This window comes from Pristis pectinata, chromosome 9 (assembly GCF_009764475.1).
Source record: "Pristis pectinata isolate sPriPec2 chromosome 9, sPriPec2.1.pri, whole genome shotgun sequence".
NCBI classification, from domain to species: domain Eukaryota; kingdom Metazoa; phylum Chordata; class Chondrichthyes; order Rhinopristiformes; family Pristidae; genus Pristis; species Pristis pectinata.
In genome coordinates this window covers 99,371,989-99,485,282 of record NC_067413.1, presented here as the reverse complement: position 1 = coordinate 99,485,282, position 113,294 = coordinate 99,371,989, and the positions used below count along the sequence as shown (strand labels likewise).

At 39.8% G+C, this 113,294-nt stretch overlaps 2 protein-coding genes across 2 annotated transcripts; both read left to right on the top strand.

The window, feature by feature from the left end:
• The first annotated feature begins 1,886 nt into the window (after window positions 1-1,886).
• Window positions 1,887-86,563, top strand: rad54b (RAD54 homolog B). Its single transcript, XM_052022627.1, has 20 exons — window positions 1,887-2,163; window positions 5,452-5,656; window positions 15,297-15,351; window positions 22,237-22,788; window positions 38,065-38,739; window positions 43,712-44,242; window positions 51,744-51,795; window positions 55,831-55,891; window positions 56,177-56,449; window positions 57,007-57,300; window positions 58,739-58,901; window positions 60,711-60,936; window positions 63,767-63,974; window positions 65,208-65,347; window positions 68,498-68,788; window positions 71,280-71,464; window positions 74,074-74,335; window positions 77,982-78,048; window positions 82,887-83,087; window positions 85,471-86,563. Exons 1-20 carry the CDS (start codon window positions 1,981-1,983, stop codon window positions 85,689-85,691), a joined length of 4,845 nt encoding a protein of 1,614 aa, XP_051878587.1. The 5' UTR covers window positions 1,887-1,980; the 3' UTR covers window positions 85,692-86,563.
• A 6,275-nt stretch (window positions 86,564-92,838) lies between these two features.
• On the top strand, window positions 92,839-112,929 carry gem (GTP binding protein overexpressed in skeletal muscle). The gene is made up of 5 exons (XM_052023190.1): window positions 92,839-93,616; window positions 94,182-94,524; window positions 101,478-101,554; window positions 108,680-108,884; window positions 110,412-112,929. The coding sequence occupies exons 2-5, from the start codon at window positions 94,209-94,211 to the stop codon at window positions 110,687-110,689; spliced, it is 876 nt and encodes a 291-aa protein (XP_051879150.1). The 5' UTR covers window positions 92,839-93,616; window positions 94,182-94,208; the 3' UTR covers window positions 110,690-112,929.
• Window positions 112,930-113,294: the final 365 nt, after the last annotated feature.

The following is a 113,294-nucleotide window of genomic DNA, read 5'->3' as shown; positions in this document are numbered from 1 at the left end:
TCTTAAGCTTCTTAATGCTCCGACCTCATGGGATTTTAGTTATTAAGATCACCATGGACCAAATAAACTCCTCACTTTTAAGAAGGTTGAATATTACCCATGGTCACCGGAACTCTCTTTGGCTGTGTGATGATCACCTCTTAAAAGCTATACTCCAAGTAACACTCAGCCTCCATTACACTCTGTGATGACTCCAGCTAATATGCAAGCTCAGAATCCCCAAACTGAACTTTGATTAACCACAGAGGCATAAGAGGCTGCAGATGCTGAAATCTAGAGCAACAAACAATCTGCTGGAGGAACTCAGCGGGCCAGCAATGTGTGTGTGTGTGTGTGTGGGGGGGGGGGGGGGGGGCGAGAAGGAATTATCAAACCAAATTGGGTTTTGGCCCACAACATCGTCAATTACTTTCCCCTGACAGATGCTGCTGAACCCACTGAGTTCCTCCAGCGGATTGTTTGTGTTTGCTACGGACACTTTGTGCAGATGTGGTTATCTAGGACCCATGCATCATTCCAGAGTTCAGAACTTGCAGGTACTGGGTCTCAAATGTGTCAGTATTTTGCTTAAAGGTCCATTTATTGTTTTTACATGGAGATCTCTCATACACACGTTTAAGCTCAGTATCCCCTTACACCTATACACACACACATATATATATATATATATATATATATATATATATATATATACACACACATACACACACATCATATTGTTATTCTTTATCCCCTTAACATTGGTATCCTTTTAGTCAATTTTAATTTTGTTAATCTAATTGATTACTAATTATTTATTCATCGTTGCACCCTTGGTTTAGTACTTTTACTGTACCCCATTCCTGTTGCCATTTTGTATGACAAATACCTGTTCAGCAGATACTCCCAGCTCACTGCATCTTTTCATCCCTATCCCATTGCCTCAGGAACTCTGGTTTCCCCTTTTCTCACACACATGCTGTTTATTCATATCATTTTCAGAAATTGGTTAATTTTCTCAAATGTCCTCCATGTTGCCAGATTCTCCCATTACCTCTTTTCTACATAATATCTGTTACCTACCTTAATTTGATATTACTCTAATACTTCTGCTAAGTCACCGAAATTGGCATTGGTTTATTATTGTCACATGTACCGAGGTACAGTGAAAAACTTGTCTTGCATACCGTTCATACAGATCAATTCATTGCACAGTGCACTGAGGTAATACTAGGTAAGACAATAACAGAGTGCAAAATAAAGTGTTTTGGGGACATAGAATTTAGATTTAAAAGAGTAGAACGATAATAAAGCAATGAGTGGATCAGCAGAGAGCAGCTTGCAACGACTCACCACACTTTTCCCCTCAGTTCCATCGCTGGCAAACCTTTCTCTCTTTTCCAGATTCTCTCAACTTCGGAAGTAAAAACTGAAGATGTTGGTTATATTCAGCATTTCAGCATTTCAGCATCTGTGGAAAGAGAAACGGTTAACGTTTCAGGTCTGAGACCCTTCCTCAGAACTCCCAATTTCTGCTTGCTCGACAAAATCTTTCGCCCTTATAGCTAGTTGACGGGCATTGTTGATCGAGCTCCGGGCTGAATTGATGCTAATCTGCAATTCCTTCATAAATATCCTTGCATGGTTTAAATTTCGCCAAATAATCCCACACTTCGAGTTGCTCAGTCAGCTCACACGCTTGAGGACTGCTGAAATGCAACAGAGTCGCGGCGTACCGTGTCGCTGTAAATCTCTGTAAGAGGCTGCAGAATAAGTGCAATATAACAGTGACTGCGCCACTTTGAAATCTACAACACATTTAAGATATGACATTAAAGGGGTGCACATGCGCAGTATGTAGAACTTTTGGTCAGTGCTAAGCCTTTTGGGAAGGCGGGAAGCTTAAAATCATCATTCATGGACATTAACAAAGTTGTCACTTGTAGCTGGAGAACAAGCGAATTGTTCTTGTGATACGTTTCACCAGGACACCGTTGATATATGCACACTCATTCATTTTTTTTTCCTTCCGATGCCCAAGTGACAAGTTGTAAGATGAGAAGATCTGCAGCTCCGAGCCAACTCAGCGGCAATGCAGCAAAACGAGTCAGATTCTTCCCACCGGGGAAAACAAATAACCCTGTGCCTTCATCAGGGGACAGCAGACTGCTGGAGAGGAACGAGGTATGCACAAAATAGACTTCTAGCACCATTAATTGGGAATTAGGATTGAGAAACTGAATAAAATATTCCAAGATTTAAGAGGTTAATTTAGACTTCCGGGTTTCTAAAACGAGCAAACTTTCTTACTCTCAAACAGATTGGACAAGTCTTATATTTAGCTTTCAAATAAATATATTGAAATCTTCTGCGGGGAAACGTACTTACTCCCCATAAATATTACTTTGTGGTGTGGGTTATCCTTTTCTGAACATTCTTAGTTTGTAAATTATGTCAAATATATATCTAAATTTTGATATGCTAACTGTTGTGATGTAATTACAAGGTGGAGGAACTTTCTGAAGTCTCCCAGTTTCAATGTTTATATTTGTGTGTGTCTAATTTATATTTTCATCAATTGATGGGCAAGTTAGAAAAATATTATGATGACTGAATTTGTGACTATCATTGTGCACCTTGATATAACATCAATTGAGTCATTTATCGATCCTGTCTTTTACTGACAATTTTTCACAACTCTGGCTTCCCCTCTACCATAGTTAACAGGGTTCTCAACTATTTCCGTTCCATGTTGGGCTTCTCTGCCCTCACCCAGAGCAAGGACAGGGTTCCCCTTATTCTCTCCTTCCACCTCTCCAGCCTCAACATTCAATGCATCATCTTTCATAATTTCTGCCGTCTCCAGCGTGATGCCACCACCAGGACATATCTTCCCTCCCTTTCAACATTACAAAGGGAATATTTCTTCTGCAGCTCCCTGATTCATTATCCCATCTCCACCTCTACTCCCCCTCTCGTGACACCTCTGCATGCAATTGAAGGAAATGCAGTGCATGCCCACGATCCTGGGACTCAAAATGTTTCTTCTTGATTCATTTATACTTCTTCCATTTTAGAGTAGTTCAAGTGATGGTCATAGTTTGGTGTCTTCTGTATTGGAGAAACCAGATTGGGTGTCTGTTTTGCAGAGCACCTTCATTAGTCTGCAAGTGCGACTCCAAGCTTCCAGCTGTCTGTTGTTTTAATTCTTCATTCCATTCCCACTCCGAGCTCACTGTCTTTGGGCTCAAATTGGGATTCCAACATAAGCTTGAGCAAGAGATGCTGTTCTGACATGACACATTTACTACCCTCAAGACTTACAATGAATTCAACAATTTCAGATAACTAGCCTTGCAGTTTTGTGTCAGAATGGGAGAGTCGTCAACCTTTAATGTTAACTCAATTTTTCTCTCTGCACAGAAACCACTTGATCTTCTGGATATTTCCTGCACTTTTTTATTTCATATTTCCGGCAACAACAATTTTATTCCACAGTTCCGATTTTCAGCAGAGGCAGTGTATCCTATTCCAGATTTCCTGCATTCTTATTTTTACTCCGTTCTCATTCATCACCTTCTATGCCTGTCCACCAGGAAGATCAGCTGCAGTTAACAAGCCTTCACCACTCTCACCTGATATTAATAACTTTAGTGTCATTGAATCTCTCTTGGTGGCTAACCGGTCAACACACTAGCAAGAAACAAACTGCTGGCGGAACCCAGCGGGTCATGCAGCATTTGTAGAGAAAAATGGACAGTCGATGTTTTGGGTAGAGGTCCTTCATCTGAACTGATTCCAGCATCTTCAGTCTCTTGTCTCCATGCCACAGACCTTACTTTTTTTCCCCTTTCTATTATGTGGTACCTTCTCAAATGCTCTTTGAGTCTATTTATGCAGAAGGTCAACTACACTGCTGTTATATATCTTCATCGCAGTCAAGATAGTCAAACATAATTTGCCTTTGACAATTTGGTGAGGCTTACCAACCCATACTTTGAATCCCAGGTTACTGAGTCCCAAAATCTTCCCATTAAGATAAGATATCTTTATTACTGACTGATATTAGTATATTACTGACATTAGGCTGACTGGCGTGAAGCTCCCATGTTTATCCCTCTTCTTTTTTGTAACATTTGTAGTCCTCCGGTTCTCTGTCACCATCCAGCCATCAAAGAGCAATTGGAAGATTATGGTCAGGGCCACTGTAATTTCAATTTTAATTTCCCTCACAAACCTCTTTTACTTCCCACTGGAACAAAGAGACTCCTCTACTGTCAACATATGAAGTACCATGTATTTTTGCTACTTTTATCTTATCCGATATTTTTGCTGCTTCCATCTTAACTGCTAGAGTGCTCAACCCTTCACTGAGAAATAATGCAAAGAACTGGATTAGTATATCAGCCATGCCCTCCATCTCCACATGAAAATGTTTTTGTTATGTTATTGGCCCCACCTTCCTTTGATTATATATAAGACCTTTTATGCTGCCTTTTTATATTAATTAATCTATCAATTAATCTATTCTTGTATGCTCTCCTTCTTCCCATTTTTGTGTTTCCTTAGTACTTTCTGTATTTTATTGGATTTTGAGCCTGGTATTTACCTATTTGGTTGCTTTTTTTCCTATCTAGTTTTAACCTCTATATCTTTAGTCATCCTGAGAACTCTAGCTTTGGATGGCCTTTCTTTTCCCCTTCGTAAGGATGTGTCTAATTAGTCCCCAGGTCTTCTGCTCTTTTTAATGACCTCCCCTCGTTCAACTTCTGTTTGTGTAACAATTAGTTACAGGACTGTACTTGCAAAGCTTCTCCCCCTTGTAGGAGTTTAGCTTTGCAATTTACACGACATACAGGTGCTCTGGGGTCCTCCCATATCCCAAAGACGTGTGGGTCAGGAGATTAATTGTGTAGTGGGCAGGCACGGTAGTGTGGCGGTTAGCTTTACAGCGCCAGCGACCTGGGTTCAATTCCCTCCACTGTCTGTAAGGAGTTTGTACATTCTCCCCGTGTCTGTGTGGGTTTCCTCCCGGTGCTCCGGTTTCGTCACACATTCCAAAGACGTACGGGTTGGGAGATTAATTGGCCACTGTAATTTGCCCAGAGTGTGTAAGTAAGTGGTAAATTTTGTGGGGAGAATAAAATGGATCAGTGTGGGATTGGTGTAAATGGTGGCTGATGGTTGGCATGGACTCGGTGGGCTGACAGGCCTGTTTCCATGCTGTATCTCTCTGTGTCCATGTCTATCTATGGCTAATTGTTTTTTCTATTTTATCCAACAATGGAGGTGTATTACAGTACTTCTGTGGCCCTTTACCTGTGTTTTTCAATTTGTTTTAAGAGTTTATACTACCTTGTATGTTTGGTCAATTAGAGACATTGGACATCTATAATGATAAGTAGGTTATGTATACAGATTTGTGTCAATTATTTTGGAATAATTTCCTTATTGCAAATCATTTTTTTTTAGATACCTCATGAAAGTGGCGATAACAAGAACCCCTTATTGCAGTCCAAAGCATTGGTTACAAAATGTGAAATGCTTCAGACCTGCGCTCCTCCCCAGACCTCAGGAAATGTGGATGAACATGGTCATTTGGAAATGTCTAAATCTGATCATCTGACCACCTCACCTGTTTCTTCTGTTGAGTTTCGAAATACAAATCAAGCTGATGGTAAGTACAAATCCACAAATTGCATTCTTAATATTATATTGGATGTTATTGTGGTTTGCATTCTTCCAGAATATTATCTCTGGTTAAAGTCTGCCACTGGATTGTGTGAGCAAATTTCAAACCCTCCAGATGAGAGTCAGGGCATGGAGTAACTGAGCAGGGAGATTGTTTTAATAACACTGAGTGTACACATGATGCTACAGTATGTGTGGAAGTAAATTTGAAATCTGAAGTTGTGGCCTGACCTAACTTCAAAGTGAAGTAAGTTAAGACCGAAAGAAGAAGCTCATTCACGAAGTTTTGGATTTATTTCAGATTGCAGCTCTGAATTATACTCAATATTAACTGTGCATTGATTCTTGTGTAGTATATATGCATTCTATATATCTATATCTGAAAATGTTGATGGCTTTCGGACTGTTTCCATAGCAAAACTGTGGGCAGAAAGGTTGAAAGAACAGGTTTGAAGGTTTTCATTCCATAAGAAAGGAGAGAACTTGTATCGTATAATGGGCTCTATCACATTCCCCTTTCACGTGATTTCAACAGTGTTGCATTCACATGGTGCCAGGGTTCTTCTGGTCTCGTTGCTTCGACTGTTCCACAAGGCAGAGCAGACCAGAATTGGCCCAGACGAAGGCCCTGTCCACAGACCGACCTTTTCCTCTGTTTCTAAAATTTGGCAATGATCAGAGACATTTGGAAACAGTTGAAATACATTAGAATTGATGCTGGGTCCACTGTTGTTTGTCATCAATATTAATGATTGAAGTTGGCATGGTTAGTAAGTTTGAGGATGACAGTAAAATTGGTGCTACAGTGAAGAAGGTCATCTAAGGCTACAACAAGATCTAAATCAACAGGGGAAGTTGACCAAGGAATGACAGATGGAATTTAACTAGGACATGTGCAAAGTGATGTGTTTTAGGAAGTTAAACCTGGGCAGGACATACACAGTAAATGGTAGGATCCTGGAGAATGCTGTAGAACAGAAAGATCTTGGGGGTACGTACATAGTTTTTCTGAAAGTGGTAACACATGGAGACAGGGTGGTGAAAAAGGTGTTTGGCGTGCTTGCCTTCTTTGGTCAGGGCACTGAGTACAAGAGTTGGGACATCATGTTACAGCTGTACAAGATGTTGGTGAGACCACACTTAGAGTATTGTGTGCAAATCTGGTCGCCCAGCTATAGGAAAGATGTCATTAAGCTGGAAAGGGTGCAGAAAAGATTCACGAGGATGTTACCCTCATTGGAGGACTTGAGTTATAAGGAGAGACTGGATAAGCTAGGACTGTTTTCCCTGGAGCGTAGAAGGCCAAGGGGTGACGTTATAAAGGTGTATAAAATCATGAGGGGCATAGATAAGGTTAATCATAAGGGGGGTCACAGTCTTTTTCCTAGGGTAGGAGAGTCTAAAACTAGAGGGCATAGACTGAAGGTGAGAGGGGAAAGATTTAAGGGGATCTGAGGGACAGGTTTTTTGCAGAGTGTGGTGGGTATGTGAAACAAGCTGCCAGAGGAAGTGGTAGAGACAGGTACAATTGCAACGTTTAAAAGACACTTAGACAGGTACATGGATAGGAAAGGTTTAGAGGGGTGTGGGCCAAATGCAGGAAAACGAGATTAGCTCGGGTAGGTAACTTGGTCGGCATGGATGAGCTGGGCCAAAGGGCCTATTTCTATGCAGTATACCTCTGACTCTAAATAACAAAAATACCAGAATAAATTCATTAAAACCTATTCTATATATGTAAATTATTTAAAAACATGCATCTTAATTCAATTTTTTTAATATGTAAACACATATTTGGTTTACGTTTCAAATTAACGGAGCTGCATTAGATGCACCAGTTACGCTGAGTGTAAAGCTGAGTGCCATGTAACGAAGTCTATATCATCCCTCAGTATGTTACAGGATGTCCTGGACTACCTTGTGTGTTCCATAATTTAAAAGCATTAGAAATGTACAAAAGTAATACTGGTTGAATGCAGATTGGTATCAATTACTTTAGAGTGATTTCCTTGTTGGGTATTCCTTTCTACATTGGACATAGCAAAAACAAGAGTTTCTTACTGCAATCCAAAGTATTAGTCACAAAATATGAACCAATTCAGATCTACCCTAGTCACTAAACAGACGAGCATGTTCCATATTTCCGTGCTTGTAACACAAGCGATAGAAGTCTGGAACACACTGACAGGTACACTGCAGCTGGTCGCTGCTTTATGTGTGGAACAAATGGATGGCCATCAGAATCAGGTTTATTATCACTGACATATGTCGTGAAATGTGTTGCTTTGTGGCAGCAGTACAGTGCAAGACAAAAATTACTATTGTTACCAAAAAATAAGATAAGATCTCTTTATTAATCACATGTACATCGAAACGCACAGTGAAATGCATCTTTTGTGTAGAGTGTTCGGGGGGGGCAGCCCACAAGTGTCGCCATGCTTCCGGCGCCAATATAGCACGCCCACAACTTCCTAACCCATATGTCTTTGGAATGTGGGAGGAAACTGGAGCACCCGGAGAAAATCCACGCAGTCACGGGGAGAGCATACAAACTCCTTACAGACAGTGGCTGGAATTGAACCCGGGTTGCTGGCGCTGCAATAGCATTATGCTAACCGCTACACTACCATGCCTACCCACCAAAATAAATAAATAAAATAATGCAAAAGAGGAATAACGAGGTAGTGTTCAAGGACGGTTCAGAAATCTGATGGCGGAGGGGAAGGAGCTGTTCTTAAAACGTTGATTGTGGGTCTTCAGGCCCCTGTACCTCCTCCCTGATGGTAGTAATCAGAAGAGGGCATGTCCCAGATGGTGGGGGTCCTTAATGATGGATGCTGCCTTCTTGAGGCACCGCCTCTTGAAGATATCCTCGATGGTGGGGAGGGTTGTACCCGTCATGGAGCTGGCTGAGTCTACAACCCTCTGCAGCCTCTTTTGATCCTGCACATTGGAGCCTCCATACCAGGTGGTGATGTAACCAGTCAGAATGCTCTCCACCGTACATCTGTAGAAGCTTGCAGGAATCTTTGGTGACATACCAAATCTCCTCAAACTCCCAATGAGGTTGAAGATGTCCTTGAATACTCCAGCCAGTGTAAGATTGTTGTTGCGACACCACACAACCAGCTGATCTATTTCACTCCTGTACGCCTCCTCGTCACCATCTGAGATTCTGCCAACAGCAGTGGTGTTATCGGTGAATTTATAGATGCCGTTTGAACAGTGCCTAGCCACAGTCATGAGTGTAGAGAGTAGAGCAGTGGGCTAAGCACGCATCCTTGAGGTGCACCTGTGTTGATTGTCAGCGAGGAGGATTGTCAGGGGGAATCAGGTCCAATACATTCGTATCTCTGTATCATTCAAAATTATTCCAAAAGAGTACTTTCAAAGAGTATTCCCTGTTGTAAGGAAGTTCGGTAGCTAATTTGGGCAAAGCTACAAATTTAAGTAAGTGAACAGAGAATCTATTTTGGATTAATAAACTAATTTCCAGCACACTCTGTTATCGGGCAGCATCTACGGAGAAAGAAATGAATTAATATTTCAGGTAAATGAACTTCCATCAGATGTTCTGAATTTTAATGAAACGTCATCAACCTGAAATGTTATTGCTGTTTCTCTCTCCACCAAGAGTGCCCGACCTGCTGAAATTTTGTAGCATTTTCTGTTTTTATTTTAGATTTTTGCCATTGGCAGATTTTTGCTTTTTGACATCTTTCGGGAAACTGGTTGAAGTATAAATGTTAGTCAAACGATTTGTTGAGCGCTCCTATTTTTCTGATGCCCATCTGAGAAGCAGCTCAACCTCTCTGGAAAACCCTGAACTCCTCATGAATAAGGACGGCTTCTACTTGCTCAGCGTCCATGTAGTTGTTGATCAGGAGATGCTCATGCCAAATTTCCTGGAATTTCGAATGACCTGTTTATTCTAAGGAAGTCCCCTTTTGCCAGATAAGTAATTTTTAGCAGACAGTGCTGTCCTGAGGGATGGAGCTTGGGAAAGCAGCATTCACGTGATTTCTGAAATTGGTGTGCACTCTGACCGTTCCAGTTAAACAATAGTGCAATGACAGCCACAGCACCACCGGAACTGTGAGCCAGTGGCCTTCTCAAGTTACAGCAGTCTGGGGGCATATTTCAGTTTATGACAAGTGGATGTGGTACACTTTGATTTCATGTCTTCTTTGCCTCACAACCATGCCAGCATAAGGGCACAACCCTTGCCTGAAGCAGCCCACCTGGAAGACAATGCACCAGAGGACCACAACGCAACAGGTGAAGAATACATTTGATGGAGGGGCATTGCCACAGGATGAGTAGCTTCAAAAACATCAGTAGCTGGTTTATGTTGCTTGGCTCAGTAGGGAGATGATGTGTAGCTGTGCTGTTAGGAGTTCCCTGATTGATAGAGAACTCTCATGAAGACCCAGCACAGTTATTGATTATCCTCTCACAAGATTGTAGGAGAGAAAATTTTGAGTTAAGAATCAACTGGAAATTAGAGGTCAGACTCTGGCAGAATTACAAGGTAGAATAGGGTACAGGGTACATGTGTGCAGCAGATCAACAAGACACTTCTTAATGTCTGAAAGCTTCACTCAAAGGCAATCCTCAATTCTCACTGACCATCTCTGGTTTTAGGAGAGTAACCAGGTGCAAACATATGGAATCTTCACACTGAGGGCGCTCTCCATTGTGTTGTGTGGTGTTGCAATTGTGTTAAATGGAACAGGCAGTTCAACACTGGGCCTGAGGCACTGCAAACCAGCAGCAGCAGCAATACATTTCACCACATTTGTGACCTCTTGGCTCCCCATAATCCCACATTCCACCACTGCAATCAAGCCAGAGGATAAATCATAGTTCATTGTAGAGTGTAAAAAGACACCCTGGGAGGAACACCAGGTGCATCAATCTGTGAGTTGCAATGCAGGTCTACAGTTTGTTTAACAGCAAAAGCAACATACAACAGACCAAGTTAGGCAATCCCACAATCCATGGATTAGATCAAAGTCATGAATAATAGGGGACAATTAATCAGTAAGAGAAGAAGGCAGCAAGAACATCCCCATCTTCATCTGTGGCAGAGTGCAATATGTGAGTGGCAGAGACAAGTCTGAAGCATTCATGACCGTGCTTGGCTAGAAATGCCCAATGGATGATCCAGATGTATATATCTCTGGATGATCCATCTTGGCTTCCCCCTGAGATCCTCACAGAAACCTGTCTTCAGCCAATGTGGTTCACTCTGTGATATCAGAGAGCACGGGCTACAGCAAACGAAATGGGGCCTGACAAATCCTGACTTTAATACTGATGAACAACACTGCCGTATGAGCTGCACCTTCAGCCAAACATAGAACATTACAACACTGCACAGGCCCTTCAGCCCACGATGTTGTGCTGACATTTTATCCTGCTCTAAGATCTATCTAACCCTTCCCTCCCACATAGTCCTCCATTTCATGTGTCTATCTAAGAGTCTCTTAAATGTCCCTAATGTATCTGCCCCCACAACATCTGCCGGCAGTGTGTTCCACACACCCACCACTCTCTGTAAAAACAAAAAACATTTACCCCTGACATCCCCCCTTATACCTTCCTCCAATCACCTTAAAATTATGCCCCCTCGTGTTAGCCATTGTTGCCCTGGGAAAAAGTCTCTGACTGTCCACTCGATCTATGCCTCTTAACATCTTGTACACCTCTTTCAAGTCACCTCTCATCCTCCATTTGTCCAAAGAGAAAAACACTAGCTCACTCAACCTATCCTCAGAAGACATGCTCTCTAATCTAGGCAGCATCCTGGCAAATCTCCTCTGCACCCTCTCTAAAGCTTCCACATCCTTCCTATGATGAGGTGACCAGAACTGAACACAATACTCCAAGTGTGGTCTAACCAGAGTTCTATAGAGGTGCAAGCAGTTCCAATACAGTTATAATATTTCATCTGCTTGACAATGTAGGAACTTTCCCAGCTATGCCCCATTCACAAAAGCAAGAGAAATCCAATCCAGCCAATTACTGCCCAGTCTTCTCACAGTAATGGAAAGTGTCATCAACACTGCTATCAAGTGGCACTTGCTCTCCAAAAATCTGCCTGTGGATGCCCAGTTTGGGTTTCACCTGGTTCACATCCTTGATGTTCCATTGATGAATCCCACACCATCAATATCCTGAGGTGAACAGAAACTCAACTGGATCAGTCACATGAATTCTGTGCCTGTGTCTGGGTATCCTGTGGTGAGTGACTCAACTTCCGAAACACCAAAGTCTTTGCATTGTCTACAAGGCACAAGTCAGGAGCATGACTGGATTCTCTCCAATGATGCCTGGATGAGTGCAGCTCCAGTAACATTTGAAACTCCTGCACGATTGAGAACAAAGCAGCTTGTTTGGTTGGCAACCAATCACTACCCCAGGAGCTCATTTCTTCCACCACCAGTATACAGTGGCTCCAGCACGTACCACCCGAAGACTGCACAGCTGTGACTGTGGCAGTAACTCCTGTAGAATATCCCAATCCCTCCTCTTCTGCCATCATTAAGGGTAAGGACAACTACTACGTAGGAACAGCACCATCTATGTGTTTCTCTCCAAATAATTTCTTACCATCCTAACTTGAAAATGTATTGCCATTCATTCATCACTTCTGGGTTTTATTCCAGGAGCTCCGCACAACACACGATTGTGGGAGTACTTTCACTGGAAAAGCTGCAGCATTTCTGGAAGATGACACTATTGAGGGCAGTTGGAGATGAGCGGTAAATGCTGGCTTTATGAGTGACATCCACAACCCAAAAAAACAATTAAAAAAAAGACCTCCTGGTCATTTCATCTCACCCAGTTATAGTAATGTTGAATTGAGCTATTACTATATGAAAAACCCACTGCTTTTTTTCAGGTTTTGAGCCTCCAAATGTGAATATCTCGAAGATTTAAAGATGTTTGCATGGCATTTGAATGAAAAAATTTGATAAACATCTTGTGATTACCAAGCCTTTAAACGGATCCGCATTTTGAACTTCTGGAATGTAATCCTTCCTGTAATTTATTTACATCTGTACTTTGGGACCTTAAGTGTTCACCTGGAACTGAGGCTCTTTCTGTTTAATGTCTCGTCCAAAGAACAACGCCTTTTGTAACACAGCGTTGTCTTAATATGTTAGAAGATCACGCTTGGTATGAGACATGAACTCATGACCTTCTGACCCAGATGTGTTGGTGCCACAGATAATTTTATCACTGTGTATAGAAAGGAATATTTAGGAAAAAGTAGTGCTACTTTTAAATTTAAACAATTGCAAGTACCATGGATTTGTTTCGAAGGAAGCTAGAAGAAGATGTCAAAAATGTTCTACTTTTAGTTGCACCATTTGAAGATTGATTAAGGTTTTTGGTGTTTCTATTTATCTGTTCTTTGAGAGTCATGGTTTGTTATTATCGCAAAGATTCAATTATGTATTTATCTTTGGATGTGTCAGCAGTTGGCTATATAATGATATTTCTACATCTGTATCTTGTACCTTGTAGGCAGTCCCTCGGGATCGAGAATGACTTGTTTCCATTTCTGGTTTTTATGTATTATTGCTTTCCCACTGAAGCCAGTGTGGCAACTGCAGACTCTTCCCTAGATGGGGCAAGAGGTGCCTGACAGGGAGGGTGTCTGGTTGTTTGTGAGGTGTGCGTTCCTTCTGCTTGTGAAGGGCTCCTTTGTGCTCTCGATGCATGTTCTCAGTACTGTCTGGAATGCTCCTCCACTTTGAGCAGTCATGGCCAGAGATTCCCAGGTGTCAGTGATGATGTTGCATTTCTTCAAGGAAACTTTGAGCACTTCACTGAATCTTATCCTTTGTCCACCTGGTAATTTAGATCTGCCTTCATTTGAGATATAGCTCCTGAGATACAGGAATTGGTCCATGTTTTCCAGGTCTCAGAGGCCAATGTAATACAGCAGGGGCTGGTTGGTAGAGGACCTTTCTTTTGTGAATATTGAGTACAAACCCCATTTCTTGAGCGCTTCAGTGAATGAGTTAATGAAGGGTTAGAGCTCGGCTTCCGAGCCTCTGGTATACTGAGCTTTATCATATAGACTGGGCTTAGAAATTAATTTTTCACAATCTCCTTTTGATTATCGGTAAAATTTTTTGTATTAATTACAATATGCTTAAGATTGCATTTTTTTCTAGAAATTCAATCTTTCATAGATATATTAAATTTGTTGGGGTATTTGAACTACAGTTATTAAAAGTAACTAAAATTTTGGTAGAACAGGTTTGACTGATAAGTTGCTGTGTGGGATTCATGTATGTATGGTTTCAGATTTCATGCTGTTACTTGTGGCCAGAAGATCTTTCAACTTATTCTTAGAATATTTTTAAAATTATGATTTGTTTTTAAGTTTGTCAGTGTGACTTTGACAGTGACTTCATTTATTTAAAACAAATGTTAAACTAAACTTGTGCTGAGTGCAATGTGACAGTTTATATCATTTCATTGCACAGAGCACATCCTAGCATGACAGAGGAAGCAAAGTTCCTTGATTGACATCAGAAATAGCATGGGGAATGCAAACAACACTAAAAGCTCCACAGCAGGATTACTGGGGCCCTGTCAGGGATCAGTGTACAGACTGCAGCATTCTTCTGCATACTGTTGTTTAACAACAACAATAATTCTTTGTTCGTAGTTTCATGTAAATTTTCCTATTTGAAATGTAAAGTTGAGACCAGTTTGTCTTTAATATTAAAGCTGTAATTTCAGCATGCTTCATTATCCAACATAGAGATTAGGCAAATTTTGGTTAAGTAGGTTTCTGTGTGATACAGCAAAGTGATAGCTTTAGAACACCTGTACCTTTGCTCAGGGATTCTGTTGTTAATGCTTTCAAAACCAGGGAAAAAAACAGATCAGATAACAAAACAGTCCAGCATTTGATTGGTCTTGGTATCAGGGACTGCATGGTCTCATTTTAGTCTGGAGCCTTAAGTAGGTCAGGCCTAGCTTAGTCAGCCTGCAGATGATCTCTGGATGAAGTCAAGCTGAAAGGAATTTCAATGAACTCCTCCTGATAGGCGTAGGCCTAAAAGGGCTGGCCTAGTTAAGCTTCAGCTTACAGTGTCAGTGTAGGTTTTGCAGTCAGTCTGAAGTTTGTGTGATGTGTTCTGTACAAAATATGCTTGGGAAAAAATCAAACCGATCCTCAAATTTTACCATATATGAAAAGATTGATTTGTTAAAACTTGTACGGCCTTACATTAAAGTACTGGAGGTTCATAAGAATAATCAAGCTGTAATAGTTGAAAAAAATCGTTGCTGGGAAAGTATAGCTCAGCAATACAATGCTGTTGGAGTGGATCGTCCATCTCGTAGTGCACAGGCTTTGCGAACGTTATATAACGGATTAAAGAAAGTGCCAAACAGGAGATAGCCAGGAGAGAACAGCTGCATCCAGACTATAAAGGAAACATCTCTGAGCCAACCAGAAGAATTCTAGAAATGATCCCACACATATTCCAACCGTTTTTGAAGGTGATAGATGGTGACAACTTACAAAGGTAAGAGTCTCCAATTTTACTGAGTATGATATTATATAAAAATCTCCCTTTTCATGTTTCTTGCAGTTATTAAAATGGCCACTTCATTCATGTTTCTGAAACTGGGAAAATCCATAATTCAGTAAGATCATTTTCTCTCCCCAGCCCCATATTCATGGTGTTCATAATCCATGGATTTCCTCTTGACTACGTCTAATAACCAAGCGTCCTGAGCCCTGTAGCGTAAAGAATTCCAAATATTCATAACCCATTGAGTGAAGAAGCTTCTTCTCTTCTCAGTCCTATGTGGCCAACACTTTATTCTGAGGCTGAACCTTGGTTTTAAAGTATGCATCCAAAGGAAACTCCCTCAAAGCCTCTCCCCTTAAGAATTTGATGGTGCAGAATTTGTGATGAGGCTCATCATTATCATGGGGAAAAGTCACTTACCACAAAATCTGAGCCATTATGTTTCTATGAAGTAATTTTTGTTCTTTCTTATAAATTCCAATATCTGCTTGCGGACCTTCCTCTCATCTCGGCAATCTCTATTTTGTTGCACTCCTTCTAAGTATGTCATTCTCTATTAAGGGAAACCAAAAGTGTTGTTTCACCAGGACCCTATGCTTCAATCTCTTTGTAATAAAGACAAACATCCAGTTGCTTTCCTAATGGCTCTCTTTACCTACAAGGTAACTTCTAGTGACATGCACAAGAGGATGCAGGCCCCTCTAAATATAAGAAGACATAGTAACAGGAGACAGTTGTTCAGCCCCTTGGTCACTTCCAAGACTGATCTTTTACCTCAGCACATAAACCACTCCTGTTTACTTTTATTGATATCTAAAATTCTATCAATCTTGTCTTGAACACGTGCAGTGATTCGCAGATGTCCTCAGCACTCTTCCAAAGATTCACTATCCCATGGGTGAGGATTTTTAAAAATCTTTTCTCAGTACTGAATGGCTGACTCTTATTTTGATCTTTTGTTCTAGACATCCCACACAGGGAAAGGATTAACTCTGTCCAACCCTGTAAGAATTTGTGTTTCAATGACATCACCTTTTAAACTCGTGTAGAGGCTTCATCTCTCTCATTACAAACATGCCATCCCAGGAATCAGTCTGGCGACCTTCATTCCATTCCACCACAAGAGTGTCCTTCCTTGGGTAGGGAGACCAGACCTATACACAAGTGTCCCGATGTAATATCATCAGGACCCCATGTAAATGGAGCAAGATGACCCTACTCTTGTACTCAAATCCTGCTACTTTAAAGGTCAACAGACCACTTGCCTTCCTAATTGTTTACTGATCCTACACATTAACTTTCAGAGATTCCTGTACAAGAATATCCAGATCTATTGCACACTAACCTCTTTTAATCTCTCACTATTAAAAAAATATTCTGCCTTTCAGTTTTTTCCTAATAAAGGGGATTATCTCAGATTTTTCTACACTAATGTAACATGTCTAGATCTTCCTGAAGCCTCTTGACATCCTCCTTATTCAGTTTAGTATCATCAGAAAACTTGGGTGTATTGTACATGACCCTTCATCCATTTCACTGATATAGATTGTGAACAGCTCGGGCTCCTGCACTGCCCTCCATGACTTTGCCTTTTTATGTGAACTTGTAATTTCCTGACATGTACAATACTCTGCATTACCACTACTGTTTGAGGATTATGTAAAACTCCAATGGCTTCTACCAGTTGCTATTGATTAGTTCCACCCTGCTTGTTACCCAATCCAAAAATGACCCAATTATTCTTACTATTTCTTTGTCCGTTAATCGATCCTCAGTCCATGCTATTACATTGCCCCTAACACCCTATGCTGTAACTTAGTGATCTCTTGAATGGCACGTTATTGAAGGCCTTCCGAAAGTCCAAACATAACACATCAACAGGTTCGCCTGTATCTATTCTGCTAGTTAGAACCTAAAAGAACACATCAGATATGCCAAACATAATTTCTCTTTCAAAAAAAGCACATTCATTCTGCCTCAATCTTATTGTTATTTTTCAAGTGCCCTATTACACTTCCTTACTAATAGATTCCAGCTTTTTCCCTCTTACTGATGCCAAGCTAAGTAGTATGTACATCTGTTTTTTCTCCCTCTCATTAAATAATGGGGTTACCTTTGCTATCTTCCAGTCCATGAGCATCATGTTAGAATGTCTGGAATTTTGGAAGATGATAACCAGTGCATCCATTAACTTTATAGCCACATCCTTAAAAATCTTAGGATGCAAATTATCAGGTCCAGGGGATTTATTGCCTTTGTCCCATTAATTTCTCCAGCGCTTGTTTTTTAATAATGCTAATTTCTTTGATCTCCTTGTTTACTCTAGACCACAGTGCTGCACCATTTACAAGGGTTTTTTGTGTCTTCTGTGAAGATGGACAAAAAATATTTGTGAATTTCTCTGTCATTTCCTAATATAACTTCTCCTCTCAGTCTGTAAGGGATCCAAATTTACTCTAATCATTTCCTTTCTACATAGCTGTAAAACCTCTTACAATCTGTTTTTTTATGTTTCTTGTTAGCCTTGTATTCCACTTTCTCTTTCCATGTCAAGTTCTTGAAGCTCCTTTGCTGACTTAAGAAATTTTCCCAATCTTCAGACTTCCTGTCTTTTGTCAATGCTGTAAGCACTTTCCTTTGATCTCATACCATCTTTAATCCCTCTTGATCCTCATGGCTGGATGACTTTTCCTATTTTTATTGCCTTAATTTGCAAGTTTTATATATCCCTTTATGTATTAATTCCTTATATATTAGCCATTGCTTGTCTCCTATCATAGATTATAACCTAGTTTCCAGTCTACTGTAGCCTTCTCGAGCCTCATGCTTTTGTAGTTTGCTTGATTCAGGTTTACGACTTGCTTTCAGATGAACCAAATCAGTTTCAATTTTTATATAAACCTATGAGGTATCACTGGTTCCTAAAGGTGCCCAACTGCCAAATCATCAATTTACTCATTCCTATTACACAATACTAGATCTAAAATAGTCCATCCCTTCATTGGTTTCTCAAGATACTGAACTCAAACCATCTTATGCACTCCATGAGCTCATCCCCCACACTATTATTGTGCATTTGGTTTGTGCAGTCCTTGTTTAGCTTTAAGTCCCCATGATTTTGTCTTGTTACATGCGCTGTTAATTTCCTGACTTAAACAAAGCCCTGCATGACCACTACCGTTTGAGGGCTATGTACAATTCTACTTGGTGATCTTTTTCTCTGAACTAAAATGTTTCTTCCCAGGGCTACGCATTTCCTTTGCTATTTCTGTCTCTTCTAAATCTTAAGCATACTGGAATATCTAATTCCCAAGCTTGGTCACTTTGCAACCATATCACTGTCGTGACTATTAGATTGTACCCATTTCCATTTGCACCATTAATTCATGTATTTTGCTACAAGTGCTGTGTGCATTCAGATAAAGAACTTTCATTTTTGTTGTTTTACCAGTTTTCCCCGCTCTGACTCTAATTGAAGGTATACTTTTATGTTTGTAAACTCTCTCCTTTCCTTGCTGATTCTGGTTATCATTACCCATTTTGCTACCTTGCACTAATTGCTTAGCATTTCTCTTTAAAGTTCTAAATTTCCCCTCACCAGAAGTCTTCCCCTTTCCTACCTGCAGCCTTAATTATTTGATTCACTTGGATTTTGATTCCATTCAAATTTAAGGGAAGTTTATCTCAATGGAATAGCTCCCCCTCTCCCCAGTATTGGTGCCAGTGCCCCGTGGATTGAAACCTATTTCACCCACACCGATCTTTGAGCTGCACATTCAATTCTCTGAACCTATTTAACACTATGCCTATTTGCACATGATTCAACTTTTTAATAGGAACCCTGGCTACTCAATTCCCTTCAGCAGAACCTTTCTCATTGTCCTATCTATGTCATTGGTTTCCATGTGGACCACAACAACAGGATCTGACCTCTTGCTTTCCAGTGTCAAGGAGATGTCCTTAATCCCAGCATCAGGCAAGCAAATCAACCTTCGAGACTCGTGCCTGTGGGTGCAGAGAACAGTATCCATCTGCTTTGCTCTACTGTCCCCTTTTGTTACTACATTCCTTTTCTCTTCCCCCAACTTGAATGCCCCTCCTATACCTGGTTGCTGTGGTTAGTTTGTTCCTTCACCTACCAGTTTCTGTTCTCAGCTACGATCTCATACCTGTTTGACTTGCAAGGGCTGAGGTTCCCGCAACACTATCTTCTGGATCTCCACCTGCCTCCTTCATATTCACACCCACCTGTCCCTCTTGTCTAACCAGTTCTACAGTATTTAATCTATAGGGTGCAACTGTCTCCTGAGGAGGGGAGTATCCAGATAATTTTCTCCTTCCCTGCTGCATTGCGATTGTCTGAATTTCGCACTCTAGCTCATTGAATCTGAGCTGAAGTTTCTCAAGGATCAACCATGGATCAACTCCCACACACTACAGCTACAACATTTTGCCTTCTCTTCCATGTCTGTCTTAACATATTTATTTAATTTAATCAATTTATTTGATTCTGTCAACAGTCCTTTCCTTATCAAAGTCCACTCTCAATGGATGCTGCGCTCCGAGGACACTGTGCTGAAAATGTGCTGTACCTAAGTTCAACTAAACATTTCCAGCTGGTTACTCATTTATCTGCCAAACTAAAGACTACTTGTTACCACTGTAATTTGAAACTAAAGATTAAGAAAATTTAACTGTAAAATTAAATTATACAAAAATGATTTTGAAAATTAAAATAAAATCGCACTTTTCCAAACGCTGGGGCCAGCCACCTCCCTTCAATTTAAACTTATGGGCCTCTATCTTCCATGCTGTTTTTAAGCTCTATCTTCCAGGCTCCTTTTAAATCTCACAGGTTTCCTGTGTTCCTCTTAAACTAATTAAAAAAATAATTTTCTGATACTCTTTTCTACACAAGTGAAATGGTTTCTTTTCTCTGCATTGTATATTGTTTCCTGTCCATTATGCAATCTCCATCCACACTATTATTTTACCCTCAGTCCATGAAACCTAATTTTGTTTTTTAACCTTTTTAGTCAACTGCTTGTCAAATGTTCTTTGAACATCTGAATGTGTTACTGCTTCCCCATTACCTAAGTTGTTAGTTACACTTAGATTTGTTGAATGCCATTCTTCCTATCATAAATCTATGTTAGTAGTGCAGTAGTTAAGTTGCTGGACTAATAATCCAGAGGTTTGGATTAACTGTCCAGAGAGTTCAGATGTCATTCTGGCAGTTGTGGCATTTAGGTTCATGATTCCCAATCCTTCCCGCCACCTACAAAACACACGTCAGGAGTGACAGAATATTCTCTGTTTCCCTGGAATCATGCAGCTCCAACAACTCCCAAGAACTCTGATGCCACCATTCAGGCCAAAGCAGCCCTGCTGATTGACACCCCAACAAGCCAAAGTAAATACTCATCCCCTCCAACACCAATGCACAGCTGGCGAACCTCATCTACAAAATGAACTGCAGTTATTCACCCAGGCTACTCCAACAACATCTCTCAAACATGCAACCTCTACCACTGAGAAGATCAAGGGCAGCAGGTACAAGGGAACACCAGCATCTGCAGGTGGCTTTCCAAGTAGCACACCATCCTGACTTGGAAATACATCTCCATTCCTTCCTGGTGACTGTGTCTAAATCCTGGAACTCCCACCCAACAGCACAGTGGGAGTATCTTCACCAAAAGTACTGCAGTGGTTGAAGAAGGCAGCTCAAGACCATCTTCTCACAGGCATTTAGAGATGGGAAATAAATACTGACCTTGACAGCAATGTCCACAATCCTGAAAAATGATTAAATAATATGTGAATTTTTGACAATTTAAGTTATGCTTTCCTCGGTGTTGCTATCCCGTCCCTAATAATAGTAATTTTCCCTACTGCTGATAATTGGCTCCCAGTTTTTTCCTCCCTAATAGCAGCATTAGTTCATTACTTTCAATCCACGGGAACCATTGTAAAATCTATGGAAATCTAGAACATCAAAACCAATGCAGCCACTTCTTTTCAAAGCCCAGGACCAGCCACAAGGGATTTATTGGCATTTAGGTTCATTAATTTCTTGAGTATCATTTCTTTACATATATTCCAATTTCTCATTAGACTTCTGGTTCCCTGCTATTTCTGGAATGTTAGCCTGACTTTCTTTTGGTTGCTGGGTTTAAGCTTTTTATAATGACACAAATATAAATTCTAAGTCTTTCCTCTGATGTCATACCTAAGCTAGATTGGAAGATTGTGACCTGAGCTTCCACTATTACACCATTTTGTATATAAAAAAAAGTAGGATGCATCCCAGCTGGACCACTGACCTTTAAACTTATCCACATACAGACTTCATCAGTAAGAAAATCTGTTCCCTCTCACCAATGCCATCTGACTCCAACCTTGCCTTGGCTCATCTGTGTTACTAAAACCCTCCTCCTTATCTTTGTTACCTCTAATCTTGACATTCCATTGCTATCTCGAATGACCTCCATTTTTCCACCACACATAAACTGCTGCTTATCCATTTACCAATCAATTCTGTGCTTCCTGACTATGCTGCTGCCCAGTCTGACAAATACTCAATTTTCAAATCACCTCCTTGTTTCGGAATCTTTCCACGTTGTTTTCTGTCTCAGCAACCTTCTCCAGCTTTATGTGCATTCGAGAATTTTGTATTGTTCCACATAAAGCTATGCTTTCAGCTTCTTTACAATAAACTCTGAAATTCCCTCTGAAGCATCTTTATGTCCCTTTGCTCCCAACTGTTTGACAAGGTCATTGTCATCACTTCTCCTCCTGTGGATCCATACCTGTTATTTTATTGATAAGCTCTTGTTAAGTACTTCAAGGTATTTGGTAGTTTTAAAAACTCTTTAGAAATACACGTTGTTGTTCCATTTTACTGTATTATTTTTGTATTTCAACTTTTTAATGATATTTTTAATGGCTTCCTCTAATTCATTGCATCAGTTTTTATCTGTATATATCTTTTCTTTAGGCGTGGTGGAAGTTCTGCTTCTGAACAAGGTTCTTGTGTGGAACAGCCTGCTGGCTTGTATCCACAGCCTGGAACCTCTGGTTACCCATCTCATTCCTGTTCAGATTGGATAACACCAGAGTCAGAACCTGAACATGAAGAGAAACCTCCTCCAATATTAACTATTCCATCCCAACCAAATGAAAGTATTGAGCAACAGAAAAGGAAGGAGACTCAGGAGGCCACAAATGGCTCTGCATCACCGTTTTCATCCTGTGAGGCACAGGTATCCTTAACACCATCTCCTCGACCTGCAAGAAGAGAAGATGTTTTGTTCAGACACCAACGACGTCACCAGGGTTCTTTACATCCCATGACCAGACATGATGATGGAGAAATACAACTGATGTCAGCAGAAGAACATGAGATAATTATGGAAAATCAAAGGAAGTTTGGACTATATCTTGATGAAAAAAGGGAAAGCCTTAAGAGAAAACAAGTATTAGAGGAGGACTTGTTAAGAGCAAAAATCAGGGTGGAAGAATTAAAGGCAGCAAGACTGCAACAAGGATTGTCAGTTCCCCAAGATGCATAATGTTGTGAATATGTATTTCCATCAGACAACTTTCCATCACTTGGGCTTTCATAACAGTAACTTCTTTACTAAATTTTAGGTGAACTTTTGGGTCTAGTAATGGAGCCTATTTAAGATTTGAAATACTTTTGAATTAAATCCATGACAAAGCAGCTTGTTTGATTGGTGCCCTGTAAACCATCCTAAATGTTCATACCTCCAAGATCGTCGCACAATACAAAATGCACTAGTTACTTACCTAGGCTACTCTGACAGGACCTACCAAGCAAGTAAGGGCAAATGTAAATTGGTTTATTATTGTAACATGTACCAAGGTACAGTGAAAAACTTGTCTTGCATGCAATTCATACAGAACAATTCGTTACACAGTACAAGGGAAAACAATACAGAATACAGGATAAAGTGTAACAGTTACAGAGAATGTGCAGTGGTAGACAATAAGATGCATGGTCATAACGAGGTAGATTGTGAAGTCAAGAGTCCACCTTATCGTACTAGGGAACCATTCAATAGTCTTATAACAGTAGGATAGAAGCTGCCCTTGAGCCTGGTAGTTCCCCTCCAAGTCACGCACAGTCCTGATGTGGAAATATATGGCTGGTTCTTCATCATCACTTGATCTAAATCCTGGAACTCCCTCCTCAACAGCACTATAGGAATAACTTCATCGGAGACCTGCAGCGTTTCAAGTCGGCAGCTCACCAACATCTTCTCAAGGGTACTTGGGATGAGAAATAAATACTGGCCTTGCCAGATCTTAAAAAAAAATTGTCTTATTTGTTTATACAAATAAGATGAACAGTTTCAATGAGATTTGTGATATTCCAGCCAAAATTCACAGACGTTTCACCTTTATAAAAAGTAGTTCTTCAGAAATGGGTATTGTTTCACTTGGCTAATTTGGTGAACACAGTGTACAGTGAAAGATGCATTAAAGGACCAAATTATTTTTACTATTGCTATTAATTTATGAGATGAAACTAGCAATGACACGGCCACTGTTTATTGCCCATATGTAATTACCCTTCCATCTTCTAACACTTGATCCATGACCCTGCAGTTTACAGCTTTTCAAGTACACATCCAGGCATTTTTAAATGAGGAGTTTCTGCCTCTACCACCTTTCAGACCTTTGGCTGCCATTTGGTGCAAAATCTTTTCCTTATCTCCCCTCTCATCCTTTGACCCAGTGAGAACATTATTAACAAGAACATTAATAAATTAAATTGGTAAATTGGTTTATTATTGTAATATGTACTGAGGTACAGTGAAAAATCTTTGTTATGCATGCTATCCATACAGATCATTTCATTATGACAGCGCACTGAGGTAGTACAAGGGAAAGCAATAATAGAATGCAGAATAAAGTGTTACACTTACAGACAAAGTGCAGTGCAGGTAGACAGTAGGGTGCAAGGCCATCTTGGAGTCATAGAATTTAGATTTAAGCAGGTAGAAGGATTATAATAGAAGTAATGAGTAGATCTGCAGAGAACAGCTTGCAATGAGTCTCCATGCTCTGGCACCATTGATCTCCTGTTAATGTTAATTAAAGTTATAGAAAACAAAATGCTTGCCACCATTTTAAATGAGGGTTGCTGCTTTAGATGCAGCAGCCATGGTTGACGTAAAACTGAGGTGTCAGATGAGAAGTATATCCAACTGTCAGCTCAGATCACTACTGTAGGCCTCTTGACTCAAGACACCACCAGCTAGCTATCAGTGTACTGAGCCACAGAGGGGGAAGTTAGGAGTGATACCCAAAAGCTTGGTCGAAAAGTTAAGAGTGTCTTAAAGGAAGATGGAGGTGCTTTGGAAGGAATTTCAGACCGTGGATGGTGAGCTGCCTTCTTGAATATCTGTAGTCTATGTGGTGAAATTTCTCCCACAGTTTGGTGGAAAGTTTCAGAATTTTAACCCAACAACATTGAAGGAATGGTAGTTTATTTCCAAGTCAGAAGATTGTGTAGCTTGGAGGGGATCTTGGAGGTGGTGGTGTTCACATATGCCTCCTCTCTTTGCCTTTTCAGATGGTGAGGATCATGGGTTTGAAAAAGCTTTAGCAAGTTGCTGCAATGCATTTTGAAGAAGTTGCACGATGCAGGCTATCTTTTTCTGATGATAGAAGGAGAAAATGTTTAAGGTGGTGGATGCAGTACCTATCAAGAATACTACTTTGTACAGGATTTATCGCGCTTCATAAGTGCTGTTGAATCTGCACTTAACTAGGCAAATAGAATGTTCTACACAGTTCTGACCAGTAGATGGTGCTCAGTCTTTGGTGAGGGAGTAAGGAGATGAAACCTCCAAGTAATTATGAAGAATACCAAGCCATTGACTTCAATCTCTCCCATAAACTTAATTTCCTTCCCATTGACTCCGTCCCTCTGTCTGGAAGCTGTCTGTGACTAAACCAGACTTTGCAACTTGGCTTTTTATTCAACCAATAGATGAATTTCAGATCACATTTCTCCAGCATCACTAAGACTACCTAGTTCATCTTCTGTAACATTGTCTTTTTCCACTTTTACTCACCTGCTGTTGAAATGCTAATCTTAATTGAGTAAAATCATAAAATGTTGGAAATAATCACACTGGGCAATATAGGAGGGCCTATTTTTCTTAGATGATGGGTCAAAAAGCAGGGGCTGTAGATTTAAAGTGATTAGAGGAGATGAGAAAGATTTTTTTAACCAGTGGGTGACAGGGGTCTATAACTCACTGCTTGAAGGGTGGTAGAGCTGGAAACCCTTGCTCCATTTAAAAAGTGTGTGCTTGAAGAGTCATAACGTGCAGGTCACGTATCAAATGTTGGAAGATGCAATTCAGTAACTCTGTTTCAACTAGCACAGACATGAGAGTCTCTTTCTGTGTTGTAATCTTATCTATGATCCTCCCTGGGGAAGGAAGCAGAATGAATGCTTCAGACCATTGACCTATCGTCAGAACATAATTCTTTGCTATCATTAGATTTGAATATTTCAATTATTTCTTGGATGTCCTCCATTGTTTTGCCTTCTGTAAACTTGAAGTGATCCAACGGTCTGTTATCCATGTCTTAACTTGCATTAAACCTCATTTGCCCTGTGCTTGCTAACATAGGTTGACCTTGCATGTTGAGATACGATAGAGGCATTTAAGAGGCTTTTAGATAGGCACATCGATATGCAGGGATATGGACCGTGTGCAGGCAGAAGGGATTAGTGTACTTGGGCATTATTAGCTTAATTAGTTCGGCACAACATCGTGGGCCAAAGGGCCTGTTCCTGTGCTGTACTGTTCTGTGTTCAGTGCCTTTGTATTCAAATCCATCCTGGCCTTCACTCCCCCTTTCCCTCTAATCATTACTGCACCGCTACTGATGAAATCTCTGCATTCTCCCAACACTTATCCCCAAATTTTAATATTTTCACTATCAGTGGCCACAGCTTCAGCTGCTAAATTCTGAATTCCCAGTGGTTCAAGAAGGCAGCTAACCACCATCTTTTTGGGGGCAGTCAGCGATGGGCAATTAGGGATGGGCAATAAATGCTGCTCTTGTCAGATCATGAAATATGAATCAATTAAAAAACCGCTAAGTCTCTACCTCTCCTAAGACATTCTTTAAACACTACCTCTTTGATCCAGCTTTTTGACATCTGTCCTAATATCCCCTTGTGCTGCTTGGCATCAAATATTGTTTGATATAGCTATGTTAAAGAAAGCTCTATAAATACAATAAAAACAGAAACTGCTGAGATCTTCGACAGATGAGAATTTCAAATATTTCCCAAGTGTTTGGTTTTTTCTATATAAATATGTTGTCTTCTGTAAACTGCATTTTCTGGCTTTGATTCAAGTAACTTCCAGAATGTTCTCTTCCGAAGCTTTTCCAACCTCTGATAATTCTGAATAGGAATCATTAACATTTTTTAATTAAGGTTTCAGTTACATTATTATTCTAACCTAACGCTCTGTAATCAATGAACACCAACTCCAGAAATCAAATTAATGCATTCACACTTTCTTCTCTTAAAATGACTGTTAGAGCATCGATGAAAACTTTAATGAGGTTATACTCAGTCATGTCCAAGAGAGTTATTCTTGGGGAATGTGAAATTAAAATCTTTCAGAAGCTGCACTTTAGTACCTTGTTGTTTGTAATGGAGCAAATAATAAATTCACATATAGCTCTCAGAGTCAGCTTGTTTTCTTGTTTCTGCAACATGTTTGCAACAATTTTTGAAAGGTGTGCTGTTGGATAGCTACAACAGTTCGACTTTTTAAATTATCTAAATGATCAACACTCCATTGCAGATGAAGAAAGTTATTCTTGCAGGGCTCTGACAAAGCTGAAACACAGACTGAAGAGCTGACTAAGCTTTTATAGTTGACATTCAGTATAAATGATGCTGGTGGTATTTATTTGCAAGAAAAATACTTAAGTAACTCATTTGATGTTTTAAAATACTTTAAATAATAAGGTGAAGGCAAAAATAGATTGGGAATATTAAAGAATTCCTTCCTTCGGAGAGTTTTATCTTATCCTGTATTATGGCTCTTGATCTAGTCCCTTTTATCCATTTTCATAAGTTGGTATTGTGCTCAGTCACTGTTGCACTGAAACCTTTTGTGATTAGGCTGTTAAGTGAAAACAAAATAGTATAATTAGATTTAAAAGAATTTTACTCTGTTTAATGTATTTTTAACATTTTTAATCCTGCACAGAATGCAGAAAGTCGCTGCCATTAACTTTTCCGAAAGTTGCCTCTTGTGTTATGGTGAAGCAAAATTCTGTACCCTGCAGAATTTATCAAAACTTTTGAAAAGGCAAGGCAAAGCAGGCTTCAGAAACTCTGTGACCTCTTTCAACCTCTACTGAAAGCTAGTAAAAGACAGACAAAAAAGACAAAGGACACAAGGCTGTCTCTTTTTCAAGGGCCATTCATCCTCCCATGGGGACAAAGCTAAGAATATAACTCCCATTGGAGTGCTTGGCATTGGGATCAGATTTCAGATTATCCTCCTGGATAACAGTCACTGATGCAGCTCCAAATAAAGACCATAGAGACAAATCAAAGAATGAATAACTTGGGACTTCCATTTTTCACTGGTTCTTAATATTGGTATTCTACTCTTGTGAATGATTCAGTGTATGAGTACAAATGCAACCTCAGATTCGGGAAGAACTTGAAGTTCTTTTGGCTAAATGAGTGAAAGATGCGATTTTGCATTTTCATTTCCAACCTTGGATTTGGACATGTTAGGCAACCCAATATAAGGAATTTACTATCCATTAAATAGCAGGTTTCAAAGGCCATCATGAATCTTACTGGAAGGTTCGCTCATCAAATATTATTGCAGTCAGAATAGAGGTGCTAGAAACACCAGAGAATCCTATCAAACCTATTCTGCTGTTTTGTTTGTTATAAAAATACCTTATCATTCATTATCAATTTCCCACCTTCAATGATTTGCTTTTTAGTATTTTGTGAGCTGCTTTGCTTCCAGACCTCTTATATTTACATTACCAGTTCATAATAATAATCTTCCAAGCATAGTAGCACTTGGCTATACCTCATACACTACCTGGTAATGTAGCGGTTAGCATAATGCTTTAACGGCGCCAGCGACCTGGGTTCAATTCCGCCGCTGTCTGTAAGGAGTTTGTATGTTCTCCGTGTCTGCGTGGGTTTCCTCCGGGTACTCCGGTTTCCTCCCACATTCCAAAGACGTATGGGTTAGGAGCTGTGGGCATGCTATGTTGGCGCCGGAAGAGTGGCGACATTTGCGGGCTGCCCCCAGAACATTCTCAGTAACATAAAAAGACGCATTTCACTGTGCGTTTTGATGTACGTGACTAATAAATAAATATCTAAGTATCTATCCTTAACCCTGCTCCAAGTAGAAGAGCATGTATTTCAATGAAGAAGATGTAGGTGACTGGAAAATATACATTTAGTCGCCAATACCTGTCTGATCCATATTGCAGCTCATTTTAAAATCAGCATCCTCATACTCCAGGCATAGTAATTTTATTGCAAAATGTAGAAAATACCATTACCCTAGAAGTACTTATTTTGTGGTAAGGCAACAAGGTGGCTTAAAAAAGCAAACTTGAGGATCCTGTAAGTCAGCAGTTTAAGCAGCATCCATGGAGAGAGAAAAAACGAGTTAACATTGTTAATGTTATTGTTTCAGGTTAATTGTTCTAATGAAAGGAACGGCACCGTTCACTTTCTTCTTTCCTCCTCCCGGTTGGAAGAGCACTTGTCCTTTCCTCCATTGTAAGCAGAAATCCGTCTGCCCTCGAATGTTAGTCCTTTTTCTTACTCCAGACATATTAACAGAAAAATAGAGAAACAAAGGACTGCAGATGCTGGAATCTAGATGAAAGCATTTCGCAGATCACCTGCGCTCTGTCCGTAACCGCGATCTGCATCTCCCCGTTGCCGGTCACTTCAACTCCCCCTCCCACACTATCACTGATATGTCAGTCCTCGGCCTCCTCCACTGCCAGGAGAATTCCAAGCGCAAACTGGAGGAATAGCACCTCATTTTCCGTCTTGGAACTTTGCAGCCTAACGGCACGAACATTGAATTCTCCCACTTTAGGTAATCCCCACCCCTCTTCCCCCCCCCCACCACGCTTCTTCTCTTCTTCCCTTTCCTAGCCTTTTTCCTCTCCCTCCTTCCCTTTGACCCACCCCCCGGTGGATCTGCTCTCCCCTCCTCCCCCACACCTGCCCATCACTATCTCTTACCTGCATCTACCTACCACCACCCTGTGCCCACCCCTTTTGTCCACCTATCACTGCTCTGCTTTTCCCTCCTATATATTGGGCTTCCCCTTTTCCTATCTTCAGTCCTGAAGTCCTGAAGAAGGGTCCTGACCTGAAACATTGACCGCCTGCTTTTCTCCACAGATGCTGCCTGGCCTGCTGAGTTCCTCCAGCATCAGAATGTTTTTCATTATAACAGAAGAATAGGTTACCTTGTTGATTAGATGTTTCTTTAATTATTTCAAACACTTACCAAATAAGTAACTTTTTACCTAGTTGAAAAACAAATAGACTGGAACTGTCATGCATTTCTTTTCGTTGTTGCTTACTATTCATTAAGGAATTCATTGTGGTCTCTGGGGAAAGCAAAATTTTAATGAAAAAAGTAATTTAAAACCTTTTTGTACATTATTTAGCCAGGAAACTCTTCTGCTTTGTTGTCATACAGTTGCTGTATCATGAAGTGTAGAAACAGGCCCTTTGGCCCACTGATTCCATGCCAACCATCAAGCACACATTTACACCAATCACTAATCCCACATTCCCGCCAATTCTCCACAGATTCTGTGGTCTGCAGGACAATTATTTATATTATTGCTGTATTTATTTTTGTTGTATTCTCTTAAAATTTACTATCATTTTGCCTTTCATTCCTGTTTTCTTTCTCGCCTCTCAGACGCCAAGCTTGATCTCTACTGCCAGTTGCTTTGATCCAGCAGCTTCTTTTGTATCTAGCTCATTTGTCTTTTCAAATTGTACAATTGTCTTGTTTATATTCTCTTCCTCTCCCCTTTGGTTACAGATAACTCATGGCTTTTGAAATGTTTATAGATATTTCGCAATAGGTAGAACAATGAACATATCCAATTTCAGAAAATTATGATGCAGTCTCTAAACTTTATAATAGTGGATGCAAATATGACTAATCCAGCCAATTTGGTGCTGAAATGTGAGACGGGACTAATTAAATCATAGGATGAGAGGAATTAACAATGACTAGTCACCCATTTGGAATAAGATTTCAATCTACTAAACACTAATCTAACGACTGCAGTGTAGACTTCTCAATTTTTATGTTACAGTTTTGTTGTCTAGCCTGATTCTCAAATAAAACCATTAGCTGAACTAGGTTGAAGTAATTATTAATGCCTTATTTGCAATACCTGAAAATTTCTGCCCCTCAACTGTAAACAGCTGAACAATTTAAAACTCAGTGAAGTAATATGTTATTTGGACAGTTTGTGTTTTCGGTTATTCTTGAAATGGACTTTTCCTAAGTTTCTGTGGAAATCTTGACATCTACTTGGGTTATTCATTAACAGTTCATCTTTTCAGATTTAAGAAAGTGGGTTAGTTGGTTGTAGATACATGGAGCTCGTGCTTATAAAAGGGGGAACGGTGATTTGAAGATTCTAACTAGAATCAAACATCCATATTATTTTTCTTCAGTTTTACAGAAAATCACAGTCTTCACTGCTTATATCAAGCATATTGAATCTAATGTGATTTACCCATAAGATTAAACTAATCTGAAATCCATTATGCATTGGGTCAGCTGCAGTTTCCTTGGTCGCTCTCTTGCCTCTGAATGAGAAGATTGAGTTCAAGTTCCACTGCAGACATGAGTACAAATCTAGATTTATACACCAGAGCAATGTTGAGGGAGCCGCAGTGTTGGAACTATCGTCTTTTGGGTGAAAAGTTGAACCGTGACCTGATTTGGTTTCTCAGATGAACACAAATGATAGCATTATTTTGAAATGCAGAAGAGTTATTTCCTGTGACCTACCCAATATTTATCCCTCTATCAACATCACTAAAACAGATTATATTGTTGTTATTATGTAGCTTTGCTGTGCGCAAATTGGTTGCCATGTGTCCTACATTACAAACATAAGTAAACTTTAACAATACTCTCTGTTATGTAGCACTTTGTGTTGCACTGAGGTGGTGACTCAGCCGCTATTGAATTGTTGACGCTGGCATTCAATCAGTTTAGTTGCATCTGCAGAGTTTGGGTTCTGCAGATATACTTTACCATCAACTATTCCCAGCGGTTTATCCATCATTCAGATTTAGTATCTGTACTGAGTGAAAAAAATTGTTTTGATCCAGCTGAGGTATGCACTGGTTGACACTTTGCATCCATCGGATTTGCAGGTATAATGCACTAACCTCCCTATCTTTTCCTTGGGGAAGTATGTTCTGCTTTTCTTTTCAAAAATGACAATGATTTTCAAACCAAATTTTGACACAGTTACATCTTTTCTGGCTTGTAATCACCATGATGGGATATAGAAAAAAAGACATTCTGTTGGAGACAACTGAAAGATGATCTTTGGTCTTTCATTGCAAGTTGTTGTCAATGACTGGGTGCTGTAAACTGGTGCACTCTAAGGTTCAGGACAATGCACTGCTGAAACTGGGTGCAGCTGCTGGTTCTTTGGAGAAAAGCCACAGTTCATGATCCTCCCACCATTGCATAGTGAGTAGCTGAAATCCTTGTTAAAATACGATGGACTGTTTGGTCAAGAATTTTATATACAAATGATAATCAATGCATGCTAATGGTTATAGAGCCATACAGTACAGAGACAGGCCCTTCACCCTACCATGCACTTTTTTAGCCAATGGTTGCAGATTTTAGATGAGCACGTATCTTGCATGTTTTACCATTTACCTGATAGGTGTTTAACTTGTCCTTGACTGAAGTGTGCTTGAAAAAATTTCCATCAATCAATCTGCAAATCTATTTTGAAGAAGTCTTTCTGAAGTCAGCAATTCTACAATTATATACTTGGTTTTTGTTACTTGGTGTTTTTGAATCCCAGATCATATTGAATTTTTACATTTGTGGTTGGTTTTCCTATGTAAGCAATAATGCCTACTACATAAGACACTACACTTCAAAACTATGATATTGGCTGTAAAGTGCTTCGGAAATTTTAAGTCAAAAAAGACACTGGAAATGTAAGTTCTTTTTATATACATGTTTCATTATTTGGAGTTACCACATCTAATATGACTGCAGGTTGGGCTAATCTGCAGCGCTAACACTGTGAGCACAAAAAATAAACAGAAGGGATCGAAGTATGGTGGAGGAGCCCAGGATGCTGAAACCCAGCTAGACACAAGTGATGGAGGAGCAGGAAACTGTGGCACAGTCTGCACAACACTACATAAGGCACTACACTTTAAAACTATAATATGGGCTGTAAAGTGCTTTGGAAATTTTGAGTCAAAAAAGGCACTCTGGATTACAGGCAACCTCATGTAACAGGTGGGTTGCATTCCTAGAAAACAGTCCTTATTGCGCGTTTTCCATAACGCAAAGCCACTTCATCTGCATTTGCGTTAAGAAATGCGAGTTGAAAAAAATTTGTGATTATCTATTTACTTTTTCTCACATAAATTCCGTGAGAGCAAATTTTATTCCATATCTCAAATTTTTGGGTAGTGATTTGAGAATTCTGTAAGGGTGAATTTCCTTTTCTCAAATGGCTGTAACATGGGGCGCAACCATATGTTGGAATTGTACTGGTATTGGTTTATTATTGTCACTTGTACCGAGGTACAGTGAAAAGCTTGTCTTACAAACTGATCGTACTGATGATACTAGCTTGGTGACTCTTGGTTATGTTTAACTTAAGCAGGCATTAGACATTAAATAAACACATTGAACTGATTATAAGCTGAAGTTCAGGAAGAATGGAGCACATTTTGTGCTGGATTGCTCTGCCTGGACGTAGCTGTTGTTGTGCAGCTTAACGTGATCCTTCAAGCGACTGCTGGAGACCGTTCCTTCTGCATCTGCAGTTTGTCTACCGAAATGTAAGAAAGGCCTAGAGTCATGTGTGCTGTCAGCTTCTGGCTGATATTAACTGCCTTGTGGAGTCTTTAATTTACAGACATTTGACAAGTTAAATTTCTGGTCATAATTTTTTTATGATTTTATGTGTTATAATATCATCCATTGATTTACTGTGTAAATGTAATTTAGTTAAGGTACCAAATCTGCGCTGATTTTTAAATTATTTAAATAAAAGAGACTAGTTTCAGAAAAGCATATCCTGTTACAGAAAATTCCTTCTGATTTAGCTCAAATGCACCTTGTTCTGGTCATTTAATCTTGTGGCCTTAAAAGTACTACTAAAGAGCAGAATGCACCATGCTGGAAATTAATTCCACAACTCCTAAAAATGAATGCTGTTAACTTATGGTTGGTTTTGTGCGCATTTCTGGGAGCCCTAGCCTGTTCAGGAAATCCTTCTCCTCACTTTTGGCAAGGGTTTTGTTCTCCCTAGGATTTTTTCTAGAGCAAAACTTCCCCAAGTGACATCACCAATAAAAGAACAAGCAAAATTCACCTACAATGAGATTTCCAACCACAATGTTTAATTGCTCACAGAAGAGCTGGCTTTTACTATCCCAGTTTCCCTAACTCTGTTTAATTTAACTGGCCAACTCAGATTGTATTCTTTGCCCTCAAAGATCTGGGACCTCCTACAGCCTGAGAAAGTAACCTTGTATGTATATTGATTGTTTTGCCCATGAAGGTCAGGGTCTCAGGCACTCTCAGATCCCAAGCTTTAGGATCATGGTGCTGATCTCTGCCACATCCTTAGTCTGCTGCCCACGGCTGCGTGAAGTAAGTCAAGAAAAGTGAACAATCTACTTTTCTGTCAGCCCATAGGAGCAAGGACGGTGGATGAAGACATTAGCCTACATTGCAGGCTTTTCCAATATAGGGGCATTCAGAGATCGTACTGATGTCGTTACAGAAACCTCTCTGGCAATTTCCAGATGGGTCTCTTTGACACCCTTTGCACAAAGAATGGTTCTTCATCAGTCTGTCTGGGTCCCTCTGACCCCATGCTGGGGGTCCCACTCCAATATCCCCATCACCATTGCAACATCCATTCATTCAGTCGTAACACTCCCCAGTAGCAGGAAGACTATTGCTGAAATAGTGGTATATCCCTTTTAAGAGTTGCTTGCAAACATCATCCCTGATAGGCTACACTCTAACAACTGTCAGAACCTGCAACGCATCAATAGGGAATGTTATGTTGAACCTGACAATGCCTTGCATTGTCCATTCTCTGCCAGCTTCACCTTTTCCAACATGTAGGAGTTCATGTCCTTTTCAGTGCAAAATCTTTCTCCCCCATCACAATCAACTTTGCAAACCAAATTGGGTCTTGGTCCTCCAATACTCAAATTTACCTTGGCAAACTACTTTGGGTCGATAAACCCTGGTCCCTAAGATTCCCCATTTCTTCTACTGTAGCATTTAGTAGACCACAATGCCTTTTACCCCACCATTGAGAACAGTGTCTTTGGTGATCAAAGGGCCACTTTTTGGAATTAACTGCCTAAACAACTGTACCCCTGCACCTCCCACTGCTTTTTTAAGATAATCATTAAAACTTACCTCTTTGAATAAAGATTGAAGTTACAACTTAGTCTTGCTGTTTATTTCTTTGTATTTCTGTGAAATATAATCACCACTTTTTTTCCGTTAGAAGAATTGTATATATTATTGTTGCTGCAGTCAATGAGTGAAATGAGAAGGGTGTACTTAAAAGATGAATTTAGAAATAAAATTAATAAGCCCTGAAAGCAGGACTACTTGCTTGAATAGTGGTGTCACTGGTCAGTAGATTGAAACGTAGAATTTTGTGTGCATGGCCTATTTAAATCCAGCTTTCTAGTGTCAAAATTGCAATTTCAGGTGGTGATAGTAACTATGTTAACATAATGATCTATCACAGGCATTTTGTAAGTTGCTTTGCCAGCAGTAAATATTACCAGCTATATGTCACTCATTTTTCATTGTTGACCTGTGCAGAACTTCCTTCAACATCAGCTCCACAAGTAGAAAACTGAAGTGTCAACTGCAACATTTAAAAAGCTCTGAATGTGGAGGTTTTGTGTTATGCTGGTGCTGTGAAATATGTGGCAGTGTAGATTGACTGAACAGACCTCTAGGATCTGAAACAAAATGAAAATAGAATTGGGATTTTGCTATCATTACCTTAATAGATATTCTTGCTCCCTTTTCCTGTTCAAACTAAAACTGATATCTTTGTTTCAAATATTCAAATTAAGTAATATATAAAAATCTTATCAAGAATTGTACATTTTAGTCAAGAATAAGCAACATTCCAACAAGTATGCTGCATTCAGAAGTCTTGGAGATGGGATTTTATTTGCTTACTTTTCTAACAAGTGTCTTGGATTTAGTTATTGACTATAATTCATGTAATAGTGTCTGATTCATAATTTCACAAATTGAATAATTTATTGAAGGCAAATTCAAAGGTTTAAAGGCTAGCAAGCCAAATCCCTTTGAGTGCTATGTTCCATTATGGTAGACTGTGTTGTAGTTAGAATATTCTTGTGAAATTCCCACTAATTAACTGACAAGCGTAGTAGAATGAAGTGGTGATCCTTTCTTTGTGACAGTCAATGGTTTTCTGCAGGGGAACTGCAGGGAATCATTCTGGCTGGATTCCTGAAGCTGCTGTGTATAGAATAGCAATGATACACTTTGTAAATACAGTGGGAGTGTATAGGTTGTGTATTTTGTTGAAATGTAAATTCATTATCCTGTCACTTAAAGATTTCAGTGCTTCTGCATATGTAGTAAAGAACAGAAAATGAATCCGCACGATGTTTGTACCATGCAAATTTTGTGCATTTCTCTTTGGTTGTGCTAAATAAGAATGAAAGTTTAGTTTTGATTATTCAACGGTTGATTTTTACTGTTTGAAGCACTTGGTGGGGGGGGGGGGAAGTGTGACTTTTTAATACATTGTATCTCAGCTCCGTGATGATTAAAGCAAACAGAGGTCTATGATGTCACTTGGGAGCTTTCAGATGTTCTAAACATTCTTTGCTGCTGCCACACACAAACGATGTATATTGCGGGGAGGTACTGTGTTAGCACCAATGCTTTGTATATGGTTCTGATAATTTCAGATGAAATATTTAATTTGTTTTCTGAGCTGTTGCTTAGCTCATATGATTCTGCATTTTCTTTTGCACAAGATAAAGTGTTTCATAATGAACTTTCAAATGGTGCTGCTACTATTTGTCTTTCACCTTTGCATTTCATTTCTAATTAGAATCATGCTGTCAGAAAATTATACAGGGTTGGACTGCCTCTGACGACAAATTCGCAGTAAAATGGCACTACTTGCTCCTGTTGCATTTTAGCTATTGATCTCAGCCTTGATATGTTGAGAATTTGCAAGCTGCTGATAACAGTAGTTTGTTACCAGAATAATTTAAAATGCAATGTTGTAGCAAAAATACAACCCCAATTCCCATGTTTCTGAATCATTCCATGTTATTCTGCATGAATGTGGTAGCTGAAACAGTACCTTAAACATATTTTCCTGTTACCCATTAGTATCTGTGTTGAGCACAAACAGTGGAGTGATTACTGCACATAAACGGCGACCTAAACTTCCTTTATAGCCCCATATTAAATGGCCTGCCTGAGCTAATAGATTAGTGAATACCCGGTTTTAATTTCTTGCACTAGATTTCAGAGATTGGTGTTAAAATGGCTTTAGCTTTGCTTACTTGAATATCATCCCAATTGTAACAGCAGTGACTACTGCTTGTATTTCCGACTTTGTTTCAAATCCTGAGTTGTTAAAAATTCCTGTTGCAAATCTAGTTCAGATGCAAGGATGTTTTATAATTTTCCTTGCAGGCTTTAAGCTGGAACTTCATGTTTTGTATTCTGTGGATAGTACTGCAGTCTCTGTCCCCTCCCCTCCCCCTCTCCCCATGCAGTCTAGTTCCTGTTTAGGTGGTTGGCAGGAACTAGGGGTGAAAAGTAGAGGTCAGTGCCATTTGTATACAAAACACGTGATAACAGGGTTAGATGTGTGAGAGAAAAATTACAAAAATCTCCAGAATCAGTCTAGCCTCGCTACATTTTTGGTAACTGAACAAATGTTAATAACAAGCTTTAAAAATAGAAGAGGGAAATTTGTGACTGCTGCTTAAGTGTATATATTATTTCACTATATAAACTTTCAAAACTCAAAGCTCTGCAGCTGCATATATTTCAAATCAACTAAGTTTATAAGAAATAAGTTTATACTTAAATGTTTAGAATAATGGCTATTGACAGTTTTCCATTATACACTTAACAGCTTCAATGGATTAGCTGGGCGTTACTTACACAGTCATTGAGGGATTAGTCTGACCTTTCTTGACCCCTGGTTTAGCATTATGCAAGACTCAGGGTTTTATACTACACAATGGAGACATTCAGCACCTCATTACTCTGAATATTCAAGCTGAATGGGCCTTTTGCACATCATTACCTTAGAAAGCAGGTCTTGGGTGTGTTTCTGAAGTGGGGGCTGGCCTTTGGAGGTAGTCCGATTTAAAAGAGCAAGTCAGAGCTCTAGACTACTTAGTGAAAAGTTCAGTTGCTGAACAGTTCAGTTACACTATGGAATCCACAAGGAAGAAACAGAAGGAGCTTACTTTATCTGAGAAGATTCAAGTTCTTGAATTGCTTCAGAGGCAAAAGATCTCCCAAATGGAACTAGCAAAGCGTTTTGGGGTCACACAGCCTGTCATCTCTAGGCTAATCAAGAACAAGGAAAAAGTCATGATGGAATGGCACAATAACAGCAATCCAGATCGAAAACGGAAAAGGGAAGGGAGAGATAGTGATGTGGACACAGCTCTTTTTCAGTGGTTCCAAATCGCCAAGGCACAACATGTGGTTATCTCAGATGAAATCTTGGCTGCAAAGGCAAAGGGCCTAGCAGAAGCTATGCAGATCAGAAACTTCATTCCAACTGTTGGCTGGATCAGTAGGTGGAAGGCTCGCCACAGTGCCTTTTTCCAACAAGCACATGGGGACAGTGATGGCATAGGCCAGTCAGCTGGCATTGCACCACACGAGGTTGTGCCACCAGAAGGAATGACAGAAGAGGAATTCCACCAATATGTGGAGCAAGCTGCCATTAAGGTATGTGTTTGGGATATAGCTGATCCAGAACCAGGAAACAGCATGAAAGTGATCACAAAAGCAGAAGTAATTGATGCTGAGGAAGAGAAATCCATGCCTGTCTTTAAGGTGGCAAGAGGAAGTAACGGACAACTAATGTCTTCATCAAATCAACATAACATGTAAGTTTAACTACTTTTCCATTTTTTGTAACACAGACTACTTTGAATTACCAAAAGTTACAGGAAATATTGAAGTATTCAATTATAGGTTTTCTATTTTATTTATTTTTCTCATGAGAATTAAGCTGCTCATCCTACCTAAGCAAAACATGGTGGATGGTGGAAATACTAGGTCAGGCAGCATCTATGGAGGGAGAAGCAGAGTTAGTGTTTCAAGTTAGAGATGCAACGAGTTTTAAGATGCAGAGAAAGGTGGAGGGGAGAAACCTTTTCTCTTTTGCCTTATCCCTTATTTCATTTCACATTTTCTGGTTTCTAGACTGTCACAGTCCCCTCTTTCCTTTCTTTACACCTTAAAATTTGTTTTATCTCTACCTTTTCCAGTTCTAATGAAAGTTCTGTTTCTCTCTTCAGATCTTGCTAACCCGAGCATTTTTAGCATCTTCTGTTTTTATTTTTTCATTATACTTGGACTCTTCTACTGAGAGAAATATTTAAAGATGAATCATGTCAAGTTGGCTCAAGTTGTTTGCACTCTAACCTCTTAGAAGTTTGTAGATTCAAGGCCAACTGTGGATTTGAGCACATTATCTGGGCTGGCACTTACTGCAATATTGAAGGAGTGCAGTATTGTTGAGGATGCCATCTTCCAGATGAGCCCTGCCTGTCTTTTTGGAAGTATGTAAAAAAAAAATTAGTCCCACCATTCATAAAGTCTTCCCCAGTATTCTGAACAAGAATCCTGTCTCAAACAATAATCTGCTCATCTGTTTGCTGTTTTTGATCTTGGGGATCTTTAGGGAAGAGTGATCATAATATGGTGGAATATATAGAGAGACTGAAAGTGAACGAAGGCACAAAAAGCCCAAACGATAAATGATCCAGCCATGACTAAAAAGAGGTTAGAGATAGCAGTAGATCAAAGAGAAGGTTTAAACTGTTGCCAAAATGAGCAGAGACGCAGAGAATTGGGAAAATTTCAGATCTTTACAAAGATGGTCAGAGAAATTGATATGGAAGGTGAAAGTACAGGGGTCACCTTGTGAGAAACATAAAAACAGCCTATAAAAGCCTCTATAGGTATGTAAAAATGAAAATGTTTGCTGAAGTTAATGTGGGTTCCATACAAACTGAGATAGGAGAAGTTATATTGTGCAACAAAGAAATGGCAGTCTTCAAGGACGAAGGCACAGAAAGCCTTCTGGAAATAGTGAAGAATAGCAGACCTAGAATGTATGAGGACCTGAATGTCATTAGCATTTGTGCGAAAAAAAAGGGCTGGTAAAATTAATGAGAACGAAAGGTGCTAAACTCCCACAATCTGATGATCTGGTGTTTTGAAAGAGGTCCCTCTAAAACCAATGGATGCCACCTTCCAAAATTCCATCGATTCTAGAATGGTTCCCATCGATTAAGAGGTTGTGAATGTATTCCTGTTCTTTGAGAAAGGATGAAGAGGGAAATTGGGGAACTATGGACTGGTTAGCTTGGTATCTTTAGTCGGGGAAAATCTAAGAAAATGGTGGTGGTACTTAGGTTTTTGCAGACTCATCCTTGATCTATGAAAGTCAAGCCATGCGACAAATCTGTTAAGAGTTTTTTGAGGTTGTAAATAATAGGTTGGGCAAGGGGGAACCACTAGATGTGATGTATTTTAACTCTGGGAAGGCCATTGATTGGACAAAAGATTATGAAACAAAATTAGAGAATGTGGGTTTGTCGCTAATATACAGTTGTAGATTGAGGATTGGCTAACAGATAGAAAACAGAGAAGGAATTGTCATTGTTAGTTTTGGGTTGAGATGACCAGTGGGATGCCACAGGGATCAATGCTTGTGGCCCCACTGTTCACAATGTATATCAATTTGGATGAAGGAACCAAGTGCAGTATATCCAAGTTTGCTGATGATGTTAAGCTGGATGGCAGTGTAGGTTGTGAGGAGGATACAGAGGGGCTTCAGGCGGAGGGAATGGCTGAGACCAAGGCAGTTAGAACATAGTGTGGAAAAATGTGGTCTTCTTCCACTTTGGTTGAAAAAATAAACAGCAGAGTACTTTTAAAGGGTGAGAGGTTGAGATGTTCTTCAGAGAGAAGTTGCATGTAAATAACTAAAAGCTAACATTTTGATAGATTAAGCAATTAGAACATAGAACAGTACAGCATGGTACGGGCCCTTTGGCCCACAATGTTGTGCTGACCTATATAATCCTACTCCACGATCAATCTAACCCTTCCCTCCTACACAACCCATAACCCATCATTTTCCTTGCATCCATGTGCCTATCTAAGAGTCTTTTAAATGTCCCTATTGTATCAGCCTCTATCACCACCCTCAGCAGTGCATTGTAGGCACCCATCACTCTCTGTGTGGGAAAAAAATCCTACCTCTGACATCTCCCCTGAACTTTCTTCCGCTCACCTTAAACTGATGTCCTCTGGTATTGGCTATTACCACCCTGGGGAAAAGATGCTGGCTGTCCACTCTGTCTATGCCTCTCATAATCTTATCCACCTCTGTCAGGTTTCCTCTCATCCTCCGTCACTCCAAAGAGAAAAGCCCTAGTTCGCCCATGTCTTCCTCATAAGACATGTTCTCTAATCCAGGCAGCATCGTGGTAAATCTCCTCTGCACCCTCTCAAAGCCTCCACATCTTTCCTACAATAAGGCGACCAGAACCGAACACAATACTCCAAGTGTGTTCTAACCAGAATTTTATAGAGCTGCAACATTACTCCGTGGCTCCTGAATTCAATTTCCTATCTTCAGTCCTGAAGAAGGGTCCTGACCCGTAACGTTAACTGTCTGTTTTTCTCCACGGATGCTGGCTGACCTGCTGAGTTCCTCCAGCATCTTGTTGTTTTTCCATCAAGAAATTTATGTAAGAAAGGCAAGTGGGTTTTTGCCTTTCTTGCAGGAAGGTTTGAGTAGAAGAGTCAAGGCAATTTAATGCGACAATATAGGGCCCTGACCGAGAGTACACTTGAAATATTGTGTGCATGTTGGGTCTGCCTTTTTAAGCAAGATATACCTGTGATAGAGTGCAACAAAGCTTCACCTTATTGATTATTGGGATGGGGTTTTGTCCTATGTGGAGAAATTAAGCATTCTGGCTTGTACTCAAGTGTATGAGCATAAAAGGTGATTGAATTGAAGCGTGCAAAATTTTTGCAGAACTTGACATGGTAGATATGGGGTGATATTTCCACTGCCCGGAGAAATCAGAACCAGGGATAACAGTACAGGACTGAGATGAAAAGAAATTTATTCTTACCACCTATCACTGCTCTGCTTTTCCCTCCTATATATTGGGCTTCCCCTTTTCCTATCTTCAGTCCTGAAGAAGAGTCCTGACCCAAAACGTTGACCGCCTGCTTTTCTCCACGGACGCTGCCTGACGGGCTGAGTTCCTCCAGCATCTTGTTGTTTTTTCATCAAGAAACTTATTCACCTAGAAGGTAGTGAATCTTTGGAATTCTCAACCTGAGGGCTGTGGAGGCTCCGTGGTTTGAGTATATTCAAGACAGAAGTCAATAGACTTTTGAAAGATAAAGGATGTAGAGTTAGTGCAGGAAAATGGCACTAAGGTATAAGATAAGCCATAATCTTATTGAACCGTGGAGTAGGTGCACGGGACCAAATGGCCTACTCCTGCTATTTCTTATGCTCTTATGTTATTATGATTTTGTTTTTGGTGAAAATCTACTGCCACGTTCCCTATTAATAAATTGGTAGAGTATTTAAAAAATAGCTGCTTGCTGTTAAGAGGTTTATGAAACTGAGGGTAATGAGTTATGATATAGTTGTCAATTATCATTTCCTCCAACAATATACCATCAAGAGTCATTCTTTCTTCTAGATCAGGGATATTGCAGCCTTTTGTAATATAGAAGCACCATAGTATCATTGTGATACTGAATTAAATTGACAAATGCTGGCTGTTACTACGTAGACAAATGTGTTGGCCATTTTGCAAGATACCACAGCAGCAACGAGGTGATCATTGCTTTGGTGATGTTGGCTGAAAGAGGAATGTTGTCAAGGTACAAAGAGAGGAATGCCAACCCACCTGAAGAAAATGGGGCTTTATTTTACCATGCTATTGGAACTTACAAGAATGGATTACAAGATGTGCAACTCTCCTGTTCGAGTATTGAGTATTAGCCTACGTCAAGCACTCAGGTCACAGATGGTGGGTGAAGACAAATCCTTCTTTCTTGAGTGATGGAAGAGTGTTTCCAGCTGAACCAAACTACATTATACATAGGCAAGATTGTGTTTCATGCTTTTTTAGTTTATATCCCAATATTTTGTTTTCTCTTCTTCTGCTCTCTTGAAGGCATTATTGCTTTTCTTTGAAATAGTTCTGTGGGTGCCTAGCACTCTTGATTATATTATCCAAGAGACAGTTGTGAATCTTGATGGCAAAATTCATGGCTACTCGACCAAAAAAGTCAAGACCTGTTTGCTTCTCTGCCTCCTTTGTTATCCCTAAACATCACTTTCTGCAGGGTCATATTTCTGGAGCTCCCTATGCAACAACATAGTGGGAGCTCCTTCACGTGAAGGACTGCAGCAGGTCAAGAAGATAGCTTACCATGGGCAATAAATACCAGCTTTTCTAGAGATACCAATATTCCAAAAAATGAATTAAGAAATGAAAGTTGTTGGCTGTCTGTCAGGAATGCCAATTTCTGTTATTATTTCTTTAAGCACTGAAGTTAGTTGTACTTCACACGTTTAGCCATTATTGGTGATTTGGACTTCCTGTCCTATGAAGCTCCACTATTAAGTTTATATACCCATTTGGGAGAACATTTATTTGCTTAACAGTGGAATTTTGATGGAATTTATCACATGGTGAGATGTTGAAGTTATTGTGTCAAAAATTTTTTGACAATTTTTTTGATAAGTAGTTGCAGAAAATATGTAACTATGAAGCTGAATGAAGGAATTGTTTTATTTTTATACAGATCCTATGGGAGGAGTTCTACTTCAAGAAGAGATACTTGTGTGGAAATGCCTAGCAGTTCTTGTTCACAGCCTGGTACCTCAGGTTACCAGTCCTATTCATTTCCTAGGTGGGTAACTCCAGAGGTTGGACGAAAGTCTGAAGGAAAATCTCGGTTAGCGACTCAGCAACCAGCAAGCAACAGCTTCGAAGGATTAAATAAAGCAGATACTCAGCAAATCACAGCTCTGTCTCTTTCTCCACCTTGTGTTCGAATACCCTCCACACCATCTCCTCGACCTGTTACAAGGGATGATCTTCTGTTTCTGCAACATCACCATGCAGGCATTCCAAGCTATGGAACCAGGCATGAGAAGGAAGTACCAGCTGTGTCCTCAAAAGAGCAAGAACTTATTCTGGAAAACCAAAGGAAGTTTGGGTTGTATCTTGATGAGAAAAGGGAAAGCCTTAAAAAATTACATGCGCTGGAGGAAGAACTGCTCAGGGCAAAAATTGAAGTTGAACAGTTAAAAGCATTACGACTGCGAGGATTGTCAGTGTATAAGGACTCTTAAAAATTGAACCTTCTTTTTTTTATTTTCCCGGTTGAGTTCACTGTTTGATCCCTAGTGGCCCTTGTAGCATTATTAAGACATTATTGAAATGATGAGAATGAATTTCCATTGCAGCTCTCCCATTCATCACTAATTTGACTGAAGAACTGTGGGGATTCACCTATTTCTTGTCTAGCAAGGCATTTGACCACAAATAGGCACAGGGGGTTTATTGATAATAACATGAGTCCATCACTAAGATCAGAACTCCACTGATGGTCCAGTTTACATGCTTTATAATACAGAGGCAGTTATTTAGAATATCAGATACCTTGTCTTCCATTGCTGAAGTAATTTGTGTAAATTGCAGAAGCAATAGGAATAATTGATTTCAGTTTTTCAGAGTTGATTTGGATTAAGGCGGTGAAAGTGACTAATCTAGCAGGCCACAAAGTAGAACATTGATTTTAGATTACTTAGTGGTTCTACTTGCAAAGTATTGGCTCTGAATTCACACCTATCTTCAGGGTAGACCCTCTCAGCAAGAACTTGGAACCTTTGCGCAGGGCCATTGCAAGTCAATGGGCAGCTATCCATGTAGCATTTGTTGACCTGAAAAGGCTTCCAACAATGTTAAGAGGAATGATATCCAAGAAATCCTGTTGAATGTTGGCTGTCCATAAAAGATGTTCCTCCTATTCAAGGAATTCCATGAAGGAATGAAGGTAACCATCAGGTATTAGAATAAAACATCATCTGAGTTCATCAGCAATATTAGTCTGAAACAAGGCTGCAGCTTCACGCCGACTGATATTTTCTCTTCTCAAGTATGTTATTTAAAACCATCCATCTGGTGTACTAATTGATTTGAGAATGGATGACAACTTGTTCAGCATCATACTATTTCAGACACTTGTTACTTAGTTCTTATTTCAGGATCTGCCCTTCACAGATGATGTTGCATTTGTCTTGAACCCATCTGATGAAATGCAGATGATGACAAACAGGTTCCCTGATGCATGCACTAAATTCATCACGGCAATGAGTATCAAGAATACTGTTCCATTCACATGAAGCAAATGAGGAACTAACCCTGAACTCGAAGGCGTCTATCAAGCTTCAGTGTTGTGCACTCTTCTGTATGGTGATGAAAGTTGTGTCACCTATTTCAAACGGCAACAATTGAATATCTTACATCTTCAGTCTCCAGAAGTATCCTTGGTCATTTGGGACTACTGGATCAGCGACATTAAGATCTTTAGGAAGAGTGTCCTGCCTACTTGTGGGCTTCATGGCTGCAGTACATGGAGAGAGGGTGTCAAGATTGATTGCCTAAGGCTGTAGTTCGTATCCAAAAAAAATCTCAAAATATTCATCATTGCCATTGACAATTGTGGAAAAACTTTGTGCACAACTGCTGAGTCTGGAAAAACCAGGTCAGTGCTGGTGCAGGCATCACAGAGGGCATGCTGAGGCCCACGGGTGTGCTAGGCAACAAAGGATGCTTGGCAAGTGGACACATAGCCACTCTGGGGAGGTTTACTGCTTGTATCAAGTTCTTTACCCATAATATGCCTAGCATCATTAACTGACTGCCTTTGTCTCAAATCATTTTATCTGCCAATATTTTGAACAGTTGCCTTAGTAGTTCCATGAAAGTAAAAGCCAAGCAATGTATGTAGGTTTCCTGTTTTCATAGTTTTAAATTCTTTATACTTTTACCCAACTTGATTAGCATCGAGCTTTTTTTCTACGTTGTAATGAATTCTTGTTGCTCATTATTACATACTTAAGCTGTCAAATTTAAAAATTACATTTAAGATAGGAGAGCCTATTTGAGGAGGCAATTTGCAAAAGGACTGCTCAGTAAGGTTTAGAGTAAATAAAATGTTTGAATTTTCAAGAAAAACTATTGATTAGGTTCACACTAGGAAGAAGTGTGTGTGTGTTTGGGGGACAGCATGGTAATCACTATTATTGAGGTGCATTTCTTAGAATTGCTTTATATTTAGTTCACAAATTAGAAGGAAGGATTTTCACCATAAATATATAACTAGAGAATATGATTTATTGACGTGATTGTTCAACATCGGTAGAATAAACAGTCTTGATATTTTAAACTTAAGATGAAGTCTGATTTGATGTTCTCTCACTTTGGAAGGACTGAGACTTTTTACGAAGGTATAAGATCAGGCATTAGAAACAACAGTCTGTTTCGTTATTCCAAACCATGTTACAGAAAGCTTGCCAGAATCAGGATAGTTTCTTATTTGATAGGCCTTTGAGATTCAGTAATGAGAATTGTAAGAGAGCAAAATTAGTTTGGAATAAGAAGTTTGAAACAGATCTTCTCTTTATCATCAACCCACTGATTTGGATAAAATCTAACAACAGCCCGGTGTTGTTCAATAGAAGTTGCTCACTCGTTACTAAAGTAACTATGGTAAGCCTGACTTAGCCACATGCAGTAATTACAGATTTTCTTTTTTTAACAAATAGCTTTATGCGCAGGAAATGTAAATGTAGTTAATTTATGTTAACAATCGCCTATCACCAGTCAGTAAAATACTCAGTAATCTTTCACCAAAGTTTTGACTTCTAGCATGGATTTAGTTGACAGAGCATGTCTTGGTGCTTGGTTTTTGTCCAGCATTTGTGAGTGGTACTTTGGTTTCATCTCATGCCTCCTGTCAGAGGATTGTGGATTCAATTTCCATTTCAGAGTTAGTGCTCAAAAATCTAGACACACACTCCAATTAGTACTGAGAGACTTGCATTGTTAAAGGTGCCACCTTTACATTGAATTATAGCATCAAGGAGACGGTTGAGCTTGTTGAATATCCATTGGCTCCTTTGAAAGTAAGCTATTTGTCTTACTTCCATGCTTTACCTTCCTATTCTTACATGTTTTCTTCAAGTATATATGCGATTTGATTTTGACGGCTGTTATTGAATGGGTATCCACTTGTCTATCAGAGGGAGTATTTCAAATTCAAATGACTCTGCTTAAGAGAGGTTCTCCTTGTATCAACTCTGGGTCTTCTGCTGATCTTAATAAACAATTCCCCCTTGCTTACTCTGTGTAAACTGTACAGGATTTTAAATATCTTTATTAGATCAATTTTTAGACATGTTTGCTCCAAGGATAATGACCCATGTCCTCCACATTTCTGTTTAACTGTAATTCCTCAGTTCTGGAATCATTCTTGTGAATTTGTTGAATACCCTCTACAAACACATCACGTCCTTCCTAAAGAATGTTGCATATAAATAGACATGCTACTTCAGCTGGGAAAGAACAGTGTTTTATACAAGCTTACCATAACCCTGGCATTTTACCTTTATGCCTTTATAAAAGCCAGGATCCCAAATAATCTTCTGGATGAAGTGACGTTAAGGGCCACTCGTCATTTTAGCTGAATGCAAAAGAATCCATTGTACTATTTTGAAGGAGAAAGGGGACATCCTGGTGAGCTGGCCAATATTTATTCCTCAGTCAGTTTCGCTAAATCTGCTTGTGGGAGCTTCGTGTGTGGAAATTGGCTGTGGTGTTACCAACGTTACCCGTAACTATGGTTCTAAAGTTTCATCCGCTCTAAAGCCCTTCACGAGGCCTGAGATTGTGAAAGGCACACTATGTGTATGTGTTTCAGTCCTGATGCAGGGTTTCAATCCGAAGCATTGACAATTCCTTTCCCCCACACAGATGCTGCTTGACCCGCTGAGTTCCTCCAGCTGATTGTTTGTTGCTGTTTCTTTTATCAGTATGTTTGTTCAGAATGTTGATTTGCTTATTAAGGACTTCTGTATACCTAGAACATTGCAGTTTGCCATTGGCTACAACATTCCTTTTAGAATTAATTGATAGGGAAAGCCAACTACCGTTGTTGTCGTTCATATTTTATTTAGGAGTCACAGCATAATCGAGTCATTTCTGAATTTGCATTTAGCCACATGGCTAATGACTAATGCGTTGGACAGCATGGTTGTGCCCTCCCTTCATGGTTCTCCATAAGTACAGTTTTGAGACAAAACATCAGAAGCAGGAGAAGGAGTATGACCACCACTGTCTGTTTCCATAAGAACATAAGAAACAGCAGGCCAGTTAGCCTCTTGTTCTGCTTTACTAATAATTTTGGTAATCTTTGACCTATTATCTGAAGCCTGATGACATTGTGTTTACTGATTCATCTTGTCTCTGTAACTATTGGGTCATTAGTAGGTTACCTGAATAAATCCAGCTGAGGGAATGTTTATTAATGTACATTGGTTAACGATGCAAATAGTTAAATTAGCAGTGTGTATAAGTCACTAGCTTGCATTAGAGTAATTTGAGTTTGTCTGTACATTTCCTGGTGTCTAAAGTCAAAAACTGAAACATAGTCTACAAAAATTTTAAACATTGCAGAAAGTTTGCAAAGGCAGCATCTTAATGAAGGGCTTGTTAATCCTATCCATCTGCAAAAAACTTTTTTGGTTCTTTTCAAGTAAACCTTTGTTAATCACTGTGGCTTGAAAATCATGGAACTTTACAGACTGGCTTTGTCACCAAGACATTAAGCTACATAGCAATTTGGGCCTCATTTTTCACTGCCCAGTGAAAGGCTGCATTTTCCACACTCACTTTGTTTTTATAGCTGTCTGCGGACAGGAACAGCAAAGGGCAACTTGAAATTAAGTTGAACTTCAGTGACCTCCTGCTTGAGTATGTGTAAACTTCTAATGTTTTCAGAGCTCCACAAACTGAGGTACCACGAAGGGTTTTGAATTAATCTCAGAACAGTGGAAATTTGGATCAGGATCAATCTACCAACTTCATTCAAGTGCCTCTTTAACGTGAATGCGAAGGACAGATATGAAAGAATCCTAGCTTACAGTTGTGCTGCAGTGAAGATGAGAAAATAACAGCTTAGGGTTATTAATTAACCATGTAGATATCACCAGTTAAGCAATCAGTTTTTACAGGAACTGAAAAGACTGAATTATGGATATTAAATGCTGCGCTTTGCAGTAAAAGCAATCAATCAGATCAACAACTCTGAGGTTGAGTGAATCATGTAGATAAGTACAACCATCCACAAACTGAAGTGCGATTTAAGAGGACTAGGATGAGGGCAATTTTTCTGGGGAGGATGTTGATATTTCGTTGATGCCATTTGGTTGTCAAAGAAAGGCTGAAGAGATTTGATGCTATGTTTGCTGGAGGATGTGTACTCATGGGGTAGTGGCTGGACTTGATCTGCATGCTTAAGGTGTTACTTAGCAGCCCCAAGTACAGGCAGTCCCTGGGTTCCATTCCTGAGAGCTGTCTGTAAGCTGATTTCTCCGTAAATTGGAAATGCCCTTTTTTTGAGAGCTTCTGTGGTACTGCTATAGATCCACTTGCTATAATTCTTTCATTTAATTGAATAATCACTCTAACACTACCCATAGTCAAACTAATGGAATATATACTCTATCCAGTCAATAATAAATACCATGAAACATTTTCTTCTTCTTCTTCTTATTATTATTACTAGTAGTAGTAGTAGTTTGAAAAGTGCCTTAAAAATGTATGGGAGAATTTGTGTAAAGTCAGATTTCTTTAAGTCTGAACATTCATAACCTGGGGAGCCCCTGTATCTTGAAAGAAAATGGACAAATTGGAAGAATGAAAATAGGTGAAAAGAGCATAGGAAAATATCTGTGTAATTTTCTTACCCTAGTGCACAACTTTTGTTAAATATATGTTCTTATGGAATTGATTAAAGCTGGAGAATTAAAAGATGTAATTATTCTATAGTGTGAAGTTCTTAAATACTTTGGTCACTTTTTAACATTACTGGGATATAGTTAGTTTCTATCTTTATGGGTTGCTGGATTCAAATATAGTTCCTTTATTCTCTTGATTTTTCATATTGGTTCAGGTTATATTTATTGTAATGTGAATTTAATCATAATATTGACTTAAACATAACAATAAAAACATTTTATTAGGATAGCTGCCACCAGTCACTTCTTACTGAAAATTTCCCTGTTATGCTCATTCTGTTTGGGCATGTAGTTCCTCAGTTCAAAAGATAGGACAACCTGCTTGCAAACTAGTTCTTCCATTACAAGTTTTAACTGTCTTTGGAAAGGGTGGTGGGGGGGCCAGGGGAAATTTCTGTAGGATTTCTCCCCACCTTTTTTCTCCAAAAGTGCAGTTAGGGTTAAAAACTCAGCAGATTGGTAATCAAGACAAACGAGACTTCAGATGCTGCTATCTGGAACAAAAAAAACAGAATGCAGGAAGAACTCAGTGGATCAAGCAGCAACTTTGGAGGTAAATGTGTAAGTTGATGTTTCCGGTCGACATCTGGTATTGGGACTGAAAGGGAAGAGGAAAGATATCAAGTATATAGCAGTATGAAGGAGAAGTAGGACAGAGGCTGGAAAGTGACAGGTGGAACCAAATGGGGAGGGGGATGATGGGTAGATGGAACCAGCTTGGAGAGGGGTGGGACAGAAGCTAGTAAATGATGGGTGGTAATTAAAACCATTGCTGCCACTTTGCTGCTTGAGTGGAATGTTAAATATGAGTTCTTAATATAATGGATGTCAATAGAATTATAGAATCATACAGCACAGAAACAGGCCTCCTCAGCCCACCTCATCCATGTCAACCATGATCCCTATCTACACTAATCCCGTTTGGCTGCATTAAGCCTCTATGTCTTGGCTATCCAAGTACCTGTCCAAATGTCCTGTAAACGTTGTAATTGTATCTGCCTCCATCATCTCCTCTGGTGGCTCTTTCCAGATAACCACCAGATAATGTGTGGAAAAACCTATCCCTCAGATCCTCTTCAAATTTCTCCCCTCTCACCTTAAACCTGTGGCCTCTGGTTCTAGACTCCCCTGCCCTGGGAAAAAGACTATCTATCCTACCTATACCCAACAGGTTTTACATTGATATAAAAACTCAAGAGTATTTTGATAACATCACCAGATTGTGACATGTCTGTAATTTATGAAGGTAACATGTAATGATCAAAAACTTATAAAGTTGATCAATTTAAATTTGTAATACTCTGATCCCTTAATTGTTCAATTGTTTTCTATACTTAGACAGTGATTAAAAGAAAAACTGTTGCCATTTGCTCCGTGTGAATTAGCATCACAGGTTTATGCGAGCAAAGTAGCTTTGACTTTATATCATCGCTAAACTCATGGAGCCCAGTAACTCTGTAAACCAAAGTTATTGATATAACACAAAGTCTTCTTCAGTCCTTAACACTTAGTCGGTGTAAAATGTTATGTTAATATAAAATGAAAGTGCTTCAAGTTGATGCAGTAGTCACAATGTGAATGCACACAAAGAATCTACCCTGCAAGGCTTTGTGGAGAAGGTTATCAAGGATGATTTTCAGATTGAATAGCATAAATTGAGTTTTAGGTAATTGAATGTACTTTTGAAAAGAGGGCGAGCTGAATTAAATTGAATGTATGACCACCTGTTTCTGTATCCATTCTCCAAAGTCAGGGAAAACATCATCCCTGCATTCAGCCTGTCAAGTCCTACAAGAACTTGGTAAGTTTCAGAAAGATCTGCTCTCAGAAATCCACCATCTATGGAATCAGTCTATCAAATTTTAGCTGCACTCCCTCCTTGGCAAGTATATCATTTTTTAGGTGAAGACAGCAAAATTGAACATCATGCTCCAGGTGAAGAAGCCTCACCAAGGCTCAATAAAACTGCAGTAAGACTTCCTTATGCCTGTATTTGTGATGAAGGCTATTGCCTTCCTATTACTTGTGTCACCCTATGTGATTAATGTTTTCAGTATTTTTGGAGCTCCCCTGTCTCATGTGGTGTAAGGAACATAGAACATTACAGCACAGTACAGGCCCTTCGGCCCACAATGTTGTGCCGACGTTTTATCCTGCTCTAAGGAGTTTAGAATTAATCTACCCTGAGTGACAGGTATGGAATAGGTTTGCCACTTTCATTCCAGGATGTTGGACTATTCTGATTCATAATTGTGCTTCTTTGGAAATGAGATTGGATTGTCTGTTTTGGTGAGAACAGAGCAGCTGAAAACACAATGCATTTCTGCCCATGGCAACTGCTTAATTATTTCCTATTTTTAAAAATGCTTGTGTTAAATTCTGATGCTCTCTAATGTTTTATAGATGCCCCACAATCAAAGTAGTTATGTGACAGTCACTGGAAAACATTGCCCTTGATAATGATTTTAGTGTGATCATAGGAAATATAGCCATTTAGCTAATCTTTTTCATTTTGCACCACAGCAGAATCAATGCATTTTGTGTGACATTTTGCTTAAGATTTTGTTCTTGCTGTCACATATTTAGTTATTGACACACCATTAACAAGGGAGGAGGAGCAAAGTGAATGATGCCACTACCTGCATTAAAGAAACCATTGCACAAGAATGTAAGAGGTTATATTGCTCTTCGGTTTGGGAATTACATCTGTTTATCATCACTTCCAAACTTTCAATGGTAGAAGCACACACACAGGAAAGTATATTTAACAAAAGTATTGCTAGTAGAATATGGCTCAGCGTCTCTAAACTGCATAGAAAAAACATAAGTTATGTATACATTTGCCCTTCATTTTTTTTACTGAACGGTTTAGATATGTAAATAAGGATGTGTAGGGGATAAATCTGAGATGTGTGTTTGTTTCCTTCGATGAGCGGTATGCCATCATTAATTATTTGGACTCTTTCATGGTGACTATATCACTCTGTGAGATGCCGAAGTTCTGGCTTCTTTGGAAGCATATTCCAGGAAGAGTCAGTGTCTTAAGGAGAGCATAAAGAATGGAATATGATTGTTTTAAAGAAAATTGAAATCTTCCATGCCATGATAAACAATCTTGAAATATATTGCTTCTAAGCATGACGTTGAACATACCTTGAGTTAAGTTCTACAACATCATTGTGTTTAGTGCTGGTGTCATAAAACAGTCTTTCTCATAAAATTGTGAAATTGGTCAAAAAGTCCTGCGGGGCAGCGTGAGAGTGGCCCACACCCAAAAAGGAGCATAAAAACAAGGTTGGTGAGTTCACAAAAGGACCACAGTCTAGTCAACAAACAATCTGCTGGAGGAGCTCAGCAGGTCGAGCAGCATCTGCGGGAGGAAAGGAATTGTTGATGTTTTGGGTCGAAACCCTCTGTCGGGACTGAGTGGAGGTGGCAAGATGGCCAGTATATAGAGGAGAAGGTGAGGGGTGAGACAGGAGTCTGAGGTGATTGGTGGACTGAGGGGGGTGCAAGATGACAGGCACGTTGCACCAGGTAGGGGAGGGGAGCAGGGGTGGAGTTGGGAGACAGTGGCAGGTGAATGATAGATGGAGGCAGACAGAGAGCAAGGAAAAAATGAGAGGCAGATGGAGCAAAATGGGGGGAAGGGAGTGTGAAGGTTGGAGACAGCTGTTGGAAGGAGATGAGCAGGAACACAAAGGGCTGCCAGTGCTGGACTCTGATAAGTAAAGAAGGTGATAGTTGGAACCATTAGGGGAGAGGCATATGGCAGATGGTAGATGGAACCAGATAAGGGGGAAAGAACCTACAGGAGGGGAGGGTTACCTAAAATTGGAAAACTCAATATCTGGTTCTGTTTCCATCTGCCATTCACCTCTCCCCCCCAGTGGTTCCCAGTATCACCTGGAGCCAGAAGAGACTGCAGATGCTGGAATCTGGAGTAACACACAGAACACTGGAGGAGCTCAGCAGGTTAGGTGGCATCTATGGAGGGAAACGTGACAGTCAGTGTTTCGGGTTGAAACCCTTCATCCTTTCACCAGATGAAGGGTCTCAACCCGAAACCTTGACTGCTCATTTCCCTCTACAGATGCTGCCTGACCTGCTGAGTTCCTCCAGTGTTCTGTGTGTTGCCTATTATCATCTCCCCACTAATACCTCGCCGCGAGTCCTGTGCACAGGAGAATGTACACATTTAAGTTCTAACCAAGTGAAAAGCTGATGGTGCAGCTTTTACTGGTATGGACAGGAGAGAATGCAAAACTTTGAGTGTAAAGTTAGAGTTTCACAGAACTATTTAATTGGATTTTTCATTGAGAGGGGTGCAAGACTTGTACCTAGACTGGATTTTCTTCAGGGCTGGTGTGTGCATAATTTTGCTGCTTTTTACTATATTTACTAATAAAGATATCTTATTTTCATCCCTTACATATTTGCTTGCTAATTTTCTATCTTTTTTTTCTGAGTACCACAACCCAACAGAAGTAACCATTCTTCATATTCAACAGCGGGATAAAGTAACATAACTAAACCTGATGTAATCTCTCCAATAGCTCACACGTGTGCATGTCTTAGTAGGAGGTGCTTGGTGTTGACCAAGGATAGGAAAATTGAATGAATTTCCCACTTCAGCCAATCTGGAACAAAAAGAAGTATTTGATACAAGTTGTTTGTAGAGCATAGCTTAGTATCACCATGTATATTACTTTTACCCATTCAATCAATGGAGAAACATTGTCCCATTTCTTTAATACGTATTCTCACAAACTTTTTTTCTTGAAGCCTTGTCAGTATGTGTCATTTCCTGTGTGAAAAGGTAGGAAGGTAAACTGTCTGCTTATGACACACTTGCAATTTGAAATATAAAATAGCAGCCTAAATGGTTCATTAACTTTACCTCCTTTCATAACAAGGAACAGTGGTTCAGAATGCACAGGATGTATTAGGTGCAACTCTTTATTAAACATGTTTATTATAGTAGATTCAAATGAAGGTGATCCCTGATTTATATTGCAATTATGGATTGTGATCAGTTGTGTCATAGGAGGATTCCTTTTATGAGAGTTGATCTGCCTGCATATTGACTTGTCTATTCCTTTGACGTAACTGTGTTGAAACTTCCGTTATAAGTGGGTTTAGAATGGAGCTGTCATTCAATGGCTTAGGAATTCTAGTGCATCCAACTGGGTGCACTAGATGATCGTAGCAGTGCTGTGCCAATGGCAGTTTTGTTTGTGGGTTTACTGCTGCAAATTCCAGATGCACACAAGGCTCAGGGTCTCTTGAAGTAATATGACGTTTAAATGAAATAATATTACCAGTTTAAATGAAATAATATTGCCCAATTTTTCTACACTGGACTGAAGGTGGATCACATGGATCAAGGGTAAGGAGCTGCAGGCCCATTGGTGCCTGGGATCATGTTACCCTCAGGTGAGTAGCTAGGAGGGAAATATCCGCAAACAAGATCAGAGCCAAGCAGAGGGTGAGAGTGGGGGCTGTCTACAAGCAGGATTGGGGGCAGCAGGGATGGTCTGCAAACAAGATCAAGACCAGTGGGGTTCTGAAAATAAAACTGGGACCAAGAGATGCTGGAGATAGGGTGGAGATGATGTAACCAGGAGATGATGATTGTGGCCTCCATCATGAGTCTTGGTGGGGCAGTAGTTTTAGTGTAAAAGGGTTGGTAAGTGAGTGGGGGGGTTTGAAGGATCAAAGGTAATTCAGGGATACATTAGTGCATTCCAATCCTATGCTGTGAGGACCTAGTTGTTCTGAGAATGCCCAATGATGATACCTGTTGGGTCTAATTTATCCCTTAATGCTCCTACAGGACTATTGTATGGGTATTGAAAACATCCCATGTGTGATTGATATGGAATCGTGTCAGGCGTGTGAGGTAATTTGTGCTTGAAAGTATCTGGTTGAATTTCAGGAGTAATGATATTTGACCTAGAAATGGATGTAGTCGCATTTAGGCTGTGGATTTTTGGGTGTGTAGAACAATTAAAGCAGCATTGCACATCTGAATTTCTAGGCCAAAGTGTGTGAAACGTTTGCAGGGTATCTTGGCAACGTCAATTGTCACTGTATTCCTATCGCTGAGGTTGCGTTTCTGATTTGAATTACTTTTCTCACCTTTGATTTGATATGTAATTTAAACATATTGTGCTTTTCAGCAGATGCTTCTGCCCAGAAACATCTGAAGCCATTTCAACCATTTGAAGTACCAAAACAAATTCATGTACCAACGCCACTAGTGCCACATCAGCCGTCAAGACTCACAAAACACTCAGAAGAAAATGCACCTGACTCATTTGTTGCATACTACAGCGTCCTGTGGTGTAAGGTATCAAAGAAGAAACACAAGAAATGGGAGGGAGATGCAGTTTTGATTGTTAGAAAGACATCTGTGCTTCTCAAGGACATAGAGGGCAAAGACATTGGAAAAGGTTAGCACGATTACATTATTGTTAGAATATTTTTAAACTTCTGGGTTGCATTAGGATTAAGATGTTGTACTTACAAAATCATCATTTTACTCCTAAATTATAAAATGGGGAAAATGCAGAGCAATGAATAAGTAATGAAATGCCCAGCAGTGACCTGCACATGAATAGTTGAGTATTAATATTTAATTATTTTTCATTCATAATTCGGTAAAGACTCTGAAGAATTGATGATTAGGTGACAAAATGCATGCACTTGAAAAGTTTGTCAGTTGTAAGTGGAGAAAAAAGGCAGAGCTTGGAAATTCCATGTTTTGGGGGTAGAAGTTATAGAGAAGAAGTCTATTTCTTTTGAGTGATCTTCTGACTGTTTCCAGTTTGTATTACTGGTATACTATCCCAGTATACATCATCAAATACCTTTGCTTCCATAATTTAAGCTTGTACAGTCCTTTGCTGCATGGAAAAATAAATACTCTTCCCTCTAAAGTGCAACAACAATGCTTCCAAATGAGTAAACACACACTGGAGTTCTGTTTATTTTCATAATTCTCTTTTAGGAACAGGATACAAGTTAAAAGAACTCGCAACTCTTTCTGAAGGCCAGACCTTAATCATTGGTGGGAAAGAGATTGAGATTATGGGAACGATTTCACCAGAAGACTTTATGAGTGGCCGCTGCTTCCACACTACTGTTGCTGCCTCATCAGACCTGTCACTGCCAACCGCCTTGCAGCAGCCTTCGCTTAAACAGTTCACCAGCCCACTGAGGAATGCTGCTGGATCTAGCCAAATAGAAGGCCTTAAAAAACCCCTCATGGATTGTAAGCCTAGGCATGATCCAAATGCGCCAAGTAAGCATCTTAACTAATAACGTGCAGCTTGGTGGTTGCTGGTTCAACTGTGACAATGTTAAATAATACCAATACTGTGATTAAGTGCTGTATCCATAAACTTCTCCAATGGACAGTGGATATAATAACATGGAAACAGGCCCTTTGACCCACTGGGTCCATGCCAACAATTAAGGTTCCACTTACACTACACTAATCTCATTTTATTCTCCCCACATTCTCCCAGATTCTACCACTCACCTGCACCCTAGAGACAATTGGCAGTGGCCCATTAACCTGCCAACCTGCATGTCTTTGGGTAGTGGGAGGGAACGAGAGCACCTGCAAGAAACTCACACAGCCATAGGAAGAATGTGCAATATCCACGTAGACAGCACCGGAGTCAGGATTGAACCCAGGTCGTTGGATCTGTCCTACTAGCTGCACAACTGTGCCATTGATATAATCCCCTGTCATATACCAGGTTCCAAAGTTTTGAGTTGACTCAATTTATCTTACCAAGTTGGTCTTTCAGGCAGTACAATGATTAGGTTAAGAGATTTCAATGTTCCGAAGTGAGAGAGGGCCAGTTTTGATTACCATTGGAGGTATTTGCATTTACTGGAAACTTGTGGATATCTGAGTTTGTCTGTAATGCACTCTAAGGTAGACCAATCTTTTACAACTGGAGTAATGCCCTTTTCAGTTAAATAGTTTGATGGCATTAGCTGTGGAGTGAACAAAGAATGACGATAATCCAATTTTTCTCCCACATCTGATAATCAGAAAAGGAAGGAAAATAAAAAGTTAGTTTTAAAGACAACTATCAAACTTCCGTCAAATCTTTTTAGCTTTACCCATCACCGGAATGTACATTCTGCAGGCTTTATCGTTTGATTAATTGACTAGGTCCTGAATGTGCTTCTAAAATGAAGTTTCCAATTGGAACTGCTGCTGACCAGCAGTTAGAGATGAGGACCATTTGGCACTTTGAATTTGTGATGGATCTTTGAAAGAGGTGATCAATTGAATGTACTCTGCAACTTAAAACATGATCAATTGGACGTACTCTGCAACTTAAAACATGCTTCCTTTTTAAAAAAATTTTCCATTTCTGGTGAAGGGTCATTAACTTGAATCATTAACTCTGTTTCTCTCTCCGTAGACTCTGCACAACCTGCTGAGTATTTTTTCATTTTAATGAAATAACAACAATACAAATTCAATGCATCATCCCACAGATGGAAGGCATACTTCCCCGTGCTTTATCCATTTCTCAGCAAAAGAGTGTTACAAAAATTATTATTCACTGCAGTAAAACTTAACAATTCTTGGATACAAAATGCTTTACTGATTTGATCATCTTAATGTGTAACATTATTGTACATATAAGCAATGGAATAATCTTGCAAAAGATTGAAGATAATAGTTAAATGTTTAGTTCTCAATTTACCAACAGATGCTTTAGTAATGCCACGACCAAATCTGAGTCACCAGTGGATCTTCAATAAAGCTGGTCTGCCACTGGTGGATGTGGTGGTGGATCCTTACCTCACCACACACTTTCGACCTCACCAGAGGGATGGTGTGATTTTCCTTTATGAATGTATAATGGGAATGAGGTAAGATGCCCTCTTTTCTCATTGCATGAAATAGGTACTGTCACATAATTGTAATCAAAACCAATGGATGAGATCTATCGAGATTGTCATATTTTTCATTCAGCAATATTTAAAGTTTAATCACTTGGACACATTTAGTATAGAGTGCTTGTGAAAACATAACTCCTTTTGATCATGTCTTGTTGAACAGGTATGTTTCATAATGATAAAAATCTACCTCATTATGACCTTGCACCTCATTGCCTACCTGCACTGCACTTTCTCTGTAGCTGTGACACTTTACTCTGCATTCTGTATCCCTTGCACTACCTCAGTGCACCATGTAATGAATTGATCTGTATGAACGTAGGCAAGACAAGTTTTTCACTGTACCTCGGTACAAGTGACAATAATAAACCAATTCCAATTCTAAATAACAACAATACAAATCCAATGAGTCATTCCACAGATGTAAGAAATATGTCAAACATATGTATCTCAATAAAAAGAAATATTAAAGGAAATATATCGTACATTTTCCCCAGGAGCAGGCACAGAATAGATATGTTGATCTGGAAATGTTTGTGTGCTACACAAAGGAATTTAATTAAAAATCTAATTGCACGGTTCTTGTAAGATGTCAGTTTGGTTAAAAGACCCTGGTGCATGTGAAACACATAATCTCAAAAGTATCCAGACATATGCACTTACATCAAATAGTGTGGTGCACACATTTTGACAGCACTTCTGCTAATTCGTGCATACACAGTCTCCAAATGGGAAAAGCAGACTTTGACAAGCTACAGGGCGCTTTCATTAATCCATTTCAGTGCATGGATCCACCTCTGGATGGTTCACAGAGCACAGGAACGTTCAGCCCACCATATACATGCTGACCTTCTTAACCATCTACATGAATCCCATTTGCCTGCACCAGGATGGTATCCTTCGATGCCTTGCCTATTTAAGTGACTGCCGAGATGCCTCTTAAAATGTAATTGTTGTATCTGATTCCACCACCTCATCTGGTAGATGGTGGTGTTCCAGATATCAATCACCCACTGTGCAAAAAAAAAACCTTACCCCTCAAATCCCCTTCCTCTCACCCTAAACCTATGCCCTCTTCTTTTTGATATTCCCTTAACCGTGGGTTAAGTTTCGTAGTCTCTCTGACTTGCCCCCAACTTGCTGTAGGTCTCCCTTGAGTCCCCACCTGCCAATCACAGCCTCAACTCTGACCCCTCCAGCCAATCAACTCTAATTTTGGGAGGAAGCCATGTATTTGGAAACTGTATTCAGCTACTATTTAATATAAATTTGCTACAATATATATGCTGGAAAGTTCTTGTTTTGTGATCGTTTTGTGCACACAATTTATTAAAAACAATGTAGAGGAATAGGTTCATAGTAAAATTTGGCCATTTTCATTTTTAAAAAACTCCAGTGGTACCTGATATTTTGCAATGAGTAAACTTGGCAGTAGTAAGCATCCTTGTCTCTTCCTACATAGCTCCTTACAAATCTCGCTGATTTTAACAAAAGCTCTGAACCCACAGAATACCAAAAATTCCTTATGACATGATATAAATTCCTTTGCATGGGGCACAAAAGCATTGTGCTATGTCAAGAAATTTGTAGCCCAGTATATCTAATCTAGTGCAAGCTCCTGATTTTCGATAATGGAGTTAAGCCTGTAAAATATAATATGAATATTGTATATTTGATACTTTTTATGCTAATTTGTAAAGTTTAAACATTTTCCTTAAAACTAGATTGTTATATGATTATTTTAATTCTGATTGTAGATTAAATATAAACAATTATTTCCAGAACATCTGGCCGATTTGGTGCTATTTTGGCTGATGAGATGGGTCTAGGGAAAACCCTGCAGTGTATTGCACTAATTTGGACCCTCATGCGGCAAGGACCTTACGGGAACAAACCTGTTATCAAGAAGACCCTTGTAGTCACACCAGGGAGTCTTGTAAAAAACTGGGTCAGGGAGTTCCAGAAATGGCTTGGATTGGAGAGGTTAAGGGTTTTTGCAGTTGACCAGGTAATATAACATTACTGTTCATGTTTCTTCTTTCTCCTTTGATATTTTTACAGAGTTCCTATTTTGAATAATGAAAATCAATTGCAAGAAATGTCATACGTTTTAAAAGTTATGATTTTAACTGCTACAAAAAACTGGATTTGTGAATAATCCATCCCCCTTTATTAAAGTTCTTGAGTGGGCCACTAAGTTGTTCATTTGGAGCAATTACAAAGAACATCGAATATACAAATAGTAGTCTCCTGCCCCTCAGCTCAGAAGGTTACAGAGTGCCCTTGGTGACTCCAGGGAGGAGCAAGAGGTCGATGTGCCAACGTTTAACCTCCAGCGTATTCCATACTTCTGTGCTGCAGTACACAAGCTCGAAAGGCCAGAACATGCTGAAGCACACAGTGCAGCTAGCCAGCATTGACTTCTGTTTAACTGGAAGAAAATCTGACTTATCCTAAGTTAAATGTGAGGCAAGGAGCTGACATTGGATTGGCAGCTTAGGTACTGGAAGAGATAAAGCTTGATGCCATCATGTACATTTGGAACATATTTTCAATATATCTTCAGATTATGATACTTAGAGGCAGAATATAAATAGAGAACAATAGGGAGGCCACAACAGATACATGGGACAGTCCAAAGAGAAGAATCAGAATCAGGTTTGTTATCACCGACATGTGTCATGAGATTTGTTGTTTTGCAGCAGCAATACAGTGCAAGACATAAAAATTACTATAAATTACGAAAATAAATGGTGCAGAAAGAGGAATAATGAGGTAGTGTTCGAGGGTTCATGGACCATTCAGAAATCTGATGGTGGAGGGGAAGAAGCTGTTCCTAAAAGGTTGAATGTGGGTCTTCAGGCTCCTGTACCTCCTCCCTGATGGTAGTACCGAGAAGAGGGCATGTCCGGGTGGTGAGGGTCCTTAGTGATGGATGGCACCTTCTTGAGGCGCCACCTCTTGAAGATGTCCTCGATGGCGGGGAGGGTTGTGCCCGTGATGGAGCTGGCTGAGTCTACAACCCTCTGCAGCCTCTTGCGATCCTGCGCATTGGAGCCTCTGTACCAGGCGGTGATGCAACCAGTCAGTTCACAGAAGCTGTTGTTGAATTGATCTGTCATGTCAAGAGCAAAACCAAGCAAAAATAGTCCCAGTGACATGCATGGTGATGCAGTGGTGTTAAGAGGACAGTTTGTTCATGCAGATCAATGGCTGCACAGAAAACAAGGAAACTTGTCAAAGTAGATGCTATTTGTGACTTTGATTCGGTTAATTCCTCTGCTGTGGCAGTGGTCACAACCTGACTGAAAAGTTTAAATGGGATTTGCGGGAAAAGCTAGGCATAGATTTGACAGGTGACAATGTTTTCAGTGATCTTAAGGAGGGAAGGAAAGTTTCAGGTATAGTGATAGTTAAAGGGACGAAGGTTCTTTCTGAGAATGGAAGGTATAGATGTTTTTGACAGGAGGGGACACTATCCAGACTCTATTCATAATGTCAATTTTCCCTGAGGACAGGGAGGGAAAATGAGTGTGCAGCAGATTAGTAGAGTATGGTCAGGAAAGCGAGAGGAAATCTCATGGACATTTGATCTTAGAAAAGAGAATGAAACAAATTAGGGAAAAAAAAACTAGAAAAGGCAGTTCGGGGCTGGAGTGGAGGCTGTTCCACATTGGAAATGATAAGGGGAAATATGGCAAGGTAGCCCTATAGATTGTCTCAGACTTGGTGACAAAGAAGCTACAAAGATTCTTGTATTTTCTTTGGAGATCCTTGTAGTTGAAGGAGAATGATTTGTGGTGGGAAAGGCACTCAATGGATATTTTTTGCATTGCATTATGATTTTTGAAAAGTAATTAGTTTTGAAACAAGAGAATGAGGCTCAAGAATGCTAAGGACAGCCCAGCCCAAACTCCTGGTAGACAAATAAATCTGCACCACTTTGAACTTGAGAGAAATTAAGATCATATCTGGAGGTAGAATCAAGGTGAATAAGAGTGTTTTCTGGAGACCAGGATATTAAAGGCAGAGTTGAAAAGGAAATTAAATGTATCGACAACAGTAGAAGTATTGCAGTGAATAGAAACCCAAAGACAAGACTGTTGGGAGTTTAAGCGTGCAGTTAGAATTCTACAGTGCAGTAACAGCTAGATAATACATATTTACCATTCTCTGGATGCGATCCAGTGTTGTATCATTCCATCTGTTTCAGACAGGCAATAAGAGCAACAACAACTTGCACTGATGTAATGGTGTAACATAATACCGAGGTACATCCAGTGTTTAGCCAGACAAAATTTAACACTAAACCATAAAAAGATGACTAAAACTTTGTTTAAAGATAGATTTTAAGAAGTGATTTATAGGTAGAGGGAGCAGAGATCATGATGTTCCCTTTTGCAGTGGTGAGCTGCAAACTGAGAGATATGGCATAGATCAGCTGCTGCCACCTGGAATGACTGGAGGCGAAGAAATTCAGAGTGAACTTTACCTATTCCTGCAAATCTCTGACACTTCTTTCTGAGAAAATCTTAGCCTCTGGACAATTTGCTCCCTGGAAGACTATTGATGGAAGGGCCTCATTTACACTGAGCATTTGTTACTGGCAATGGGTGTCCATTGTGGAAAAATGATTAATTTCTTTAGCACGGATATTTTTCACAAAAAGATTAATATGTGGCAAAATTGGCATACAAATTTAAGAAGTTAAACATGATTGAGAAGTGAGGGAAAAAGTGGTTATCACCAATAAAACCACCTAGTCATTGTACAGAAATAACATTATGGCTGCCTATGCTGTCCCTGTCTCTAATTTTTATGAGCTTGTTTAACTGTAGGACCACAAAGTAGAAGACTTCATCACTTCGCCACTTTACTCCGTTCTTATCATCAGCTATGAGATGTTGCTGCGGTGCCTGGAACAAATTCAAAACTTCCAGTTTAGCCTATTAATTTGTGATGAAGGACACCGTTTAAAAAATAGCTCAATTAAGACATCCACGGCAATTCTTAGCCTCTCGTGTGAGAAAAGAGTGATTCTCACTGGTAAGTTATCATTAAATCGTTGTTGCAGGATTGGAAAAAATTGCATAATATTAGGTGGAATTGCATATCTAATTGATATTGTTGTTCTTTATAAATGCACCACTCTGTATTTCCTTCTAGATGAAACTCGCGTCTGCTTCATCTTGGCACTGCCTTGATGGAAGCAGAACAGTCACATGCCAACAACGTAAAAGGCATTTTGCTTCTTTTAAAAGGGGAACATTGTCTTACAACCCGACTTTTGCTTTCTTTCTCTGGAAACAGAATGTGCTGTTCGTTGCAAAATTTCCTTAAGTAGCAGTGGATGCTGTTGGTTGCTGTTTGTTTTAGTCCATTAAATAAGATGCTCAGCCAGAAAGTATCTGCCAGTGGCAGAGTATCCAGCTGGCAATTCTTTTCCCAAAGTACTACCCTTAATGATCTGTAAACAGCATCTCCAAATTAGTCAAATTGCCTGAATAGCTCTGAAGATAAAGAAGTGCAAAATGACTTTTTTTTTGTTGGATGGTTAATTTTTTTGACTTTTTTAAAATTATGGTGAATCTTCCTAATAGGCCAGATGTCATTAATGAGTAGCTTGCAATTCTGTAGTCAGCTGAAGGACTGGGCACATTTCATACCTGGCTCATCAGCTTTGCACCAGTCATAGATGAGGACATCTGCATGTAACCATCATTAAACCAGCAGGTGATTTGTATTTTCTTAATTTAATTTTAATTAATATTAATACTTCCAGTTAACATGCTTTAGTTTAGTGTATCTTAAAGAGAATTTTAAAAATTAATTTTAATTAATTTTTCAACGATTTCTGAATGTCTCAGATAATCATTTCTTTTCTGTCAGTATTTCAGGAGATCTTTGAACATAAAGAACTCAGCCTACATTGTCTTTTCCCTTTTACATCTTAATGATGACCATTAAATTAAAACAATATCATATTTGATGGGAAGGCTGTCCAGTTTGTTACATTTAAGTGTTGTTCATCCTAATGAACAGCTTGACCAGCTTTGTTAAATCTGTTGCTTCAGAACTAATGAGGATGAATTAGCACAATACCAAACATAGATTATTCTTATCATTGTGATAACATTGCATGTTGTCTCAAGCTTGTGCCATATGATCTAAATTATTATTGTGGCACTTGCAAGTGTTAATTGGTATGTATGTACATTTACTTTATCAGTGTAAAATTCTGAAATGTTATATCCTATTTAAATATTGGTTGTATTGCAGGTACTCCAATACAAAATGATCTTCAAGAGTTCTACTCTCTCGTAGAATTTGTGAATCCAGGTGTCCTTGGATCCTCATCCACCTACAAAAAGATTTATGAGGAGCCTATTATCCGGTCACAACAACCCTTTGCAACTAAGGTAAGAAATAATGTTAATTCTTAAAACTAAGTATGATGCTTGTGTAAACTACAATTCATGATTCTTTCCCTTTCTTCTGCTGAAGAGGTGTTGCTTGCATTTCAACTTTCTCACCCAGGGCATTGAGACCTATCAAGTACCTTTTCTCTGTTAGTGTAGAGGTCTAATCTGGAACTACAAGTTTTTATGATTTAGTACTATGCAGAAGATTAGTTTATCCAGTGAGCCCTTACATATCATGCTAAGGAACAGTAAGGGACACTTTACATTAAAACATCCCCTCGCTGCACCCACCGCCACCCCACCCCACCCCACCCCACCCCACCCAACACCAGCCCTCATCCAACAGGATGCAGTCAGACAGAACACATGAGATTCTGCTGCATCTGATCTGATCCCATCTGCATGTTCTGGTGGAGATAATTACAGAGGCATCCTGACTCAAATATGAGTTGGTAGTGCTTCGTGCCTGGAAATGTACCATGATATTTGACCACTGTTGACCAACAACAGCAAAAAGGCCTTCATCTCTTTTACTTAATCTGAATAAATAGAAACTAGATATAAAATTTACTTCCTGTAAATTGTCTTCTGTCAAATACAATCCTGTTAATAATGAAGCAGTTGTTCTTGTGATGTCACCTCTACCTTTATAGAATAGGATTAATTCCAGGATGGGGTGAACAGGGGGAGCATATTAAATGTACCCAGACAATGTACAAGGAGGGAGACCTGATATCGTCCTCTGTTACGCTCAGGAAAATCATCTTGGGTATTGCTTTGCACAATTTTATTTAATGAAAGTACTTCTAAAAATTCAGTTCTGTTTTCCAGACTTAATATTCCCTTTAGACATAAATTGCAATAAAATTGACTGAAGTGCTGTCCTGTGAATGATTTCTCGGCTCTTTTGACCTTAGTAGTGGGACAATATTTCTTCTAAATATGAGAATTGTGTTTACATTCAGGCAGACAATGGAGATAAAGAAATTTTCTCTTTTCTTCTTTTCTCTTTTTGGGATTGAGGATTGCTTGCTGCCAGTCTGGTTTAGTGGGTTGTGTGATGGTTGATGAGGTCAATGTGGGAAAGACAGACTTTTCCACACACGAGGCAGGAGGTGCATGATGGTACATGCAGGTGGTGTGCTCTTCCCACCACCTAGGCAGGGCTTCTTCATCCTGATGCAAGGCCTCAAGTTTGCCAATCCTATTCCAAATGGTCTTTGAATAATCACAGACCAGAGATTCTTGGGAGTCAGTGAGAATGTTGTAACACATCCTTGAATGTTTTCCTCTGTCTGCCTGGTAGTCTCTTCCTGTGTTAGAGCTTGGAAGAGAGTGTTTGTTTTGGGAGTCTAGGGTTGGACATACCTTGCCCAACTAGCTAACTAAGTTTAACGAGGACTTCAATACTGAGGATGTTGGCTTGCAAGGGAACACTGATGCTGGTTTGCTTATACTTGCACTGAATTTTTCAACATTTTGCAGAGACTGGGTTGGTGATTTTGTTTCCAGTGCTTTGGGGTGCCTGCTCTAGGTAACCCAAGTCTCAGAAGCATATAGGGGGGCAGGGATCACATTGCTGCCATGAGTTGTGTGCCAGATCTGAGGTCTTGCTTCTCAAATACTACTTTTTGAATCTTCCAAAGGCCATAGCAGTGCAATGGCCACGGTGAATTTCAGTGTTGATGTCTGAGACGTGACTCCTGAGATGTCCTAATTCACAATCAACTAACACGCTTTCTGACTGGTCCTTTCACCTTCTCCCTGCCTCAAGCCTAAGTCTTCTGACTACCTCTTAATCTCTTATCATCCTCTCTGCTCTGCTAGACACTTCTCTTCAAAGTTAACATTTGCATTTCTATTTCCTTTCACTCAAGTAAACCTGGCAATCTGTGGCAGTGAGGGTAGTGGTGGTGGAGTGTACACAACATTTCAAAAGCTTGGTTCTTTTGGACTGTTAGAAGCAGTTCCTGGGATCATCACATCCATTTGAGGGCATAGCAGCCTTAGGTGCAGCACAGCACATTGTGTAGGCTGTATGGTAATGCTACTGTATTAACTATTTGCAATGTCCATTCACTTTATAGAGAAGATGTTGAAAAAGGAATGTAGTTTTAAAATAATGAAAGTATGTTTTAATTTCTATGATGCTGTGGTGAATCCCTGGAACCATAGAAAACTGCAATACAGATGAAAGCCAAGTCTTTGTAGAATTAATCTGCAGCCTAGAAATTGTACCCTTAACCACTATTTTCTGTTGAAATCCCACCCATCAAAAATTGGATCAAACTTTTTCGCTCATTTTAGTGCAGTCACCAGCATGACACTTACCTGTGTATTGGAGCTAGGCACAGCACCTGTTCTGTGCATCAAGAGTGAACGCCAATCTCAATGTGTGTATCTTTCTTTCCTGCTTAACATTTTTTTTTAAATTTTTAAAAAAAATTTATTTACAGCATGGTAACAGGCCCTTCCGGCTCAACGAGTCCATGCCGCCCATTTTAAACCCAAATTAACCTACACGTATGTCTTTGCAATTTGGGAGGAAACCGGAGCACCCGGAGGAAACCCACGCAGACACGGGAGAATGTACAAACTCCTTACAGACAGCGACGGGAATCAAACCCCGATCGCTGGCGCTGTAATAGCGTCGCGCTAACTGCTAGGCTACCATGCCACCTTTTAGCCATTCTTTGCCACCGCACTACACTGTAATAAGTTTGTAAAAGAATTGTTGGAAAGGGCCTCTACACATCAAGATCCTGGTTTTAATATGGCTTCAGCCCTTCCTTACGGACCACCCACATACACCTCCAGCTGGTTGGTTTCAGAGTGGAGGGTGAACAGAGAGAAAGAGCAAGATGCAAAAAGTAGCATGAATAAAGACGTAATAAGCAAATCTGATTGTGTTAAGTTGGTTTCCAAGCCTCCAAATATTTAATAATATTACAATAGAGTTTTGTTTCAGGTGAAAGAATTTTCAATACATTTAACCTATACAATTGTTCAGATTCTTGGCCAAAAATGCCTGTAAAGCCGAACAATAAACAATGCAGCCTTGTTCAAAAATCCATTAATTCAGGAATTCTTTCCTCTGCAGCTCAACATTCCAGCTTTTGCTCTTTTGCTATTTCTTTTTGTCTTCAGGATGAAAAGCAGTTGGGTGAAGAAAGGGCAGCGGAGCTTTGCCGATTAACTGGGCTCTTCATACTTCGACGCACACAAGACATCATTAACAATTACCTCCCTCCAAAGACTGAATGGATTATCTTCTGCCGCCCGGCTGCACTGCAGCTTGAACTCTATCACAAACTACTGTCATCTCATGCAGTGAAATCTTTCCTGCAGGGAAAGCTGGATAACAGTCTCCACTTAATATGCATTGGGTTACTGAAAAAGCTCTGCAATCACCCTACGCTTCTCTTTAATACAATAAAGGTATTTGTTTGAAGTGCATATGGTCATTAACACCCTAGCCAGCAGTAAATATGCGTAACACATTGTTTGTAAGAAAATCGTGTTGCAATCCATCCAGCTGCATCTAAAGAATTTACTTGGCCAAGAATAGTTTTGAAATCCACATATTTCTAAAAGCAACAAGCACTCAAGCAATGTGATGGAGAAATGAAAATCCCTGGAGCTGCCCTTTTCAGGGAAGCGACTTTATTAGCTACCAAGTGCTAGAAAATACATTTCATACTTGTTAAGTTTATTATTTTAATAGCAACCTTACTTTGCCTCGCTAGACAGTATTTTGTAGAAAATTATATGTGGTGAGATACAAATTTAGTTTATCTCCCTGTTCTCTTCCTTGAAGCAGCTTGGTTGTTATTTTGAAGCACAAAGCAGAAACAGGGCATTAACAAAGAATAAAAGTGAGAAAGCCACCCCCAGGCGAATAGTTCAGAAGGGCATTGGTGGAGGCCTGGGAATACCTTGTCTTTTTGGTGTGACCAGAGAGGAGGGAAAAGATGATGGCAATTAATTATATTAAATGATGCCTGTGTATTAAAACTTGTGTACAGGTTAGCTGTGAGCAGATGATAAAAGGTGATTCAGATGTTCTTTGCTTATCAAAGATCATACTTCAAATGTGAACTGTTTAAATTGTTTCTGTGTTTGTGCCCGATGAGACTAAGACAATGAAATGTGTATTTGACCTCTGCCCTGAAGTGCTATTTTGGGTTGCAGTGGGAGATGCTAGCTCTGCAGAGAGACCTTCAAGTGCTTAAGTAAATAAAAAAAACATAATTTCATAACCATTAAAAACCATAAAATTTAAAAGTAAACTTAATTGCATTTCATGATGTTAATAATATGCTTCCTCTAAATTTCAAGAAATATACACTGACCTAAACATGTTATTTACAACTCCTTTACTAATTGAGAGGCAATTTGATTACTTCCTTCCTTCCATAACATTCTTTTTATATGTTCTCATAGAAGCATTGTAAATTAAATAGGAATATTTACTTGTGCAACACTCTTGCCTACATAAGTTTTTTTAAAGTAAATCTTTGTTAGTAAGATTGAATGTTTAACTCATTGGGGTCCTCGGTGTTTTTCTTTCATGTTCTGCAGTTACTTTTGAAAGTCTGTTGGGACTTTGATAATATTTTTAAAGCAGTCTATTAATCATCTCTGTGTAAAGACGTCTGTCCCACCAACCACAATTACACAGGGGAGCCAGGGAGTCTCATGAGCTAAACAACACACTACATTGGGAACCTCAGCAGTGTGAGTTACTCTAAGGTTTGTGGGAGACCTTGGGAAATTAAACTGGGCATCTAGGTTCTCCACACGTATATCAAAATGGCTGATCATTAGTTTTGTGTTTGCTCTCTGCTTCTCTTAAGGTCCCAATTTCACTCTCCCTCATAGGCGTACACACACACATACACACACACACACACACACACACACACACATACACACACACACAATTACTCTCCTGATTTAAATCAAATTTTAAACAAGCACAATGTATGAATGTGATTCACAGTTCCTTAGAAATCAGGAATTGATTGAAAATGAGAGACAATTAGAATCAGGTTTATTGTCACTGACTTGTATGTCGTGAAATTTGTTGAATACAATGAAGTTAAATATGGGAATTATGCATTAATTTAGTAATTGATGACTATAAGTATTTAGAGAACATAAGTTGTTCTATATCTAGCAGAGATTCTGTGGTTCCATGATAACAACTGAGGCAGAGATTTGGTGCCAAGTTTCATCTACCACTTGTGCTGAGCTCTATAATCGTGGTCAGTGGGCTGCAGAAAATAACATCAACCACTACTATTCGCAGTGCCTATTGTTACATCCGCAGATCAGCAGACATCAAAGTGTGATAGCATCAAATATTTCCAATGTGGAATAGACTGTTGGCTCTCACTGAGCTCCCAAATGATGAATAGTTTGTTAGTCAAGGAAGAGATTTTAGCTATTGACCTTTACTTCAACATGATTCAGAAGAGGAGTGGAGAAACTTTTACTTTTAAAAAAAACACCCACGGAGGAGCAAGTAACTATTTTTCAGCATTCAATTTCATTCCATAAAAAGTTCTGCTATTTCTACATTGAGGTGAATGAATACAACTGCTTGAGGATTATTTAAAAAATGTCATGTTAATTTTAAGTTGTTGCATCATCAATTTAGATACAAAAAGTACTTCGCTGACTTAATATTTTAATAGTTGCAAAAAAATGTGCTGTGTTTATAGAGATGGAGAAATTGCATTCCCAGTAGGTGAGGCACCTCAGACATGTAGCCCAGAATAGTGTTTTTTAAGAGCAGTGGACTACTTGGAAGTCAATATTTCTTTAAAGAAAAATCTCCATACACTGTAAATGAAATGAAACTATCTTGGTTTATGACACATCAGTTAAAATGAAATAAGTTACTTATGTCTCTTTACTATCTTAGGAAAATGAAAATTGCTCCATAAAACTTGATTTTGATCAACAGTTGGAAATCAGCCCTTACAAAGATCTGACCAGCATATTTCCGATGAACTACAAACCAGACACATCCACTGCAAAGTATTCAGGGAAGCTAGAAGTACTGAGAGATCTTTTAGCAGGCATTCATGCACAGAGTTCAGCTGAGAGGTAGGGAAAAGAGCTGGATTTGTATTCATGATAGTTTTGAAAATATTTGTGCATAGTCAATTACAAATTTTAACATGTATGAATGCATCTGCCACAGGTTGATTTGTGAAGATGAGCTCCTGTATGTTTACTGCTCCTGTCCATTAGCTCATTACCTGTAGTAGACAGGATATGGCATCTATCTCTTACATGAGTCAGTCGACTCGGCCATTGATTGTGCTGTTAAGTCACTTGTCATCAAGAATGCCTTGATGGCATAAGCAATGACTGAGCTGGCCATTGCCTGGCGCACTGATGTCCATTTTGGGTTTCGCTCAGACCACTTGTCTCCAGCTTCATCGCAGCCTTGATCCAAACATAGACATAGAGCTGAGTTCCAGAAGTCTGTTCAGAGTGACTGCCTTTGACACCGAGGCAGCATGTGACTGAGTGTAGCACAAAGGAGCCCTGGTAAAACTGAGGTCAATGAGCATCAAAGTGAAAACGCTCCAAAGGTTGGAGTCGTACTTCTCTGCACACTGGAAGGTGGTTGTGATTGTCGGAGGTCAAACTTCCAGCCCCATGTCATCACCACAGAAATTCTTGAGGATGGTATCCTAAGCCAAGCCATCTTCAGCTACTTCATCAGTGACTTTTCTTCCATCCTAAAGTCAGATGTGAGGATGTTCGCTACTGATTGCATGGCGTTTTGTTGTATTTGCAATTCCTCAACAAGTAAAGTAGCTCATGCTTGCATGCAGCAAGACCTAGAGAACATTCAGGCATTGGCTGATAAGAGCAAGTAATACCTGTGCTGCAAGCATGCCCGATCATGACTGTTTCCAAAGAGATTCAGCGGAATTAACATTGTTAAATTTCCCTCCACCAACATCCTGGGGGTTACCATTGACAATAAACTCAACTGGATCAGCTACATAATGCTATAGCTGTAAGAGCAGATCGTACATACTTTACACCATCAAAAGAGCACAAGCCTGGATTCTGATGGAATACTGGCTGCTTATCAGGATGAGTGCAGTTTCAACAACACTTAAGAACCTCATCACTATCCAGAGTAAAACACTTCTTTTGAATGGTATCCCATCCCCCACCCTAATCATTCATTGGCTCCACTGCTGGAACACAGTGGCTGCAGCATGCATCATCCAAAAAATGGATTGCAATTTGGTATTGGTATTGGTTTATTATTGTCACTTGTACCGAGGTACAGTGAAACACTTGTCTTGCATAACGATCGTACAAATTAATTCATTACAATTATATCCTCGGCTACCCTGATAACACCTAAAAAGGGCAAGAGGTTGATGTGTGTGGAAATGCCATTACCAGCAGGTCTTCCTCCAAGTTATGCACCGTCCTGACTTGGAAGTGCATCAGTGTTCTTCATCATCATTGGGTATTAAACCTGGAACTCCCGACCCAACAGCACTGTGGGAATACCTTCACCAGAAAGACTACAGCAGTTCAAGAAGTGACTTCTCTAGGGCAGTTAGGGATGTGCCAGATATGACACTAATCAATGGAGAATTTTTCCCCTTCATTGTTACTAAGGTTCCCTGATGCCATACTCAGTCAAATGCTGAAGTTGCTCTTATCTCATCTTGGAAATTAGTTCTCTATGTTCCTTTAATTTTGCTCTTTTGCGCAGACATTTAAATTGTGCTATTTTTGGCAATTTGGGTTGCACCTGTCTTGTCCCTGAGCTCTGGAATTCACCTTAAATCTTTTTCTGAGTTGTTTCTGAATACTTGCCTCTTTGATTAAACCATTGGACAGCTGTTATGACAGTGGCTTTCATAGCTCAGAATCAAAAATAGTTTTAGTGCTATCGCTCGTGTTAAGTGACCTGTTGCAGTAATTGTGCTCTATAAATACAAGTTGCTTTTGTAGGAACTTAGCTTAAATGCATAGAAGGAAATAATCTGATGGAGCACAAAGTTGATGCATCATTGAAATTAAAATATGTGTAGTTTTAAACTTAAGCTGTAGGAGAACTGGCCACTTGAGGGAGCTGAGTAGACATGCAAACAGAATAATAACTGAAAGTCAGCTTTCACACACTGTCACCTACAACTTCCTCTAGCTTTTTTAACCTCCACAAAATGATCTTTCAAACAAAAGTTAATGGAAAATAGGAATAAACAAAAAATCCAAAAATGAACTGTTCGTTGTTGCTAGTTTATAATTATGGTCACAATGGTATAACACACATGCTAAAATCAAATCATGCTGGCAACAGTTTTGTTAACAAACTGAAATTTCCTCTATAAATATCATTAACTAAACGTTATAGATTTACACTCCCAGTTTATAATTTTGTGTCTGAATTATACAGCGGGAATTCAGACAAAACAGCTAGTGAGCCCTGCAAGATTTAGTCCAATGGATGTGGTATCCTGGGGAGTCTGCCTGCTTCCACTCTCCATCGGGGTTACAAAATTGTGAAGTTTATCCTCATGACTTTCTAGTTAAAGGTCCTTATTCAGAAATCAGCTTTCTCTTAAAAATGTGTATGTTTGTGTATAAAAATGTTAGTACAGGTTTTGTAAGAAATACTCTCACACGGTGCACTATTCATGTGGAGGCTTGTTTTGATTTCTCTGTTGCAGAGTTGTGCTTGTTTCAAATTATACTCAGACGTTGGACATCTTGCAAGAAATGTGCAAGTCATCTGGATATAGCTACACCCGATTGGATGGACAAACTCCTGTCAGCCATCGACAACAAATTGTGGAAGCTTTCAATAGCAAACACTGCCAAAATTTTATCTTCTTACTCAGTTCAAAGGCAGGTGGAGTTGGATTAAATCTGATTGGAGCATCTCGATTAGTTCTGTATGATATCGACTGGAATCCAGCAAATGACGTTCAGGTGATGTTCAATTGATGTTTGTGTTGAAATGAATGTTCAGGTAATAGATAAGGAATCTGGCAAGAGTAATACTTCATAAACCGCTTAATATTTGAGACTGAAGCCTTTTCTGGTTTGTAGCTTGCTAACAGTTCATAAACACTGAATTGCCATGACTTTCACTGTATCTATATTTTAGAGTAAAAATAGTTTCCATTGTCTGCTTCTTCATAGAACATTGAACAATACAGCACTGGACAGGCTATTCATCGAACATAGAAAACCTACAGCACAATTCAGGCCTTTCAGCCCACAAAGCTGTACAGAGCATGTCCCTACCTCAGAAATTACTAGGTTTACCTATAGCCCTCTATTTTTCTCAGCTCCATGTACCTATCCAAAAGTTTCTTAAAAGACCCTATCGTATCCGCTTCCACCACCATTGCTGGCAGCCCATTCCACGCACTCACCCCTCTCTGAGTAAAAAACTTACCCCTGACATCTCCTCTATACCTACTCCCCAGCACCTTAAACCTCTGTCCTCTTGTGGCAACCATTTCAGCCCTAGGGAAAAGCCTCTGACTATCTACCCGATCAATGCCACTCATCATCTTGTAAACCTCTATTAGGTCCCCCCTCGTCCTCCGTCGCTCCAAGGAGAAAAGGCCGAGTTCCCTCAACCTGCTTTCATAAAGCAGGCCCTGCAATCCAGGCAGCGTCCTTGTAAATCTCCTCTGCCCGAGATGTGCCCGTCTTGATGCCAAGTTATACTAAATGTCCTCTTCCTGTGTATCATTCATATCCCTCCATTCCCTTCATATTCATGTGTCCATCTAAAAGCCTCTTAAACACCAAACTGCCTGCTTCTACTACTACCCCATTCCAGGTACCTACCACGCTCTGCGTAAAAAAAAAAAACCCCAAAAAACTTGCCCCTCACATCTCCCTTAAACTTCCCTCCTCTAACCTTAAGAACATGTCCTCTAGTATTTTACGTTTCTACCCTGGGGAACAGATTCTGACTGTCTACCTATCTATGTCTCTTATAATTTTAAAAACCTCTATCAGGTCTCCCCTCAGCCTCCGATGCTCTAGGGAGAACAACCCAAATTTGTCCAACCTCTCCTTGCAGCTCATACCCTCTAATCCAGGCAGCATCCTGGTGAACCTCTTCTGCACCTTTTCCACAATCTCCACATTTTTCCTATAATGGAGCGACCAGAACTGCACACGATACTCCAAGTGTGGTCTGACTAAAGTTTTATACAGCTGCAGCATGACTTCCTTACTCTTATATTCAACACCCCAACCAATGAAGGCAAGCGTTCCATATGCCTTCTTTACCACCTTATCCACTTGCGTAGCCACTTCCAGTGAACTATGGACTGGACCCCAAGATCCCTTTCTACCTCAATGCTATTAAGGGGCCTACCATTAACTGTATACTTTCTCCTTTCACTTGACCTCCCAAAGTGCAACACCTCACACTTGTCCAGATTAAACTCCATCTGCCACTTCTCTGCCCATATCAGTAACTGATCTATATCCTGCTGTATTCTCTAATATTCCTTTACACTGTCCACAGCTCCACCGATCTTCTTCTTCGGTGACAGTGAAGGTAATAGAAACTTCAGCAAGTGTGTGAGTTGGTTAATGCCTTGACTCTTCAGATCAGAAATCAGGATATGATTTAATCAATGACCTCAGAATAAAATAGCTGCAAAATCATTTCATGAATCTAACACATTTTGAATACTTGCTCTCTGCTGTTATTTACTGCAAAAATTCAATGAACATGGAATATAAAAATGCAATTTGTGAATTTGAGTTAATTTGTAGTATATTTAAAAACAAAATACCTATAATTATTAACATTTATATGCTGAAAGGTAGATAGTTTGACTTTAATTGCTGTCTTAGTATGGTTCCATTTAGATTTTAAGGGAATTAAGGGATATGGTGTTAGACAGGAAAGTGGCATTAAGGGCAGCAAGGAGAGATGATCACATTGAAAGGTCGAGTAGACATGAGGGGCTAAGTGGCTTACTCTTGCTTCTATATCTTATGGTCTCAGGACAAGAACATAAGAAATAAGAGCAGGAATAGGCTGATTGGTCCTTCTAGATTTTTATTACAGCTTTGTTTTTTCCAAGAGAGAAGTAAGAGGAGGAAATAAAAGGGAGACATTTTACTACAGAACGTATATTATGCTGTGCTGTAAAAACCCAGGCAATGCAATTTATCCTACTGTCTATTATTTCTACTAAAATACACAATCTTTGTATATCTTTTTCTGCTGTTAGTTTATCTTCCCATTTCTTCTGTCCCTCATTCTTTCCCCATTCCATATACCCATCCCAATTAGGACAGGATTGCTGTAACTTTTCTGTTGTTACTTTTTAAAATCAGCTGCTTGTATGTCCTTAAGAGCTACTCAGAAGATAAATACAATGGGCAAAATCATTGAATAATATTTTATAAAAGGAGGCCATTCGGTCCATCAAACCAGTGCCATCTCATTTGGTTCGGTTTCCTCATTTTTTTCTTCGTGTCACTGAGAATTTTTCCATAAAATATTTATGTAATTTCCTTTTGAAAGTTAGAGTGATGGCTACAGATTAAATGCTATCAGATAGTGTGTTCCAAATCCTAACTATAGCTCCTGTAAAAAAAAAAATTCTTTTTCAAAGAACAGTACAGCCCAATACAGGCCCTTCAGCCCACAATGTTGTGCCAACCTTTAAACCTCGCCTAAGACTACCTAACCCCTTCCTCCCACATATCCCTCTGTTTTAAATTCCTCCTTTCATGTCAACTCTGGTTCTTTAGCAAGTCACTTTAAGTTTGTGCCCCTACAATTATTTATCCTTTGGCTAATGGAAATGGCTTCTCATAATTTGCTCTAAATCCTTCACAAGTTTAAACACTCTATCAAATCTCTTCTTCGTCTCTTTTGTTCTCCTGTTTCTCTAGTTTATCCGTGAAACTACAGACACTAACTCCTGGAATCATTCCAGTAAATCTCTTCTGTAACCTCTCCAAAGTTTTCAGGTCATGTTAATATGTGGTGCACAGTACTGCAGTTGAGGTTGATCTTGTGTTTTATACAAGTTTTCCAGAGCATAACTTCTTGGTTTTTATTATGATATATTCTTTATATAATCTCCAGGTTACTATGTGCTGTCTGCTTTATAAAACTCTTGTTACCGTCACCGATATGAGCACGCAACCTTGTATCTCTCAATTCTTTCTATATCCTACAAAATTGTACCATTTTCTCTCTTTCCTGCTGAAATATATTACTTTGCACTTTCATTTATTAAATCTCATTTGTCATGCATCTGCCACTTCAATAGCCACTATTTGTGTGCTTTTGAGCCTATTATCTTCCCAAATGTTTACTTCACTTCCAAGTTTTGTGTTATAATGTGGGCAGTGTTGAAACTAAATCAAAATCCATTACCTATAGCATTATGTATTAGAGCTCCACTGTGTGTACACATAGACTGATTAAACACCATTATATAAAAAGTACACTGTGCCAAGGGTAATTGGAAGTTCAAGATACAATTTTCAATAAGACTATAGAAGAGCTTGAATTATTCAGTTGTTGTCATTCATCCCAATTTAAAGTTTTTAAAGTATTTACACGTTTCTGTTTCTGAAGGCTATGGCCAGAGTATGGAGAGATGGTCAAAGGAGACCTGTGCACATTTACAGACTTCTAACTACAGGTTTGTTTGTCTAACTATATATGTTACTTATCTGAATGCACTACTCGAAAGGGTAGTTAGTACAGATAAATCGCAACTTTCAGAAGGATATGGCAGAAACATTTGAAAGCATGATTAGGAATAGTCGACATGGTTTTGTGTGGGGAACTCGTATCTTGCATACTTGATGGAGTTTTTTGAGAAGCTGGTGAAGATAATGGAAGAGGCTAGAGCACTGCCTGTTGTGTGCATAAACTTTAGTAAAGCATTTGACAAGGTCCCTTATGGTAGGTTGATCCAGAAGATTAAGTCATGTGAGATCCACGGCGACTTCATAGATTAGATTCAAAATTGGCTTGGCCATAGAAGAGGAGTGGTGGACGGGTGTTATTCTGACTGAAGGTGTGTGACCAGGGATCAGTGCTGGGACCTCTGTTGTTTGTGATGTATATAAACGATTTGGACGGACATGTAGATGGGCTGTTTAACAAGTTTGCAGATGACACAAACACTGGCAGAGTTGTGGATAGTGAGGAAGGTTATCGAAGGGTTCAGCAGAATAAGGATCAGTTGGAGATGTGGGCAGGGAAATGGCAGATGGAATTTAATCCAGTCAGTGTGCGGTGTTGCACTTTAGGTGTTCAAATGTAAGAGGAAACCATACGGTAAATGACAGGACCACTAGGAGCATTGATGTACAGAGAAATCTTGGGGTGCAAGTCTGTAACTCTCTGAAAATGACAACACAAATAGATGGGGTGGTAAGGAAGGTGTATGTCATACTTGCCTTTATGGTTGGGGCATTGAATATAATAGTTGGGAAGTCATGTTGCAGCTGTATAAAACTTCGAGGCCACATCTGGAGTACTGTGTACAGTTCTGGTCCCCACACTACAGGAAGGAAGTAGCGGCTTTGGAGAGGGTGCAAAAGAGGTTCACCAGGGTGTTGCCTGGATTGGCGTGTATTAGCCAAAAGGAGAGGTTAGACAAACTTGGATTGTTTTCTCTGGAGTGTCGGAGGCTGAGGGGAGAGCTGATGGAAGTTTATAAAATTATGAGAGGCATAAATAGGGTAGACAGCCAGAGTCTTTTACCCAGGGTGGAAATGTCAAATTCCAGAGAACACAGCTTTAAGGTGTGAGGGGGGAAGTTTAAGGGAGATTTGCAAAGCAAGTTTTTTTTACGTAGAGAGTGGTACGTGCCTGGAATGCGCTGCCAGGGGATGTGGTGGGAGCAGAAATGATAGCAACGATTAAGAGGCATTTAGACAGTTACACAAACAGGCAGGGGACGAAGAGATATAGACCATGTGCAGGCAGAAGGGATTAGATTAAATTGACATCATGGTTGTTATGGACATAATGGGTGAAGGACCTGTGCTGTTCTGTTCTATGTCCTAATTACTTTAAGTTGTACTCACTGGTAGACAATATTTCAGTTGCAAAATGTTTCTGTAGCAGGTTTGTTGTACACAGAGAGATTAAGCAGATGGTTTTATACTCTGCAGAGTTTAGGAAAATGAGAGGTATCTCATCGAAATATACAAAGCTCTTTGGGGTAGAAGCAGTGCTGACATTGCACCTGGTTGGGGTGTCCAGAACCAGGGTCAGTCGCAACCTCGATCGTCAGCCATTCGGGACAGAGTCAAGAGAACATTTCTTCACCTAGAGGGTAGTGAATCTTTGGAATTCTCTGTCTAAGAATGCTGTGGAGACTCGGTCACCGAGTGTATTCAAGACACAGATCAATAGAATTTTAGATTTTCAGGGAATAAGGATATGAGGTAGTTCCTGAAAGTGCAGCTGAACGGCCACCATCTAATTGAAGGGCAGAACAGTCAGGAGGAACTGAATGGCCACTCCTCCTTCTTTCTCTTGTGTCTGTCTGTTCAATGCCCCAAATAGTTTGTGCATCTCCGAGCTCAGTCCTCTGGCTACCTATTACTAAATAAAAAGAGGTTTACCAAGATGCTGCCCGGATTAGAGGGCATGTGCTATGAGGATAGGTTGGACTAACTTGGGTTGTTTTCCCTGGAGCAGCGGAGGCTGAGGGGAGATCCGATAGAGGTTTATAAGATTATGAGAGGCATAGATAGAGTGGACAGCCAGTATCTTTTCCCCAGGGTTGAAATGTCTAATACCAGAGGACATGCATTTAAGGTGAGATGGGGAAAGTTCAAAGGAGATGTGCGGGGCCAGTATCTTACACAGAGAGTGGTGGGTGCCTGGAATGCACTGACTGGGGTAGGGGTGGAGGCAGATACGATAGGAGCGTTCAAGAAGCTCTTAGAATGGCACATGGATGTGAGGGAAATGGTAGGATATGGACATTGTGTAGGCAGAAGGGATTAGTTTAGTTGGGCATTTTATTACTAACATAATTGGTTCAGCACAACATTGTGGGCTGAAGGGCCTGTTCCTGTGCTGCACTGTTCTATGTATAAGAAAGTCAACAAAAGTTCACTTTTTCAAAGCAGAGATAGCAAATGTTAATGTTCTTGTCTTTACATTCCCACAGATGTTGAGAAGCAGTGGTTTCTTGACTATCAGGGGAAAGAATTGTTTCAAATAAAACAAATCATTAGCATTGTATAACATCTGTTAGACTAGCTGGCCACAAGATGGCATGTTTTGTGCAAAATGAACAGATAAACCAGAGCATTAATTGGATATATTTCATCCTACATGTCAAAACAATTTCAAAATTTAGAAACCTTTTAACCAAAATACTACGAGTGTTATTAGAAAGAAAGTTTGTAGTGTTCTTTGCTCTAATAAATATGCACAGATTGAATTATAAATGGAAAAGATCGCCTGTCTATGGAAACCCAATCCGTTATTTTTAGCATTTGATGTATGATCTAAGTTTCCTGATAAACGCTATTTTCCACTTCAACAAATCACTAAAAAATGTAGACACGTTTATATCCTTATCTGTCTCTGCCTTTTTGTTGGTGGATGCAAATGCATCACATCAGGAGCTTTAGAGTCATAAAGTCGCATTTTATGAAACTGAGCTGGCATGAAGTTCAACAGTCGTTGAGTTCCTATGTAAATTGCCATTTTATATTGTGTCATTGCCTAATAAGATTTTCCATGTTTTTCACTGGCTTTCAATGGCTTTATGGAAACATTAAACTTGCATTTAAAACTGCTTTATTTGTTCTCTAAGCTTTGACTAAACCGATTACAGTAAATTTAATACTTGTACTACATAATTTTCAAAATCATGTTATTATTTCTATCTGAATACAGTATTTTCACTGCTGTGTTTATCAAGTTTAATAATTCATTTGGTGATTTTTGTTGTTGTTGTTGTACCTGGTCCTTTCTATGAAGCAAAATGAGCTCATTAATAATTCAGTGACAATTTCTGAGATAGTTGGGTCACAGAGGTTTCCGTTTGAAGAATCATTGCGGGGGAACTAATTGGTTTTAGTTTCATTAGGTTAGGCAGGCCTTCAGCTCCAAGTTATTATCCAGCTTTGAGCACACGTATATGGATATCAGGTAGAACTTGATCAAATTTGCATGTACCATAGACCATTGTCAAATGACCTGCCAATGATCCTGCATGTCATCTTGAAAGCAGGATGTGCCTACCCAATGGGATTTGCATCTCGCAACACTTTCAAGTGATGAAGGACAAGGGGAAAATTGTTGAAGAAAAGATCTAACATATTCATCCTTTTTGAAAAAAGAGAAAAATATGTCTGATAGCCCAGAACACTGGGTTCTCCCAGATACTTATAAATTTATATGTATGCCTGATATTCAGTCTTGGCTGCTTTCTCTGGCTCATTTCATTGTGATTGATGTGAAAAATGTTTAATCATTTCACCCTCGTATTAATTAGTAAAGGATTTCTGTGAATAAAGCTCATTTTCTAGTTGATTTTAGTTAAAGTTTTCTTTCTAGTTTTGGTGTGTTAATGGTCTTCTAGAATAGTAATACAAAGCTAAATCCCATTTGTATCCTTTAATCATTGTTGATTTTGCAATGCTGTTGGAAATGCGATTTATTCATTATTTTTATCTTCTCTGATGTTTTAGACGTCACAGAACATACGGCTGAGGTTAGCTTCACCACTACTTGAATCTGGTGGGCACGAGACATATCCAGATGCCTGTCCCTCTATTAATATTTCACTCACATTAGGAAGGCACCTTGCCTTAGGTCGTACCTTCCTGTAGAATAATGCTACAATTAGAAACTTGGTAGAATAGGGTATCAGATCTTGGCTCCATGATACTAATTGTTGATGTTCTAATTTACAAGGCTGACATATACGTAGTGAATTAAAATATATTGTGACACTATAGGATGATTCTGGAAAAGTTGGCTTTGCTTTGATAATCTTTCCACACATTAAGTGGTATATTTGTCAACAATTATAATTATCTGTAAGTTCTTCAAGAAACCATAGAAACACATTTAAAAACACAAAAATGCTAAAGATACTCAGCAAGTCAGGCAGCATTTATGGAAAGAGAAACAAAGTTAATGTTTCAGGTCAATAATTGTTTTTGTTTTGAGAAAAGGTCCTTGACCTGAAATATTAATTCTGTTTCTCATTCAGTGGAACCTCCAGCATTTCTGTTTTTACTTCAGATTTCCAGCAGAATTTGCTTCTCGATGGAGTCTCAAAAATTTGCTGCACAAAAGATCCATCATAGGCCCTTTGCAAGTAATCTAAAGCAAATTTCACAGTTCTGCTTCCTCCTGTAGACTTGAATCTGTATGTATACAGTAGCTGTTCAGTCAGACCAACATGTAATGCACATAATGATTTAACATTGTTGGTTCATTTGGTTAAAAACAAACATATACAAATGAGTTGTACTTTTTCTTCTATCACAGGGACCATAGAAGAGAAAATTTATCAGCGACAGATTAGTAAGCAAAGTTTATCTGGGGCAGTGGTTGACCTAAAGAAGAAGAGAGAGCATGCCAGCTTTTCCCTAGAAGAACTTAGAAATCTTTTTGAATTAGATGAAGTCTCCGATTGTCTTACTCATGACCTCCTCTCTTGTAACTGTTTGAAGAATGGAGAATTGTCAGGTAAGTACCGAGCCTTGATGAATTTTGCAAACCAGATTTTGGCTAGGTAGCAATAAAAAAGCAAAATAATTATTACATCATCCATTCTGTGCCAAAGAAGTAGACCCAAGGTGCTAGTGGGAAAACTGAGGGACCATGTACTTTGTATCTCTCTGATATCAGTAGTAGCAGGATGTCCTTCATTGCAATAAAAGACTCCTGCTCGAGCTGATATACATTACTTCATCATTTGTAATCTCCTAATGTCAGAATAGATTAATTGGCATGAATTACTTCATTTTCTGTGGCTAGATGCAGGGAACTGTGCTGAGCTGAGACATCTGCCATATTTTTTGCTTCTTTCCTGACTCCAGCTTAGCTCTTCTTTTGACTTCATGACAAAGATCTGAAACATTACTGTGTGAGGAGCCTTGAACAATCGCAATAACCTGTATTTATATAGCAGATTTACTCAGGGAAAATGTATTATGCACCGTCACAGGAGCAGCATCAAATAAAATTTGACATTCACTAAGGAGATCTTAGATCTGATATGCTAGGCTTTAAGAAATGTTTCCAACAAGAAAGAAGGAGGAAACTTCAGAGCTAATGGCCTAGGCAGCTGAATGAACAGCTGCCAGTATTGTCAGTACAATTTATGAATACTTTAAGTGAGTAAGATTTTATACCACTCTTGATCAATTCTGTTTACCTTTATAAATGGTTACCTAGAAATTGGATGGCACTACATCTTTTCTGCACAGATTGCACGTAAAATTGCTTGCATGTGTTTTGAAGTGTTTGTGCCCATTTCTTGTAGAAGACCCACTCATGAGAAGTTGGTCTGGGCACTTCTGAGAGCGATTTACTGGTATCATTTTCCAGCACTGATCATGCATGTGGTGATGCCATTAACATGTGCAATGGTTATCTCTGCCTTACTGGCAGAAATTGGATCTACATGGTGCAACCAATGATTGTTGGTCAAGTGAGAAGCAAATCCGAAGAGCAAGCCATCAAGCCAATCTGCATTAAATCCCTGAATAGGACGTTAATGTTTCACTCTCTGTTCCTGCCTGACCTGTATTTCAAATGTCACTGCTAGTTTTCACTATGCTTAATGAAAAATACTTACAGAGCACACATTTTCCTTAACATGTACAGCCTGATGATACTAGAGTGGCTGCCAAACAGTGTGCACTTTAAGGCACTGACTCGCTTCCCAGTGCTGTCTGTGGGAGTGATACAGCAACTTCAACCTCTGCATACTGCTGCTACTGAGAACTGTGCAGAGTTTTACTGCAGCAAATAGAGGGAAAAATACACTCTCCAATTTGGTGACTTTTTTTATGGGTTCCTGGATAAGGACTAAATACACTGCAAATTTAGTGTATCATAAATGGATGAAATCCAAATCTAGGCAGTTGTTCTGAAGCTTTTTCTCCTGTCTCCACTGTGGAGTTAGTAAAAAGCTAAAATCTGCCTTTTTACAGACAATCCGCTAGCTGTCCCTTTAAACAGAGAGGACCTCAACCAAGCACTGAATCCCCTGCCTAAAGTTTCCTGGCTAATGCCTGCTTCTTAGCCAGGAAACTTTATCATAAGTGGTGGATGGTGCAGAATGAGTTCATGCACATTGCCTCCCTTATTAGATACAAGCAGACATTTTGTATGTAACAAGCCAGAACTATTACATTTCGAAGCTTTCGTGCCTTTCAAAACTGAATTTTTCTTTGGGTTGCTCGGTTTACTTGCGTTGCCTGACTGATGAGTTCTTCAAGTTATAACTGGTAGAGAACTGGAAAGTTTCGTGGTCAGTTAAATAGTTGGCTGACAGTGAAACAGTTCTGTTCTGAGTATTATCATCCCGATATTATCACACTGTTTAAGAGGTCAAAACCATTACATAAATTATACCACACAAGTTGGATTTGCAATCATTCATGGCTATAGACCGATTTGTTAAAAAGATTACGTGCACCACTGCACTCGTCCCTTTACTTTTCTTGGGAGCACACAGAATATTAACCATGCTTGATAATACCTCATTATGTGACTTTTAATTTGCCTGATTTATTTGATGTGCTTTTCTCAGAATTTGCCTTTCTTTAACCAATATCTACTAACCCGAATTATTTCCTTCTTTCAAATGCCTTTCGCTTTTCAGCCATTCTTTTTTCATTCCACTTAATCTTTACACTTTCCTTCTCTTGCCTCCATTCTCTGACCAACAAAGTTTAGCTACCTCTCTGATTTGTAAGGTATCCCTAGAAGGAACACTTGACAATGTGTTACTGCCAAAGGCTGAATTATACCAGTGTTAACCATCAGATTTATTGTGAAAAGGTTTTTAAGAATGCATCTCAAACCGGTTTATTTCAATGAATTGTTTTTGTCCTTACAGCCAAGACTACTGAAAAGTCTCCAACTCCTAGATCCTGTCAACTGGGCTGGAATTCAGAAATGGTTGATTCTCAGGAAAACCTTTCTATGTCAGAACTAATGCACTGGAAGCACTATTCTGGAGAAATTAAAGACTTTCCAGATCCTTATCTTGAAAAAGCAAAAGAAAATATAACCTTCATGTTTCAAAACACAACAACACCACAGGGTGTGTTCAGCTGAGGAGAAGATGGAAATGACTACACATACCTGCACTGGAATTTCATTTCTAATTCTACCAACTTTTGTTTAGAAGCTTGGTAGATTCTTTATAAATATTTTTTTGGATTGTCCCTAGCCTGTCCTTAGTTCACAGGCTTTATTTTTTTATGTTGTTAATCAAGTTGGGGACTATCATTGCTGGGAATAGGGACACAGTGTTGGGATTCAGCAGCCTGGATAGATACCGGAACAACCTTCCTTCTGTGTGTACAAAAATCATCCCTTAACAGGATTCATTTAGAACATTACTAAGATTAACCACACTGATCACAGGAGTAAGAAATGACAAATTATCAATTTGAGCCAGATTACATAGAGATTTGTCTGGCAGATTGACCATTTCACCAAGGCCCTTGCATCCTGCACAGAATTAAAGCACAGGCTCAGAAATTAATCAGCTGTGCTTGTCCACAACACCCAAATAAACTATTTTTTTGTCATATTCTGACAATGATATGAATAAGTGAAATACATGTAGCTAACAAGCAGTGAAAATATCCAGAGATTGGTGTTTACATTATCTCCCAATTTCCTCCCATCTTGAGTGGTGAAATTGTGTAAGCATTTCTGTACATGCTGATAGCCTTGTGGTATCTTTCCCTTGCAGTATCTGTTTTAAGTCACTGCATAACAACCTAGCGAAATATTTGGCATCCGAACACACACACATTCTCCTGGTCAGAGTGTAGGCGATTGGGTAGTTTCCCCATCAAGCCCGTGTCCACATTGTTATCATTGACTTGTGTTATTTTATGTGAGTTCTGTGGGATGCGGTTTGTAGTATCTCTTTTTTAAGTAGACGTTACGTTAAATAAACTTTCTGGTGTAAAATACCCAGCTTGAATGCAAGTCCTGCTACCTTAAGTGCCATCCTGCATCTCAATGGCTGATATATTGGTGTAAATAGACCTTCCTTGTATACTTTCCAGTAGGAATTACTGGATTGAAATGGCTTTAATTTTAAATCCAAGGATATTCCAAGGTCTTACAGCAAATAATTTAATAGGCAGTAACTTGACCAGCAAGCAGTGAGAATGAGAGTAATTGCAGTGGGTTCCACCCTCTCTCCAAGCCTATTGCAGGTCCAACCAGGCCAAGAACTAATTCAGCAAAGACCAGGGATCAGACCTTAATAGTCTTTTTTTTACTACAGATGTATCCTCTGAGCTATTGGAGGGGCTAGCATGTCAACATTCCAAACTCTCTGTGTGTAATGGAGTAGAGACTTGCCTTCATACCAGGGGCTAGTAACAATGCAACGATCTTCTCATAAGCCAAATTCCCAACAAGACTTTGACATTTCACCTTTGTCCGAGTAGATTATTAATAATACACTTCAGAAGTTTGCTTGTGTAATTAGTATTAGCCCTCATTTACTAAGATGAGGGCCAACAAGCAGATTTCATGTAACACTTAATTGTTTCTGCAAATATATTTTGAAGATGGTTCCATCTTAATCCTTAATAAGATCTTTTCAGTAGATGGGCATGGAATGGATTATTTAGCAAATATCTTAACTAATTCATGTATACTGTATCTATCTATATATATTTTTATATATTATGAAGAGGGAAAGCGAGGCCAATATCCTGCTCTTCTGCTCTCACTGCACCTCCCCCCACCCAGACAAGAGGTAGAGGTCCCTTGGACCTTGCCTTTCACTCTACCAATCTCCACATCCAGCACATCATTCCTTGTCATTTCTGCTAGCTGCAAAGCAATCCCACCACCAGCCACATCTTCCACTCCCTGTTGCTTTCCACAGGGGCCACTCTCTGCATGACTCTCCGGTTCGTTCATCCTCCCCACCCACCCTTCCCCATTCCCAGGCACTTACCCCTGCAACACAGGAGTGCAGAACCTGCTCCTACACCTCCTCCCTCACCACCATCCAGGGATCTAAACAGCCTTAACAGGCCTTGTCCTTTCCATTTGCTGCTCTTACTGTGGCCTCCTTCACATTGATGAGACCAAGCACAAATGGCCACCGCTTTCCTGAGCACCTGCGTTTCAACCACCAGGGCCACCTTGATCCCGGTTAACACGCCATTACAACTCCCTTCCTCGTTCCCACACTGACCTGTCTGTCCTCAGCCTCCTCCACCGCCAGCGAAAGGAGACTAGAGGAACAGCAGCTCATTCCGCCTGGGTAGGCTACAACCCAATGGCATGAGCATTGACTACTCCGCTGAGTTCTTCCAGCAGCTTGTTTGACTACTCCGCTGATTCTTCCAGCGCTTGTTTTTGCTTTTATATAAACTCCTATCGGATAATGCTAAGCTCTGAGTATGTAAAACCATTTGTAACATCTTACTGCAAGTCTGAACACTGTGTACCAGGGTTTTACTCAAATAATCAGAGCTCTAAATGTTTAGAAATTCTAAATGAATAGGAGGGTCGTCAAATTTCCATAGTCAAGTAATAAAGTCTTAAAATTTTCCTTTATTTGATAGTGACAACTTGTGTTTTTAAGTATTGACTCTGGATGGTAAAAGCAAAGCCAGCATTTACTGCTCGGCCCTCATTGCCCTTGAGAAAATGGTGATGAGAAGCACTGTAGTCCTTCTGGTGAAGGTAAACTCAGAATACTACTGGGGAGGGAGATCCAGGATTTAGACCCAGCAACAATGAAGACTCGGAGATACATTGTCAAGTCAGGATGGTGTATGATTTAGAGGAGAACAGGTAGATGGTGGTGTTCCCATGTACCTGTTGCTCTTGACCTTGGTGACAGAGATCATGGGTTTGTGAGGTGCTGTTGAAGTAGCCTAAGTGAAAAACTGCAATGCAGTTTGTCAATAATACACATACAAGCACGAAGTGTTGGTGAAGAGGCTGCTTTATCCTGGATGGCATCAAACTCCTTGAATGTTGGAGATGCACGCATCCAGCCAAGTAGAGAATACTCCATCGTTCTAAGAAGTAACGCTTCTCTACATAAAATTGTTCTTTTATGTCCTCCCATCTTTTGTAGTTGTACAGATTTTCATTTCGTGATTTACCCAAGATCATGTAATACCACCTTGGATAATAGAATAGCCAATGATGTGCTTACTTGTTGTTTTCTAAGTAATTAGGGATGAATCAAGGCTCGCACTTATGTGTGGTTAACCGGCTGAAAGATATAATTATTTGTCTAGAATTCAACATGTATGATTGTGGTTAACCTCGGTTTGCAAATGAGGGAATAGACGCTACCTCACCAATTGTTGGGCTTCATTTCTTTCAAATACTTTTCATAGATGGCCATGTAACCAGTTCTCTTCCATTTTGCATTGGTTTTGTTTTGGTTGATACCGGTTTTGTTCGCTAACATCAGTACCAATTCACCCTTCTGTCATTCAACAACAGCGTCAGTGCATCATTTACTTCAGCAAAAGATCCAATTGTTGATCGGACCAGAGGGAGTGCAAATTAGGCTGGTGCTGGAAGATAGTGAGTCTTTGTGGAACAGCACCTAGTCTCCCATATGGGCATATTGCCACATGACTCAATATTCAATGCAGCAATTTCAGGTAACCAACCTTTTTGCTGGATATTTCAGCTTCAATTTGTTTCTTCTTCTAACTTCTGGTATTTAATCTTACTTTGACAACTTAGTTCTGCCCTCTATCATGGACGTGTTCATTTTTCTCTCTCCTACTTCAAACACACTTGTTTTCTCAGCTTTCCAGGTCTGATGAAGGTTCCTTGATGTGAAACATTGACTCTGCTTCTCTGTTTGTGGATGCTCCTGGTCTTTTCAGTGCTTCTGACATTTTCTGGTTTGTTAGGGGTCAGATTATAGACACGTGCCAATGATGTATTCCAGTATATAGAAAGAAATGGAAGGTAGGAGATGAGAGGACTGCTTCAGATGGCAGAAGAAATTAAGGTTTCCTTTTTAGAGCTGGATATTGACAAAACTTCTGAAAGATTTAGAATCAAAGTAGTGAAAAGGGTTTGATCAGACTGAGACTGAGGGTTAATTACCATGAGCTAGCACAGAGTGGTCAACTCTTGTACTCAGAAGGAAGGGAGTATTTTGCACTGGATGTCCTTATATTGTCATTCACACGTTATTCCCTGGCTCCAGTTTTCTTCTCTACATCGTATCCAGCAGTGGCTCTTGAGTTAACTTTACAGATGTTAACAAACCTAATATCCACCCACAGTCAAAGTCAAGTTTATTGCCATCTGCGCAAGTCCATGTGTGCACAGGTGCAATGAAAAACTTACCTACAGCGACATCACAGGCACATAGCATCAGATAAGCAGCATTCACAAGAAGACCATAAATTAAACATAAATTATACACAATTTTTACAAGAAAACACAGAACAAAAAAGCAAAGTCCATTTTAGTGCAAAGTGATCAAAGTGGTCATAGTGTTGCTGAACTGTAGTGATTAGGGCTGTGCCGGTTGGTTCAAGAACTGAATGGTTGAAGGGAAGTAGCTGTTCCTGAACCTGGTGGTGTGGGACTTCAGGCTTCTGTACCTCCTGCCCGATGGTAGCTGCGAGAAGATGGCATGGCCCAGGTGGTGGGGATCTTTGATGACTATGTTGCCACCTTGAGGCAGCGCCTCCTGTAGATACTCCCGATGTTGGGGACGGATGTGCCCGTGATGTATTGGGCAGAGCTCACTACTCTGCAGCTTCTTAAGTTCCCAGTTGCATTCTTTATATCTGAGCCTGGAAAATAAAATAAAACTTCTGTTCCCTAACAGGTACTGGTTAATCAACAGTTATATCACCCAATAAATGTATTGCAACGTAAAATAAATAAGTTACATAATAAGAACTGCTGAGAATATGTGGAAACTAAGAATATCAGTGCTGCCACTATGAGCCTTACCAACGACATCTGAAGCTACATTCAGTAGGCTCGCCCCGTGGAGCTGCCATCCAAGGCTGCACATGGAACCCAGTTACCGGAGAATGGTGAAATCTATTGAGAGATTTCTGGAAGGGCATTTACCAGAGTAAAAGGATTGTAAAAAGGCAGAATACCAGGCTCTTAATGTAAACCTTAATCCCATTAGTGTGCTTGCGAGTTTGCTCCAGTCACTTTAAAAGGTAAGACAATTGAAGGATGATGGGAGGCAAGTCCTCAGCTGGGTGTCAGTGGGTCAATCTGTTCATGTAACATGTGCCGCATGGACATACAACAGGATAGAAGTCGCATCAATCACAAGCAGAGGCTTGATTTGAATTTCCTTTCCTAATGAAAAACAGTGGTAGACTAAATAATTAATTGTATCTAATTAATAATAGATCGGAGACTCTGTAGAATTATTGAATAACACTGTCCATTTACATTTCTCAAGTTCTTCATTTGGTGAAGGCAAATTTAGCATGATGGGAGTAGCTGGGATTAGAGCACACCCCTCCCCTGTCCCACACTTAAATCTTATAATAGGTTGTTATTTTAATCACTTTTGATTAACAATCTTTGCAATTAGTGCATTAGTGTAGTTTGGTTTGATGGCCTTTAGTCTTTTGAAGATATGTTTAACCAAATACACTTGGATGTGACTGTTAAACTTAATAAATTGTTCATTTTTAAAAATTGTTAAACTTAATAAATTGTTCATTTTGAAGAGACAAATGATACGAAACTTGACTGATGTTGTTTAACTTTATTAAAATAAAAACAAAACTGCTACCAAGTATACAATTTAAAACTTGTTTTAGAACTGGTATTAGAAGTAACTCCTAATTCCAGTCAAACTGTTTGAAATGAGTTCTAGTACTCCAGATCACTGAGATAGACAAGGTACATTCTGTACCCCACCCTAAGTAGTTTTTCATCAATTGTGAATCCAGAAGTGAAGTTGTCATGTTATATAAAATACTTCAGATGCTGGAAAGCTAAAATCAGTACCAAAAAAATCTAGAAAAACTCATTTGACAGAAGCTGCTGACATGAGTCAAAGACATTTCAAGTGCTCTGATGAAAGGTCATTTCAGTTTTTAATTACCCTGAGAGGATCCTGCAACAGAGGAGATTTGCTTCCTGTCCCCAGCCAACAGCAGCAAGTGTACATTCCACTTAGTCACTGGGCAGTCATAAGGAACAGGAGCCACAAGTGACTAACCCTTGCATGGATCTGATATTAAATCCAGGCTGAATGTTATATCATCTTAAGAAATCCAGGGAGGGTGAGTACACAAGCCTGCTTTACATAGAACATAGAACGGTACAGCACAGAACAGGCCCTTCGGCCCACAATGAGGTGCCGACATAGCTAATCCCTCCTACCTACAGAGTGCTCATATCCCTCCATTTTCCTCTCATTCATGTGCCCATCCAAGCCCCTCTTAAAAGCCCCCAATGAATTTGCCTCCACCGCCCTATCAGGCAACGCATTCCAGGCATCCACCACTCTCTCAGTAAAAAACGTACCCCTCATGTCTGTTCTGAACCTACCCCCCTCACCTTAAATGCATGCCCTCTGGTACTGGATCGCCAATCTGATCCTTGGCCTCAACTCAGTTTTCCGCTCTTGAATCACCAAGTGGTCCAAAACTGTATCACAGCCTTGAACACATCTACAGCGAGAGAATCCCGAAGATTCACAGAGAAGGATCAATAATCATCCCATCTAGCGGTTGGCCCGTTACCTTGCGTCTATGCCCACTGCTGTCAGGTTGCCTTCACGGAGAAGCACTCTCACACCATCCACCTGTCCAGCCTCCTCAGCACCTTGGAGACACAAGAGACCGCAGACGCTGGAATCTGGAGCAACAAACAATCTGCTGGAGGAACTCAGTGAGTCGGGCTGTCCTGATGAAGGGTCTCGGCCCGAAACCTCGACTGTTCACCAGAGTTTCTGCAGATGCTGCCTGACCCGCTGAGTTCCTCCAGCATCTTGTGTGTGGTTGCTCCAGATTCCAGCGTCTGCAGAAACTCTGGTGTCTCCGAGTTCCTCCAGCAGATTGTTTGTGGCTCCTGAGAATCTTAACTTTTAATGAGATACCTCGGCGCACTTTCTGGTCGGTGCTGGTGATGTTTGTAGCATTATTGTATGGATAATTGGTTCAGAAGTGAGTTATGGTCACTTATGAAAAATCCAGCGTCAGGAAATATCATTCACGCCACAATTGCTGCAATGATGACTTGCATCTGCTTTTGCTCCGTTGTGAATCTGAAAACCTTTGCGGGACAAAAAGGGAGGGTTGTACTCGATTTAGGATCCATCCCATTCTGTGCGGCGATCATTCTGATACCGCGGCGGAGGGGGTGGCTGGGGCGGATTGTTTAGTTTTTCATGGTGACAGTAGTTTTGCAATGGAGGAAGTTTTCGGCCAACGTGGGACCGAGTGGAGAAGGTGCAAGGAAGGCCGCTTGTTCGACTGGACGGTGCCGACTGGTCACGGGGGGCAAGCAGAGTTGTGTCCGCAAAGAAGCCGCAGCAAGATTGGATTCCGCCGAGAATTGCGGCATTCTCCGCCTGAAAATCGGCGTTCAGTCTGCTCTAAAACCTCTTGCCTCTCATTCGAATTGTTTGAGTTTGAGAATAAGTTAAGACTGAAGGTTTGTTTCTTCGAGGTTAGTTTCTGAGCTCCTTGCACCGTTATTTCCCCCCGCAGAGACAGAGACAGAGACAAGTTTGATTCCTCGAGTTGGAGTGGCATAACAAGGGGGAGAGGGAGCGGAGGAGATTTGTGGTCTGCGTTAAGTTTCCAGGAGCTGTCAGGGGAGCTTGGAGTTTAGTGACATCACGGAAAAGCCCTGTTCTGATCAGATCTGCTTAATATAAACCAGAAGAGAGATCACAGAGAATTAGAACCAGAGCGACAGTATAATCATAGAGGATTATACATAAATCAGCAAACACCAGGCACCCTCGACTAGAAATAAGCCAGAACGCCGGAGCGTTCGGGAGAAGGCAGCAGGATCAGGTACAAATTGTTGCTCGTTGCACTGTAGATTTTTAGCAATTTTAATGAATAGAAAGAACATTTTGGAATTTAGAGCAGTGGAAACTGTCAAACAACTTCACGTCGTAAAAGAATTACAAATATCGTTAAATGAACAATCCCGTCCAAGGCAAAGAATTTCCAGACGAGTTTGTGGTTTTAACATCTTAATCATGTAAAAGAATTGGTAAGTTTGCAAAACAAGCGGGGAAGGCAGGAGCCAACCGCTGTTTTACGGTTCCAATCTCATATGTTTTATTCGAGGGGACATTTGCGAAGAACCTTTTGGATCCCCGAAATGTTTTACTGAAAGATATTACGAGAAAGTTGGAAAAAAAGTTTGGTAAAACTTGCATGAGGGTGAGGAAGTTGTCCTTGGAGAAGGGACCCAGTTCAGTGAATAGTTTCATTTGATTTCTGATGAATTAGTGGTAGAAAGATGCTTTGGTTATCCAGGTCCGTGCAACTGTTCTTGAATTCTGCGTTCTAATCATCACAGCCAGCGGCGTGATCTTCCTGTTAACACCGGTGTGATATTTGTTGACAGTCTGTGTGTGTGTGTGTGGAGTGAACCATGACATTGAACGACGCCAGACGGCGCAGTGGGTCGTCGCTGAGGCCGGTACACCAGCGCTGGAGCATCCCGGCGGACGGCAGGCAGCTGTGGACGGGCAGTGCCCACATGGTGCGCTCCAGGTCCTGCCTCCATCCTACAGAACCTTACAGGGCGAGCTGGTCCTCTGAGTCCTCCGACTCCGTCATCTCTACCGACTCCGGCAACAGTCTGTACAGAGTGGTCCTCATCGGCGAAGCGGGGGTCGGCAAGTCCACTTTGACCAGTATATTCGCCGGTTTGCAGAATAACACAGACAACTGGGACATGTTAGGGGGTAAGGATTTCACGCTTTTAATTCGTTTATTTTCGGTTCAGAACTTCTATCGCATTCAGAATGTGCTGGGGTCCCAACTACTCCAGGCTCACCAGGGTCAGGGACAGCTTCTACCCCACTGTGATAAGGTTCCCTTATACCATGAGGTGGACTCTTGACCTCACAGTCTACCTTGTTGTGACCTTGCACCTTATTGCACTGCACTTTCTCTGTAACTGTAACACTTTACTGTTATTGTTTTTACCTGTACTACCTCAATGCACTATGTATTAACCCAATGTAACTGCACTGTGTAATGAATTGACCTGTACCATTGGTATGCAAGACAAGTTTTTCACAAGTGACAATAATAAACGAATACCAATGGACCAGAGATAACATTTCTCAGTCTGGTTATCACCAACAGCAAATATGGGTAGAGGGGAGGATGCCAAGAGGTTTCATGGATGGTAAATTGGTTTATTATTGTCACTTGTACCGAGGTACAGTGAAAAACTTGTCTTACATTCTATTCATACAGATCAATTCATTACACGGTGCCTTGAGGTAGTACAGGGTAAAACAATGACAGAATGCAGAATAAAGTGTTACAGTTACAGAGAAAGTGCAGTGCAGGCAGACAATAAGGCGCAAGGTCATAATGAGGTAGATTGTGAGGTCAAGTCTATCTCATGGTTAGACAAGTGGGCGACAATACTGCAGGAGGGAGCATAATGTGGAAAAATGTGAGCTTAACCACTTTGGTGGTACAAAAAACAGATTTTGAACACAAATGTGCGGCAGGCAAATGGTATGTTGTCCTTTATCACAAAAGGATTTGAATCCAAGAATAAAGACATCTGACTACAATTACGGAGGCACTGGTGACATTGCACCCAGAATATTGTTAACAACTTTAGCTGGCTTACCTAAAAGAGGACATACCCCCCACAGTGACAGTTCACCAGACTGGGATGTGGGTCTGTCACATGAGAAGAGATTGAGAAGTCTGGGCCTCATTAGGAAGAATGAGAGGAGAACTCACTGAGTCGTGCATGATTGTCAGGGAGGCTCATGTTGTCTTCCATGATCCAAAGCATTTATGCAATTAATTGTTTTGAGGTGATGTTTTGAGGTAAGCAAATGGCACAGTGAATTTGCACAGAGTAGGTTTCCACAGACAGCAATAAGATAAATGACTGTATATTGTTTTATATGGACAAGTTTGTTTGAGAAGCAGATACTGATCGGGTTATAGTGAGAACTTCCTGTTCTGCTCTGAAGGGCGACATAGGATCTTTTACACCCATCTCAGAAGACACAGGGGGCCTTTGTTTAATGTCCTATTCAAGAAGTGACACATCCAACAGTACTGCACTAAAATGTCAGCCTATACTTTGAGCACAAGTCTTTGATGTGCAGCAAGAACACACAATCTCTGAATATGCAGACTTCTTTGGCATGTACAGTGGAAAATTATTTTGGAACCAATTACCTTTCTTGTCTACTCCTGCCAAGACATTCTGTGTTAGTTCAGAACGCTTAACTCTGTAAGAATGAGCTTGATAAAGAATACTAATGCTTAAGGCAATAATGCTGAGACCACAGTGTTCATGTCACATGTGGCTCATTGACATACAGCTTGTGCCTCTTCAAGAGCTCTCATTTCTGTATTAGAATGTGAAATGTTATTAGGTGAGTGGATCATAATTACATTGCATTTCCCATTATATCCTGCTAACTCCAGACCATCAGATAATTACTGTTCCAGAGTCCAGAAACATAATCAGTGGGTACATGGTTAAAATAGGAACCATTGATGTAAACAAGAACCAGCCCTCAAACTGCTTCCAGTGAATGTATTGATAATTATAAACAGTGATAGGTTTTGAAATCTCAAGTTGCAGCTGTGCAAAGACTGCTGTCTTTTAGAGCAGCAGGTAGCCACTTACACAATTGGTTTTAAAGCTGGTCATTGTATTATACCAACAATGACTGGTGCCACAATATGTACATATACATAGATATGGTTGTTCAATATGAGAACAGAGCAAATACAACATGACCATAAGGCAATCTGGTTGGTAAAAACTTTAGAGGATTTGGCTATAACTATAGTTGCATTTTTAATGAAGATGCCAGAAATATAAAATAAAAACAGAAGATGCTGGAAACACTCAACAGTTCAGTGTTCATGGAAGGGGAAACATTTAATGCTTTGGATCTGGGACCATTCGACGGAACTCAGTTCCCAGACCTGAAATGTTAACTATTTCTCCCTCACAGATACTGCCTGACCTGCTGAGTGTTTCCAGCGTCTTTGGTTTTGTTGCATTTTCAGTATGATTGTATGTGTATATTTGGTGGGGTGATGCACAGGACATAAAGTAATTATGTGGCTCTTTTGTTATTGTCGATATGGCTCCAGAGTTCCATAAGTGTGAGTACTATTGGTTTAGGATATCTTATTCTGCAGTGAAATAAAAGTGATGGTGTTGAACTGTAGCTGAATTTCATCCCACTCTGGAATTAAAGCAGGTGATACTCTTTGGAGAAGGCAGCTTACACTTGTGGGTAGTCACTACTTAAAATAGTGCTGGCTAACAATCTTGTATAAGTGGAATTCAAGGTATACTTTTGATCTCCTAGATAGTTGATAAACATATACAGACTTTATAAAATCTTCACTACTTTGAAAGTATGGGTTCTTCTGCATACACAGAGCTTTCTCATCATCCTAATCAAATTGCTGATCAGGCAGCTTAATTCTGCCTGACTGAAATGGATCCCTCAAACTTCTGTCTCAGAATTTTACTGTCGTCTTTGATCAATAACTGTGCGCAATTTCTACATCCTTGACCTACTGCTGCTGAAGTAGGAACAAACAGGGGCTGAAAGGCTTCAGTGAAAGAAGCACAAAAGGTTAGATATTCATCCTTGATTACACCTGCTAACCTTGCAAGATAGTCTGGTGTGAGTGTTGTCAAAATCAGAGTCGAGTTTATGGTCATATGTACAAGGCCATTAATGTACAGGTGCAATGAAAAAGTTACTTGCAGCAGCATCACAGGCACAGAGCATCAGATAAGCAGCATTCACAAGTAACACATAAATTAAACATTTTTACAAGAAAGAACACAATTAGAACAAAATAAAACAAAGTTTATTTCAATGCACAGTGATCAAAGTGCATAGTGTTGCTAAACTCTAGTGATTAGGGTTGTGTTATTTGGTTCAAGAACCGAATGGTTGAAGGGAAGTAGCTGTTCCTGAACTGATGGTGTGGTTCTTCAGGCTTCTGTATCTCCTGCCTGATGGTAGCTGCGAGAAGATGGCATGGCCCCGATGGTGGGGACCTTTGATGATGGATGTTGCCTTCTTGAGGCAGCACCTCCTGTAGATACTCCTGATGGTGGGGAGGGATGTGCCCGTGATGTATTGGGCAGACTCCACTACTCTCTGCAGCTTCTTACGTTCCTGCGCATTCGAATTGCCGTCCCAGACCATGACGCAACCAGTCAGGACGCTTTCAATGGTACATCTGTAGAAGTTTGTTAGAGTGTTCAGCGACATACCAAACAAGCCGTCTGACGTTCAGTACCATTGAATGTTCTCCACTTTCCTGGGTAGGCAGAAGGTGAACAAGAAGCTCAATATCTTTCAGGATGAAAAAAATAGCCCTGATCAACACCCATTCACTAGCTTATAGGTTTTCTTTCACTGAAATGCCACACTGTTCTATTTATGTCATAATGCTGCAAGATGCCATGAGACCTCTGTTGTAATACACTTGTCTGAATTGGACAGTTAACCCTACTCTGTCATTTTTACTGGGTCAAAATCTTGGATCTCTCTACCCAGATGCTTCCTGTAAGGCAACCCCTCGGAATCAAGGATTACTTGGTTCCACTCCAATTCTCTGGTTCTGAGGTGACTGATAGGTCAATATGGGACCCACAGACTCTCTACAGATGAGGCAGGAGGTTTTTGATCAGTTGGATAGTTTGCCAGATGTTGCTCCTGCTGCCTTTTGTGCGACCTGAGGTTCTTAATGCCATCCTGAATTCTTCATCTCCTCTTCGAGCTGTCATGGACGAGGGAATCCAGTGAGTGGGTGGGGTTATTACATCTTTCAAGGATTTGTCTGCCTGGTAATTTCTTGCCATGACAAGAGCTTGGAAGAGAATGGTTTGGGAGCCTAATGTTAAGCATGCAAACAATATGGCTTGCCCATTGGAGCTGATGGAATGTAGTGAGAACCTAGGAAAGGTCGCTGACATTGGTTCACTTTTCCTATCAGTAGATTTGGAGGATTCGCAGAGAAAACGTTGTTGGTATCTTTCCTTTGCCTTGTGTGCCTACTGTAGTTGTTCCTGTCACAGGAACACGTGGACGTGCAGGGAGCACTGCTGCCTGGTTCCATGAGCTTTATTCTGGATTTGAGGTCTCGATCTTCAATCTATTCCTTGGCAAAGACTGTGCTGGAGCACTGAAGACAAAGATTAAAGCTTGCTTTCACCAATAGGGGGCTCCCAAGACATAGGAAGTGGTCCATGTTTCCAGGGTCTTGTCACAGACCTTTACTTTCAAAGGATGCTGTAGAATGGGAGCAGGTTATTAGAGTATCTCTGTGGACGTTGTTTGCTTACGTGAATGAGTCACCAATGTCTTGGAGCTTGGCCGCCGAACATGTGTACACACAAACAATGTCTGCCTGCCTCAGCTTGCTGACAATTAGCATGACCTTAGTTCTGGAGCATAGTGGCCTCATGTGTCAGCTTATCAACATTGTGATAAAGCCACGATGCAGGCTGCAGCAGTTCAAGAGACTCCGTCATCGTCTTCTGAAGTACAGCTAGGAGTGGTCAACAAATGCCTGTCTTGCCAGCAAGCCCGTATCATGAGAATTACTTAAAAATATCCTTCTGTCATTTACAAGGCAATCTGTTAAGAAGTCTTCAGCATTAGAGAATTTTTTGCAATATGTTACGTCACATTGCAGCCCAAATTAATTTTGTTACCAAATACAGAATCAGAAGTATAAGCTTGCATTCCTTCTGGGATGTTCTTGCACACTGTGAGCTCAGTCAGGGAGGTCTGAGCACTGATATAATCACTCTTAAGGTATCTTCATTGCAGCTCATAATGCAACATTCAACACGTTTGGATGCAAATGCAAATAGATTCAAAGTAACTGTTAGATTTGGATAAATTGTACAATTTCGTGAGGCTCACTTATTTCCATTGTACAATTAAAAGTTTATACTTGATTGCATTTTTTAATAGACCCTAAAGGTTCAATTTATTTAATTGATTCAGAATTTACTTTGAAGTAACTGCTAAATTCAATGTTTTGAGTGTTTAAAGGAAGCTTTTTTTAGACAGAGCGTCACTTGCTTTCCGATATAATCAGAATACATTTGAAAATTGCAATTATAAAATACAATTGAAAACTGATATAAACATGCTTTGTGGACCATTCCACAAATTTCCCCTGTTTTTTCTTAGACATCATGTTAATAGTGCAACAAAAATATACCTCAATGTTTTCTAGTTACTACATCAGTTGTTGAATAAAATCATTTTTAAGAATGCTTGATTTCACAGAGCTGCATTAATTATGATGAAGGATTTTATCTAGCCTGTATCGATGAATGAGAAGAATGTTATCATATTTGCTTTTTCCATTAAGCAGAAACTATTTAAAAATCCCAGCATGCTGTCACTGAATGGTGATAAACTGCACAAATGAAAGCTAATTAATCCCTCCCTAACCTAGGGCTACTAAAATTCACTCCCACCCTGATTAAGGTCGGCTCATTCAGAACAGTCAAGGAATTTAACCTGGTTTAATGTGGCTCAGGTATTCACTGGTTAAACTCAATGAGTAACAAGAGAAGCATGCTGATAATGTTATTGGAACTTGCTCGTGGGATGTTTTGAAGCTGACAGAGTGAGGGGCCAAAATAATTTGCAATCACAAAACATGTACCTTGTTGACTATTTTACACTATGCATTGTGTGCAAAATTGATAATCTATATCTTTGAAAGGTTGGAAAGGGGAAAGTCACAGCAGTACTCTATAGGATTTTGGAGCTTTACTCCACAACTCTCCGCACCATATGTTACTCAAAAATGTTTGGTGTGGAATCTGGATGGTAACCCTTCCATAATGTTTCCACAAATTATATCATCAATACTTGATGTTTAACCTTCTGTTCCCTGGTTAATTATATTCTATCTAAACATCTTTTTATGAGGAAAAATAATACGGTGAAACCCTCTGTATTAAACATGAAGCTTGTAAATTATTATCGAAGTGTTGCCTCATTTTAAAACATTGTAATACACCGCAGCTACTGAAATCTTCCCAGGAACAACTTTTATTTACATAACACATGATGTCATAAAAATATGCCACAGCACCTAACAGGAGCATTTGACATTGTGTCACATGGGGAAATATTAAAACAGATGACCACAAACTTGCTCTACGAGTTAGATTTAAGTCATGACCTGGCGAAGAGATGGAAAAGAAAAGTTTAGAGGCAAAACAGTCAATAGAATGTCCACCAGTGGCGAGCAAAGAAAATTGGGGTGTTCAGACAAGAACTAGAGGAAAAGAATTCTAACAGTTATTATCCCCATATATTGTACCCACATATTTAGCTAAGGAACAGTTGTGATCTGGAACTCACTGCTTAATAGGGTGGGGGAAACAGTATCAATTAGTGGCTTTAAGAGATTTAGATAGATACTTGGGAGAGGACAACAGGTAAAGATCAGTGAATTGGGGCTGATGGAGTTGCCCTAGGATGAACTAGCACAGACTCAATGGGATAAATGGTCTCCTCTGCCATAACAATTTAATGATTCTATGTTGATGATTAATAAACAGAACAATACCATGTATTAATGTTGAATTTCTATGGTGGGTCGATCTTGTAAATATCCATTTCCTTATTCTTTGTAGAAGACACCTATGAACGAACGATTACAGTTGATGGCGAGGGCACTACTCTTATTGTAATGGATACATGGGAAAACAAGGTAGTACAATTACTTCCTATCGTTGCAGTGAAAGTGCATGCATAAGTCATTCAGTCTGTATTTATGGATTTCTTCAATAAAGATGCCTGTCATGTATGAACATATTGGTTAAACTGCATTAAATACCTTGTAGCTCCAAGAATACCTCAAATTTCAAGCCTCTATCAGCCTGCCAAAGTAACACACCCACTGTCCATGAAACAAGTATTTGTAACGTAAGATATTTTGCGTGGTTGTAACATGAAAGTTAGTAAGCAGAAGTAGGAATTTTTGTTTACAATTGGCAGCCCTGTACAACACTGTAGAACTACACATGAAGTTTTTTAGTAAATGGAGTTCCATACACAGAAATGAGAACGGTGTATTTTGGCAGAAGGTATGAAAAGAGATAATATAGATATTTTGACTTTGTAGTAAAGGGTAGGTAGGTGCAGGAGGGGCCTGAGAGTTTACATCCATAGAGCTTTGAGGGTGATAGGACATATTGAGAGAATAGTTAGCAAAGCATTTAGGGTCTTGGGCTTCATGAGTAGTGTTATTGAGTAGAATATCAGGGAAGTTATTGCTGAACCTTCACAGTGCTCTGACTAGACCACATTTCGAGTATTGCATCCAGTTCTGGTCATTGCACTTTGGGAAGGATACAAAGGCCCTTGAGAGATTGCGGAGAAGATTTACCAGAATGGTTGTAGGGATGAAGGGGTACAAGCCAGAAAGACCGTTGGTGAAGCTGCAATCCTCCTTGAATCAAAAGAGATTTGATAGAGGTGTACAAGATGATGGTGGGTTTAGATAAGGTTGACATGAAAAAGTACTTCCCATTAGCTGATGGTTCAAGGACAAGGGTCACAGATTTAACATTTTGGGCAAGAGATACCTTTGAGGAAGTGACTTGGAACTTGCTGTCATTGAGGTTGTTGAAAGAAGAGATGATCAAAGATTTTGAAAGGAAATTGGATAGACTTTGTGTAAACTAAACATGCAAGATTAGGGGGGAATAGAACTGAGTGGATTTCTTTATGCAAACGAGTATAAACTTGAAGGACTGAATAACTTCCTTCTCTTTATAATGACTTCTTGAATCCAGAAGTTAAAAACGAGATTAGAAGAAAATAATTTGCACTTACCTTCCATTTGTAAATCACACATTTTGTACACGCCTGGTACACCTGTATTCCGTGGACCATCAGGAAATTGTACCAAACATTCCTACCACATAATTGTCCCCAATACTTATGTCAATTCTCCAGCATATTTCATACGCTGGATTACACATTTAATCAGATAAGATTTCTTTATTAGTCACATGTACATCGAAATACACAGTGAAATGCATCTTTTGCATAGAGTGTTCTGGGGCCAGCCCGCAAGTGTCGCCAAGCTTCCGGTGCCAACACAGCATGCCCACAACTTCCTAACCTGTACGTCTTTGGAATGTGGGAGGAAACCAGAGCACCCGGAGGAAACCCACGCAGACACGGGGAGAATGTACAAACTCCTTACAGTCAGCAGCTGGAATAGAACCTAGGTCGCTGGCGCTGTAATAGTGTTACGCTAACTGCTACGCTACCGTGCCAGCCTTTCATGTAGCATGTAGCATGGCTTTCTAACCTACCAACAGATATTGATCATAAGTTTGCAGCCTTTAACCTTTGTTGGTCCCTCACTGTAAAATCATACATGTATTAAAAGTTCTTGCTGGAACACCAATTTGATTTTCACTGACTCTCCCATATTGATGTCCCACGCTACCCGTTGGCTGCCCTGGCCCTGATGATTGCTGTGGTGGCAGCCAATCATGGCACATGACCCAATCTTTTTATGGGAGGCTCCTTTACCCAACACTGTGCTGCTTAACCCTTCCTTTAACCTTGATTTCTCCCCTTTACACCTCGACTCAAGAAAGGAAGGATTAGAAAAAACAGGAAGCCCATAGACCAGTTAGCCTGACATCTGTCATTGTGAAACTGCTAGAATCCATTAGTAATGAAATACTAGCAAGACTTAATACAATCAAGCAGAGTCAACATGGTTTTTGCAGAAAGGAAATCCTGTTTATTCGAGGATGTACCATGTTGGGCAGGTGAAGGGGAACCAATAGATGTGTATTTGGATCTCAACTAGACATTCGACTGAAGTCCACACACAAGATGAGAGTTCTTGCATTGGGGCTGACATGCTAACGAGGATAGGAGATTGGTTATCTAACAGAATAAGTCAGGATAAATGGACACATTCCAGGATTGCAAGCTACACATAGTGAGATGGCACAGGGGTCAGTGCTGAGCCCCAATGATTTACAATCGATGTTCATGACTTAGGTGATGCAACCAAGTACATTGTAGCCAAATTCACTGACAAAAAAGCTCAGAGACCCAGGTTTTATCCTGATCTCGTGTGCTGTCTGTGTGAAGTTTGCCTGTTCTCTCTGTGATCCATGCTCTAGTTTCCTCTCCTACTCCAAAGATGTGCTGGAGGACATAGACCCTAATAGGTTCTGTCAGTGTCTTTACAAGATAAATGGAAAGCCAGTTTTGCAATGGACACAAATGGTCTTCAGAGGGAAATTCTGTTAAGCAAGTGGGCAAAAGATTGGAAGTTGGAGCATAATATGGGGGAAATGTGATACAATTCACTTTGGTGGGAAAAATAGGGATATGGGCCAAACTTGGGCAAATGGGGCTAGCTTAGATGGGAGTCTTGGTCAGCATGGACCAGTTGGGCCAAAGGGCCTGTTTCCCTGCTGTATGACTCTATCTGAATAGAAAAGCTGAAACGGAATGGAGAGAGATTACATTATGCTACTGTACAGAGCTAGCTGGGTGTGCTCACAAATGAAACACAGAAAGTTAACATGCAGGTGCATCAAGTAATTAGGAAAGCAAATAAGTTATTGGCTTTTATTGCAAGGGGATGGTGTATTGAAATAGGGAAGTCTTGCCTAGACAAGGCATTGGTGAGCCCACTGGGATTGAACTGGCGGATGAAGGGTTGCCTAATGAAGGAACGTTGCGCAGATAGGGTCTATTATTGGAGTAAAGAAGACTGAGAGACGACCTTAGTGAATTCTAAAGGTGCTTGACAGGGTAGATACTGAAGAGGACCTTTGCCCTCATGGGTTGATCTAGAACTACAAGGCATAGTTTTGGAATTGGGGTTTACTTATTTGAGATATGGCTGAGGGGCAATTTAATTTCTCAGAGTATCATGGATCTTTGGAATTCTTAATAAAGGCTGAGTCACTGACTACTTTCAAAGTCAAGATAGATACATTTTGAGGAGTCAAACACTATGGGGATCAGGTGGGAAAATGAGATCAAGATCAAATCAGCCATGACCTTATTGAATAGCAGGGCAAGCTCACGGGATCACCTGACCTGCTCCTTTCCTTACTTCTAGAATTATTGAAAATTTACGACACAGGACTAAGCCATTCATCCCATTGTAGTCATGTCAGTCAAAAAGGAGCTCTCAGCCTCATGCCTTCGTCTGGCATCCGGTCCACAGACCTGGTGCTCACACCATTCCAAATGCTGTTTAAATGTGATGACGGTTTCTGCCTCTGCCGTACTCCTACCATTGAGGAAAAACCCTTTCCTCACTTCCCATTTAGTCTATCATTTGCTTTAAATCTCTGCTACCTGATTTTTGTCCCTTTGCAAAGGGGAATCGGCGCTTCCCATTTGCACCATTATAACTTTACGCACCTCAGTTAAGTCTACTCTCAGCCTCCTTCATCCCAAAGAAAGCAAACTTGGCTTATTTCAATCTTTGCTCATGGCAACATCCTCATAAACTTCCTCTGCACCTTCTCCTTTGTAGTCACGTCTTTTACTGAGGTGATCAGAATGGACAAGAATGCACATGTTACAATCTCACTTATGCTGTCAACAGTGTGAGCATAACCTCCCTGCTCTTACATTCTCTCCCTTGACTAATAAACAAAAAACACCCCTGGTGCCTTTTGAAGCGTTTATTGACCTGTCCTGCTTGTGCATGAATTCAGAAGGTTGGTTTGCAGCTACACAGGTTATCAAGAAGGCAAATGCAATGCAGCCTTCATTGCTGGAGGGATTGAATTTAAGAGCAGGGAGGTTATGCTGCAACTGTACAGGGTACTGGTGAGGCTGCACCTGGAGTACTGTGTGCAGTTCTGGTCTCCTTACTTGAGGAAAGATATACTGGCTTTGGAGGCAGTGCAGAGGAGGTTCACCAGGTTGATTCTGGAGATGAGGGGGTTAGCCTATGAGGAGAGATTGAGTTGCCTGGGACTATACTCGTTGGAATTCAGAAGAATGAGAGGGGATCTTATAGAAACATGTAAAATTATGAAAGAGGTAGATAAGATAGAGGTAGGAAGGTCGTTTCCACTGGTAGGCGAGACTGGAACCAAGGGACATAGCCTCAAGATTTGGGGGAGTAGACTTAGGATGGAGATGAGGAGAGACTGCTTTTCCCAGAGAGTAGTGAATCTGTGGAATTCTCTGCCCAGGGGAACAGTAGAGACTACCTCATTAAATATATTTAAGACACAGATAGATTTTTGCATAGTAGGGGAATTAAGGGTTATGGGGAAAAGGCAGGTAGGTGGATCTGAGTCCACGGACAGATCAGCCATGATCTTATTGAATGGCAGAGCAGGCTCGACGGGCCGGACGGCCTCCTCCTGCTCCTATTTCTTATGTTCTTACGTTCTTAAGGATTTCATGGCAGTCAAAACCCTCCTTTGCATTCAGCAGAGTTGATGTCTCAGGTCAAAGGCCTTTCATCAGCATGGACCTGAAATGATAACTCAGTTTCTGTTTCAGAATCAGAATCAGAATCAGGTTTTATTATCACTGAGTTATATGTCGTGAAATGTGTTGTTTTGCGGCAGCAGTACAGTGCAAAGACATAAAATTACTATAAATTACAAAATAAATACTGTAAAAAAAGGAATAAGGAGGTAGTGTTCATGGGTTAATACACAAAAAGTGCTGGGGGAACTCAGCAGGTCAGGCAGCATCCATGGAGGGAAATAAACAGCCGATGTTTCGGGCCGAGACCCTCCATCAGGATGCACAAAAAAGCATCTGCAGAATTTCTTGTTCATGGGTTCGTTCAGAAATCTGACGGCGGAGGGGAAGAAGCTGTTCCTAAAACGTTGAATGTGGGTCTTCAGGCTCCTGTACCTCCTCCCCGATGGTAGTAACGAGGAGAGGGCATGTCCCAGATGGTGAGGGTCCTTAGTGATGGATGCTGCCTTCTTCAGGCACTGCCTCTTGAAGATGTCCTCGATGGTGGGGAGGGTTGTGCCATTTCTACAGACGCTGCCTGGCCTGCTGAGTGTTTCCAGCATTTCCTGTTTCTATTTCAGATTTCCAGCATCAACAGTTGTTATCTCCTCCCATTTATTATGTCTTCCCATGCCTGATTGCACCTTCTGAAGTGCATTACCTCACACTTCTCTGATTAGATTTCATTTGTCATTTTCCTGCCCAATTGACCAGATCATCTTTTATCTTCCTGCTGCCTAAAGCTTTCCTCCTCACTGTCAACCACACAGATAATACCATGTTGTTTTTATTTCCCCCCCTCCCAATTGTCTCTCTGCCCTCTTCGTGTGTCGTCTACTCCCTCTCTGATTTTTGGCCCTTCCCAATGTCATTTTCCCTCATCTCCATGGCAGCCTGTGTGGCTCCCATGGTGAATGCACTTTAACCGAGCTGACTCACTTCCCAGCAGGCTGTGGATGAGGAGACTGCAGCTGTGGCTCGGGCAACGGCTGCCGCCTCTGAACGCGCATCAGCCTCTAATGTGTTTAAACTGGAGGAAACCATAGCAGCAATTTCTTAAAGCAAGGATGCTCCAATTCAGCAATTTTTTTGGGGACCTATGATATGACATTGATTTTGCAATTTTTTTGGTTTTACAATGGGCAAGACATCGTGCTCATTTAAACAAACCAAAAATTAGTGAAATCCCATTTCTGAGTTTATGCCCTTAACTGGAGATCAGAATGGACTCTTTTCTGAGGAGACGTAATTGAAAAGATCATGGTGGTCCCTTCCAGAGCTGTAATGGTTTGTGAGAATTATGGTGGTTTCCCTTGAAGCGCAGAGATGCACTATGTTTTTTTATAGATGTGCTATGTAGTCTTATTAATTTTATACACAATTGTCCCTAAAGATAACTCAACTTGTCCATTATTTATTAAAATTAATCACTCTTTGCGATTGTAAACATATGAATTAGAAGTAGGAGTAGACCCCTCGCCCTCTTGAGCCTGTTCCACTGTTCAATAAGACCCTGGGTGATCTGATTGTAACCTCAACTCTGTTTTCTTGTCTACCCCCGGTAACCTGTCACTTCCTTAGCCAGATTGTGTCTGTGTCTGGCTTTAAATATTCAGAGACATTGCTTCCACTGCCCTTTGAAGATTTCCAAAGACTGGCGAACCTCCCTGTCTCGCTACCAATTACTTTGCTGCCCCTGCCTACTAGCCTTTTGCAAATCATGCATGTGGATTCCCAGATCCCTCTGCACCTCAGAGCTCTGTAACCTTCACCATTTAAATAACATTCCTTTTTATTTTTCCTGTCAAAATGGATATTTTCACATATCACACTCTGCCAGATCTTTGCCTACTCCCTTGACTTATCTGCATCCTGTGGGAGCTTTTCATGCCACATTTACAACTTATTTTTCTATCCAGCTTTGACGTCATCAGCACATTTAGCAACATACATTCGATGCCTTCAAGACATTTATACAAATTGTAAGGTATTAATGCAAACATTAGTTGCTGTGCATAGAAAATAACCCAGGGAAGATGCACTGTACAAACACCACATAGGAAAGAGTTAAATTTGTGGTGATTGTCACGTTTTCTTTTGCAAAGATTATACCAGGGGTTTTATGAACCTTAGAACGGAACAGATCAATTGAGTAAATATAACCTATGTAGTTTCTGTTCAGTGGATTTTGCTCGTGAGGATCTGGCTATTTTCTGTGGTATGTTGCATTGTAACTGAGAGCAGCTTGTAAACTGGGGCAGATCTTTCTTTTAATTGTTGCATCTGGTGATCTTTATAAAGAAATAGAATTGATTCTGATCTTTTTGTATCAATTTATGTTTGGTAACAGGATGAAGATAACTGGGTACAGGATCACTGTATGCAGATAGGAGACGCATACCTTATCGTCTACTCCATCACAGACAGAGCAAGCTTTGAGAAAGCTTCTGAGCTTCGCATCCAGCTCCGGAGAATCCGACAGGCTGAAGATATTCCAATTATACTAGTTGGGAATAAGTGTGATCTTGTGCGCTGCCGGGAAGTATCTGTGGCAGGTATGTTTCTCCTAATAATCTAGTGTTCTAGATTTGGCATTGGATATGCATGGTCTAGGTGATGACAGAGACTCTGTCCTGTATAGGAACATTGGATGCTGGGGCTTAGATTGGAAACAGATCCCTGAAGATTTGGCCAGCCATTTATATTTTATAAAGCAACCAGACACCTTTCACCCAATCCAGGATTCTTTTCCAGGATTTCCAATCCTACTCACCAGGAGGGTGTTCCAAAGAAGCATCTAAAACCTCCCGAAAATCCAGTAAGTGCATTTCAGCACTTGGCAGATTGATAATTTTTAGCAGCACTTCCTGGAGAATTTACAGATTAATATTTGGGTTTTAAAATCCTTAGGAGTTTTACAAATATATTTCAATCAGATTAATAATTCTCCAGCCTGGTTTAATTTTACCTCTTTAGCCCAAATTTTGTCCACCATTTCTGGCCTTTCCAATCCTGCCCCCTTGAAGTTATTGGTTCCTGGCTGGGTCTATGACTTTCGATGCTATTCATTATCTACCCAAGTGAACATTATGTATTTACAAGACCCAAATTTCATGAGAGAATGAAAACAAAAATAGTTACCTGAATAATAGTGCATCAAACATTTTAATTGTTTTACATTTGTTTTACTTGTTGTGGAATGAGACCAACACAGGTCCACACATATAATTGAGGAGGATTGGTATTGGTTTTGGTTTATTATTGTCACTTGTACTGAGGTACAGTGAAAAACTTGTCCTTGCACACTGATCGTACAGGTCAATTCATTCCACAGTGCAGTTACATTGAATTAGTACAGAGTGCATTGAGGTAGCACAGAGTGCATTGACACAGTACTCCTACACAGTACTGTGAAAATGCTCCATTGTTAGATCTGCCTTTGTTCTTTGTTGACACGAATCTGAGGAGCTGTTTGCTCATTAAAGTCAATGTTAAGCGTCCTGTGTCACAACTTAAGGACCAGAAATTTCCAATCCTTGCACAGCGTAGCCTTTCATCCCTCATCATTTACCTCAAAATATTGATTGCTTTTTTGTGGTTTTTTTGTATGCTCTTGCAGACAGACACCTGAGTTTGCCTGTGTGACAATTATTACTGCAATAAGAAGGAATTTATTGTGACATTCTGAGATAATTGACGTAACATGGGCACTTTAAAATGAAAATGTTATTTGTTATTGCTTGAACATCATTCAGAAAATGATGCACCAGCGAACCAACAGACTTAAAAGGCACATCTCCCTGTTTAGGTCCAGTTAAGTCTTGATTTCTAGTTGCAATCCCAACACTGTCAAAGAGGACTATTTCTTTATTTTCTTTGTTTTAAAAGTTTAAAGAAACCAACCAGAAGTATATTAATTTCCTTGCGTCTGCAGTCTATAAAATACTGAATTTTTTCAGGAAACTTCATATAAAGAATTGATGTGAACTTGTTAGGGAAAAAGTTGACAGCTAAAGAGCTAGGAACAAATTACCTCAATCAGAAATCTCATATGTATTTTTAAAATACTTTCTCATTTGCAGAGGGGAGATCTTGTGCTGTTGTTTTTGACTGCAAATTCATCGAGACTTCTGCTGCAGTCCAGCATAACGTACAGGAGCTCTTTGAAGGAATCGTGCGACAGGTCCGGCTTAGGAGAGACAGCAAAGAAGTGAACGAGCGAAGAATGGCCCAATACAAAAGGAGAGAAAGCTTTCCCAGGAAAGCCCGGCGCTTTTTGGATAGACTAGTCGCAAAAAACAATAAAAAGATGGCTTATAAAGTGCGATCAAAATCTTGTCATGACCTTTCTGTACTATAAAAAAACATGGATTGCCATAGTTTAAATGGTGACAGTTAAATTAGCAGGCTATTATTATGAAGGTTTTGGTTAATCAATCTATATTAGATTACATACTTGGACTCAATTGGTTTGCAGTTGTGTCTAATTTTAGAGTTGTGTTTGAATACATGATAGCACCACTTCTATATTGGTGAATATTCCCCCATTGTTTGTCAATGAAAAGTTTTCAATATCATTTTATGATATTGCATCTGTTGTAGGAGCTTGTTTAGTGTTTATGTTCCTGAAATGAATTCTGGGGATGATTAAACTTCGGACAATTTTGGCATAAAACAGCTTTTCAACCTTGCAATAAACAGCAGGGTCTTTTGCCCCTGTATTGCATTGTACATCTAGTTGCTGAGAGGGGATCAAAAGCATTTCCTGATTATGACAATCTGTCATAACTTGCTGCATGATCACAAGTTAATAAGGTGGGCAAGAAATTTGTTTTAAGGTCTCTGGGATGTTGCCTCTACATTGGTCTATAATTGATAATCAGCCACCAGTTGGAATGATTTATCTGATATCGATCATCCTATCACCTGTATTGAACAAACAAATGTTCTTCTGCCAGTGGCTCAGTTGTAGAACTGGAAGGGCAGACAGGATGAATCTGCCTATTTAACACATAAACATCCCAACATGCAGTGCCCAGAGCCGTGGTAACCACCATTATATAAAAATGCCATGAAATCTAAAATACAAAATTACAATTTTATGAAGCCATTCAACCCATCACACTTGTCCCTTGTGTCTATTTGTTCCCATCCTCGAAATACTCTTTCATCTTTGGATAAATTTCAATCTTCAGTAGTTATTCAGTTTTTCACTGCCACTGTTGAGATTGTATTCCATTTAATATTGTTTGTATGAAGAAATAATTTGAATAAACCAGCATTTTTCTAAACTCTCTCTTTCAAATAACTTTCATTTTTAACTGTCATATATTTTCATATATATTTTTCCAGGAAAGATTTGTGCATTTATTATGAATAATTCAACCAAAAGTCTTTTTTAATATTGTTAATATTAATGTTGACAAAACGTTGTATTTATGATGGACGTTTCTGATTATAATCCATTTTCAAACAGAACAATGTTTATTAATTTTATTATGAACTTCAGTATATAACTTTGTGTACAGTGTGCGAGTTTGAATCTTTTTTTGTGTATATTGGTGTCTGTAAGTCTGTCGGTTTCCAAGATTAGGCCTAATAGGGTCCAATATGAGAAATAAATTCTGGTTTCTCAAAATATTGAATTAAACTCAGTCAACCAGAAAAAAAATCCCATCAAAATTCACTTCTTGGCTAAATTTGCCACTGAGTTCTTACTAAGTATACTTACTGAGAACAATTTTTATTAGTTATTCAGCAATTTTGACTTTGTGTTTTCATTGTGAAGGCTTAATAACAACACGAGAAATGAAACGTTTTGTGATTTTTATCTCCATTGAAGTTGGTAATTGTGTGCAATAGTTGGTGTATAAAATAGAGCTGGTCACTCGGTGAGAGATGTGACCAACAATGTCGTGTTGCGCGGAACAATATCGCTAGTTTCCCTGCTCCAGGTGAACTTGCCTCAGACTAGATGAATATTGCATTCTACCTGGTCTTCATTGTACATCTGGGTATGCTGCCACAGTCAGATAAGTTTAAATACGTCTTTGATTGGTTGGGAATGGGTGGGGAGTGAGACTCAGCTAACTAACAAATAAGAGACTGACCATGATTCAGAATGGTCAAGGCAATTACAAATCATTTTGGAAAATACAGAACAACAGTGTTATTAAAGCATTCTGATATTTAATATGATAGAAAAATAGTGATAGAAAAGAACCAAAAGATTGCTCAACAAAAGTGCTGCAGTAACCCATTTATTTTAAACTTTTTTGGTAAAACCACAGATCAATTTATTCTGGTCTAATTGACTGCCTATTTTAAATATTGCTTTTAAAATAATTCTTCACCTGGAAATATTTCAATAGAAGTGTGAGGTAGAAGTTTGACTTTGAATGAACATTATAATCCAGTTTTGAGATTGGTCCCCTATTATGTAGCTCTAGTTTGAAGTCACTTTTTGTAAAGGAAATTGTTAAATATTATTTCTCAGTTTCAAGATCTTCCTTTAATTGATGCCATGATATATGTTTAATATTTCATTACCACACTATTCAATGACTAAATATATGGTTTATTGTTCATACTGGAATCTTCTTTAAATCATTTAAGTATGCATTCATATTACAATATACAAATATTTAATAAAAATATCATGTATTTCAAAACATTTTACTTCTGCATTCATGATTAGAAGAGCCAACTGAGGGTGATACACTTCACAGGATACTGGAGTTAGAGTTACCCAATGTAAGAAAAACACCACAGAAATAAATTCTGGTCAGAAACGAGATGGCTGTGGCCTCCTCCATCTTGGTGGTAGAGATTGTGGGTTATAAAGGAACTTGCGTAAACGGTTTGACATTGCAGGAGTGAATTTGCAGAAGATACATGTGGCAGCCTCAGTGCACCAGTGGTGCATAGAACATAGAACATTACAGCACAGTACAGGCCCTTTGGCC

Bases quoted from the DNA above. Each gene is read 5' to 3' on its own strand.
- gem (XM_052023190.1), top strand. From the start codon at position 94,209: ATGACATTGAACGACGCCAGACGGCGCAGTGGGTCGTCGCTGAGGCCG. The intron at 101,555-108,679 runs GTAGTACAATTA...GTTTGGTAACAG, and splicing joins TGGATACATGGGAAAACAAG to GATGAAGATAACTGGGTACA. The intron at 108,885-110,411 runs GTATGTTTCTCC...TCTCATTTGCAG, and splicing joins CCGGGAAGTATCTGTGGCAG to AGGGGAGATCTTGTGCTGTT.
- rad54b (XM_052022627.1), top strand. From the start codon at position 1,981: ATGCACACTCATTCATTTTTTTTTCCTTCCGATGCCCAAGTGACAAGT. The intron at 5,657-15,296 runs GTAAGTACAAAT...TGTTTCTTGCAG, and splicing joins AAATACAAATCAAGCTGATG to TTATTAAAATGGCCACTTCA. The intron at 44,243-51,743 runs GTCAGTGTATAA...CATTCTCCAAAG, and splicing joins GCATTACGACTGCGAGGATT to TCAGGGAAAACATCATCCCT.